General features: G+C 58.2%; 2 protein-coding genes across 3 annotated transcripts; one reads left to right on the top strand and one right to left on the bottom strand.

The window, feature by feature from the left end:
• Nucleotides 1-1401: 1401 nt before the first annotated feature.
• Nucleotides 1402-97264, bottom strand: SUSD4 (sushi domain containing 4). 2 transcript variants are annotated; one of them, XM_042976231.1, is made up of 10 exons: nucleotides 97151-97264; nucleotides 95765-95950; nucleotides 51808-52020; nucleotides 39876-40049; nucleotides 34120-34308; nucleotides 7772-7963; nucleotides 6670-6814; nucleotides 5685-5714; nucleotides 3319-3695; nucleotides 1402-2559 (listed from the first exon to the last, which is right to left on the bottom strand). In XM_042976231.1, exons 2-10 carry the CDS (start codon nucleotides 95913-95915, stop codon nucleotides 2531-2533), a joined length of 1500 nt encoding a protein of 499 aa, XP_042832165.1. In that variant the 5' UTR covers nucleotides 95916-95950; nucleotides 97151-97264; the 3' UTR covers nucleotides 1402-2530. The 2 variants fall into 2 exon arrangements, with proteins under 2 accessions (XP_042832165.1, XP_042832166.1); XM_042976232.1 differs by lacking the exon at nucleotides 5685-5714 and having other exon boundaries at nucleotides 97151-97260.
• Nucleotides 97265-110878: 13614 nt separating this feature from the next.
• CCDC185 (coiled-coil domain containing 185) lies at nucleotides 110879-112512 on the top strand. Its single transcript, XM_042976244.1, is given in 2 exon segments — nucleotides 110879-111176; nucleotides 111179-112512. Coding segments are annotated over 2 exon segments (1584 nt in total). The 5' UTR covers nucleotides 110879-110917; the 3' UTR covers nucleotides 112504-112512.
• Nucleotides 112513-141376: the final 28864 nt, after the last annotated feature.

A 141376-nucleotide genomic window follows, 5' to 3' on the forward strand; every position in this document is an offset into this window, starting at 1 on the left:
AATCATCCACACGACCCCTCGCACACGCTCGGCCCCAGGGGAGAACAGCCACCGTTTGTCAACGCCTACTGGGCGCTGCGCGTGTGTCTGCGTTTGCTATCCTGCCCACCACAGGCCAGCGAGGAAGGCCAAGGGGGCCGGCTCTCATTTCTCCACGAGGAGACGGACGCTCCAGGCGCAACCCCTCGTCCAAACACACAGCCCGTTAGTGGCGGAGGCAGGATCTGAGGCCAGGTGGTGGCTGTGGCAAAGCCGTGCTCTCCCGTGTCACTGCGCTGTCCCCGCAGGGACACCAGGCACCAGGCCCTGGGGCACGGAGAGGGGAGGCACAGGGATAGGAGGTGCATCTGGACCCAGCAGAAGCCTGTGGCCCGAGAGCCTTGGACTCCTCCTGGGCCTGCGGTCTCGTGCAACTACTGGGACTGGGGCAGGGAGGTGGAAAGGGCTCTGAAGCGCCTCAGGGCACTGGCCTGACTGCCGACCACTGCCCAGGGCAGCACCAGGACCCAGAGGGGCTGCCGGGACCTTCGAACGGAGAGAGGACAGGATTGAGACGTGCTGGGGCCATCACGAGCATCCTTTTCTGCCACACAGGCTCACTACAGAAACAATCATGGGGAAGAGCATTTGTGGGTGAGACGCTGACGCGACCAGAAACCAGAGGGACCGAGGGGGTCCAGGGGACTCGTTTAGACTCTTAATGCGGAGAAGCAGCACCTCCTTCCAAGAGGCCGCGATGCTGAGAACACTGCTGCCGCTAACACCTGGGTGTCCGTGGCACCTGCGGGACCGGCCTCCCAGGCGCAGGGCTGGAGCGGCACCCCTGCACGTGGCTCACCGGTGAGAGGGCCGCTCTCTACTTTGGGAGGGAGAACACTTTCCGGGGCCCTTCCCAGCTGTCCCGCAGGAAAGGAGGCACTTAGCCAGAGGTCTCTAACATGCTCTCCGCTTGGGGGCTGGGAGGGAGGACAGGTGCAGGCCTGGGGAACACCTGGGGAGCACCTGGCCTGACCGGGCTCCTGGGATGGCTGCCCGGAGGAGGCGGCCCACGCTGGATCCTCAGCGGCCCCTCAGCCGCCCCTGCCCCCTGCCTCTTGGCAGGCCAGGTGGCATTTAAGCAGAAACACTGATGAAAATTCAGCTCCTTCCCTGAGGCTCGTGCTACAAAGTTGTGCCAAACAAGGTCTAGTGAGTAACACTGCTCCCCACACGCCCAGCGCTCGCTGTCCCGGGGGACTCTCGGGCCCCTCCCAGCCGCCGCCCTCAGCCCCGACCCTGAGGTCACTGATCCTCCCCTGCCCGCCCGGCCCCACCCTGATATTAAAGTCACACTTCAAACTGTCACTTTGTTTTTAATTTTTACTCAGTCTGCGTCCGGATAAACCAGGATTTGACCAAGCTCCCAGCTCTCTCCGCTCCAAACACGTAGCAATTTTATGGATCAGAGTTTTGTTTCTATTTGTCTAAAGCCCAGAGGAAGAAAGAAACCAAGTCCCCAGATGAACATGTATTTGAAGAGACATTTCAGGACTTGGGAGACTTTTTCATCTATCAGTTTCTTGGGAACAGCACCCAACGGGCCCAGGGGAGGCCCGCACAGCAGGTGCACAGGTAGGTGGGCGGCCACAGGCCCCTGGAGGGAGGGGACAGCCGTGTGGGCTGGGCGGCCCGTCTGCTTTGCAGACAAAATAGAAAGAAAAACTCCAACTTCATTCATACTTTATTTGGAGGAAGAACACGTGTACAGAAAATCTCTGTTTTGGAAAATAAACTGTATGGCTGTTGGGGGTGACGCTGTAACGGGTAATGAGGGGGCTCGCGGCTCTTGAGACACATGGTCACGCGAATCCTTAAACCGCTGAACGCAACGTTACCTTGTAACGTTCCCTGCCAGGCCCCGCGTCTGAGCACATCCGGCCATCCCCAAAGTCACCAGACTCACCCGATGCACCGTCTGCGCGCCAGTCCGTGGACAGACGCTCATCACACTTCACCAAAGGACGGCCCGGAGGGCAGAAACTCCGCTTCTGGACAGGCTTCCGAAAGCAGAGTCCGCCCTCGTCTTTTCCTTCCTCCCTTGCTGGGACTGCTGCGCCCGCTCTGAGTACAGTGTCGGGCCAAGGAGGTCGCCCCAACCCCCCCGGGAGCCTTCCCCGGGGGCCTCCCGCGGGAAGCACAGCCCCCAGACGGAGCCTGCGTCGAGCACGGCAGACCTCGGGGCGAACCGGTGAGGGACATGCTGACAGAGGAGGCAGGCAGCGCCCACAGCACAAGTCACGGGATTGCTCCGCAGCAGGGACACATCGGACACCTTCTCCAGGACCGCCCCGGGCCCCCTGCTACCCTCCACTGTCGTGAAAACCGCCGCCAGCCTACGAGCCGCAGAGTCGAGTCCGCGATGGATGATGTGAGTCACGGCCCCCAAAGCTGGAACCCCCCAGCGCCCCGGAGCTCTGTCCCCCTGAGGCCTCACCCCAGGGCGCACGGTTTACATCCCCGAGGAGCAGGAAGATGGTCGGATCTCTGCTGGTCAGGCATCTTCTTCCATCAGAGGGATCTCTGTAAAAGGAGAGCCATTACCAGCTTAGCTGCAGGGATCTGGGAACAAAAACTTTGTTAACAAGGTATCTGTAATTCCTGGTGTCAGAAGAAAATGCCAAGTTCCACGTAAACTGACCACATAAAGCACTCATTACAGCGTCTTTGCTGGAAAATCTCACACCAGCTCACGAAAAATAAAGTGCTGAGACCTTAACCCCGTGTCCTAGCGGTCAGACCCGCCAGAGGGCGAGATGCTGTGCAGAGGCAGTGGGCGGGCAGGAAGGAGGCCCGTCTCTGGGCCACCTCGGCCATCACGGCCACTACACGCCCGGACTGGGGCCCTCGCGTGCCCCACGGTGCTGTGCGTCCCTCGGGAGACCCTGGTTGCCCCCACTTCTCCGGGAGCTACACCGGCCTTTCCTTGTGCTGGGCGCGCGTGCCCGTTTCTTCGTCCCGGCAAGAGGCCTGCGTGCCACGGCTTCTCGGGGCTGCCCCACAGGCGCCCTGGTCTCCCGTGTGCGTGCGTGTGTGCGTGCTGACCCTGGCACCAAGCTCTTCCAAGCCCTGCCTAGCGGACGGAGCGGGCAGAGAGCTCCCTGGCTCGCCCGGACGCCATGAAACCACGAACGTCCACCGCGGGCTTCCTGCTCTGACGGCTTGGAGCCTCCTGAAACCTGCACCCATCACGTGGGAGAGGACGGCCTCGCCCCAGGCCTCACGCAGGGAGAACAATGAGCGGCAGGAGAGGCCAGGGGCGGGCGCGGGGTGGACACTCACCGTCGGCGATGTCGATGCCTGGGCTGCTGGACGCCGTCTCCCGCGCCGAGCCGGCCCCCGTGTCAGCACTGTCGGGGCGGGGGCCCCCCGGGCACGCGGAAGGTGAATACAGACTCTGGAGCGGCTCGGAGGAGCCTGAGACGCCGTCACAGGGCTCTGAGCCCCCTGGGCCCGTGTCCGTGTCCCCTGAGCCGGGGTATGCCGGGGGGCTCTGGTCGTCCACAGGCAAGGGGCAGCCTGGGCCCACGGAGCCCAGGTACCCAGGGCCTGAGGCCCTCAAGCTGCCGCTCACGGCCTCGTCATAGGACGGAAGCATGACGGGAACCCCGTCCACCACCACGAAGTCCGGGTCGCTGCTGGAGCTCCGGGGAGGCCCCCTGTGCCGAGGAGAGTGGCGCCGACAGGTCAGAGTGGCGTGCCCCCAGGACGGAGGCCCCCAGCACCCCCCAGGATGGAGGCCCCCCACCCTGTGCAGCGGAGGCCCCCCAAGACCGAGGACGCCCACCCTGTGCAGCGGAGGACCCCCAAGACCGAGGCCCCCCACCCTGTGCAGCGGAGGCCCCCCAAGACCGAGGACCCCCACCCTGTGCAGCGGAGGCCCCCCAAGACTGAGGACCCCCCCGTGCAGTGAAGGCCCCCCAAGACCGAGGACCCCCACCCTGTGCAGCGGAGGCCCCCCAAGACTGAGGACCCCCCCCGTGCAGTGAAGGCCCCCCAAGACCGAAGACCCCCACCCTGTGCAGCGGAGGCCCCCCAAGACCGAGGACCCCCACCCTGTGCAGCGAAGGCCCCCCCCAAGACCGAGGACCCCCACCCTGTGCAGCGGAGGCCCCCCAAGACTGAGGACCCCCAAGACTGAGGACCCCCACCCTGTGCAGCGGAGGCCCCCCAAGACTGAGGACCCCCACCCTGTGCAGCGGAGCCCCCCCAGGACTGAGTCCCCCCTGTGTAGCAGAGGCCCCCCAAAACCGAGAACCCCCCAAGACCGAGGCCCCCCCAGGACTGAAGGCCCCCCAAGGCTCGTGATGGCAGCGGAGCCCGCGTTGAGCCTCTTCCGGGGCCCCGTCTGGCAGATGGTGGCACTGAGGGCCACGGCCACACTGGGACAGCAGCGTCCCCCTTTGTCTGGGCCCCGCTGGCCCCTCAGGCTTCCTCCTCCCCATCCTCCGGCCCTGAGCAGGGGACTCCGTGGCCCATCCCGCTGTGCCTCCTCAGGGTCGCTCAGGAAGCCCTCTGGAAATGGAGGAGCTCCAGGAGCCAACGGGAAACCAGGGGCCCTCAGTGCGCGAGGAAACGTTAGACCCTGAGCTTCTTAGACTCCGTTTTTGTTTCCGCTCCAGCGTGAAAGTCACCAATTCCCATCAAGGTAGAAAAGGGAAAACCCACTTGGCCACCTTAGTCATTACGCGGCCCCTCCACCCCCCACCCAGCAGCCGCCAAGGGTGGCCGCTGTCTCTGTGGGCCTCGCCCCTGTGCGGCCCGTCGCCCTGACGGGGTTCTGACCACCGCGCTGCGTCTGTCCCCCAGAGGGCCCGAGTGGCTGGTTGACTCGGCTTCCTAGTTCCCCGCTGGGCCCTGGCGCTGAGTGACGCAGCCAGAGGATAAATGTCCAGAGGGGAGGACCCAGCCGGCGGGCAGACCTGAGCGCTGACTGCCGCGGCCCGGCTCCAAAACCCCGGGAAATGCCACGTGTGGATGCGGGCGCTGGGTGGAGGGGCACAATCCCGGAGACGGAGGGAGGCGGGCAGGGAGGGAAGGCGAGCTGGCCAGGAACGCTCCCCGCTCCCCCCGCGAGAGGCTGCGTGTCCCCACCCCCAGCCTGTGCCCGTCCGTCCTCTGGTCTCACCCGCCGACTCCGGGCCGCGGCTCGGCCCCCACGTGCTGCCATCGAGCCCCTCGCTCTCTGGTGTTCCCCGCCCCCGCGTGGCCCGAGAAAAGTCCACTGTGGGCTTGTCCCGAGAAAGCGGTCGTCTGTGTGGCTGACTGAGAATACTCGAGGGTAGAAAAACACCACGTGAAAGAGTTCGGGGCACGTTTTAAAAACTCCTCGTGCAGTGGATGTTCTGGAAGCTTCTCTCCCAAGCAGACGTGGGGAAATGGCCCCAAGCACCCAACGTGCCACAAATCACGTGTGGGTCAGCCCCCCCTCTGCAACCTTCAGTCTTCTGTAGATGCTAGGACTGCTCACGATAGATCCCAGGCCCTCGATTAGTAAGTCAGATGTGAGGACCGAGGCCACAGAGCACAGAAGGTGCCGGCATCTCAGCAGGGGTGTGGCTGGGGCAGGTGCACGGCTCAGCGACACGGGGCCGGCCTGGGGGCCTGAGGGCCGACCAAGCGGCTCCACGGCCTCCCTCAGTCCTCACCTGGCCAGGAGCTTGAGAGACTGGACCTTCCTGGAGGCAAGAGGGGGAAGGGATTCATTCCAGGAGCCTCCCCCACTGTCAAGCCGCCTTTCCGGGAAGGCGCGCACAAGTCTGGGGGCCACACCGGCCCTGCGGGTGAAGACAAAGCTTCTTCTGGAAGCACGGGGTCCCAAAGGGACCGACACGGGTACGCAAGCCTGAGGACACTCGAGATCCCTCCGGGTGAGGCGGCTGGTGTCGGGGAGGCCTGGCCGGTGATCTGGCCTCTGTTTCCTGAAGGTCACAAACTCGTCCCCCGACAACATCAGCAACGCCTCCCTCCGGGAACGGTGGTCAGCCAGCAGCAGGGGTCAAGGGTCACGCCTAGTTTGTCGGAGAGGCCGGGGCACCGTGTTCCCAGCAAGCTCCTCTTCTGGGACGACCGCCGTGAGGGTGGGGGCACCAGTGTGAGCCCGTGTGTGCACCGGCCAGGGGAGGGCCAGCACGTCCTTCCCAACCCCCCACACCCCGTCCAGAGCCCTGTCTGCTTCCGGAGGCTTCCCTGGCACGTTGGTTTGGAACCTCTGCTGGGTCTCACACCTTTGCCTGCATCTCCTACTTAGTTCCGCCCAGGGGTGATGGGAATGGGCCCCGGGGGCCCTGCACGGCCACAGCCCCGACTCTGTGGGTCCATCTCCACACCCCCCGCGCCCGCCCGGAGCCGTCCACCAGGGGCGCACGAGGACACGGTGGGGAGGAAGGAGTTGAGCCCTGCCCAGCTCCGTGCTCCGAACGCAGACACCCCCTTCCCCCTCCTGCGCCCGTCCAGAGCCATCCGCCAGGGGCACACGAGGACATGGTGTGGGGGTGGGGGGTGGGAAGAGCTGAGCCCTGCCCAGCTCGGTGCTCTGACCCCAGACATCCCCCAACCTGCGCGCCCATCTGCCAGGCCTGACCCAGTGCTCCCACCACCTTCTCCTGGCTGCTCGAAGGCCACGGCACTGACCTGACGGGGAAATGGGCCTTGAACTTGGTCTGGAACATCCTGGCCAGGATGACGAGCAGCAGCACCAGCAGCACGCTGGTCGCCGTGAACGCCACGACCTTCCACGTGGTCAGGAGGGTCTCGTGAGTGCTGGGCCACGTTTGCTCTGCGGGGAGAGAACAGAGTGGCGCCAGAGGCCGAGCGGGCACGAGTGTGTTTGTTGGATGGATGTGACCTGGGGGGGCTCCGCAGGCAGGCTGGTGCTGCCCCAGGTCAGACCCTCCCGCACCCCAAAGTCTGTCCCCGGTGCGGCCTCTGTGCGGCTGCCGGCAGGTACGGAGGGCGGACAGCCTGGTGCGTAGTGAGAAACACACCTGCTTCTCTGGCAGAGAACAGGGGTCACTCTCCCTGGGCACCCAGGGCAGGGGGGTGGGCTGGGACTGTCTGCCGTGCTGAAGAAAGGGACGGGGGGTAAAGGGATGTGTCCTCCGCGGCCTCTCATCCACCTCTGACCGTCAACACGTCTGCCAGGAGAAGGCAGGAGCAGCCCTTCCAGGGGAGTCCCCATCCCTGGGGCCCAGGCCCCCCCGTGTGCGCCCACCATCCTCCCTTGGGGCCGCCCCCTCCCCGTGTAACGGGTTCCCATCCAAGGGTCACCAGATGTCCCAGGTCAATAAGCGCTTCCCCCACATACAGCGGCCAGGGGACAGGTGCTCTGGCAGGAAACCCCAGGGCGAGTGGGTGGGACCAGATGTGCGAGAGACCGAGGTTGTGGTCACTACCCTGGGCTCCTGGGACCGGTGGTGGGTTTGCTAGCATCTTGCTAGTAACTAGGAGGCCCCCAGGTTTGCAAACGGCCTGCGGTTTTCCAAGTGGGCGCAGGTCTTACCTGCAATTACACCTTCTGTGTTCTACACGCATCAATTGGAAGAGAAAGGCCGGGCTGGCGCCCGAGGGCCGGGGGCCTCCTCAGAGGGAGAGACGGGGCTGGGGGAGACCCCGTGCGCAGAGGACCGCCCTGCCCCGGGGCGGGGAAGCATCTGGGGCCCCGGCGAGGGGTTTCCGCATCACGTGTGTCCCTCACGCCGGGGCAGGGAGGGGGCTGTGACCTCACGCTGCTCACCTGACTTGATGCAGTAAACCTGGTAGGAGGGGAACCACTCCCCGTACTGGCAGGTGATGTACTTGTAGTCGCTGGTGAGGCTGTAGCCGGGGTCGCAGTAGAACTCTACCACGGTCCCGTGGTTGTAGCGCTCACAAGGCCGCGGGTGGCAGACGAAATCACCGTGACTCACGGTGGGAGGCAGCGGACACACTGGGGCAGCCAGGGAGAAAAACAGCTTCAAGACTGGCTCAGGGATGGCGCCTGGGGCCCGCGGAGCCCCTGCCGCGCCCTGGGCACGTGTGGGAGCCCCTGCCACGTCCTGGGCACGTGTAGGAGCCCCTGCCGCGTCCTGGGCCCCGCGGGAGCCCCTGCCGCGCCCTGGGCACGTGTGGGAGCCCCTGCCGCGTCCTGGGCCCCGCGGGAGCCCCTGCCACGTCCTGGGCATGTGTGGGAGCCCCTGCCGCGTCCTGCGCCCCACGGGAGCCCCTGCCACGTCCTGGGCACGTGTGGGAGCCCCTGCCACGTCCTGGGCACGTGTGGGAGCCCCTGCCGCGTCCTGGGCACGCGCGGGCCGCAGGGGCCGTGAGAACCTCGTCAAAGACACCTTCATCCTATGCGGCAGCGTGTCTCTTTATCACACAGTACTGACCGCGAGTGTTATAACGCACCCAACAACCCAGTACCTGCAATTAAGATACTTACAGAGAAACACTCTACCGACGGGAGCCGCCACCCCAAGCCCGTTTCTGCCCGGGGCAGGCGCCTGGCAGGGGAGCACGGCGGGCACAGGGGGGCCACCGAACGCTGTGACCTCACGCACGCCACACGGCCTCTCCAGGCCCTGCTGTTCTCCCCTGCAAAATGGAAGCCTACCCCACCCACTGTGATTTGGTTTTTCTGACCCTAATACTCTTTGATTTCAGGGGAAGAAAAAAGGCATTTTCAGTTTCCTCTCTGGACAGAACCACTGGTGCCCCGTAACCGGTCGCTGCACACAGTCCAGGCACAAACTACGAAGGCAGCTCACGGCCGCACGTGGGGGAGCCCAGCACCGCCGGTGCAGACCCCGCACATGCGGGCCACGTGAGAGCAAGAGGGGCCACTGCGCACAGCGTCCCGAGGTGGGGAGAGGGGGTCGAGAGGCCCTCTACACTCACTCCTCCGGCCCTGCGAACACCATTGCGGGGTCCTGTGGGCTCCTCGTGGATGGGGAACGGGAGCTCAGAGCTCAGACTCTCCGGCAGCGGCCAGCCCCGGTCTGAGCTCGGGCCCGGCGCCTGGCCAGCCGAGTGACCCCGGCCGGCTGCTTCTCGCCTCTGGGCCTCAGTGTCCTCACCTGTGAAACGGGAGAGTCCGAGGGCTGTTCCGACAGAATGTAGGTGGACGGCCAGGAAGGCCAGGGCCTGAGCGTCTGAAGCCAGAGACCCCAGTGACACTTGGGGACGTGGCGGGGTACGGGCCGGTGGGACTACAGCCTTCCCCAGGCTGAACGATGCTGTGTGCACCAGCGGGATGGCAGAGGTCACTGGCGGCGGGGGGGGGGGGGGGAGGTGTCCATGTCTGACGGTGACCTCTGCCCACTCAGGCAGCTGCCTGGGTCCCCCTCCACCACCCCGGAGCCCCCTCAGTCCTGCAGTGCAGAAGGCCCTTTCTGCGCTCAGGGGCACACAGGACAGCACAGGCTCCGTGTCAGTCCCAGAGCCACAGGGATCGGGAAACTACCGGAACGTTTCCAAGGCCCAGCGAACGAATGCGTCTCAGCAGCACCCCCTCACTTGCCCTGAAGGACAAAGGACCAGTCGCACTGTGGCATCGACCCTGTGGCAAACGGTCCCATATTCTGCTGAGAATGACGAACTGGACGCTCTGGACAGATCAATCATCTAGGAGGGAATTGGGGGGGCCGCGCGGAACAGAGGGGCAGGGCTCGGATGCCCCAGATCTGCATGCGACCCCCACTCTGTGCTGATGAGCTGGAGTGCAGGGCTGTTTCCTTTCTGGGGTTTCGCCATCCGAACACTGGGGGACGCTCTCCCTAACTTCCGTGCCCTGGGGGACGCTCTCCCTGACTCCCGTGCCCTGGGGGACGCTCTCCCCGACTCCCGTGCCCTGGGGGACGCTCTCCCCGACTCCCGTGCCCTGGGGGACGCTCTCCCCGACTCCCGTGCCCTGGGGGACGCTCTCCCCGACTCCCGTGCCCTGGGGGACGCTCTCCCCGACTCCCGTGCCCTGGGGGACGCTCTCCCCGACTCCCGTGCCCTGGGGGACGCTCTCCCTGACTTCCGTGCCCTGGGGGACGCTCTCCCTGACTTCCGTGCCCTGGGGGACGCTCTCCCTGACTTCAGGGCCTTGTGGGGGTGGGAGCCACAGAACACGAAGGTGTGCTACAGCCCTGACTATCCCTGCCACCCCGCGCAGCCAGGACCCCACACGCGCATGTCAAGGCCGCATCTACTCGATGCCACATGGAAACCACCCACTGCAGAGACTTCGATCCCGTGGCTGCCGCTGCCGCTGGTGAGACACACGAGCCACGAAGTGGGGACGTTTATCTGCACATCTCGTGGTGTTTCTACTGACTGAGCCTGGCCCACCATCGGCTTTGCTGGGAGGGGACCGCCCACCTCGTGTCCTGCTAGCAGCCAGGGTGGGGTGGTCTTTCACTTGCGAGAGACGACGACGGAGACCATAATCACGATCCCGGCAAGCGGCTTTCCAATAACAACGTGGGAGCCCTCGGGGCTCGGGGGGCGCCCACCCCCGGCCCCTCTCGGAGCCTGGACAGAGTCCGCGGCCCCCTCCCCTGCACCCCTCCCGGAGGGGCAGACAGATCTACACAGACAGATGGCACCCCTCACCGGAGGCCCCACACAGGCGAAACTCCGCTCGTGGTTGTGACTCTGACACCGGCAGCTGCCGCGTCCACACGACACAAAACGAGCCCGGGAAAGCCCGCGGGCAGCGGGAACAGACCCCTGGACGCGGGTTTCCTCAACGTCTCTTACAACTCAGAAAATATTAGGTCCAGTCGGGGCTTCTGTGGGCCTTGGGGTCCCGAGGGTGTGCTGGGACTCAGCCAGGACCGGCCCGTAATCCCTGTCCCCTTGTCACTGCTCCGTGTCCTGTCACTGCTCTGTCCCGTGTCACCACTCCGTGTCCTGTGTCACCGCTCTGTGCCCTGTGTCAACACTCTGTGCCCTGTGTCACCGCTCTGTCTCCTTGTCACCGCTCTGTGCCCTGCATCACTGATCTGTGCCCTGCCGTATGACACAGGGTCACGGCTCCTTCCTGCTTAGCAGTAAGATCTCTACCAACCAAACGTCTGCAAGGCGCACTATTCACGAGAGCTCGTCTCCTGTGGGCTGAGGAAGGGGAGTGGGAGACGGGCGCAAAGACACAGGAGCCCCACCTGCTCTCTGCTTCCCCTCTGTCCCCCTCCCCTCCCACGGTCCCTGGCTCCTCTCCCACGGCCCGCGGCACTGCTCGTGATGAGTGTCCACAGTCGGAGTGAAGGAACCTTGCAAACCTTCACAAGGAGCTGGAGAGCCCGTCCCCCTCCCAGGGGAAACCCTCAAGCGTTTCTGGTCCCGTGGAGGAGGAAGTTCAGGCGTGATCGTAGTTTTATCGAAGCTTCTCCACCACGTCGACACTGACACCTGCGTGCATTTTAGGGGCCTCAGCGAAGGCGGCCCGGGCCAGCCGGTGCCGCTCTGGGAAACACAGAAACGCAGAGGCCACGTTCCCAGTCCGCTTAAAGCAACGCCCTCTGCCCCTTCCCACCATGCACCTCCTGCACTTCCCGCGTGTGCAGCTCCCAGGGCAACAGGCGCCAGATGCAAATGCGGGGTTCGGTGTGGACATGGCGTGTGGCCCGGGGCCGACATCCGCCACAGAGACGCAGCCGCGCCCGCGCTGGGTGGGAGAGGACAGCCGCTCCAAGCTGAGCTGTGACAACGGCCCCCTCCCGAGCGAGGCGGAGGACGAAAACACACACAGACCCTACTTTTCTGGGGGGAAAACCCCCAAAAGGTTGCCAAGGGGCTGGTGCAGGGGGGCCCCTCCGTATGGGACACGGGGTGGCTGCTGTCCAGTGTCGGATAGACGGGGGCCTCGAGGGGCCCGGACACACACCCTTCGGTCCCGTCAGAGAAGAAGCCAGGAGAAATCAGGCCCCTTGCTGGGTCTCACACAGCCGCTCCGCGGGCTCTCACCTGCCCGAGAGACCTCCCCAGCTTCTGCCCGGGGCCCACCAGCAGCATCGCCCAGGGCCTGGAAAAACCCCAAGTCCCCCGTGCTTCCAACGCCCCTAGAATCACCCCTTGGGTCTCCCCTTTCCTCACCTGCAGTCCTGGCCCAGGACCGGCCCCCTCCAGGCAGCTGGCAGGTGCCTGGGGGCCTGGAGGCAGGTGGTCTGTCTGGGCTGAGCTCGGGAAAGCCTCCCTCACTGCAGGGTGGCCACGAGCTGCGGGCTAAAGGGCCCGAATCGGGTACGGGTGCTGCTCTGTTGGGTCTTCCAGGGCGCGGGGCGCTCTCAACCACAGTGTGGGGAAGGAAAGCATTTGCCAGGGCCCGGGGTCCCCCAAATTCCTCACGGTCCACCCTGGGCCCTGGCGAGAAGCATCCTCCCACTGACCCCGCCTCGTGGGGGGTGAGCCCACAGCGGACTCTCTCCGTTCCTCCTCCAGGGAGGAGCCCCCTGGACGCGGAGGTTGTCCTGCTCCGTGGGGTCTGCGATGCTCACATGCCTGATGACCTTGGCTCAGCAATCCTGGCTGGCTTCTTGTGGGAGGCAGACCACACCAGCCTCTCCATAGATGGGGCTTCCCTACAACACAGCTGACCGGCCTCCCTCGGTCGTGACGGGGCCATGGAGCCTCACCCCGCACACCCGAGTCTGGGCTCCTAACTCTCCGGCCTCTGAGCATCTCGTGGGGACCCCCGGCTGCTCCTGTGCAGGCTGCTCACTACGTGGGGGGGGGGGGGGAAGGGGGCGGGCGGGCGGCTGGACGGGCCCCAGGGTCGGGCAGCAAATGCTGCTTGTGTTTGGGGTGCTAGAAGTGGACGCACAGGCTGTCTCCTGCCGGCGTGTGGGACACTGTCATTTGCCAACCGGCAGGCACATCTCAGACGGCCTCTCCCCTGTCCTTCCGTGCGCCTAGGCCCCTTGCCCACCGTCTGGGCTCAGGGAGGCCCAGCTCGTCCTACTGCCCGAAGCAAAATGAAGCTGGAAAGAAAGCCTGATGCATATCTAAGTGGCAAAAGTGATTTCTCACCTGTCTTCCTGTTTTGCGTGCTCAGCACACGGCGCCCGCTCTGGCACAGAGACATGGGACTGATTACCCCGGACAGGCCACATCTCAGGCCTTCTGGAAGGGCCTTCCCACCTCTCGTCTCATGTACTGACCGTGTTCTTTCACCCTCTTTTTAGAGAGAGAAAGAGCGAGCAGAGCAGGGACAGAGAGAGAGAGAGGGGGGGGCGGGGGGGAGAGGCTCACACAGTCAGCAAGGAGCCGGACGCGGGGCTCAATCCCATGAACCGTGAGATCATGAGCTGAGCTGAAATCAAGAGTCGGACGCTCAACTGACCGAGCTCCCCAGGCGCCCCATCTTTCACCCATTTCTTAATTCATTTAACAGACGTGTTTTGAATCGGCACTGGAACCTGGCACTACGCTGGTCCCCGTCCTCCCGGGCTGACTAAAGACGAGGACAAGTAAGTAGACGATGACTATTCATGTGGCTGGTAAGCTCTGTCCGCAGTCCACAGAAGGAAGCATCAGTGCCACCCTCGCACGCACACACACACTCACACACACTCACACATGAGGTGGGTGAAGTGCCAGGCACCCCGCCTCCTGAGGGGCGGAAGGCGCTGGAAACTCCGGGCACAGATGTTGTTTTTTTTTATAAACAGTAAGATGTGTGCTGGCCCTTGTGGGGGATTCAGGAATGGGGGCTGGGGGGAGGCTTAAAACATGCAGGCCAGGCCAGCTGGCTTCCCCCCACGGGACAGGCCAGAGAACAGCCGCTGTGCACCCCACGATGGAGACACAGAAGACCCCCAGAGAGCAGGTGAGGCCATGGACCGTGGGCTAGGACCACGGAAGAGGCCGGCTCCAGCGGGACGGCGTTAATCGGGTCAGTGCCGGTGGGGAGCCAGGGACAAGAAAGGAACAGGACAGGCTGTGTGTGGCCCGACCCCATCAGGAGGGCAGGTCCACGTGGTCCCAGCCCCTGGTGTGGGTGACGCAGGGACCCTGTGATGGCGACACTTACAGGTCACCTTGACTGGGCTGCGGGCGCCCAGACCGCTGGTTAACCGTCACTTCTGGCCTGTCCGCGAGGGTGTCTCCTGTCGAGCATTTGAGTCACAGACGGGGCAGATGGCACCTCCCCCTGTGGTGGGCACCATCCAGTCTGCCGAGGACCCGACACAGCAGAAACGCAGAGGAGGGGCGAGACTCTCGCTTTGCACAAGCTGGGACTCTCCTCTCCTACCTCCTGGGACCCCAGCACTGGTGCTCGGCCCTCCTGACTCGGGCTGAGTCACACTGCTGGCTCTCCCGGACCTCCAGCTCAGAGACGGCACGCTGCACATCCCGGGGCCTTCCAGCCTCCATGAGCACGCACGCGCACACACACACGGTACCTGTATGTACACTGTGATTATGTACACACAGAGTATATGCCCTGTGATTATGTGTATATAGTATACACACACTGTGATTACATGTGTATACAGCACATATAAACTGTGATGAAATATGTATATAGAGAATATTATATGCACTGTGTGTGTATATGTATATATATAGTATACATTTACACAGTGACTACATATATACACGGTGTACGTATACACACATATATATATAAATATATATACACATACACATATAAGTACATACACACACACTGTATATATTACATATACATATAGCATGGCATACGTACTGTGATTACATGTTTACATAGCATATATATATATATACATATATACACACACACTGTAATGAAATATGTAGATACATTACGTATATATTCACTGTGATTGTGTATATGTGTATATATATATATACACATATGTGCGTGTGTGTGTATATACATATATAGTATGTATATATCACACCACTGGCGTAGATATATGCAGTGACTATGTATATACAGAGTGTGTATATATATACTGATTATGTTTACACACACACACACACACACACACACACACACACACACACACACACGGTGTAACATATACATTGTGATGATGTATATATACATAGTATATACATATATACTGTGGTTATTATACACACACAGTGTGACGTATATACATTGTAATTATATATACGGTATGTGCACACGCACTGTGATCATGTTCATATATGATATGCTGTGAGTCTGTACACATACACACCATGACATATACACTGTGATTTTAAACATACAGAATTACCTGGGCGTGTGATTGTGTGTAGGACACATATAAACATGATCACGTGGACATACACACAGAAGAGCGTATACACATGCACACTACTGGCTCTGGTTCTCTCTGGAACCCTGACTGCACGGCTCCCTCACCTGGGCCCTCAACCCCGCCCCATCTACAGATTCAACTCACTACTGGAAACGGAGACTCGGGTGTTGTCTCCTGGCAGAGGGCAGAAACGAGGTGCTCCCTCTTGCTCCCCCAAATCACGGGCAGGCCCTGCAGCACCTCCAACAGGGCACACAGGCAGTCAGAGGGCGGGGACGAGTGCCCATCAGCTACAGAACAGACAGCTTCAAGGCGGGAGTCCCACACCACCACCACCACCGCTGTCCCTGGCACAGTCTCGGTGCCACGAAGGAGCCCAGAGGAGAGGTGCTGACAGTGCGGGGATGGGGGGCCTGGGTGAAGGCAGTGGCAGGCGAGCAGTTCGGGGACGGTCCCCACGGGGGCGGTATGGCACTTAACCGAGCCCAGAGCCGCCTGGCTCACAGCGGGTCCACGCTGATGCTGGCGCACCGGCCGTGTGGGGCGAGTCCCCCGCCAAACAGAGAAATCCAGCGTAGCCAGTTGGAAACTTTTGTAGCAATCCGACTTTCAATTTGACCTTGCTGCAACATCCATGAGTGTTCTCCATTTCTATCTATTAAAATGCAATTTTAGTACTGTTGTGTCTAATAATCTAAGGTGGGACTTCTACGTCTTTGTCTTTTTGTTTTTTTTTCTAGAATCCAGTTTTACCATTATACAATTATTGGTCTGTAACGTATTAGAAGACAAACACCAAACAAACCACCATATCTTCCGGTGCAGGGCGGTGGGGCAGGGGGGCACAATCCGGGTATGCTGGACGCCATGGGGGGCACAGCCCGGGTGTGCTGGACGCCGTCGGGGGGAAGGCACGGATGCTGCTACGTGAGACTATCTTTGGGGGACGGGTGGCCTGGCCCAGTACAGGGGCAGTGACAGCAAGGAACAGATTATGGGACAGACTTGAGTCTGTTTCTCCAACAGGGCTGGTGAGGTGGTGTTTGGGGGCTGAGAGTGTCTCCCAGATTCCGGATGCTGGCATCTGAGCAGACGGTGGGGCTCCTCCCAGGAAGGGTTCTTGTTGGTTTGCTGGTTCGGGTCGGGGCGGCACCGCTGAGCCTGGGGGCATCTCCACGTTGGATGCAGTAGCCGTGGAGGGCGTCCGGCGCTTGCCTGGGACTCCAGAGTCATGAGCACAGAGAGAAAATTCGGAACCACAGGGTGGGGGGAACTCACCTGTGGAGGGAAGGTAGACAGAAAAGAGGAGGGGCCCAGTCCAGACACTCGGATCAGTCAGGGCACAAGAGCGGCCGGGCAGATGGCTTTCAGGAGGAGGGGTGGTTCCTAGCAGGCGAGAAAGGCAGGAGCAGAGAAGGGACACTCGATTTGGCCACAGAAAACCTCAGTGACTTGGGCAGAAGGGAGGCCGGTTAGGAGTGAGCTGAGGAGGGGAGGGGCTGGGAGCACACGATGGTCGGAGAGGTCTGCCGGAGCCGCGGAGATGCCTCGACCGGGGCTCTGACGCCGTCCCCTATGTGGCAGGAAGCCCAGCAAGGGAGGAGGTGGGGGCAGGGCGGGAACGCAGCAGAGCTGAGTCCAGGCCGGTGGCCGAGGCTGAGTCCCTGCAGCCGAGTGAGGGGGAGGCCACGTCGGGGACGGTGGCTGCGATGAGAATCTAACTGGCCTCTGTCCTCAGCCACTGACACGTTTTTCCACGTGCAACAGAGGAAAAGGAGTCCACGAACAGCCTGCGCCTCAAGAACGCTCCCAACTGTCTGTGGGGCGCCGTGTCGGGAATCCCCAGGGCTGTGACCGGTCAGGTTCCGGTGCCTGTCCTTTGGGAGGGAAGAGCTGGCCCCCGTCTGTGCACCCGGACCACCCGCTGACTCTGTCCCAGGCTCAGAGCCGCCCTGCACCCGGGTCCCTCGTCCCCCTGAGTTCCAGTCAGCAGACCGTGAGCTGAAGTGACGGACGCCGCGTCCAGGCTGACGCCCAGAACGCTCCGGGTCTCAGGCCGACCACGACAGAGACGACCCCCGGGGGTCCCAGGAGCCGCACCCCGAGGACGGCAGAACCCCCACGGCCCCCGAGTGACAGGTGCAGAAGAACGCCGGCTGGCCCACGCACACAAACACCGCTGCGTGGAGACGAGCTGCTATCCTCTCGAGCCACGATACGTTTCTGGGCACCTGTCACAGCAGCGCCCACCCGCCCCGGTGCCAGTGCCGCGTCTCGACAGTGTCTCGGGGACGTACGTCAGCGGCTCCCCAACCCTGGCCGCCTGGCTGTTCCGGGTGGGTCCTGGGCACGGCGAGGTCTTCGGGGCCCCAGGTGAGTCTAACGGGGGGTCCAGTTGAGGGCACGGCCTCAGCGGCTGCGACAGCCTGCGGGGCAAAGATCTCCCTGCCGCGTCGCCAGCTCACAACGTCCGGGGAGCCGGTGTGAGAAGCCGGTGGTACCTTCCACCAGGCCCTTGCTTTCGACCCGCAGTCCCCGACCGTCAGCTTTGGGCTCAGCCGCGAGTCTCAGAAATGCACGTGTCAGCGCCAGCCCAGACCTCCTGAGGCGAGCCTTCGTTCGCGCAGAACTCCCGCGTGAGTCAGACAGTCCGGGAAGCGCCACCCCGGGCCGAGTGTGGTGACGCGAGGGAAGCCTGGCTCCTGGGCTGCAGGGGGCAGAGAGGACGGCCGGCGGCTCTGCGGATCGACGAGGGCCCCTCGTCTCCAGACGACCCGGCGTGTTGTCTGAGCGGCTCCCGGAGGAGCCGGGGGCACGGGCCTCGCTCTGCACAAGTACACAGTCCCCGAGCCTCTGCCGTCAGCGGGCCTGCTGGCTGCTAATAATTAAAATGGCCAGGGCACCAGGTGTCCCCAGTCAGGTCCGCGCCTGGGTAATGATTCCAGGAAGCGGGACAAAGCCCCTCTAGGCCAAAGTCACAGCTGTTTCCAAGGGGATGCCCAAAACTTTGCTTTTAGCTCAGGGAAAATCAATCAACGTTACCCGGCACATTAGATTTTCCACTTTTGCTCGCGGTAACAACACGGAAGGCCGATAAATGTGTCCAGTTCAGGAAGCAAAGGACGATGAGGCCGGAGGGAGCCTGGTGTCTCTGTGCTCAGAGATGTGTGGACAGATCAGCGTTAGGATCAATCCTGCCCGGCTCCCCAAGGGGGGCCCTGGTCTGCTCTGCACCTCGGAGCCGCCCGGTCGGGGCGTCCCTCAAGGGACACGGGATGCATCGGACGACAGCGTGCAGATTCGGGGCACAGAAACACGGCTCCACAGCAGGAGTCAGGCGGGCCGGGCCTGCAGACACGGAGAAGCCACGGGGTGGCACGAGAGCACAGCCGCGCTCCCACAGCCCCCGCGGCAGGCACGGCCGGCAGGTGTCTCGGGCTCTGACGAGGCTGCTCGTCCCTCTTCGCAGCGACTGGGCACTGACGGCCAAGTAGGGCACGGCCTCCGTCACCGCGGGGCAGGAGCAAAGCAGGAGACGAGTGTGCGTCAGCGTCCTCGTGTCGGGGAGCCTCTTCCGAAGGAGAATTCACCGCCCTCCGGTCGGGGTTCCTGCTGGAATCGGCGCATCTTAGTGTTTTGAGAGGGGAAGAAATCAGAGGCGCGAGACAAAAAAAGAGACGGCGTGTCACAGTGCTTGCGCAGGAAGCCCAGGGGTCTGGGAGCTCGGGAGCGGGCTCTCTCCACGTCTCTCTCCCGCCACCGGGTCCCGCCTGCGTCCGAGGCTCCGCGGCATCACCGCACGTCTTAATTCTGCTTCCACACTCTGGACACAGCGCTGCAGGGACAGAGCCCGTGTACCGAATTTCTGACTTCAAGGTTCTCTCCCATCAGTTTCGCCTTGGGTTCTGGTGCTCCCCCACTCTCGTCTGTGAGCAAATGCTGTCCGTTTGTGACAGCGGGAAGTAACGGTCGTGCTCCGTGCCAAGCTGTGCGCATGCCTGTGTGCGAGCGCGTGTGCACGTGTGTGAGCGCGTGTGCGTGCACGTGCTTGTGTGAGCACATGTGCAAGTGCGTGCGTGTGCCAAGTGTGCGGGCACGTGTGCGAGCGTGTGTGAGTGTGCTTGTGTGAGCGTGTGTGTCCATGTGCTTGTGTGAGCGCATGTGCGAGGGTGTGCATGTGTGTGAGCACGTGCACGTGTGCACACACTGGGCATGGCTCTACGTCACACACAGAAAGTAAACAGCCACGTTTTCCGCCAACAAGACCGCTTCTAAGGTTTGCACAGCGTTTCCTGGTGTTCTGGAAAAACAAACTGCTGTTCCGTGAACCAATCTGAGAACGGGCTTAGAAGCTGCGGGTGTGAGGAAAGAAGAAAGGGGAGGCTGGGAGGCGGGCAGATGAGCAGAGCGCAAGACGGGGGCTGAGAGGGCATGACTGCCGGGGGTCCCCGGGTGACCCCACAGCAGCTCTACGAAGTGCAAAGCACTCTCTCCTGAGTTCGAATCCCGCTCAGCAGATGCACGGCATTTACGTGGCCTGGTTCTGAGCCTAGGTTCCCGTGGCTTGTGAAACAGAAGCCGTAACCCTGTGCAGGCTTCTCCAAATGAGGGATGAGGCCTCCAACCCTGATGAGCAGTCACGGTCATGCTCAGCTACACTGCGGGCAGGGAGGCGATTACAGCCACAGCCCACGGGGCACCACCGTGGGGGCCACCCACGCGCTGCACACCTGACCCTAACAACCACTTTGCAAAGCAGGGGTCCCCGTGCAAGTAAGGGAATCCAGCTCAGAGGGGCGAAGTCACTCGCCCAAGGTCACCCAGCGAATAAACTGCCCGGCTGGGGTCTCACCTTAAGTGAGGCCACCCTGAAGCCACACTCCCTCCCGAGTTCTCAGTGGGATCTTGACTGAGTGGGGAAGCGGGGTGCAGACCACCCCAGGGCAGACGTACAAGCAGTGACCTATCTGCTGGGCTGTGTGCGGGCAGGTCGGAGGTTGAAAGAGGCAGAGGGACAGGAGGCGGGGAGCCCCCTGGGCTCAGGGGGCATGGTGGGTGCCGTGCGCTGGCCAGAGGGGACACTAGCCTGGGACAGGGCTATGGACAGAGTCTAGAGGAGGCTGGCCAGCCGGGGCCGGGACGCCTTAAGGAGAGTGAGCCCTTCCAAATCAGAAGCAGGCGGAGGGAAGGCCGAGGGCGTCTGCCTCTTCCTCAGCCAAGGGGAGAGCTTGGGGTGTGGGCCGGACTGTGACACTGAAGTCCTAATGCCGGCTACCCGTGAACGTGACCTCACTCGGAAACTGAGTGTGCGGCAGGTGAAATCAAGTTGAGACGAGGTCCTGCGGCTGGGGAGTCGGCCCTTAATCCACGGGGCTGGTGTCCCTGCAGGAGAGGCACAGAGGGGACACAGCCACGTGTGACAATGAGCAAGGGACGCGGCGGCCTCCCTGGAAGCCAGACCAGGCAAGGAAGGACCGCAGAAGGAAAATGGCCCTGTGGACCCTTGGGTCCTGGGCTTCCAGCCCCCGGAACGGCGAGAAAATCTGATCCTGCTGTTGGAATTCACCCTGTGTATGGTACCTTGTAGACAGCGGCTCCGGGCCAGGACACAAGCCTGGAGGCGAGGCTGAGCCCCCGGGTCCCCGGCGAAGCAGCCCACCGGACCCAGAGGGTTTCCTGGGTCAGCCGGACCCCGAGATTCCTCACAGGGACAGTCAACCAGCCACGAGCGTCCCTGTGGGCAGGCTGAGACAGGCCACAGCGGGCAGGGGGACAGTGACACAGACCTGAGCCCTGGGAGCCCTGGCGGACATCACCGTCATGCCTCTCCGGGCGGTGCCCACACAGCCAGGCTGGGGACGGTACAGGGTCGCCCGCGGTTAACCAAAGGGCCGGGGTCCCGAAATGTCCGGTGGAGGTGGAGTGAGATCCCACTCATGCCCCTCGCCCCGGCGGCCTACAGAATTCCACAGAATTCCTGGCTGCCGGGCTATCTACCATGCACCTTTCTTCCCAGTTCCACTCCCGGTATGAAAACACAGACGGACAAACGCTCACTCGTGACCGCCTGCACGGGGGACTAGTTTAAGATCCACGTTCCGATTTAACCGCCTTCTCAGCTACAACTGGGGCGATGGTCCTACCTTCCCGACACCTGCACCTGTCACATCCCTTCCCGCGAGCGGAAGAGACGGTGGGAACCGCACTCGGTTCCAGCCATCAGAACGAGCTGGCCGGCACAGGCCGAGTCCTGCGGTGTTTTCAGGGGCCACAGAAGGGGAGCTGTCACTCTGATGGAAATCCAGGCACAATTCATCTCTTTGTAAAAACAAAACCAAGAACAACAAAAATGCTTCCTCCTGCACCGAGAGAGGAAATGGCTAGGAACACAGGAATCATGGTTTCAGGTTCTCCAAAATGAAGAATTCAAGACACCATAACAGGCATGGAAACGTGTGCAAGGCTTACCTGCCTGTCATGCAAATGTCTAGTTCCTGGGAAAGAGGCAATTCTGGAGACCACCTGTGAAGACAGGCGGGGGTGGGGGCCGGAGCTGGGGAAGAGCGACCCCAAGCCACCCCGCTGAACGCTCCCGGTGACGTCCCGCCTGGAAGAGGCCGGGACTGACCCGAGGGACCTGTCCCTGTCTGTGGTGCACCTGACTGACTGCAAGAGGCTATATGACCATGGAGTACAAGTCGCCTGACTTCCCAGAGAGGAAGGAAAGACAGAAATTCTGCCCGGAGTAGCGACGGAGAGGATACTGTGGAGTTTAGGGACAAACAGCGGGATTTTCCCACTTGTCCCGGCCACCTATTTTCCGAGCACGACAAAGTTGCTCCCGAGGCACGAGCTCGTGGCTCAAACCACGGGCCACCACTGTGCTACCGCTCAGTTCCACATCCCTTCAGTGACCAACACCTGAACACAAGATGAAAACCTCGGCTGGCTCATCCCTGAGCTTTTCAAAACCAAGAGGAGGCTGGAGGGCAGAGCAAGACGCCGTTGGTGAGAGCCACGGACGGCGAAAGAGAGAGACTGGTCCCCACTCACATCCTAACAACACACCAGGCCTGGGTCGCGAGATCTCCGGTGTCCTGGAAGGGGTGGGGGTCAGGCCAGCTCAGAAGAGTGAGCCCCGGGGGACGCATGTATGTGGGTTTCCCGCTGTGGACACGTGGCCTTGCTGCAGAGAGCTGGCCTCCGGTCACAGCCTCACACGGGCTTCATCAGACCCACAGCGCCGGCCCACCCGGGACTCACCCTCGTCCCGAGCCCTGCATCTGACCACTTCCCATGCAGACGTGAGTGACAGCGCGCGGCCCCAGGGCCCCAGGCCCACCACACCCGGTGCCGCCGCCCTGGGGCCAGGATGCCTGCGGGTAGGGCCGAGGGGCGCAGGGCTGGAGTCTAGGGGACCCCCTCTCTGGAGGGGAGTCTGCAGGGGCGGGGGGGTGGCCCTCGTTCCCTGACTTGGTGGGAGAAACCAGTCCAGAGCTGGCCAGCTCCCATCCTCCGCCAGTCCCTCTGCCGTTGGTGGAAATCCCTCCATTTGAAAGGGGTGGGGAACCAAGGAAGCCCGGGGGGCTGATGGCCACGTGTGTCCACGGAGGGAACAGGCAGCAAGGCGCCCAGACAGGGCTGTGAGGGCTCTAGCCGCCAACAGGGACTTGGACAGGACGAGGAAGCTCGCAGCCACCAGCCCATGAAGTAGCAGCAGGGGGCCTGAGGGCCCCTTTCTGCTCAAGAGACAGGAGCAAGGGCTTTTGGTTTCTGAGGACAGAAAGATCGGTGTTTCTGGATTCCATACAGGAAAAAAGAGGATTAGAAGGATGAAGTTTCTCGATGCCAGAGCACAGCCAGCTCTTGAGCACGCGAGATGGGGGGGGGGGGAAGGCGACGGTGGCAAAATTGCCGCGAGAGGCGGAGACACGTGAGCGCAGCGATGGCGGGAGATGCCGGTGTTCCTGCGATCCTGCCGCGGCGACGCGGAGCCCTGCGTGGGGATGGTGAGGGGTCGCCTTCCCTCGCGCGTGAACAACGCATTAGGAAGTCTGCCCCGACTAACACCAACCCCGCCGGGTCACGTATAGGCGGCGCCAGCAGAGCTCACAGCCAGGCGCGCACCCTCGGGGGGCAGAGCGCGTTCTCGGCCCCAAGCCACCTCTGCGCGGTTTCCCAGGGGCTCCCGGCCAACGTCACTAACACACGAGAGGGCGGGGCCCAGGCCAGGACACATGCTTGTCCTCACAGAGCACTGACGACTGTCTCGCTTCCGAGAATAAGATCTAATCTTAGCTGGGCTCCTCACTAGGGCTCGAAATTAGCCGTTTTGCGCAGACCAGAAGGCCGGGGGCCTGAGGAGGCGGGAGTTTGCATGTGACCCGCAGGTCATTTCTCTCCCCGGTCTCAAGGTCCTCAGAGGCAGAGCTACAGGAACGGCTTTCATGCTTCACACTGACACGCTCACCCTCCGGTGGAAACACAGGATGTAAACACGTAAAACAGAGTGTTGGTGGGAGTTCAGGAACAGCTAGCTCCAGCCTCCCTGCTCCTCGGGGAGCCCGCCTCTGGGCCTCCGGGCCTCCAGGCCTCCGGGCAGGGGTTCAGGGCCCTCTGACCAGGTAGTCCTGGCCCCGGTACATTAGGGAGGGAGGGTGCGGGCGGATAAACAGAGAGCCTCCCTCCCATCTTCCCTGAATAGGAGCCCCAGGGCTACACCGAGTTAGGAAGAGGGCATTCGTTGCTCTTCGTGTTCTGCTGATTCAATCTCATACTGAACCCTGAGCGGCAGGGTCGGACGCGCGTCTGCAGGGGGCTTGGGAGCCCAGGCCCGGCCGAGGTGGGGGGTCCGGTGGGTGCGGGTGGCCAGCTGGTCACTGCTCTTCCCACGGCAGGCAGGTGCATGTCCGGCCTGGGAAGGAGGGAATAGGAAGAAACGCCCACGTCGCCCCCCTGCATTTGCAGCGTGGCTCGAGCCCATCACAGAGCGTGTCCTCCCTCCTCGACAACGTCGTCCGATCACGGAGCATGTCCTCCCTCCTCGATAAGAGAACGTCGTACCTAGTACGTCGTACGTGACACGTGACAGAAAACCCGGTGCCCCGAGCACCAGGGGGCGGAGAAGCCGGCATGAGCCACAGAAGGGGCACCGCCAGGGGAGCTCCGGCCGCCCCGCAGGGCCTACTCCTTCCACAAAGGGCGAGCGGCAGGGCCCAGAGCCGTTCCGAGGCTACAGGAGGTGCCTGATGCAGGACCACCCTGTGCAGCCACGGCTCCCTCCGCGGGGATGGGGCCCTGGGTCCTGCGGGCGGTTGCGGGGGCCTCTCCTCGTGCCCCCTCCCCTCTGCAGCCTCTCTGGGAGCAGAGCGTTCTGGGCAGGAGCAGAGTCGGGGATGTGGCTCTGGGAGGAGTGGGGGGCCCGCATCGAAAAGACGGACCCGCGGAGCCAGACTTAGAACCCAGACCCTGGCTTCCAGCAGGTGTGCTGGGCCCCGGGAGCCAGGAAGAGCTGCGGGCTCACCCCCCACCCCGGGAGCAGGCAACCTTGGGAGAGGGTACACGCCATCCGAGCCTCAGTTTCCTCATCTGCCGGATGGCAGCACATGTATCATGACACTCGTGGCACTCGTCAGGGTGAGGCACCTCGGGGGGGGGGGGGGGAGGGCGCGTGGGGCGGTGTCCAGGCCCGTGGAATGAATCAAAGGGAGGTTCCGCCGGTGGCTGTTCACCGTGTCGTCCCCACGCTGCTCGTAGGAAGGCCAAGTCTGAGTTCTCCCTGTTGGAGAGCGTGGGTGAGGAGGGGGCACAGAGAGGCAGGGAGGGGGTGGGCGCGGGTGCAGACCCAGGGGCTGGCACGCCCTCCCAGGCGCGGACACACCCAGGCAACCGGTCGCTACTGCTTCATTTCTGCCAAGGAGGTGCAGGGGGGCGTGGGGAGGGGCAGAAAGGGAGGCGGGTGCCTAAGGAATTCCAGACGGATGGTCCAAACTCAGCTCCAGGAAATCCCGCTGGGGGCTCGGTCCGGCCAAGTTACTTAGAATCCAGTGCAGGAGAGTTTCCGGTTAACCCAGGGATCTGATTCTTCAGTGTCTTTCCGGGAACCCAGGGCAGGAAGGCCGTGGAGACGCCCCTCCCCCTGGCTGGCTGGTCTGGTGACACGGAGGGTCCCGCCTGGTTTGGGGCGGACCCAGCGACACGTGACCTCACAGCCCAGAGAGCGCACGGCACCCTTCTTCGCAACGACTCCTGGGGTGCTCCAGTGCTCCTTCTTTAAGACGGACGGCGCTGGCACGGGGTAGGCGCCCTTGGGTGCATCCTGGACCCCGAGGGGCTCCGGCGGGTCGCATGGAGGAGCCCACACTCCCTGCTGCGTGTCTGCTGTTCCCGGCACTGGGTCGCCTCGGCGGTGCCACTGCGGGAGGCCCAGGTTCCTGCAGGGAAATCGCACTGGGGGCTCTGGGACCCCCCAGGTCCTGACTCCGCTCCACCGCAGCCAGACCTTCACATCCACACTGGCTCTCAGTTTTGATCCTAAACTGGAACCTTTCCAGTTATTTCACATTTGGCCAAACAGGGTTTTTCAGGTTCTTATTTTTTGCTCTTTCTCTTGCAGAAGGACGTGGACCTGAGCGGACCCCTGGGCGCTGGCAGGTTCTCAGGAAATCGAGTGCTGCGTTCCTGTAATTTGAGGCTGAAACCGTGGGTTAAGCCTGCATCCCTGAGCCTGTGCGCTCTCAAGTGAGCAGAAGGGAAAAAATTACTTTGGGCAATTTGAATGGTGAGACTGGTCGGATTTAGAAACAAACTTTCCCACGTTCGGCTGCTAATGGGGTCGGCTTTGCTTGTTCCGCGGGGGAAATGCCAGCCCGGCACCTGTTGAAAAGTTCTGCACTGGCGAAGCCACGGCCCGAGTCACCGCAAATGGCACCTTCGTGCCCGCGGATCCTGGGGTGATTTAGTCCCTGTTTGGGAAAAACAAACACAGGCACGACCCCCGGGGCCAGGCTCCCCACCTTTCTGGATGCCCCTGCTCCCCGCCGCCTTCTTCTTCCTCACCGAGGTCCCAGTGACACACAGTATTACATTACCTGTGCAACGCACTGATTTGACATTTGTAAACACAGCGAAATGGCCACCGCAGCAAGTCTGGTGACCCGTGTCACCACACACCGTTAATACAACATCGCTGGGTATATTCCCCACGCTGTTTATAACTGGGAGTTTGTATTTCCTGACCCCTCCCCCCATTGCACCCACCCCACCCCTACCAACCACCAAATATGTTCTCTCAATCTAGGAGTCTGGGTTTTGTTTTGTTTTTCAGATTCCACCACACGAAAGTGAAACCATGCAGTATTTGTCTGACATTTTAACATAAAACTCGTCCCTGCCATTGCAAATGGCAAGGTCTGATTGCTGATTTTATGGCTAAGTAATATTCCATTGTGTATAAAAACCACATCTTTCTTACCCATTCATCTACTGATGGACAATTAGGTTGTTTCTGTTTCTTGGCTACTGTAAATAATGTTCCAGTAAACACTGGGGTGCATGTATCCCTCTGAATTAGTGTTCTTGTGTTCCTTGGGTAAATACCCAGAAGTGGAATTGCTGGGTCATAGGGTAGATCTATTTCTAATTTTTTTGAGGAAACTCCGTACTGTTCTCCATGGTGGCTGCACCAGTTTGCATTCCCACCAACAGTGCCACGAGGGTTCCCCTCTCTCCGCATCCTCGCCGACACCTGTTGTTTCTTGTGTTGTTGATTCTGGCCATCCTGACAGGTGTGAGGCGACATCTCATCATGGTTTTGATTTGTATTTCCCTGATGAGAAGTGACGTTGAGCATCTTCTCATGGGTCTGTTTGCCATCTGGATGTCTTCTTTGGGAAAATATCTGTTCAGATCTTTTACCCATTTTTAACTCAATGGTTTGGGGGTGTTTGTTGTTATTGAGTTGCATGAGTTCTTTATATATTTTGGATATTAACCTCTCATCGGTCATATGATTAGCAAACATCTTCTCCCATTCAGTAGGCTACCTCTTCATTTTCTCGGTGGTTTCCTTCATGGCAGCATTTTATTTTGATGTAATCCCGCCTGCTTAGTTTTGCTTTGGCTTCCTTTATCTTTGGAGTCAGGGCCAAGAAAACCTCACTGAGGCAGATGTCAAGGAGCTTACCACCTATGTTTTCTTCTAGGATTTTTATGGTTTCAGACCTCACACTCAGGTCTTTAATCCATGTTGAGTTTATTTTTGTATATGATGTAAGAAAGTGGTCCAGTTTCATTCTTTTGCATGTAGCTGTCAGGTTCTCCCAGCGCCATTTGTTGAAGAGATTTTCTTTTCCCCATCGTGTATTCTTGCCTTCTTTGTCGTAAGGTAATTGACCATAGAATTGTGGGTTTATTTCTGGGATCTCTATTCTGTTCTATCCATCTACATGTCTATTTTTGTGCCAGGACCACACTGCTCTAACTGCTATAGCTTTGTAATAGTGTTTGAAATCAGGGAGTGTGATACCTTTGGCTTTACTCTTCTTTCTCAAGACTGTTTTGGCTCTCTAGGGTCCTTTGTGGTTCCACACAAATTTTAGGATGATTTGTTCTATTTCTGTGAAGAAACACCATTGGAATTTTGACAGCTTTGAATCCATAGATTGCCTTGGCTAGCACGGACACTGTAACAAATCTGTTCTTCTAACCCATGAGTGTGGAATGTCTTTCCATTTGTTCGTGTCACCTTCAGTTTCTTTCATCAAAGTCTTACAGTTTTCAGTGTACCAGTCTTTCACCTCCTTGGTTAGATTTTTCACCTCCTTGGTTAGTATTTTACTCTTCTTTCATTTCTTAATTTTACAGAAAGGCAGACCGCCGCATGCAGCGCCTCACTTGAATGTGTTGAGTCTTGGAAGCTTGACTGCCCTACACTCTCCCACAAATGGACTTTGAGAGCTTGTTTGGAGGTCCTAGGAGGTGAACACAGCCACTTGTATGCCTTTGACCGTCCTCCTCTATTAGGGAAGGTCGTCCGCTTCTACTAAGTGTGCAGCTTCGGGAGGGACGTGTGTGGAGAGCTGAGGGAGGAAGGGGACACCTGCCCAGCCAGCCAAATCAACCTTGGTGATCAATGGGTGACAAATGTCATAGCCAGATCACCCTCTCATCCTATTTGATTCTTTCTGATGTGATTGTAAATGACACTGTTTTCTTGATTTCTCTGACGGTTAGCTATTCGTGTATAGAAAACCAGCAGATATTTGTATATTAATGTTGTGTCCAGCAACTTCTACTAAGTTCATTTATTCTAACAGTTTTTTGGTGGAGTCTTCCGAGTTTTCTATATATAGTATCATGTCATCTACACATAGTAGCAGTTTTACTTTTTCTTTATGTGCCTTTATTTTTTTTCCTTGCCTAATTGCTCTGACTAGCACTTCCAGTACTATGTTGAATAAAAGAGGGAGAAGGGGCATCCTTGTCTTGTCCCTGACGTTAGAGGAAAAGTTTTCAGCTTTTCATTGTTGAGTGTATTAGCTTTGAGTTTGTCATATTATGACTTTCATTACCTTGAGGTACATTCCTTGTACACACACTTTGTGGAGAGTTTTTATCATAAAAAGATGTTGAATATTGACAAATGCTTTTCCTGCATCTATTGAAATGACCGCGTGATTTTTACCTTCTGTTTTGTTAATGTGGCGTATCACGATGACTGACTTACAAATGTTGACCACTCTTGCATCCCTGGAATAAATCCCACTTGATCATTGTATGTGATCTTCTAAATATATCGTTGAATTCATTTTGCTAATACCTTGTTGATGATTTTTACATGACTGTTCATTGGGGATACTGGCTTATAATTTTCTTGTGTTGTCATTATCTGGTTTTAGTATCAGGGTAATGCTGGCCTTGTAAAATGACTTTGGAAGCATTTTCTCCTCTTCAGTGTTTTGGAAGAGTTTGAGAAGGATTGCCATTAAATCTTTGGATGTTTGGTAGAATTCACCACTGAAACTAACTGGTACTGGACTTTGGTTTCTTGGGAGGTTTTTGATCACTGACTCAATCTTCTTACTAGTAATCAGTCTATTCAGATTTTCTTCATGATTCAGTCTGGGAAGATCATAAGTTTCTAGGAATTTATCCATTTATTTCTATGTTGTCCACTTTTGTTGGTATAGAATTGTTCTAGTAGCCCCTTTTATCCTCTGTATTTGTGTGCTGTTGGTTGTAACTTCTCCTCTTTCATTTCTGATTTTATTTGAGGCCTTTCTCCTTTTTACTGGTGAATCTGGCTAAAAGTTTGTCAATTTTGTTTATTTTTTCGAAAAACTAGCTCTTAGTTTCATTGATCTTTCTATTATCATTTGAGTCTCTATTTCACTTATTTCCTTCCTGATCTTTATTATATCCTTCTTTCTGCTAACTTTGGGCTTTGCTGGTTCTTCTTCCAGTTCCTTTAGGTGTAAATTGTTTATTTGAGATTTCTCTGGTGTCTTGAGATAGGCTTGTATGGTTATGAACTTTTCCCTTAGAACCACTGTTGCTGTATCCTGTAGATTTCATTATGTCACATTTCTTTTTTTCATTTGTGTCTACGTATTTTTTTTTTTTTACTTCTCCTTTGATTTCTTCTATGACCCAGCACTTGTTCAGTAACATGTTATTTAATCTCCACGTATTTGTTTTCCCAGTTTTTTTTCTTGTAATTGATTTCTAGTTTTATACCATTGTGGTCAGAAAAGATACTTGATAGGATGTCAGTCTTCTTGCGTTTATTACGACTTGCTTTGTGGCTTAACACATGATGTGTCCCGGACACAGAGTTCCACGTGTACTTGAGAAGAATGTGTATTCTGCTGGTTTGGGGTGGAGTACGGTGTATACGTCTGTTAAGCCCATCTGGTATAACGTGTCATTTGAGGTTGATGTTTCCTGATTGATTTTCTGTGTGATGATCTGTCCATTGATGTAAGCGGGTGTTAAAGTCCCCTGGTATCATTGTATTGCTATAAATTTCTTCTTGTAGGTCTGCTTATATTTGCTTTAACTATTCAGGGGCTCCTACGTTGGATACATATGTATTTATAAATGCTGTACCTTCTTGGTGGATTGACACCTGTATCATCATATAGTGTCGTTCATTGTCCTTTATTATAACCTTCGTTTTAAAGCCTCGCGTCTATTTTTCAACGATGGAGCGACATTGTGGTTCAAGACTATGATTTCAGGTGCTTTGTCCCCTGCCCCCGGCACAGCTACAGGGAACGCGTGCTCCAGGACCTTCCGCTCTCAGTGCGGCAAGTGTCCTGACCTTGGACACATGACCTGGGCCTTCAGCGAAGCTGCTGGAGCTTCTCCTTCCGAAATGTGAGCCCCTCATGAGGCCAGGCATCCATCCTGGGGTCACGGACACCTTGGGACGGCCATCGGAGCTGGAGAAGCCTGACCTCACCAGGTGCCCTCCAGCCGAGTGAGGCCAAGAGGCACCATGTGGCAGAAGAGCCAGGACCCAGGGGTGGAGGGTCTGGACAGGTCAGGTTGTCCTTCAAGGTGTCATACCTGGTCTGTGACAGGAGACACTACCCTGGTGGGCTCTCCACCGTGACGGGGAGACGGCGGGCCCTGGGGACAACAGCGAGTGGCCTCCATCTGGCCTCACGTGCCCTGCAGCTAGGATTCCCACAGGACGAACAACAACATAGGAGTCCCTTCCTATGTGTTTTTTCAAAATTTTTTCACTCTTTACAAAATGGCTATAAAAACATCCCATTGTTTCCCTGTTGGACGTAAAGCAATCAATTTAATTGGATAAAGTGCCCTGGTGATTAGGAACAGGAGCTCTGAGGTGACAGAGACCCATGTCTGAGTCCCAGCTCGCTCACTTACTGGTGGTATGAACTGGTGAGTTTCTGGAACTTTACAAGCCCATCAGTGAAGTGGGTTAAAACAGCACCTGTCTCACTAGGAAGACTGAGTTACTGTGTCCAACACTGTGTTACTGTGTCCAACACAGTAAGCTCTCAAAATTAATGCAAATTGCTGTGGTTCAGGGTTTCTGTCATCTGGGATTCGTCTTATCTGCAAACACCAGAGCAGCGAGAACAGTCACAATGTACGAGCAGAAAAGCTCGGTACTCTGTTCACACAGCCATGTCCAGACCGGCCTACGTATCTAAATTCTGAGCACAGTGATAACGGCGGCCACTTGGAGGACCACTCACCGACTCCGAACCCGTTACCACGTGGAGCCTCGCGGTCTCGGGAGGAACATAACCATCTGCCCCATTTGGCAGGTGCGGAAATGGGGACGGACAAGCCAAGTGACCCACCCTGGGGCAAAGCGATGAAGGGGGAGACCCAGGACGGGAGCCCGCCCGGCGGGTCTGATGGCGGTGCCCTCCCTTGCTCAGTGTGCCACCTGCCTCCTGGCCCTCTGTGTGACCCCTTCTCCTGGCCCTTAGCAGGTTTGGAAAAGCCGGGGCTGGGGGAGCTACAGGACAGGCACACGGACAGCCAATGGGCTGGCGGTCACGGTGAGCCCGGAAAGCACCACGGCACAGCCGTCCAGACCCGGGCACTCGGGGGCCAGATTGCCCCATTTTTAGAAGCCCCTGAGAGCTTCCTGCTTCCCCAGCACCGTGCACAGATCTCCACTGGGCCATCAAGAAAAATCAGATTGTGAGCTCGGAAAGATGGACACTGAGGGGGAAACAGTGGCACGTGCAAGGGGCAGAGCCCTTCAGGACGGTTCACCGACCACGCACGCCCAGTGACTATGTTGTACAAATAGGGTCCTGCCCCCCACCAACATGGCACACGATCCTGGCGGAGCTGAAGAAACACCGACGCCGGGGCCCCGCTGGATAACCTGTCGTAAAGTCGCACTTGTTACTTTGACCCATCGTTTAATTCAGCCCCGTTTCTATCAAGTCTTGAGACAAAAAGCCTTCAGGCTGCACCGTGGCTCTGGGTCCAGGATCGTGGCTTTGGGGTCTCCAGCTGGTTAGCAGTGCCAGGTCCCGCACCTGGGTCTGGCAGGTGTTTTACGGCACCGTGCGGGGGAATAAAGGTGACCTAAACGCACACAACAAAACTCTAGGAAGGACTCGGCATTTGCGACGCAGGCGGCCCCCTGGGCCACGGCCCTCGCTGGCGGGGGCCACGGCCCACCTCCCCGTTCAGACCTCCAAGTTTGCCGTACCTGTTCACACCGTGTTCTCCAGGCTCCACAAAAACAAGCGTTCAAAGTTTCAAAACGGAGCTGATCAGAACGCGACAGACTTGAAGAGGTGTGAAAACCGGCATTTTGAACCGACGGGATCCCGCCAACGACTCCCTCCACCGAGTCTCTGTTTCTGGTTGTCTGCGCAGGGAGACGCTTCCGGACCTCAGAGTCCCCTCTCCTGGACCCAGGCTCACCTCAGCCTGCGGTCCAGACGGGGGGGAGGGACACAGGACGCCCCACCCTGAGGTTAGGGTCGCCGGTTTAACGAGTGAGAACACCGCACACTCGGTTATGTCAACTTCAAATTTAACAAAGTAATTTTCCACCATGAGTTAAGTCCCATGCAACGTTCAGGGCACGTTCATAGTAAGAAATGGTTTGCTGTTGGGGCGCCTGGGGGGCTCAGTCAGTTGAGCATCCGACTTCAGCTCAGTCAGGATCTCATGGTTCATGGGTTCGAGCCCCAGGTTGGGCTCTGTGCTGACAGCTCAGAGCCTGGAGGCTGCTTTGGATTCTTGTCTCCCTCTCTCTCTGCTACTCCCCTGGTCTGCTCTGTCTCTCTCTCTCTTTCTCAAAAATAAATACACATTAAAAACATTTTTTTTAAGAAATCATTTGCTGTTTATCCAAAACTCAGATTTAACTGTGCACCCACATCTCTTCTGACATGTCCCCTGGAGGCTGACCCCGGGGGATTTGGGATGGGTGGGCAGTGGGGGTTGGGCTCTGAGGACACCGCTGCCGCTGGTGGTCCGGCAGCCCCTCTTCCCCACTCCCTGCCGACGCTCCATCCCCCCCCCACTCCAAGTCCAAATCCCCGGGGGAGGCGCTTTCCGGAACCCGCAGCCTCTTCCCGCACCGCACGCACAGCCTGGAGAGAACACCATGTTGTCGTGTCTTGCTTCCCACGAGAGGCCACACGAGCTGTGGACAGGCTCCTAGTGGAGCTCTCGTTTTCTTCTCCCCACCGGGCTCAGACGCCCAGAAGAAAACTGGTGTTTGTTTGATCATAATTTCAAGACCCGCATTAAAGCCAGGGCCGAGCCAGCATGCCCACCTTTCCTGGCGGAAGTCTGTACGGCTCTACCCCCCAGACACGGGCCTGATCCTGTCACTGGGCGCCCCGTCCCCTCACTGATCAGTGCCTCTTCGTGAACCACGCTCTAGAATCATCACAGACGTTTAGGGAGACCACGGAGGAAGGAGCTCTTGGTTTCAGGCTTCCAAGTGTGTGTGCTCCCAGCAAAGCATTTACAGCTAAGCCGTAAACTGCTCGGAAATAGGAAGAAACATTGACACAACGATAAAATGAGGGGTGAGATTAACGATGCCGTAATACAATCTGTTTTCATTTAGTGCAGAGAAAATTAATTTTTGAAGACATTTCATTTAATTCTGCAATATTTTGCAGTTTAACCTTTGATGCTTGAAACTTTTCTCTTTTATTCCCTTTAAGCCTAGGACGGGCAGGGGAGGGGAGCCGGTTTTACGACGGTTCTAAGTCCTGCTTCTTGGCCGATGGCCAGGCTCGCTGCCTCAGCTCGGGCCCCGTGTGCTCAGGAAACAATACTGTGACCGTAACGCTCAGCTCTCCTAGCGACACGCCCGCTTCAATAACCCAAGATCCAGCCACGAAACAGGGAGGCACGTTACCTTCCAGAGCGAGGCACCGGGGCGGGCTGGACGACCAGATGAGGTTGTGCAAGCATTCGAGATACTCCGACCCCTCCAGCTTAAAGCCAGGAAAGCAGTGATAGGAGATGACGGTCCCCACGGGGAAGGAGGTCTGGAACTCGGAGATGTTCACGTAGCCGTTAGAGGAGGAGAGAGGTCTCAGGCAGCCTGCGAGGGGACAGAAGGGGACAGTCTGGCTCGATCGCCTCTGTGCACCTTCAGATCCGCCCCCGCCCCGGTGGATTCACTCGCTGGAAGCGTGACCTGGCCTCTGGGGACTGAGTGCCTTGGCCACACCCCTTCATCTGCTCCACTATCCCATTCGTGACTCGGATGTTAGGTTTTACAGCTGCACACGGCGGGTGGGGGGGGGGGGGGTGGTAGCTGCGGGGCCCTGGCCGGTGGTCGTAGCCCTGACTGCACCTGAGAATCACCTGAGGAACTTTTGATAAACACCAACGCCCGGTCCCGTGCCCCGGGTCCACAGGCAGCCTGGACACTCTCCAAATAAGTTGAATGTGCCGCCGGGCTGAGAACCACCGTGGAGGGACCAACACCCTGACTGTTTCAACGGTCGGGGGGTGGGGTTGGGGGTGGTCTGGGGCGTTCGAGAAGGCTATCACGCAAACCCCCTGCTGCTGTGCGGATTACAGAGTGGATGCCCGCCTGACCCGGTGTGATTCCGCCCAAAGACCCAGCTGTGTTTTATGTGCAGTGGGTAAGGGACCCGTGGCTCTCAGCCTTGAGAATGACCTGGACAGAGGGCGTCGCAGAGCAGACTGCTGGGTCCTCCCCTGAGCCCTCTGGTTCGGGTCTGTGTGGAGCCCAAGGACGGACACTAAGGCTCCGGGTGCTGGTGCAGCTGTGGGGCCCTCTCGGAGGCCCAGTTCCGTGTGCTTTCCGAGTGCAAGTGGGGCTGGGTCCAGCACTGACACAGGAGCCCGTGCAGCCCAGGGGACACTTCCAGTGGGATCTGTGCAGCCCAGTGGGGCATTCCCAGCACACAGACCCACCCGGTGTGGCATCCACTGCAACCATGGGGTCTCTTACTGCCTTCAGTGGTTCCACTGGCGGGAATAATGGCCCTGCCGAGCCGTGCTCTTCCTGGGGAGAACTAACTGTGTGTGAAATAAATAACGTATAATGGAAATCCCTCCTTTCCCTTCCAATCACCGAGTACAAATTACATCACACCCCCCGCAGCAGGTGACCGGGCCCTCCTTTTAGGCGGCTGTGTTACGTATCAGAAGCATCAGAGGGCTTTGTCTTCGGAAAACTGTTTGGTCAGCAAACCGGCAGGTGACGTCCGTGTACGAGGGTGAGACCAGGGTGCGGCCAGAGAGGCCCCCCCAGCATGCAGAACTTCGGGAGACGCGGACTCTGGGCGGACCCCACACGGCCGTGTGCTGGAGCCACAGAGATCTGCGGACCCAAGAGACCACCCCCCGCACCAGCCAACACTCGGGGTGGACCGTATCTAAGACGCAGCCACATCGCCTCTCCACGGCCCTCGATGATTTAACGACGGAGCTGAACGTGGACGGTGTTCGTGACGAAAGTGAAATATCGGGGGCGGGGGGGGGGGGTCAGGAACGAACGGAATCAGTAACTGAGAAAACAGAACATGGGGATTGGCACGAACACGTGATGCATCAGAACCGAGCAAGTTCAGAGGCGCTGACACAGGGGACCCTCGCCTCCTGCCGGGAAAGAGTGCAGTTCTGAGCCGCCCACACAGGTAAGCTGGCTTCCCCCAAGGAGCAACCAGGTGGCCCACGGCCCACAGCGGGCATCATGCGCTGCTCTCCAATACCCGAAGTTCCCCCGGAAAAGGGGCCTTGGGACAGGGCTCCCCGACCGCCCAAAAGCAGACAGAAGGGGTTATGACTCAAGCAGTAAATCAAAGAAAAAAAGAGACGCTGTGTGCCTAGGGACAGGCCGTCCCGTCCTAAACACAGCAGTAGAAACCAGACTTTGAGTCAGTAATGTGATTCCCACCTGCACCTCTAGATAATAGAGTGGCTCCTCCTTGGGCTTCAGGCCCCCGGTTCTACAGTGAAAGCCTCAGGGTTATGTCATTCTAAGGGCCAATTATATTCCCCCCAGGGCTCTGAGGAGTCAGGCTGCCTCAGGCAGGGCACAGACAGGGCCCCAGTGGAGGGGAGGGGAGGGCAGGGGTCCCATGGGGGGGGCACAGGCGGGGGCTCCAGTGGAGGGGAGGGGAGGGCAGGGGTCCCATGGGGGGGGCACAGGCGGGGGCTCCAGTGGAGGAGAGGGGCGGGCAGGGGTCCCATGGGGGGGGCACAGGCGGGGGCTCCAGTGGAGGGGAGGAGAGGACAGGGGTCCCATTGCGGGGGGGCACAGGCAGGGGCTCCAGTGGAGGGGAGGGGAGGGCAGGGGTCCCATGGGCGGGGCACAGGCGGGGGTTCCAGTGGAGGGGAGGGGAGAGGAGGGGTCCCGCTGGGGGGGAGGCACAGGCGGGGGCTCCAGTGGAGGAGAGGGGCGGGCAGGGGTCCCATGGGGGGGGGCACAGGCAGGGGCTCCAGTGGAGGGGAGGGGAGGGCAGGGGTCCCATGGGGGGGCACAGGCGGGGGCTCCAGTGGAGGGGAGGGCAGGGGTCCCGTGGGGGGGGGCACAGGCGGGGGCTCCAGTGGAGGAGAGGGGCGGGCAGGGGTCCCATTGGGGGGGGGGCACAGGCGGGGGCTCCAGTGGAGGAGAGGGGCGGGCAGGAGTCCCATGGGGGGGCACAGGCGGGGGCTCCAGTGGAGGAGAGGGGAGGGCAGGGGTCCCATTGGGGGGAGGCACAGGCGGAGGCTCCAGTGGAGGAGAGGGGCGGGCAGGGGTCCCATGGGGGGGCACAGGCGGGGGCTCCAGTGGAGGGGAGGGGAGAGGAGGGGTCCCATGGGGGGGCACAGGCGGGGGCTCCAGTGGAGGGGAGGAGAGGACAGGGGTCCCATTGCGGGGGGGCACAGGCGGGGGCTCCAGTGGAGGGGAGGGGAGAGGAGGGGTCCCATGGGGGGGCACAGGCGGGGGCTCCAGTGGAGGGGAGGAGAGGACAGGGGTCCCATTGCGGGGGGGCACAGGCGGGGGCTCCAGTGGAGGGGAGGGGAGAGGAGGGGTCCCATGGGGGGGCACAGGCGGGGGCTCCAGTGGAGGGGAGGAGAGGACAGGGGTCCCATTGCGGGGGGGCACAGGCGGGGGCTCCAGTGGAGGGGAGGGGAGGGCAGGGGTCCCATGGGCGGGGCACAGGCAGGGGCTCCAGTGGAGGGGAGGGGAGAGGAGGGGTCCCATTTGGGGGGAGGCACAGGCGGGGGCTCCAGTGGAGGGGAGGGGAGGGCAGGGATCCCATTGGGGGGGGCACAGGCGGGGGCTCCAGTGGAGGGGAGGGGAGAGGAGGGGTCCCGCTGGGGGGGAGGCACAGGCGGGGGTTTCAGTGGAGGAGAGGGGCGGGCAGGGGTCCCATGGTGGGGGGCACAGGCGGGGGCTCCAGTGGAGGAGAGGGGAGGGCAGGGGTCCCATTGGTTGGGGCACAGGCGGGGGCTCCAGTGGAGGGGAGGGGAGGGCAGGGGTCCCATTGGGGGGGGGCACAGGCAGGGGCTCCAGTGGAGGGGAGGAGAGGGGAGGGCAGGGGTCCCATGGGCGGGGCACAGGCGGGGGTTCCAGTGGAGGGGAGGGAAGAGGAGGGGTCCCGCTGGGGGGGAGGCACAGGCGGGGGCTCCAGTGGAGGAGAGGGGAGGGCAGGGGTCCCATGGGGGGGCACAGGCAGGGGCTCCAGTGGAGGGGAGGGGAGAGGAGGGGTCCCATTTGGGGGGAGGCACAGGCGGGGGCTCCAGTGGAGGAGAGGGGAGGGCAGGGGTCCCATTGGGGGGGGGCACAGGCGGGGGCTCCAGTGGAGGGGAGGGGAGGGCAGGGGTCCCATGGGGGGGCACAGGCGGGGGCTCCAGTGGAGGAGAGGGGAGGGCAGGGGTCCCATGGCGGGGGCACAGGCGGGGGCTCCAGTGGAGGAGAGGGGAGGGCAGGGGTCCCATGGGGGGGGCACAGGCGGGGGCTCCAGTGGAGGAGAGGGGAGGGCAGGGGTCCCATTGGGGGGGGGCACAGGCGGGGGCTCCAGTGGAGGGGAGGGGAGGGCAGGGGTCCCATGGGGGGGGCACAGGCGGGGGCTCCAGTGGAGGAGAGGGGAGGGCAGGGGTCCCATGGGGGGGCACAGGCGGGGGCTCCAGTGGAGGAGAGGGGAGGGCAGGGGTCCCATGGGGGGGGCACAGGCGGGGGCTCCAGTGGAGGGGAGGGGAGGGCAGGGGTCCCATGGGGGGGCACAGGCGGGGGCTCCAGTGGAGGGGAGGGGAGGGCAGGGGTCCCATGGGGGGGGCACAGGCGGGGGCTCCAGTGGAGGAGAGGGGAGGGCAGGGGTCCCATGGGGGGGGCACAGGCGGGGGCTCCAGTGGAGGAGAGGGGAGGGCAGGGGTCCCATGGGGGGGGCACAGGCGGGGGCTCCAGTGGAGGAGAGGGGAGGGCAGGGGTCCCATGGGGGGGGCACAGGCAGGGGCTCCAGTGGAGGGGAGGAGAGGGGAGGGCAGGGGTCCCATGGGCGGGGCACAGGCGGGGGTTCCAGTGGAGGGGAGGGGAGAGGAGGGGTCCCGCTGGGGGGGAGGCACAGGCGGGGGCTCCAGTGGAGGAGAGGGGAGGGCAGGGGTCCCATGGGGGGGCACAGGCGGGGGCTCCAGTGGAGGGCCGGTGGGTGCAGACCAGGCCACTGGAGGAATGAGGCTGGCCTGCAGGGCTGACTGACGAAGCAGCAGTCTCCAGCCCGGTGGGCCTGCTCCCTCCTGCCGCGCTGAGACCTGAGTGTGGGGCGGTGGACGGAGGGGCTGGGCGAGCACGGGGAGAGCCGCACCTGAGCCCCTGACAAGGGCCCTGCCATTGGGCATTTAAAAAAAGTAACCGCGACCGAAAGAGCTGGTGAAGGGGCACGTGGTCCTCACGTGGTGTGAAAGGGAACCTCTAGAAAGCGGGGGAGCAGCCGCGGGGTGAGGGGAGTTTCCGCGGAGAGCCCTGCCGTGTGGTGGGGTGCGTGTCCCCCGTCCTCCAGTCCTGCGCCCACGTTCTCCTGAGGGGCCCCGACTCCAGCCCCCACGGAAGGAAACCACTGATCTGCAACCACGGCTCGCAGAGCGTCAGAGCCTGCCAGCCGGACTCCCACGCGCGGGGCCCACGTTGGCCGTCACCGGACCCGGCCCGCCCTCCCCTCAAATGATGAATTATGCGTGGGCCTCTTGGGCCCTCGGTCCAGGTCACATGTCAAAAAATAAAATCAGAACTGATGTGAATGGGGGGACTTATTTTCACAAACAGGGTCGACGTCGGCCCAATTTTAAAAGTGCAAGGAATACTCACTGTGCGGTTTGGATAAATCTGAATTTGATTATTTTTCTGATCCTTGTGCATTATAAAAAGGGATCGCATTATGAAGATCCTCTGTAATCTTACAGAGGCCTCTGTGAGATTAGCCATAAGTGTGTTCTCACCACCACTGAAATGAGTGTAAATACTATTTTCATTGAATATGCAATAATTCATCACTGAGCTCACGCCCGGCCGCCAGCCTCTTATCTCCTGAACAATGAGGTATTTCCGCGAATGCTTTTGCAGGGAGGGTGCGGGGACTCCGATCCCAGTGCAGGGGGTGCGGGCCGAGCGCAGTCCCCGCGACCTGTTAGGGACACGTGCTCTGCACCCACCTTGACAGAGGGGCAGATTGTCCCAAGTCCCATCATCGCGACACAGCGAAACCATGTTGTGAAGGTCGGGGTAACGGATCTTGAACCCGTCGTGACAGGTGACGATCAGCTTATCTCCCTGTCTGTAGGTCTTGTTACGGATCTCAGCATCTTCCACCTGAGGGACGCGGCAATCTGCAATTGCGTGAACAGGACACGTTATCAACCCAACTCACACCGCTCGTGGCTCCCAGCTTCACTCCTCTTCCCAGACCCGGCCTCAGGCTCCACTCGGGGCTCAGGTGTGCCCGCGAGCGGCACAGCCTGCTTCTCAGAGACACAGGAGGGACACGGGAGAGGACACAGGGAGGGACACGGGAGGGCATGAGAGGGACACAGGGTGGGACACAGGGAGGGACACAGGGAGGGACGCAGGGAGGGGCACGGGAGGGACACGGGAGGGGCAGGGGGAGGGACACGAGAGGGACACGGGGAGGGACATAGGAAGGGGGATCCGGCCACGAAAGCAACTTCATCTCCTGCCTGTGACACCCGATACCACACAGTGAGCTCTCGGTGATTGTGGAAATGAGTGAAGAAACACAAGAGTTGGGGGTTCACGCCGCCGCCCACGTGGTGGTCCCCCCCCACGGCCCGCAGCCTCGGCCTGTGGGGCACAGAAGATACGCCTGGTGGAAAAGAGGGGCCGAGGCAGGACTGCACCTGCCAGGACTTCCCACCGACCTTCCCCGCACGTGCGGCCGCCAGCACCGCCTCCCAAGGGGGCAGCTGGAGCGGTGCGGAGGTCGGGAGGGGACGGGCCGCCCGAACGAGGGCCCGAGGAACAAGGGGTGCACACAGCAGATGATCAAGAGATAAAATAAAGCGAGTGACGTCTAACCCTGGGCCTCCAGCGCCGTCTCCTCCCAGCTCAGCGCACAGCCGCCAGCCGGCCGTGCCTCCGACTCACACGCGCCCGAGCGAGAGGTTTATCCCACTGTCAAGAGTCAGGAGGCCCTGCCTTACGGGGGGTTGCGCTCCAAGCTTCAGAATTTGTTATGACGGTTCTTATTGGACCCCCACACGGCTGGAACAGCGTCAACAGAAACCCGGACCTTCCGGGCCCGCGAAGCTCCGAACTGTCAGCTCTGAGGCCCGAGGCGGCGGAAGGCGGCCCAGAGCTTTGGTGTGGGGCTGGGTGCACAGGGAGCACCGGGAATCTGACCGCGGAAGGTCAGCGCCGGAGAGCCTTGGCCGAGAAGGGCCAGAGGCTCCGAGGGCCGGGGGCTCCCAGAGACGGGGGTTCGAGGGCCCGGGGTTCCGAGGGACGGCCGCCAAAGTCAAGGCTCGCCAGCCGGCTCTGCCCTCCTCTCGAGAGCAGGGACTGTGCCACCGGCTTCCTCCCACGTCCACTCTGCTCTTCTAGACTCCCCACACGTCTGGCAGAGAAGAAACGCCCTGGGAAACAGGACCGTGAAGCCCCCGGGGTCCCGCCCACCAGGCCTTCCCTGGGCCTGGGGATCTCAGCAGAGGCCATCTGGCTGGAAACGCTGTCCTGCCTCCAATCTGACCTCTTGGCTTTGAACTTTGGATGGTGGCAACGGGCTTCAGCTGCTCACGTTTAACCAACAGTCTCCCACCAGAACAGCCGAGTCCCCCCGGAATCAGTGCCGGAAGAACCCTGGCCGGCGTCACGCAGTCAGACCACTGGTGCCTTCTTAATGGAAAACGTGCATCAGTCTTCAGTATCACGATGCAGGAATCATTCACAGCAGATACAAACACATTCATCAAGGCACCCGCCTATAAAACCTCGCCGTAAATCGACCCCGCGGCAGGAATCTACGTGACGGAACAGCCATTTCCACGACCGACTTGGAATTTGTGCTCACCAGGCAGCCAGCTGCAGGGAGTAAAGTCCGCGGGCACCGAGGGCATGGGGACACTGGCCGACCAGGGAAGGAGCCTCACGGTCTCTCGGCGAGGTGGTCGGTAACACAGAGGGCTCTGAACTCCCGACTACAGGCCCGTGTCCACAGGCAGGGGCCGGGGCACAGACAGGGCATGTGACACACAGGTCACAGGGAACCACAGCCTCCCAGCCTCTGCTCAGAGAGGGGTCACCATGGGCGCGGTGGAGGACCGACTGCTGGGGGACGGGGCGCCCACCGACCGGAGGGCTGGAGGCTGCAGTCTGAGCTCCCGTAAGCAGGGCTGTGCTGGGACAAAGGACAGAAGTGAAACAGACAAGCTGTAATAAACCCTAAACCACACCTCGACAGGAGCGAATGGCACACAGAGCCATCCTGAATTTTTACCCACAGCGTCTGGTGCCCAGCGTCCCCGCTGAAGAAGTGCGTGTGCCCCAACCAGCCAACGGTACCCGTAAATGGCTACGGACAGTATTTCTGTGGAAACAGATGAGCCAGGATCTTTAGTGTCTGAAAATAATGTAATCTTCATCAGTGCTGGTTTCAAATGGAAAAAGCACAGGTTTTCTATAGCACAAATGCATCCAGCAGGCAGCAAGGATTTTTAAAAGCCGCTATAAAAACACCACTGCCAAGGACTGTGAACACAGGTCCATCAGTATTGATTGTGTCGTGCAGAATGGGGTCAACGATCAAACCCTCCGTAGACAGCGCTCAAATGGACACTTCGGGGACGTAACCGAGAGATTATCAAAGGCTTCCCTCCCAGAAATCAACTTCACCCGCCTGCCGTCACCGAGAGTGAGTCCTGCTTTGGGGCAAAGGATTTAATACCATCAGCAGATGAAGGAGGGGATATTCAGGCGGGTGTTTTGCATTTATACCGAAGAACAGATTAACTGGTCCTAAAGAAGTTAGCACACGGGGGTCCTAAAGAACGGAGCAGAAAAGGAAAAAAGTCTTAAGAATGCGCACCACACGCTAGACTTACTCCCTTTTTAAGTGTTGGTTCCGTGTGAAAACTGATTTGATTCCCTAAAACGCCAACTTCAGACACCAGTGCTCGCCAAAAAGTGCTTCCGGGAACTGAGTTGGTAGCACGCACTCGAGATCCCCCGTTCACGGCCGCACAGCACAGCCTCTGGGAGTCCTGCTGTGCAGGGCTCTGGGTTTGTTTACACCGGCATCTGTACCGTTTATTTACTCGCCCATCTGTCCCATTCGCTGGCTCGCTCACGCACTCAGCAGCGGGCTGCTGAGTCCCGCTCCGGGTGCTGGGCACAGAGAGACGGTCGGGAACAGCACCTCGTGGCAGCCGTGTGCAGAGCGACCGCTAACAAACGAGCAGATGTGTGAGCTAGAGCGCGACGGGCACGATGGTGGCTCTGACGAGCAGGTGCCAAGGTCACACGGACACTGACCAAGGGCCCCCCGGATTTGGGAAGACAGGACGGGCGCCCTGAGGAGAGGACATCTGTTAAGTACAGCCCAGCGGCAAGAAGGACTCAGTTGTACGGATCCGGGAGACGGAGGTTTTGGGCACAGGGACCAGCCGGGTGTCGGCGTGTCTGAACCACAGACAGGCCAGACCACACGGCACCTTGCAGATCAGGGCGGGGATCTGGGGTTGGCTTCGTGCGACGTGCAGCTCCCAGAGCTTCTGAAGCACGGCTGTGGCCCGCACACCGAGGGATTACCCGACCCAAAGAGAGGCTCGGTCTTTGCCCTCGGGTCCTGGGTCATGACCTCCCTAGTGCCCTCCCTGAGCCGAGCGTGTCCACCGGGAGCCTCTAGGCCACAGCAGACGCTCTGTGCTGACGGTGTGACTGAGGCTGGGGAGCCTGCGTCCCTGTGGATCCACTCGGCCTCTGGGGAGCTGGAGGCCGAGCCCCGTGAGTGGTCAACCAAGCCTGCGTGGCCGAGCCCCAGGGACAACACTGGGCACCGAGGCTCAGGTGAGCTTCCCTGGTGTTAGCATTCACGCACGTTGTCACACGACACTGTGGGGAGAAACGGGCACCGTCCACACCACACCACCGCCACGGGACAGCCGGGGAACAGGCGCCAGAGGTGAGGTCAAGAGCATTCGCAGCAGCACGGCGGCGCTCCCCTTGGTGTCCATGTCGGCAAGCAGATGGTCCTCCACTGACCACACGCTGCGCCACCTGCCCGTGTCGCTCACGTCACGTGGTCTCCCCACGTGGGCATCTCATCGTCACTGTCCTCACAGAATAAGGTGAAGGCAGGACAGCAAGACGTTTAGAGACAGAGACCACGTTCACATACTGTTATTATGGTGTGGTGTTATAATTATTCTATTTTTTTAAACGTTTATTTATTTTTGAGACAGAGAGAGACAGAGGGTGAGCAGGGGAGGGGCAGAGAGAGAGGGAGGCACAGAATCGGAAGCAGGCCCCAGGCCCTGAGCCGTCCGCACAGAGCCCGACGCGGGGCTCGAACTCACGGACCGCGAGATCGTGACCTGAGCCGAAGTCGGACGCTCAACCGACTGAGCCACCCAGGCGCCCTGCATAATTATTCCATTTTATAATTAATTACTATGTTTATCTCCACCTGTATCTAATTTACACATTACACTTCATCATAGGTGTGTATGTGTAGGAAAAAACAGTGACACAGCGTTTGGTACCATCCACAGTTTCAGGGGTCCATTGGGGTCTTGGAACACATCCTCCACGGATAAGGGCGGGCCACTTATTTGTAACAGACCCAGTGAGAAAAATCCTGAAGGCCCATCAACATCAGAATGTTCAAGTTCTGGTCTATTTGTAACAGAACACCCTGCAAATGTACCAACCACAGCTGCACGGAAAACAGCGTAACTTCACAACCAAGTAGAAAAATCTAACGTAAAATACCTAATGTAGAATTCCACGTATACGAATTCAAAAATAAGGCAAAGGTAAATCGAAGTGGTGCCGTGTCTGGGAATGCGCACGCCTGGGCTGAGTGATAACCAGGACACGAGCTCCTGACCCAGGAGAGGGGCAGCCTGGGGGGGGCCGGGGGGCTGTCCACTGTGTGCTAATTCTGTGGGCTGTGGGGTTTCGTGCGCTTTCCTGTAAAGGTTATGTTCTATGAGTTTACACAAACAGCTACGCAATCCAGAGAGAACGAGAAGTTCACTGGGAGTGAGTCCCCCCAGCTGAACCGGGGCCTCCGGCCGGGCAAGCAGGGAGTGCTGGCAGAACTTGGGGACAACTGACTAGGGTGGCACCTGGATTTCCAAACCCATGAACCCTCACCATCTCCCGAAGGCAGAGGCTGCCCCGCCCAGAACACAGACCTACTTTTCTCTCGGTCAACAGTCTCAACCGTTCCACGGGTGAAGGAACTTGACGTCTCTTCCCACCTTCTGGAATGTCGCCTTCACTCTCAGCGACGAGGAGGTGACAGAAAACACCTGTTTCCCAGAGCTGAGCTCGCAGGGACGTGAAAGCAGATGGTCCCCATACCCTCTACCCACCGGCTGCGCCTGGAGTGTCTCCTGAGGACCTGCCGAGTCCAGACGCCTGGGGCACCGCGCGGGGCAGAGGCGCTCCCCGCACGCCCCCGGGGCAGTGCCGTGAACCCCGGCGAAGGCGGCATCAGCACAGCCTCCCCGCGTGGGCTCCGCGCCGGAGGCCCAGGCGGGTCCCCAGCACACGTGGGCTCGGGTGGGACTATGGGCGTGGCCCAGCCCTGGCGCCAGGAGAATCAGTCCCCCTGCGGTGGGTGTGGAAGGACGCGGGTGGGAAGCACTCCATTCTTCACAAGCAGCCAACCTAATCTGGGTGGTTTCACCTTCGAGCCCGGGAAAACCTGCTTTCTGGGGAATCCACACCATCTGCCTGGTGCTGGGGGCTCCTGACAATCATGCGCCCTTTGCACTCGGTCTGACCGGGGTCCTCTGCGTGAGCAGAGGGACACTGACACTCCCACAAGCCCACCTCCACGGCCCTTGCTCAGACCGGGCAGGACCCCGGCGCCCCCGGACACGGGGACACTTCGGGCAGCTGGCAAGGGCTGTGCCGCTGAGCGAACCTGTCTGTGGTGTCCAGCCGTCACCCTGTAGGGATGATAACGGTCATTTAGGTCACTCATCCCCTCTGTGTCTCCCCACCGTGACCTTATTTGCTCTGGATTTGTTTTTGCTCTCACGTCATGACCACGTTAAGTTGAAATCTTTTTAAGAAAGTAAACCAAACTCGCACTGAAGCCACAAGAGACGGGGGAGGAGAAGGGGGGGATGGGGACAGCACAAATGAGAAGGGACAGTGCTCCTGGAGATGGGGGTCCTGGGGGCGGGGACGGGGGTCCAGGGATGGGATGGGGACGGGGATGGGGGTCCCGGGGGCGGGGACGTGCACCACTCTGCTTTCCCGCCTGAGGAGACGGCAGTGAGGACGCAGCAACCCGGGGACAAGCAGGTGCCCGTCCCTGTGGACACAGCTGCTGCCGGATGCCCACGCCCAAAGCAACGAGACATTTCCGGTGATGGAAGATACACACGTGCAGAAAAGGACTGTAAATAAACATTCTTAGAGCGTCTCTGTCTTGGTGAAGCCCTGGAGCCGGGGGACATTCGCCCTGACCCAGGGGTGACCGCAGAAGGTGACCCAGAAGGAGCGGGACGCGCTGCTGTTGAACGACGGCTGTGCCCCTGCGTTCAAGGGCACGGGGCTTACCCGCCACCCTCACTGGCCACGAGTGAGGCCGCATCTGCTCACTTAAAATTGCTAACATGACGATACTACGTAAACGCACTCTGCACTTGCCCCTGGGAGGCTCGGAGAACCTTGTACCGAACCCTTTGTCTTTTACAGGAGCCCTGGTCAGGTCTCCAGGCGTCAAAGCCCCTTAGCAAGAACTTACACATAGTGCTTGCTGCAGGGATGGCCTGTCCCCCGTTCGGTCTGCGGGGAGGGGACACGTGGAGACCCGTGCTCCAGGCCACGTCGGCCACATCCAGAAGATGAGGACAGTGGAGGTGGAAAATGCTGCTGGCAAGTGGGATTCAGCCCCGTGAGCTCCCATCTTCGCCGCCCAGAACAACTGATAGCCTCCTGGAGGACGTTCCAGACCCCGCTCTTTCTCAGGCTCCCCGGGGGCTCTGCAGGAAGAGCACTGAACGAGGAGTCCGGACGCTGGTCCCAGTCCCAGTGCCGGCACAGGCGCTCTCTGACCGTACGAGTTCATCTCCCAGGATCTGCCTCACACCAGAGAACGTCGTGTCCTCCCCCCGGGAAAACACTCTGGCACGTCCCGGCATGTGTGGGCCTCAAGCTGTTTTCAGGAGTTTAAAAAAATATGCAGAGAGCTGCTCTCACTCCTCACCTTCCAAGTCCGGAGGCCTGAGGATGTATTCTTAGCAAGTTCTTGAGACGAGGAGCCCACGGCACACACTTTGGGAACCAGGGGCCTGAACGAACAGACACGACGCCTCCCCCAAGGGGCGTGGGTCTGGCGTCAGGAGGACACATGTCACCCGCTCCCCCCTCCCCTGGAGGTCATCATCTCGGGGGCAACGCCTGGATCTGAATCCCGCTCTTGGACTCGCTTCCTGGGAGGCCCCTCTCACCTGCACTTTCTCGTCTGGAAAGTAAGGTCGTAACACCTGCTTCGTGGGGCTAGGTGGGAACCTCAGGAGGCAGTGCACGGTCCCCAGTGCACACGTCGACCCTCCTTAAAACACAGCGCTCTTGGTGGGGAAGGGATGCCCAGGTAACGCGCAGACGTCCAGGTAACGAGCAGGCACCCAGGTAAGGTGCAGGCGCCCAGGTAACAGGTAGCGAGCAGACGTCCAGGTAACACGAAGATGCCCAGGTGAGGGGCAGACGCCCAGATGCACAGGTAACACGCAGACGCCCAGGTGTGCACTGGGGGTGGCCGGGTGTGTGCACCTGAGTGACGGGCGTGGGGCAGGTTCCGGGTGCTGATAAAAAGCGCACCAAGCCAATAGGAAAAACGGGAGGGTTTACACGTGCTTTCCAGGGGGTGAATGAGTCCGAATGGCTTCAGCCAAACGCACCTAGAGCCGAAATGTCAGGAAAAGCCACACAAAGACCCAGAAACCCGAAGCTGCTCAGCGTGAGTACTCTCAGCAAACGCCCACCTGAGGGATGCAAACCTTACCCAGACGGCCTAAGGCTGCGGGGGCCCCGCAGACGAGCAGACAAAGCGCATCGGGAGCCCGGCCAGCATGCAGAGCGTGGGCCCCGGCCTCCCGCCTACAAGGGCCACGAGGCTCCCCTCCCCCCTGGCCATTCCAGGAGTCGTACTCATGGCCAGAAAGGCCCTGGGGGTCTCCGGACAGGGGCGGCACTTTCGGGGCACGTGCACGTGCAGCTCGAACAACCCTTTGTCCCCCACGCACCCCCGCTCCTCCTGGGGCAGAAGGAACCACCCGGCCGGCCACAGGCAGGGTCCCCCCCACGGTCCGGGTCACAGCGCCTCCGATGGCTGCACCCTTGTCAGGAAGGCGCCCCAGAGGTGCGGTCTGGGCGCCTGCTCGGGACGAGCCCCGTGTGAACCTGTCTGAGACCTGTGACGCCTCATTTGCCGGACGCCCATCTGGTTTGCTCGCTGCGCGTCTGCCTGAGACCGACGTCGGCGTGACCGTGACCATCCACGGAGCCGCTATGGGGACAAGAGAACCGTGTCCGGCCGCACGCAGATCACAGCTCCTTTAGCATCTAAACCCCGCTGCGTAAACACGCACGGGTCCGTCTGCCTCCAAAGCCTCCAGCAGAGAAGCCGCAGGCGGAAAAGAGAAGGTTGTGGTTTTGCAAGAGGACCAGCTTGTCTGAACAAAGAGCTGCATCCACCCGAAGCTACAACCTGCCGTCTGACTCTCGTGAACGTCCCAAACGCCCTCCCGGATGAGGGTCCTAAGGGAGGGGGGGCCTGGGCAGAAGGCTGTAGATCGCGGCCTGGTAACCTGGGCTCCCCCAGCCGGGACCTGTGGGCCATTCTCCATCTGAAAACCACACAGCCGGTGTAACAATGCCAGGGCGCTGAGAGGACTCTGCCCGGCCGTTGTTTCCACGAATACCGGTGGCACGTCCGCTTGGGCAAGACACAGGTGGATCCCCACCGCCCCCCCAGCCCCCATGTGCTATTTTCTCATAACCTAAGTAGATTCGAATTACTCTTATTGTAGTCTCATTTGGGTACTGATCTTGTAAACACACCCCTTCCTTACGTGTGCAAACCGTCGTCTGAGTCACAACACTGACCCTGCCCCTGTCAGGGGAGGGACGGCCTCTCCGCGTCCTGGTTTGACACGAGTCCAGTAAGTGTTCGTCAGGTGGCTTCAGGCAAAGTCAGCCTTCACCCCCAGTGAGAACTGGGCGAGGGCTGTTTACCCGCGGGCAGGTGTCCCCCAGCAGACCTGAGCAGAGGCCCAACGGTGGCTCTCACCCTGTCCCCTGGGCTCTGGACTTACCACATCACCGCCCTGCACCCGTGGGGTGTGTTTTCAGTCCCCTCCACCACACCGCCGCCTCCCCTGCTCCCTGAACAGTGACCGTCCTCAGCTCTGCTTCGGGCCGTGGGGGCTCCGGTCTCTCGGAACCAGCCTGGAGAGGACGTCTCCGCATCTGTAGGGTGGAAGGTCTCAGTGCCGTAAAACTCCACCGCCTACGTGATCAGTCCCATGAGTCCAAACCTGAAACTCGGTCGTTTTCTCGGAGGGAACGCTTAAGACTGGAATCGGGGCTGAGGTGGAGCGCGGTGGAGTCAGCGGGCATCCGGGCGAGCCAGGGAGGTGCCACCTCGCTTCTGTAGGGCGCTTGTAGCAGGATAACAACGCATTTTCCTGCATCTAAACCTACTTTTCAAAAATCCGCATCTCAGGCAGGACTGGCCGCCAGCGTGACAGCCCGGGAGGGGTCCAGGTGACAGCGACAAGACCAGGGGCTGGACCAGGTCTGTCCCTAAATCGCCATTTAACTCCGGGAAGGCTCTCGGTTTCTCTTTGGGTCCGACAAAAACCAGATCAGAAGCGGCGTTTGGGCCCCACGTTCCTCTGAGTCCCTCCGCCCTGAGCACCAACACCGCCACCTGTAGTAACCACGCGTCCTTGTGAGTGGCCTCCGTGACACGACCTCACAGGGGAAAACCCGCGGCTCCAAGCCTGCTGCCTGCACGTCTGCTATGTGACCGGGACAAAGCCAGTGAACCTCTCTGAGCCTCACCTTCCTAACCGGGAGGCTGCCCCCTCGAAAGTGCTTCTCAGCGTTGAGGGCTTATCTGAACGCAGTGACTGACCCCTGTTACTACTACCGCCCGAAATTCAGCACCTTGACGCCCGGACGGAGGGAACCGAGGAATTCAGCAGCCCGGCATCCGCACGGCACAGTCCTGGCCGGGGCGGGAGGCCACGCACACCTCAGCGGAGAACGGTTCCGCGTTCTCGCCTCTGTGGGACACCCACGGTGCCCCCGCCCCCGCGGTCCACGAACAGCGACGCACGTCTCCACCGTCGCAGCAGCACAGGACACCCCTTCCCGCACGTCTCCCAAAGCCCAAGGTTACCATTATTATTGAGAAACGGCTGCTACTTAGAAAGGTGGTTTCTGTTCTTCCGAACTCTCTGAACCGATCCTGAGAGCACAACACGATGTCTGGACCCTCTGTGGAAAGGGTGGTCTTATTTTCGGCTGTGGAAGGAAAGGCTGGCGGTCCCCGGGGCACCCCAGGAGCACGGCCCTCCCCGTACACCTGGGGCTGTCCACAGCAGACGCTCCTTCCCTTTCTGGAATTACTACAGACTACGTGCTTATGGAGGCCTGGAAAGGGGCCATCTTTTTTTTTTCCCCCAGGACTGAAATACAGAAAGGTCTCCCCATCTCCGGGCAATAACCACGAAGCCCACGTGTCCTCTTTGCCCTCAGATGTTCCTGAGCTTGTCCAGATTTTAAACACTGAGACCGTAGGGCACAGATTTTGGCAAGAAAGTCAGGATTTGCAAACCAAACACACTTTTAATCAGTAGAACCTTATGGAAACCATAGCCTGCACGGGCTGCACGGGAGCAGAAAATCTGAATGTACAGGGTGCCTGGGTGGCTCAAGGAGGCGTCCAACTCCTCGTCTCGGCTCAGGTCATGATCTCAGGGTTCAGAGCCTGCTTGGGATTCTCTCTGTCGGGGGGTCTGTTTCTCTTCTGTTCCATTTATTCGTCAGGTTTGCTCTTCAGAATCCACACGAAGGTGAAATCACGCGGTATTCGTCTTTCTCTGACTTATTTCACCCTAATTCTTTGCGCTAATTTTTTCTCTTTAAAAAAACAAAAACAAAAACAAAAAACCTTGAAATTCAAAGCCAGGGCAGGGCGAACTCTGGGGGCAGGCCGCAGTCCCCAGGAGGGCTGAGCCGGTGCCCCGTCAAGGCCTCCCCAAGTCAGCTACGGAGAGACCTTCACAAGAAGGATCTCGGCTCCTTCAGAGTAACAGCCCGCATGCCGCGGTGACAGCTCCGTGCTAAACCAAAATCAACGACGGACACTGAACCGAGAGACCCAGGCTCTGCCGGCCTCAGACACACAAACTGCATCGCGCCTCCCCAACCAGCTGCACCCAGGGCTCCCTTCCGGACCTTACGCACCTACAAGCAAAGCCGTTTCGACCAGCAGGCGTAGGCTGGCACGAACGGTAAGTGACTGCCGCGTCTCAAGCAGGATACTTGCCAGAAACAAACGCCCGCCAGGTCGGCTGGCCCTGCGGTACTCCCTCCTTACGTGGCTCATGTCCAAAACGTGCGTCTCCGTATGGACTGAGGCTGCGCACAGTGAGCGGCTCTAACATTCTCCCACCCGCTCGCTCACACGGACGAAAACGGTGACGAGTGGGGTTGGAACTGGGGCAGAGGAGGAACACGGTCCCTCCTGCCACGGGGGCGAATTCATCCCGGGCCCCAGCCCTGGCCACACCGCCTTCCCATCCGCATGCAGGCTGGGCCGGATGGCGCGGCCCGGGGTATCGGCCTGCCCGGACGGGGCGGGCAGGGCGCGCACTTTACCTTCTCGCGCACAGACGGGCTTATCGCTGGGGATCCAGCCGAGGGTGCCGTTAGGGTGTCGCACGCACAGTCTCTTTGTGGAGCCCTTCAGCTTGAACCCGTCTTCACAGTGAAACTGGGTGACAGAGCTCTCAGGGAACAGCCCTCCGCTGGGCGTCCTGAAGCCGTTCTCGGGGACGCCTGGGTCCGTGCACGCCTGAAGGCCATCGAACCCTACATTGACAGAGAGAAGAAAAGGTGCCTCTGAATGCATCCCCCGGACGCCGAGGGCCTGCCCACGTCAGGGACAGACACTGTCATTCCACACGCCGTGGCCACGCGGCTACACAGCACGAGAGACGAGAATAGAAGCCCTCTCTGTGACTCGGGACGGTGCTGGCGGGAGTCCTCGTGACCGACCCCACCCTTTGTGGAGGCTGGAGGAGCTGAAGCCACAGAACAAAGACAGGAAGGAGGTGGTGGAACCTGAGCCAGGCCCTGCAGGACATACTGACGACACTCCAGGGACAGAACAACGCTGTCGGGGAGGCCGGGATGGCGTCCTGGCAGGGTTGGCCTGAGCAGTGAACGCCCCTTCCCCTCCCCGCCCCTTGCCCTTTGCTCCTTCCCTTGTGCCAGGCCTCCTGGAGGCTCCCCGAGGTCCTGGTGGCTTCCTAACCCATGAGACCAGCCCTGCAGGGAACAGTGTGGGGAACAGCACGGTCCGTGCTGAGCTGTGAGCCCTTCATGTTTGCGGCCCACAGTCCATCCCGGTCCTGCACAGAAAGAGCTACCCAGACGTTTGAAGAATGAATGAACCGTGTTGGGGAAGGGAAGCATACTGAGGTGACCCTGGAGGGCCGGGTCAAGCGAGGAGGCAGTGGGCGGGTGTCCGGGGGTCTGCAGACGTTATAGCTGGAGGGAGAGCCTGTGCAGGTGTCAGAGCAGAGGGGAAACCTGGCAGGTGCCCGCAGGGAGGGCAGCACAGTGTCCTTAAATGATGGGGTCCTGTCTTCACTTGGAAGGAAAGCACACAGTCGATCGCCTCAAAGTATTGCTCAGGTCGACTGCCTGCAGTCCAACAGCCCCAGGCGGCCAGGGAGGGGTGGCAAGGGGCAGGCGAGGGCCTGGTGAGCAGCTGCCCGCCAGCCAGGGGGGATGGGCCTCTGGGTCGCTGTGGGGTGGGGGTGTCCTGTCCAGGGGAACCTTCGGCGCGAGAAGGAAGCAGAGAGCAGGAGGCAGAGCGGGAGCCGAGGGCGGGGCGGGAGGCGGAGCCACAGTGGGAGGTGGAGTTGGGGGCGGAGTCAGGAGCGGAGCAGGAGGCTGAATCCGGAAGGCAGGCAGGTGGTGAGAGGCAGGGTTGTGGGGCGGGGTGGGAGGTGGAGCTGGGAGGGGCGGGAGGAGGAGGAGCCAGAGCAGGGGGCGGAGCTGGAAGGAAGAGCTGGAGTGGGAGGCGGAGCCAGGGGCGGGCCAAGGGGGAGGAGCCAGAGCCGAGGTGCAGGGGGTGGGGTGGAGGGAAGGGAAGGCGGAGCCAGAAGGCAGAGCCGGAGTGGGAGGCGGAGCTGGAGCAGGGGGCGTGGCGGGAGGTGGAGCCAGAAGGGGCGGGGCGGGAGGTGGAGCCAGGGGCGGGGCAGGAGGCAGAGAGGACAGCTGAGGGAGCCCAGGGCTTGGTTGCCGAGGGAGGGGGGGGCGGGGGGCAGCGGGGTGTCACGGCAGGAACGGAGTCCTGTGCTGTTAGCTGCAGCTGGCACACGAGGTCACATTAGTGTTGGGTGCACAACACGGTGAGCCCGCAGTGTGCATGTGAGGCTGTGGTCACATGAGCGGAGCTGCCGTCGTCACCACACATCTTCACCACACATCACTGTGACAGCACTCACAGTGCTGTGACTGTTCTCCCCGGACCCGCTCTCCCCGCGCTGCTCCCTGCACCCCTCTCCGCCGGCAACCACATGTGTGCTCTGGACCATTTGTGTTTTAGATTCCACGAAATCCTAGAATATTTGTTTCTCTTTGTGATTTATTTCACTGAGCATAACACCCTCAAGGTCCATTTATGTTGTCACAAATGGCAAGATTTCATTCTTTTTGTGGCTGCATAATATTCCGTTGTGTGTATACCACTTCTTTGTCCATTCATCGGTCAGTGGACACTGGGGCTGTTTGTAGCTTGACGATCGTAAATAACCCTGCAATAAACACGAGGGTGCGAGTGTCCTTCTGCATTAGTGTTTTCATCTTCTATGGGTGAATCCTTAGTAGTAGAGTTACCGGATTACATGGAATTTCTATTTTTAATTTCTTGAGGCACCTCCATCCACACTGCTCTCCAGAGTGGCTGCACCAGTTTGCATTCCCACCACCAGTGCACAAGGGGTCCCCTTTCTCCACATCCTCGCCGACACCTGTTGTTTCTTGCGTTGTTGATTTGAGCCATTCTGACAGGTGTGAGGCGGCAGCTCATCGCGGCCTGACTTGCATTTCCCTGAGGATGAGTGATGTTGAGCATCTTTTCATCCATCTGTTGGTCATCTGGATGTCTTCTTTGGAGAAATGTCTGTTCATGTCCTCTGCTCATTTTTTAATTGGATTGTTTGGGTTTTTGTTGTTGTTTTTTCTTTTTTTTTTTTTTTTTTTTTTTTTTTGGTGTTATGTGAGTTCCTCATATACTTTGGATATTAACCCCAGGGACTGAGAGCTTGAACAAAGGAATAACGGGGACCAGACGCGTGTCTCCGAATGACTTCTCCTCACCCAGGCAGAGGACAGACTTGCACAGACTAGGCAGGAGGCAGGAAGACCATCAGAAATAACTCCCAGGTACCAGGTTATGTCAGGATCCAGGGACAGTTTGTGAAAGGCAGACTCATTGGTCCCGGTGCTCTCAGGGTGGGGGGCAAAGGGCTGTGCTTCTGGAAGGCTCTCCAAATGGCTCTGAGGCAGCCAGTCCAGCTCCTGGGAGGGCCAGCAATTGAGGCATGTGGAGTCTCAAGCTACTGCAGCAGTCGTGGCGAGAAACGACAGGCCAGAAGAGGCAGGAGTGGCGCAGAGAGGCCGCAGGAGATACTACGGACGCAGAAGCGCAAATTCAGGGACGGAAGGGATGGCAGCAGGGGTGAGGGAACGAGTTAAGGGAGGCATCTAGGATGGCCCCAGGTTCTGGCGCTGAGCCTGCATGCAGGGGGACGGGACGCGGTGAAAACCACCTGGGGCCAAAGGGGGGTGCGGGGAGTCTGGGTCTGGAGACACCCAGGCAAGGTGGGGGTGACCAGCCGGAGGAGCAAGTCTGAGCCGCATGTCTGCGCACAGACGGCAGCTGGAAGCACAGCTGGGTGGCCTCCGGGCAACAGACGGTGAGAGGAAGCCACGTGGCACACGGCTGAGACAGCGGCACCCACGAAGGCCAGGAGGACACAGGAAGGAAGGCAGGCAGGCGGCTGGGCAAGGGCAGGAGACACACCGGGCACGGGGGCGCGGCCAGGCTGGAAGGGACTGCAGAAAGGAAGGGACTGCTGGAAGGGTGCAGACAGCCCGGCTTGTCCTCCAAGGCACTCAGTGTACACGGCAGAACGCGGCTGAAGCCATCCCGGGTCATCCCGCGGCTGAAGCATTAGGGTCACGGGAGGGGCTTTCCTATTATTGTATTAAGATCTTAAAATCAAAGAGATCTGAGCCTGTCTCCACGCAGCAGGGAGAAAGAAAGTCCACAGATGAGGGACGGGGAGGCGCAGGGGAGGGGGTCCAGCCCTGTGGGGGGGAGGGGGGCTCATCTTCCACTGAGGCAGGAAGGGGGCCTCCCAGAAAACCCACTGAGGGAAGGATGGTCCCCAAAACGTGTCCACCCTCCAGGACTGGCTTCAGGGGTGCCTCCCCGGGAACCATCCCTCCGCCTTCAGAGTCTGACCAGGAGCCTCTCTTCCCATCAGGGAACCTGTGCCCACCTCTCCTAGAGTCCTCCTCACCCTGGCAGCGTTGTGGTCTACCTCACGTCCTCCCCCGCTGCGCTGTGAACTTCTGGGTCGGTGGGGGGGGCGGGGAGGGGAGGCTGTGTCTTATTCTTCACCTCCTCAGCCCCCGGCATGTTGTGTAGTAAGGGGCGTTCCACAGGTGCTGCTAATGGAGGAGGGAGAGAGGGAGGGAGGGAGGGAGGGGAGATGGATGGGTGGGTGGATGATGGATGGCTGGCTGGCTGGCTGGAAGAGGTATTCCGCGGGTGAGGTGGGCGTGAAGGGCTCTCCCCCAGCACAGACCCGTTCTCTCCTAACACCCTCCCGGCCCCGCCTTTCTCCCAACCCGCGTGGACGGAGTTCCTTACTTCCTGACGACCTTCCTCCCACCTGCACCTGCACACACCTCCCCCTTCGTGCCTCTGCAGTGTAGGGCCAGAGCGGGTGGGGATGTGGCTGAGCCACATGCTTCCCTCACACCCACTAACCAGGGAGCCACACCGACTGCCCGTCATAGGCACCCACCCCTCGGCCCGGCACACCTCCCTGCCCCAGCCAGGAAGCCGCTGTCTCTGAGAAAAGGACAGATGCCCCAGGGGAGAGCTGAGCATCCGTGATCCGTCAGAAGGACTCCTGCTCTCGTAATTAACGAGAGAACCATGCTGCGAGGACGCAGTTTCCTCACGGGCCTGGTTCTGTGCTCTCCTTACTAATCCTTCCCTTCAAAAACCACCGCCCTGTCCGCTGCCTCCCAGGGACCAGCCGCTGCGTCGTTCCGTTTCCAACGGTCTGAGGATCAGGACGCCGCTGGACGGGCCCAGCCGCCGACACAGAGGAGGGAGTGAGAACAGGTGAAGGGACCGAGGTCGGAGGACGGGATGGCGTAAGAGACCGTTCTTCAACGGTTTTTTTTTTTTTTTTTTTTTTTTTTTTTTGGGACAGAGAGAGACAGAGCATGAACGGGGGAGGGGCAGAGAGAGAGGGAGACACAGAATCGGAAACAGGCTCCAGGCTCCGAGCCATCAGCCCAGAGCCGGACGCGGGGCTCGAACTCACGGACCGTGAGATCGTGACCTGGCTAAAGTCGGACGCTTAACCGACTGCGCCACCCAGGCACCCCAAGAGACCATTCTTCATCCGGACCACTGACCCCACCGAGCCAGACGGTCGCCTCTCACGGCCTGCCAGAGCTCGAGACACCACTTTCCAAAGTACCCCCGGCGGGTCGGTCCCCAGCCGGGGCTGCTTCTCCACAGAGCCGTCCTCTGCAACGTGGGGGTCAGCCCACCGGACGCACACCCACTGGGGACGGGGGGGCCTGCCCGGAGGGTCCTGGCAGCCTGCCGTCCGGGCTCCAAATCCTGCGGATGCTTTGGAAGTGAGCGGCCACAGCTTACGCGGGAGGAGAGAGTTCCCGGGTGATTTCTGATAGGTTTCTTTTGGGGGAAACAGAAAAGGGTACTTTCCTTTTTAACAAGCCCTGGGAGGTGGTACCTCCTGGCCATTCCTCCTAAATCCAATTCAGAACGCGGCGTGTACGCACAAGGGACAGTCCGTGTGACGGTCCACCTTATGGGTCAACGTGACCGGGCCACGGCACCCAGACATCTGGTCACACGGTCCTCTGGATGAGATCACCACGTGAGTGGGTAGACGGAGTACAGCGGACGGCCCTCCCTGACGTGGGTGGGCCTCATCTAATCTACTGACGGCCCGAATAGAACAAAAGGTTGAGTAAGAGAGAAGTCTCTCTGCCAGACATCGTCAGGCTGGCGCGTTGACCTCCTCCCGCTGTCAGACTCATCCTCAGACCAGAGCTCACGTCATCGGCCCCCACTGGGTGACCAGGTTGCCAGGTAGATCTTGAACCTCCCAGCCCACACACCCGCGTGAACCAGTTCCTTATAGAGTGTGTGCATGTGTGCGTGTGAGTGCACATGTGTGCGTGCACGCACGTGTGTGAGAGAGCAGGGGGGAGTAGGGAGAGCCCTCTCCTCCTGGCCCCGTTCCCTCCCGGGGTCCCAGGCTCGTGCCATCTTCCTAAAGGACTCGGACACTTTAAGGACGTGAATGACAGGAGAGCCAGTCGACCCCTCGTCCCAGGGGACATTGTTTCTCTCCAGAGCCGAGTCCCAGGAAGCAGCCTGGTGGGCAGTCCCGGCCTGTGACAGCCCCCGGTCTGGCGTCCCCTCCACTGGCACTGATGTCCCTGCCCAGCGCTGTGGCCCCAGGAAACGTCCAGAAAGCTCTGTACTTGGTGCTCTGGCCCTCGGGGGAACAGGAGGAAAGATCTCCTCCTTCCCTTTTCTTCCAGCCGCAAGTTAGCAGCAGGCCCCGAGGGTCCTTCACATACAAAGACATGCATCAAAACCCCGGGTTCACGGGGGTCCTGACTTCCCGTCTGGCTACTTTGGAGTCAACCCACCAGGCAGTTTAGCCGTGAGCACCCTAAGAAGTCCAGAAAGAACCCTAAAACCAAAAGAGGCGTGAAAAGCAATCTTTGGGCTTTATCATAACTGAAAAGTCATGTTGGAGGAAGGAGGACTGTATCCAATGCAGCCAAATCAATTTAGAACCGGGGCCGGCTCTATCCCTCTGTAAACTGCTGTGTGAGTCTTTGCAGGAAGCTACAGAATAGACACAAAAATTGATTTTTTATGCATTCGCTTAGTGAGAGGATCTGGGGCCAGCGAGGAAAGGGCGTCCCCGCCGAAGTTTAAACAGATGCGCCTGCACGTTTGCAGTTGAATCCAGAGCGGCACCGAGCCCAGCCCCCAGCACCCCCGTCAGTGTCACTGGTGGGCATGAGACCCCCCCAGGGGTCGGGGTCAGAGCCCTGGTGTCTGGGGTGGGGGGGGGATGCTGGGCTGGGGGCAGAGGCTGGAACCACACCCGGGCTCGGAATCCCGACCCCCATGCACCCCCCCACAGCCCCTTCCACGCCAGCCACCCCCACGGCCGCCCACGGGGCCTCTCCTGGCTCACGTCTTCACGACTCTGCAAAGTCTTTGAGGGAAAGGACGTTTGTGAACGTGTTTGGGTCTCCACAGCTGTCCGGACAGGACAGAGCAAACAGCAGTGGTGAACTGTTAGTGCCTCCGTGGGACACAACCCTCGTGGTCCCACAGCACTGACACGTCCCGGTGCACGGTGCGGGCGAGATGCGTCACCCACAACACCCGGACCCCGGCGAGCCGGTCACCGAGCTCCCACTGACCACAGCGTGGCGGGTGCCGCACTCGGGCGCCGAAGCCTTCTCCCGGGGAGGCCGCGGCCGGGGCCCGGCGAGCGGCTCCTGAGGCGGAACTGGCCCTGGACAGCACGGGACACTTGTCCTCAGAGACGAGAGTAAAGGCGGGAAGGTCGCGGGCCCCGGGAGTCCCTCACCACACCACGAGGACGTTCCTCCGTCGGTCTGAACAGACCCGGCTTCGCCTGGGCCGAATCCGCTTTCTCTGCGGACAGGGTTTCTCTGAGAGCATCTCACAGGAGAACGAACGCCTCTTCACCAGAAGGGAAAACCTTCACCCCCGTCCTACTCTGAAGACCCTGGAGGTTGGGTGGCCCGGCCCGTGGAGCCAGAAGCCAGGTAGGCCCTGAGACCGCGGCGAGGCCCGTCTGACCGCCTGCTCACCGCGCCTTCCGCCCCTGGAGCTCTGCCGCCTCCGAGATCCTTTGCCCTCAGAGTGACCTTCGCTTACCTTTTTATTTTATTTTTATTTACTTGAGAGGGAGAGGGAGGGAGGGAGCGGGCGAGCGAGCGGGAAGCGGCAGAGAGAGAGGGAGACGGAGTCCCAGGAAGGCTGCGCTGTCAGCGCCGAGCCTGCCGCCCGGCTCCACCTCACACCCGTGAGCTCACGACCTGAGCCGAGACCAGCAGTCAGGCGTTTCGCGGACTGAGCCCCCCGGGCGCCCCTTAGCTCATCTCCTGAGCGAGCGCGTGGACCAACAGCCTGTCGGATCCCGGAAGCACAGGAACTGGTGGTGTGTGTGCAGCAACAGAAGAGCAACACAGAAGAGACGACACGAAGCAAAACCGGCCGGCAGACGGACCAACCCCCGACACCAGCGTCCGCGCACACAGCGCTCCAGGTCGATGACACGGAGCCGCCTGGCACGCCGGAAGCTTCCGGCCACCGCACAGCCACCCGGACGTCGTCTTCACATCCTGGCGGCCTGTCCTGGGCGAGGTCGGGCTCGAACACGCACAGGATCCCGGCCCCGACGACAGACAGTCCGGGGGCCGCCGGACACGTGCCGGGAAAGGCTGGAAGGACCAGGCAAGGTGGCCCCCGGCGGCCACGGATGCCTCCGCTCACCGGGAGGGAGGAGGCCGGCCCGTCCCAGGCCCGCCCTCCCCTGCAGAAGCCAGGGTGGGCCACGGAAGGCCCTCGCAGGACTTAGAGGAGGTCTCAGAGTCAGAACTCGGTAGAAATGGCAACCTAACACTGTCACAGTTACAATTAAAGTCTACGGGAAAACGTAATTCGCTTTATAAAAGTTGATTCGTGACCCGCATTTCCCTCACAAGATCGTCATTAAGTGGTTCTTGACCCTCTCTGTTCCAGTCGAAATAATCTCCGTGTTTGATGGCATTTCAGCTCTTTGTTTTTAAAAAGAAAAGGGAAGAAGGAGAAAAGGGGATTGCTATAATCTATTTATATGCTGAACCATCGTACAGCACTGGGCACTGGGAGAAATTCACTCCACAAACCACCGAGGTCAGGCCCCCTGAAGAGTGAGCTGACATCCAGGACTGTCAGAAGCGGTTGATCTGCATGTTGTGGCCTTACGGTATGACGAGACCTATTTGAAGGGTCACAACGGGCACTTTTTGGAAATGAAATAGAAAGGAAAAGTCAGAGTGGCTCTCACAGGGTAAACGGGAGGACCGTTTCGTGTGGTTTCATTAGCTGTTCGTCTGCAATGTAAAATACATCTGTTTCAGCGGTTCACAGTCAAACAGGTTTAAAAAACACTGCTCTAAATACACCCTGCCCTGTCATTCTATTGAAAACATACAGTTGCTTCCAATAACATAGTTGATGCCTAAGGGCACAGGTTGTGGGGTGAGACTGTGTGCTTTGAATCCTGACTTTGCCATTTTCTAGCTGTGTGATCTTGGCCAAGTTACCTAACCTCTCTGTGTTTCTTCATATGTAACGTGGCTATTATAAGTGCCTACTTCTAGGGCTATTGTGTAATTTAGATGAGGCATAGACATAAAGCAATGACTAGCACACGGCAAGTGCATAATAAGTGAAGGTAAGCTGTTACGTTAATATTCAACCAGTTCCCTAAAGAACAAAAACATAGAGCTTCATAAAATGGTAACCTCCTGATTTCCTAGAACCACCTTAATTTCCAAAAATATTCAAGATTGTTTCCTATGATGCTCTAGGATTAAGAGTCTTTGCAAATGACTGTTGGGCATGAGCACAACAGTCCTGCCCTTGGCCCAACGGGTGAGCCTTAAACAGGCAGACTCTGACTTCTGTAAATTAGGAGCCGAGCCTGGAGGGGAGAGCTGTGGCCGGCGCTCTGGGCACTGACCTCTGTTCTGGAGCCAGCGGCCGGTTCCTGGGGAGGCCCGTCCGGTGCTGTCCCCTCTGCCCAGCGCTGTCCCCTCCCCCTGGCACAAGGACAGCCACATTCCTGGGGACCTGAGAGTCCAACCAAAACCACACAGAAAACACGGAGAAAGCACTCAGAGCAAACGAACAGGTTTAAGACAAATTTTCAGACACGACACACAACCAACAATTCAACAAAGCAAACCAAAGGCTTCTAAGTTAATTGTGTTTGTGAATGTGGGGCTGTGTCACTCCATAATTCAGCATGTTATCACTTTACAGATTTAAGAGGTATCCGGAAAAAACCATTACTAATTAGGCTAAACAGATTTCTCACTGGAGAGGCAGGATCCCCGCCCACCCCCAGCGCACCCCAGGAAACACAGCGAAGATGCCAGAAAGCAAGACCCGGCACATTGCTGTGGCCCGGTGTCTGCGTCCCAATGGCCCACACGCTATTGTTACAGCGGAGTGACATCAAGCAGACCCCACCGACACCGACTTTCCTGGGGCCACGCAATGACGTCCACACAGCACCCACCCACACTGGGGCCACGGCCTGCACCCCACACCCGGTGGGAACCTAACGGCAGCTCCGAGCAGCTGGGTGGCCACCACGTCAGGTGGCTCTTCCCTGGAAATCGTGGGAATGCGTCAATGTTTCCAGAATTATCCAGAGATGAATACAAAGTCTGCTGCGTCTGAGCAAGGAAATGCAGCAAAAATAAGTCTTAATAGCATAATTTAGACTTGATTAAAATGCATAAAGGCCACAGATGTGGAAGTGTAGCGCTTCCCCGTTTGATGCCAGACTGACATTTTCCCCCTCTTGATTTAATTCACTTTGATTACCCAATTATTCCTAAACTCATTCTCTCGGTTTCAGCTCCAATGAAACGGGTAACGGTACTAACTCATAATGTGGTTTCCACCCCAGTCTCAATACCGCTCCACAAATGCTCGCCCAACAACATGACACGATTATCCCAGGCTGCGATATTACAACACGGCAAAACAGAATAAGCCTTTAAACGTTTGAAATAAAGCAACACAGAAAACCACCCCCAGAAGACTCTGAGGGTCTCTCTCTGCGACAGGAGATGGGGCACGGAAATGCTGTAGTTGCCATAAACCCAGGATTATTACCTGACAACGTCGGACAAAGACGTGGAAACATTGTGAAACTGATCAGTAAGTTACAAACGTGACTCTTTTCTAAAGCGAGTCCCGACCAACATAAGGAGGCTGTCTGTGTGACCAGCTGTGTCCCCGACAGGCAGCTCGGTCTTGTCACTAAGTGAGGTGCACGGACGGCCTCTCCCTCCACTTGTAAATTCCAGGATGTCTAGTCTCTTTCTCATAAAAACTGGTGACGACCCCCCGAAGCACAAGCCCTCGGATGGAAGCCCAAGAGACGAGTCAAGGTTTAGAAAAACAAGAAATTTCTAGAACACATTCTCAAAGTGCCCGTGGCCCTTTTTGTTTCTGAAACTTCAAATGTCCTTTCGTTTCTGTGAGCGATGGCTGTAGGACAACACTAAAGCCGTTTTCCACGTGCTCAGGACTTCAGTTTCCAAAGTGCACACACGACCTCGTTTCATCCACGTCACCCCCCGCGGGATCGATACAACAGTTGGCGGTATCGGCTGTCACAGTCACTTCATGAAAATCCAGCTGCTAATAAACAGCCCTAGCCTCACACGGTCCTTCTGGAAATACCACGTGTCGGCACCCCTTCCCCGCCGAAGGCTCATGGCAAGCTGGGGTCCGGGTCACCTGTGAGGCTCCTAATCTCTGTGTACATTCCCAAGGGCCGCCCAGACTTTTCAGGGCTCGGGGACAGCGAGGAAGGGCAAGACACTGTGAAATAAGGCGGAAACACAGCGCTGCTGACTTGGGGCCACGTTCTCCCCGACGGGTCTGCAGGTGAACCCCACCGCGCGCTTCGTCAAGCAGCAAAGAGCTCGGGGCTCCGTCTCAGTCTGCTCATCTCTCTGTGCTCAAGACGATTAGCTGGAGGGAAGTCTCGCCTGCCACCGCCTACCAGAGTCTCCACGGCAAAGCTGCCCACGTTTCCACTCCGTCCCCTGGGAGTCAGCGGTCTCGTGGGTCAAAGCCACCACGCTGCTCACTGACCCACTGCTGGGCTCCAGGTCAGCAGACCCTTCGTCCGACGGAGGGCCGGGCACGTAGCAGTAACGAGCGCTACATGCCACGTCTGTCGCACATCTCCTTCACAAGCTTATTTAAGTCAAACGGATCTTTACAAAAATACATTGAAAACTATAAAATACTACGCACGTATGTATCAGCTGCAACTTCTCAGCCATGCAGAAATTACAGAAGGTTCCTGCTGGAAGGAATCTTAGAAGTCACCCAAAATAGCTGGGAAATGTGAGACCCAAAAGTTTAACCGACTGCATAAACTGGGACAGCTCCGAATGAGGGGGTCCCAGAGACCCCCCGCCCCCCAGGTCTCTGCCTGCTCGGGGAGGCCACGCCACGTGCCCCACGATGGGCACCCTGACCCGACCCACCTGTGCCTCAGACCGCTGCCAAGCTGACCTCCAGTGAAACACGTGGCGGGGGGGGGGGGGGAGGAGGGCGGGCAGGTCATTAAATATGGAGGGTTTCCTCCAAGTCACGATGCCAACACCAATTTGTTCCAAGCGACTTGGGCAGAGCCTGTCATTCTCCTCTTCTTTCCTGACCATAAAACGTGGGAACATCCTCCTCCTGATGCTCGACGCCCTCTGCCAACCACCTGAGCCCGGCAGGCTGAGGCCCCGAGCAGCTTCCTGCGCCAGGCCAGCAGGGCTTCAAAGCGAATCAGAATCATGAGGACGCACGGTGCACACGTGCTCCGACACCTCACAGATGACGGCACGGCCTGCGGGTGCACCGGCCTCCCCCCTCCACGCGCTCCTCGCCGTGTATCTATTTGCCATCGGCTCCCTGTGTCCCTGGGGCTTCTCGCTGGGCAGCAGGGGGGCAGAGGCCACTGCAGGGCCAGGGAGGTGGGCCTGGCGTGCTCTGGGGGGGGCGGGGTGGGACCCTGAGCCGCCCGGAGGAGCAGGGCCCCAGATGCTGGCCGTAGAACCGGCAGCTGGAGAGGCAGCCTGGCAGCCGCCAAGGCCTAATGACCCAGCGCCCTCCCTGCCTGGCGCCCAGGACCGGATGACCCTGGAAGGACCGGGAGAAGGAGCGGCCCCACCCCCCATGACAGACACACACACACTCCTGAACTTCTGACCGAACTGCTCATCAGCCAGGCCGGTAGGGCTCCAAGCACATCACACTTAATTTAGAAGGATCCAGGATGTGCCCCCTCCTGCCTCTCGGTCTCCTCCGCGCGGAGCCTCGTCCCTGCTGTGGGTCTGGCGTGAGCACGGAGGGGGGACCCTGGGAGCCGCTACTCCAGAGCGAATGAGGCCCCAGGGGGAGGCGTCCCCACGGAGGAGACGCACTCTGCCCAAGGACCGGCCTTCTCCCATGACGGACTCTAGCGCCCACGAAGCACAGGCATCTGGTTTCCCTGCACCAACTATGCTGCTCACGAACTCACATCCGCAGCGTCTCCTGAGCGCCAGCACCGGTCCGTTCGGGAGCCGGGACCGACAGGCCGGCCTCACTGTGGTCTCGGGCGCAGGGACGAAGGAAGGTTCTCAGCGTAGGCATAAAAAGGCTGCGCATTTTATTTCACGGAGGCCCGCGGGCCGGTGCCTCGGACCAGGCCGGGAGGGCCGAGCGCGGCAGCAAACTGGGACTGTCGTGCAGACACAGCACGGCTCCGGCCGGCGGCTGTGGCAAGCGCGTGCACCCCGACGCTCTCCTACCGGGGCCTCACGCACGACCTCAGAGACCCCTACTTGCAGACGGTGGGTCACGCGGCACTTTCTCAGGAGCACCTGTTCGTGGGGCACCTGAACCAAGATGATCGAGTGCGATCCATTCCTATGATAAAACGCTCTAAAACCATTAAAGTCAGGCTTTGAAGATTTTCCAATCATTAAGTGTTAATGGTTATGGGCCAACTCTGCACATATGCAGTTGATTAAGAAGACAAAACACAAAACGGCGTGCACATCGTGGTCCTTGTCTTTAATACACAAGAGGGATGCACGTTTGTAGAAAAAAAAGGGAGAGACGCCCGAACGTTACCTGTGTTACTTGGGATTGAGGGTTGACGTTTTATGCTTTATACACGTCTGTATTTTCCAAGCTCTCTGCAATGAATATTCATAATCGAGAAACACGTTATTTTTTTATGATCCCTGTGGCAAGGGGGTGTTAAGCTGGGGTGGGTGAGAGATAGCCCGCGGGGCTGTCCACAGACACGCAGTGTCAGAGACTGCAAACAGCACAACGGGAGGTTCCGCCAGGGGGACGCCGGGCTGAGGACAGCCGTGTGTCGCTGGGTATTAAATTCCACAGAGCCGCCTGCCAATCACATACCATCCCTTTAGTGCTGTCCCTAAAACACCTCCCTGCCAGAGGGTCCCGCGGGTCTGGCTGCCAGCCCCGAAATGCCGCGGGTGAGGCCGGCGGCTCTCCCCCCGGGAGGGTCCCCTGCACGTGGAAAATAAACGTGTGCACTCGGGCCAGGCACGGTGCGACCAGGAGAGCAAAACAGATGGATGCCGGGGATAAAACCGCCGTCTGGTCGGGATTGATAATGAACCGTTACATCCTAGCTGCAATTACCTAATTTCTGAAACTGTGTTATAAATACGCCGTCAGTGGAGTTCGCTGGCGAAGAAAGGACGTGGACCAGAAACGGCTGGACGAAACACCACCAGCTCCCAAAACGAGCATGCTTCTCCCTCACCTTAGCTGAACGCTACGTGGAGGATGAAGGGACACGTTCCCTGGGCAGCCTGGGGGAGCTCATGAGCAGCTCTGCTTCATAAACAAAATCAGTCACCAAAGGGCATCGAAAGACGCCCCTTCCGTCACAGATTTCCACCTCACTCACGTCACAGAATTGCAGCGGCAACGGGGGGGGGGGGGGGGGGGGCTTTGTGAGCGGTGCGTGTGGGAATAAGTTAATTTAAGATGAATGCAAAGGAAAAATGCAAGCAGGCATCTGTTCGTTCAGCAACAGGCTCCGGGTTTTACTGTTACTATTTTTCTTGCAAAATTTTATAAAATCCCCAAAGCTCTGTAACATAGAAGCAAATGAGTCTTCCTCCCTCGAGTGCCAAGTGCAGCCTGGACCAGCGTGAACCGGCCAGAAAACAGGACGCGGGTAAACCCCAGGCTGGCACCGCACCTCTGTGCTAGTTGCTAACAGAGCAGCATTGGGGGCGGGGCTGAGCTGCCTGCTAGTTTTCTCTCCCAACTCAAATCATCTGCTAACGTCGTCTCTGCACTTATTCCAGCCAGGAGGTGTGGTGGCGCCTCCCCCCCCCCCCCCCCCCCCCCCCCGCCCCAGAAGGTATTACGAATTAGAGCCAACAGGGTGAGCAGGGATTCTGGGCTTCGTTTGCGCGGCTAATGGTTCGGTCCTGAATGGTGGTGCTCAAAATACTGCACACGAGCCAGCCTGAAAAAAACCGCGCGATTCTGGCTGCATTTAAGGGCTCCTGGATCCCGCGGGCCCAGACAGCGTACCTGGAGCCGCCGTGCAGATGCGCCCGTCACAATCTCAAAGTCGGACAGGAAGCAGATGGAGCAGCTGCTGCTTAATCTTGCACGGAGCCCAGTTTGCCTCATTAGCTGGCAAACAGGACAGGCTGGGCCGGGAGCAGATCTGGCCTCCGCTCCGCACGAGAAAAAGGCGATCTGTGTCAAATCGCTCACTCTGCTTGGGGGTGGGGGTGGGGGCACGGTGGCCGCCGGCCCGCTCTAGCGCCTCAGTGACACGTGGCCCTCGGCAAACTGCAGAAGCTTCCATAGAGCCTCGTGACCGTGCCTGAAAAAGAGGGACTGGGAATCACCTTGTCCATCTCAGACCTGCGGGGCGCCCAGAGAAGGAAGGACCCCGACGCTTTGAAAACACTGAAGGGCTAACCCAAATGCAATTTGAGAGGCCCTGAATTGGTAAACTGAGTCCCAAGGGCAGAGGATTGGATCGGAGGCACAGAGGTGCGGCTAGGACCCTCAGCCCTCACCCAAGACCCAAGGAAAATCCCTATCTTCCCGTCTGCTCGATGTCCCCTCCCCCTGCAGCCAGGCAGTTGGAAAGAGAGGTAGATCTGGCTTCCTGGGTCATTTCAACTCAGAAACGGGGTGGTGTTCCCAGGAGGCAAGTGGTGGTGACCTGCTGAGGGGGGAGGTGGGGGGTGGAGGGAGGTAAGCCACTGGGGAGGGGGAAGGAGGGAGGGAGGGAAGCCGAGGGGGAGGGGAAGGGGGGAGGGAGGGAAGCCGAGGGGGAGGGGAGGGGGGGAGGGAGGGAAGCCGAGGGGGAGGGGAGGGGGGGAGGGAGGGAAGCCGAGGGGGAGGGGAAGGGGGAGGGAGGGAAGCCGAGGGGGAGGGGAAGGGGGGAGGGAGGGAAGCCGAGGGGGAGGGGAAGGGGGAGGGAGGGAAGCCGAGGGGGAGGGGAAGGGGGGAGGGAGGGAAGCCGAGGGGGAGGAGAGAGCTGGGAAGTGTGGGGCAGCCAAGAGGGAGTGGGGGCTGGGAAGTGGGGGGGCCAGCCAAGGAGGAGGCCAGCTGAGGCAGTGGGTGGGGGAGGGGGGGAATCCGGCTGGCCCGGCCCCAGCTCCTAAGCACGCCTTCCAGCTGGGACTTCCCAAGTGATGTGTGTCCTTCTTATCCGTCCGTGGTCCCCGGAGAGCTGACAAGATGACCCAGGATGGAGCAGGCCAAGCCCAAACACCAACCGTGTGGTCAGAGGTGGGCTGTGAGGCACGTGGCGTCAGTCTGCCCTGGGGGGGGTGGGGCACAGGGCGGTGAAGATGCAGTTTAATCACGTGGCCAGGCTGCTGGCAGGTGGGGTGGGGGGGTGGTCGGCTCCAGACGCGAGTGCAGGGTGTGCCATGCAGGCCGTGGCCCCACACCACCCCACGGGGACCTTGAACCCTGGAACCTGCTAGGGCTCCGAGGGCAAGGGGGAGCTGAGGCCAGCGGCCTGGGAGCCGGGAGGCGGCCTGGAGGGCAGCAGGTGCGCCCCTGGGCCGTGTCAGACCTCAGCCTGGTTCCGGAGAGATTGTGTTCTGAAATCCACTCACTCCTTCTGGAAGCCTGGGGACAGGGACTCAGCCCATGGCACACTTTTCTCCCGCCCACCCAGGACGCTGCTCACTTACTTCTCTAGAACTTGAGTCCGGTTCTCACGAGGCCGAGCAGCCCGTTCGCCCCCGGGGCCTGCTCTGCTGTGGCTGGCCTGGGGCTGCCCTGACCCCCGAGCACCTGATGCTCAGCCTCTGGGCCCGAAAGCAAGATTCCTAAACTGGCAGGCTCTGCCTTCACCAGATGAGGCAGCAACCTCCCCTGGGGGACATCGTCTTCGGCAAGCCCGGAACGTGCACGCGGAGAGTTCACAAGGAGCCAGCAGTGCCCGGGACGGTCCACCTGTCGCCGGCGCTGGGAAAGCTGGCCTTTCCGCAGCATCAATGTCCTTCCCAGGGGCAAGCTTCCTCCCGCTGAATTTTAATCTCCAGTTCTTCACGGTTTTCAATAAAGTCAGGAGCTTGGCTGGCACATTTGCAACTAGCAAAGAAAATAAGGTATAAATACGCTTGGTGCTGGGGGCAGGCAGCGGGGCAGGCAGCGGGGCAGGCGGCGGGATGGGCAGGGGCTCCAGTCCCTGCATCGGGTGCGAGTCCTGCTCTGCCAGCCCCGGTGACGGCGGACAGGCCCGTCCTGTGGGCGCTAGCACGGCCTCCAGGCACCGCCAGCCCTATGAGCTCCCTCCTGACTCCGTGTGAAACTTCTGGCAGGAGTTCAATTTTGACCTTGAAAAATGCTGGTGGGATTCCGCAGGAGTCCCTTCTGTCTCCTCTCTGCATCTGTCCCTTGTCAGCAGGTCTCGTGGCTCCAGAAGAGAGAGGTTCCCACGAGAGCCTGCCCAGCTTCCCGTGTCAGGGGCAGGACGGGACAGGGCACGACCTTCTGATCCGGGAGCACCCCACACCTCACCTCTGCAGACTGAGCCAGCGGCTGCCCTCCCACTGAAAAGCAGGGCCAAAGGGACGGCGATGGCAGAGCCCCCCCGCCCCCCACCAGGTCCCCGGCCCAGCCTTCCTCCAGTGTCCTGGGGGCAGCGCACACACGGCCAAGGGAAGCAGAACCTGCCAGAACCCGCTGTCAACCCCGAATCAGCCCATCTCCAGCTGTTTGAGGCAGGGCAAGTCAATGAACCTCTCTGGGCCTCAGTTTCCTGCTTTGTCAAAGTGTGTGGGTGCACACGTGTGGGTGGCGTGCATGCATGTGCGTGAATGAGTGTGCACGTGTGTGGGTAGCGTGCAAGGCTGCAATGGCAGCTGTGCATCGATCACACGATTTGAATCCGTGGTTGTGAATCTGTCTCCTTGACTGAAGCAATATTGTCATGGACACAGACCACGTTTTGTTTGTTTGTGCAACACGAATGGTATCTTGAAAACACTCACCGGGTGTTATTTTCATTCCCTTATAGTCACGCTCCCGGCAGCCACCAGGCCCGTCCCCGTGGTGTGGAGCACGGCACCAGGAGAGGGAAGGAGGCCTCGGAACAAAGGCTGGGGAGTGGACAGCCGTCCACGCTGGGGAAGAGCAGGGGTGCCCAAGGCAGCACCAAGGTCCTGAGGGCTCGTATTTCCTGCACCCCCCGAGACTGCAGGGAAGGAGACCCCTGCAGGTGTCTCAACATCGCCAGATGTCCGCCACGGAAGGGAAACGCCGTGGTAGTGGCTAGGTTCTCGGCTCCCACGTGGCAGGAAGGGACCTGCTGGGGCCACGTAAGGTGTGCGGGGGCTGCCGTGGAGAGAATACGAGCTGGGGACAGGACTCAGGACAGACCAGCAGCAGGTAGCTGTACCGAGGAACCTCCCGGGCGTGAGGTCCCCAGCCACGGACTCGGGCGTGGACACCAGCAGGACGCCCGGTGACCACAGGACAAGGACCCCGGGAAGAACAGCTGGAAGCCAGCATCCCGCTCCCCCCACCGCAAGGACACCTGGGCTTCCCCTCCCTCCACCAGACGCCGGTCAGCACCAGGGACACAAGGCTGAAGCGAGCGTGGCCTCACGTGACCAAGGAGGAGGCTCCTGGGCCTCAGCACAGCCCCACGGTCCGGGCTGCGCACACCGACCCCACACCACCCCAAGGTCGGCACAGCGTCCAGCCCAGGCTCTTCCTCGACGCGGCGGCGGGCCTGTGATTCCTCGGTCTTCGTTTTGCCACGGGGGAGGGAGCCACGGCAGCTGGAATTGTGAGTGCCACCGGATGGGGCTGGAAGCCGGCTCTCGTCACGTGGCGCCAGTGGCCCCTCCCACCCCCCCCCCCCCGTCTTCCTCGGAAGTCAGGAGAAACCCTCCCATGGGCTGAGATCTTCATTAAAAAAAAAATCAATAAGTAAATTTAAACAGAAGAGAATTCCCAAACGATACTATCATTTCATCAAATTTAGCCATAAGACAAAATTCAAGAGAAGACAGGACTCTGACAGAAACATACTGAGAGGTGACGGGGAGATACGGTGGTTTTACAGAATTCTGAGGAAAACAACTCGAAACTCATACCAATCTTCATCAACGTGCACAATTTCCCGTAAACTCGACGCTGGGCTCGTCCTATGATTTCACCAAGAAAATGGCTTTGCTGGAACGTGGTTAACCCTGACGGCGTGACCCAGACCCACTCGGCCCACGATCCTGCCACTGCTGGGGGTGGGGAGGCCCCTGGCACGCAGGAAACGGCCGAGGGGGTTCCAGGCCAGAGTCCGGACACGATGGGGGCGCCTTCCCCTGGCCTGGCAGCCGGGCCGGGGGACCCGAACAGCCGTCCCCGGACGCCAGGGTTCAGTGAGACAGCAGGTTACACGGGGCCTCCGTGGCCAGACCTTCCAGGCACCAGAGAGCGGGTTCTCAGCCGCTGCCTCCCGGCTCTCTGGCCTCAGCAGCCACCCTCCCCTCTGAAGACAGGATGGGGACGGGACACTGCAGGCCGAACGTCACCTGTTGTCAGTAATTAGAGTTCTCCCAAAATCTTTGACGAAATCTGCCATTCTCACGGGCTACTGGATGTGAGGACGTCCAAGTACGACTCTTACCAAACACCCACGGCCGCTGCACCGTTCGGACTTCACGAAGGCTTCTCAGGCACCGCGTCGCACGCGGTCCTTCCTAGGGGCCCGGACACCCTCCACTTCGGGGGTGAGGCCGCTGGGCCCTGAGATGTTCAGTGATCTGCTTGTGGTCTTGGGGCGGAGCCAGGACCAAGGTCACCACCAGCCCCTCCTGCCCACTAGCCACTCAGTCCTCCGTCCAGATGCCTCCGAGAGAATCCACCCGCTTGCTCTTAGAAAGTTCCAGGTCCCTCTGGTGGAATCTATCAGGACCTCCTCTCTGCCCAGCTCGTACCTCCGTGCCTGCTGTTGGCACCTACTGCCCACACCGCCCAGACTGACCGGTCAGCGCACCCGTCAGGGACAGGGGCCCGACGATGCTGCCTCTGCATCCGCCAGCCCCATCCTAGGTGAGCCCGACAGCCCAGCAGCCGCGCCTCAGGGGCCTGCCCTGCCTCCCTGGCTGGTCCACCAGGGATCCTGCCATTCGGACATATTCGGCAAGTCCTGCCCCTCCCGCCCCTCCACGAACTCCTATGTTGGCCTGAAGTTTGGTGACACTGAGCATGACGCTTCGTGCCCCCGGGTTCCAAATCCCCACATCACTGGGCTGTGCCCCGAAAGCAGAAACCAGGGGCTGAGCTCAGCTCTGACCACCAGCTCCTGGCCTGGCACCCAGGGCCTCCCTCCACGCACCCCTGCTCTGTGCACTCAGCCCACTGTGCCCTCTGGGGCAGGTTTCGCTTCTGACAGCAGCTCCGTCTGTGACTATGGGGTAGGGGGGTAGGTCCGGCTTTCCACTCCTGATCAGGGAGCCTCACCCCCAGCTCTCCCAGTCTCGATCAAGAAACACACAGGAATAACTGTGGGTTGTCTCCTCTGACTTCATGGTTTATGTAGTCTCATTCCCCAAACCTGGAAACACCCTTTCCCAAGCAGTAACACCCGACCTCTCCCCCTCCCACGTTCTCCGCTCTGCGGCCTTGTGTGCTGTGCTCCCTCCCAGACCCGAGTCCTCCCGTCAGTCCTTTCATGCCGGAGGGGCCAGCAGAAGCTGACTCAGTGATGGGCCGACAGATGCGGTAGATGGGACGGATGGACAGATGGTCGGTCCGTGGACAGATGGAAAGATGGATGGATGGATGGATGGAAGGAAGGACAGATGGGCAGACAGGCATAGACAGGTGGACAGCTGATGGACAGGTGGATGGATGGACAGATGGATGGACAGACAGGCATGGACGAACGGATGGATAGATGGATCGACAAGTGGGCACAGACGGGTGGACAGACGGACAGACAGATGGTCAGTAGATGCGTGGACGGATGGACGGAGGGAAGGCACAGAAGAGGGACTCCTCCTCCGTGGAGGCCACCATGTCTTTCTGAATTTCTTGGACAAGCAGTCCACACCCACCCTCATAATCATGCCCTCTGGATGCCAAGCACGTTCTCAGTCGGGAGGTTGTGTGGTTTGGCCGCCGCAACCCCTGGACGGCAGGTGCACCGGCAGCTCAGGGAAGCGTGAAAGTCCCCAGACGGGAGGGGCTACATTTCTGACAGAAGCACGACCTGCAGACGGCTGCTCTCACAGGCCTGCCCTCTCCCACCTGCTCCTATGCGTCCCAAGAGCCCCAGAAGCATCTTGATCCCTCCCTGAGCCTCTCATTGCCGGTCTTCAGCAGGCTTTAAACAGAGAGATTCAGAGAGCAACAAAGGAACAAATAAAGTCCCCGCTACGAAAAACAAAACAGGTCAGCTGATAGCAAGGGGCGTGTCTGCCAGCATTTGTCGAGGTTGCTGCTTCTGCTCTCCAGAAGCAGCACCAACAGAAGCGTGCGTCCCCCGCCCGCACAGCCACCGCGCAGCCGGCACCCGGCACCAGGAGCCACAGAGCCGCACGCGGGGCACCGGCCCAGGTGGGCAGACTGCACGCACAATCGGGCGGGGGCAGGCGGGTCTCACAGGCGACAGCCACGCAGCAGCCACGGCTCCCCGTCACGGATGTACTCGCCCGTCTGCAGTAAAAGATGTAACAGTGCAGACGGGAAGGAGCCAGGGGCGCCGCCCACAGGGGGTGCTGGGGTCTCGTCCCGATAAACACGTCTGTGCCCGCACGCCGGTGTGTCCCACGGCATGGTCACCACGAGAGGCACCACAGGTCTCCACCCGTGGCTCACCCGCTGAGGGGAGGGCGTTCTCACGGCAATTCCACGGAGCCTCCGACGGCCCGGCCCACACGCCACCTGCTAGGACATCACCGGTTGCCCGCTCCCCTCCCACAGCACCCCAAACCACGGCCCCTCACAGGGGTGACCACTGCCCACCACCCAAAGGGTAACAGTAACGACTCCCATCCAGCTCCGACCCCTGGGGGCTTCCCAGAGCCACAGGGGAGATCTGCTCCTTCCCACGTACCCGTCACCCGGGGCCCCAAATGCAAGTTTTCCCCTTTTTCTTTAGTCTTGGCTTTCCAAGCCAACCTGTGTGCCCGCCGAGGTCTGCCGTTGCCGCAGACACACAGCTGGACCTGTGTCCCCAGGGGCTGGGACCCAGCACAAATGCACACAGGGCCTGGCAAGCGCGGTCGTCCAAGCTGGCTGCCGGACGCCCTCGCCGACCTCCAGGGCCCTTGTGCTGTCCCTGGGCACGGGCGGAGATGAGGTTCTCCGTGGAGACTCTCCGACACAACGCGCCCCACTCGCTCCCACCGCGCGGGCCTCCACACACAGGACTCCATGCCTTCTTTAGCCCGGCGCGGAAAACTCCATTTGCTCCCCTAGCCGGGCTCAGGACACGATCCCGAGGACTCCCACCCCCACCCCGCGTGTGCGTCCTCGTCTTCCCCAAGGGATCACCCCCTCCTCACACAGAAGGGCGGTGACAACGTCCACACTGTACTGAAAATAACAGTGAAGTCACAAGACAGCTACTAACGGACGGGGCAGCAGGGAGCCCCCGGTGACCCCAGCCTCCCCCACCCCATGCCTCCCGCCTGCCTGCAACCTGCTCCGGGAAATCCCAGCCCGGCAGCTGTAGAGGCCTCCTGGAGCCCGCACACGGGGCCGAGCCGCGGGGACAGAGGCGCCCACGTGGCCCCAGCTGCCAACCCGTCCTCAGCCCCGAGCACCACTGCCCCTGGTCAGGTGCCTGTTACTCAGTGAAGCCGCAGGCAGGTGGGCACATCGGGGACTCTGTACGAGCCATAGAACACGCAAATGCGGCTTATAAAACATTCGGAGGCCGCGTGGAGGCTGCGATTAGGAAGTGTGGCCAGGCTACCCCCAAGCCACTTGTGTCGTACGTGACCACACGTCTGCAGGCAGCGTTACACGACGTGTAGAAACGACACGTCTATGTTCAGACACGGCACCTGAATTCCAACAGGCACTGACGGGATTAAATTACCCGGGGGCTCTGGCAGACGCGGTGTTCACCGCTCCCAGCATCCGTAACCACGTCCAGGCCCGCAGACACCTGACACAGCCTTCCCGGCTCATCACAGAGACCACACGGCTCCTGAGGGCCCGTCCCCTTCAACCACAGGTCGTTAGTCATTTTAAGGCTGTAATTTGGATCCGAGGCTTTAAAATACACATCCCGGGCGCCGAGTGACTTGCTCTGCGATCCTTGGTGAGGGGAGGTGGTGTGGGAGGGTGGGACCTCCTGACAGGCCACGGGAAAACGGAACCACGGCTACCACGTCCTCCCGAGGCGCAGTCTGAAGCTGGGTCCCTCGCCTCCTGCCCCCTGTAGCCCCTTCAGGTAGGCAGCCGCTGGGGGGAGCCTCCCAACAGCACCCTCTGCCCCGTTCTCACCCCAAAGGCGGTCGCTGGCCACGTGCCGCGGGCGCCCCGGGCGAACACTGCCCCCCGCACGCCCCGCATCCCCGGGAGACCCGCCTCAGCACTGCCGCGGGGCCGCTCACAGCTCTTGGCCAGCTTGCTTTCCTCTCTCCTCCCGGGCCCGGCGTGGCCTTTCTTCCTCGTCCCCGTGACAGAAGCCCACCCCCCCCAGGTGCCGACTGCACCCTCACCGTGTGCCGTCCTGCTTTGCGCGCACACACACCCTCCTCCCCAAGAACACACAGCGGGGGGCCACGGTTAATGCTCAGACCCCGCGTGCACTTCCCCCAGACCCGCCGCTCGCCACCCGGGCAGCTACCCAGCCTGGCTCTGCCTGCGTCTCCACCACCGCACGCGGGGTATCGGTACCTCCTTCCAGGGCGGGGGTGAGGCCTCAGCGGGATGACACCCACGAGCTACTCAGAACAGCATCTTATACCGTTACCCGTGCAAAAAAATTATTCTGAAATAAGTTAAGGTGAAATTAGGGCTTCGTGAACGTGTCAGACTTAACATGTGCATAATTTTTCTCTTTCCCAAGACTCCACTAAAACGACAACAAAGGATTCAGAAAGGGCATAAACCCCCAACAACACAGAAAACAGGGGAAGTGAAAATGCAGAAAGTATCTCATTTTTAAAAAATGGAAGGTGGACCAAGGAGTCGGCAGAGTCGTGAAGAGTAACGTGAGGGCGCCCCGGGGCCAAGGAGCCCCAAAAAGCCCTGCAGACGGTGGGGCGGGCGCGGGGAGGCAACGAGCGCAGAAACAGTTCAACCCACGTGCCCTCCTCCAGGGCAGGTGCGGAGGCTCGTTCTCAGGACACCCCACTTCAGAGATTTGGGGGCACCAGCAGAGAGCAGGGAAAAGGCACCGTTACCCAAAGCAGGCGCTTGAGGGAAAGCGTAAATCTGGACCAGCACCGCCGCCCGCTGCTCTCCCGCCTGTGCAAGAACAGCGGCTCCAGGCCGCTGGCTTCATCCCCACCCCGGAGACAAATCGGAGGCTCTGCCCGGAGAGGAGCAGCGGACCTGCTCCATGTGTGTAGCCGGGGATCCCCTGCAGATGTGCACGGCTGGGGACCCCCTGCCTCGAGGAGGTGGCTGAATTCCAGCCCAGCAGGTCCAGAAGGGACCAGTGGCACCTGTGCACACACGGCCCCTGTCGTCACCATGGACGGTCATAAGCCTCCACTTCGAGAAACACTAGGTCACACCACAGAGAAAAAACTACGACAGCATCATCCTCAAAGATACAAGACAAGAAACGAGACCAGGGTGCCGTTAGATAAAAAGGAAGGGTTCCTAGTAATTAAAATACGGCAGCTAAAACACCTTGACAAAAAAATATGGGAAGAAGTTGTGGAAATCTCTCAGGAAAGGAGACAGATGGAAGGAGGAGCAGGAACATTCCGGGGGAGTCTGGGAGGGCCAGCGTCCTGCAGACAGGAGCCCGGAAAAAAGGGAAGGACAAGAAGTCATCACAGCAGCGATACCAGAAAAGGCCGCGTGAGGGCGCCGTGCCGGGACGCCAGGGGCTGGGCGGGCCCTTGAGCAAAGGGGCCACGGGGCCACGGGAAGCACAGCGTGGAACCCGCCAGCTGAGGTCCTTCCGCCACGGCCGCCCTCACGCGGGGCATGTCCCCCACACTGCCGGCCACAGCCCCCAACCCTCCTGCGGGAGTCACGCTCCCTGGGGATGATCCGCGGCCCAGTCTTTGGGACAGCGTCTGGCAGTGGCACGGCGTCTGCTTGAGGCCAGTCCCAAGGACAAACCCCTGTCTGAGAGCATGGGAGCCCTCGGCCCCGCCCTTCCCTCTGCAGCCCGGCCCCTCCTACCACCACCCTTCCCGCCGCAGCCCGGCTCCAGGGAACCGGCAGGACTTTAGCTCCAGAAGCTTCCGGGTCCTTCTGAGCCTCAGCACACAGGCGAGCGAGGCCCCCCACGGGGTGCGGAACCGGGTGGGGTGCCGGCTGCCGCCCGGATTGAGAACCGCATCAATCCTGCGTAGGAGCAGAGGTGGGAAAGCCCCCGGGCGCAGAGTAGGCCTTCAGGAGTTAGCGGGAAGGGGCTGGGACGCTCGTTCATACCAAGGCCGTAAGGTCCGCCCTGCTTTGCCCTCCGAGGAGCCCTCCTAGGAGGCGAGCCCCACAGGGGTGAGCCGTGGGCTCGTCCGTCTGTCTGTCCAGGAGCTGCAGGAGCTCAGGGAGGGAGAACCCGAGCGGGCAGGCCTGCGGCCGGACGGGTTCGACGATGCCCAGCTCCCCGCGGGAACCTGCCCCTTCGGGACAGAAGCCCGTGCTGCGGAGCCCTGGGAGGACCAGGCGAGCTCCGGCGCCCTCTCCTGACTTGGCGCGAACCAGCCGCCTGCTCTAAGGGAGGAATGACCACAACTTTGGCTCCTGACATACACGTTTGACCTGCCAAATCCTCCTCGTGAGGCTGCGGGCCGCCATCTCCTGCTGGGGAGGGGGGGTGGGGGGTGGGGCGCCGCCGTCCTCGTAAATGCAGGTGACCCTCCGGGCCTACGAGAACCAGGGCAGCACGCGCCTGCTGGCACCCTGACTCGGGGGTCGTCTGCCCCCCACTACCTCACGGAACCCTGAACGCAGAGCCAGATGCCCACCGGGTGCCCGGCAGGCCACAGGCGCGGCCGCAGTGAGCAGGCGGGATCTGGATTCGGCACCGGGAGCGTCGGCCTCCACGGGCGAGGAGCACAACGCCCCGGATGCAGGGAGACCCGGCAGCTGACCCCGCGGATCCCACGCTCCAGGGCCACCCTATTTTGGGGGTGGGGGCTCCCCACAAGCCCCCCTCCACAGATCACCCAGCACACAGCTGCTCCTGGTCCCGGAGCCACGGACGCGGGTCTCAGGTTGAAGTATGAAACCAAATGGCAGGAACATGGACAAAAGTTGGTTAGGTTTTTCTTAAGTGCAATTAACTGTAACTGCAAAAACAGTGCTTGTAATATACATGGACAGGCAGATATGTGAAGTTTTCATAAATGAATGAGAAAAATATAAAAATCACCAACAGAAAAACTGAAGAACATGAACCGACAATTCGTGCGGTTCAATGCAAATGGCCCATAAAAATACCGGGGTGTCCTCGCTTCCAGGTTGTTGAAAACCCTGCGCCCCCTGGTGACAATACTCCCACGCAGGCTGCTCCTCCTCCAGGAAGCCCGCTGGTACCTGCACACAGATGAACCCTCCCCTCTGCTCAGCGCCAAGCTCCCCAGGAACGCGTGCCTGACGCGCTCCAACCCGAGCTCCCGAGTTCCCTGCCAGTGAGCACGCTCAACACCAACCGGATCCCCTCGGGCGCTTTTTGCAGCGAGTAATTACAGCTTCGTTTCCAGGATCATCAGGCCATTTGCACCCCCTGAAAAACCGCCCCTGTTTTTTCAAGCACCAGATATGCAGCACATCAGTTAAGTAAATTCTGCAATATGCATAATGGAGAACACTACAAAGTGAGTTAAAATTATTTATAAGAGATTAATTTTTGAGAGACGACAAAAGACACCATGATTAATTGTTAAGCAACAAATGCAGGTCACAAAATCACGTATACAGTCCCGTTTGGGGGGAAAACGTGCACATGTAGAAAAGATGCCCGCATCTCACTTTCAGCAGAGTTCATGTGACGTTTACTTCCTTAGTTTTGTTCTCTAAATCACCTTTAAAGTCTCAACAACAAATCACACGCACACACAACCCCTTCGCTATGGGGGAAAGATTAAAATCTCTAACCCAAGGGGTCCCCGGTGATCCCTACACATGGTCTCCCGGACGCTCCTTGTCCAGCTGCCAGCTTTGATCCCTCGGCAGGAAGAAAAAGCCCAGCCCCCGGGCTCTGTGCAGAACCCTCTCCATCCGGCCGCCTCCAGGCCCCAGATGACCCATCTTCAGAAAAAAAAAACTAAATAAGGGCACACTGCACTTGAAGAAAACCTCAGACTTCCGCTAAGCAGCCAGACCCCCGCTGTGCAGACCTCAGCGGTCCTGTGACCTGACCGATGCTGCTGGTGGTCCAGGAGGAGTCGCACGCGCCCTCAGAGGCGGGGGGATGGCTTCCTTGTGTCCGTCTGGCCAGTTTTCCGGAGTTGCCAACGTTTCGTGCCATTCGCTGTGTTCAAGGCTGGGCATGTGGAGTCCACAGAGACGCCCACGAAGCCCCCCCTGGACCGCCCCCCCCTTTATAAACTCCTCACCTTCTCGTGCTCCCCCTGCGGCTGCTGCCTCCTACTCAAGGAGAAAGGACCGGGCTGCACCGGGAACCCGCTGTTCCCCCCACACGCTCGCAGCCCCCTCGGCCGCCGTCCGAGAAAGAGCTGCGTGCTGAGGTCTCGCCAGGAACGCCAACCACGCAGAGGGGCGCTGGAACCCCCCGTGACCACCAGCGAGCTGACACAGGCGCTGTGCCCTCGCCTGCACCCTGCCACCCCTAGGGAGTTCCACCAGCCCTCCCCCAGCACCCCTGCACCTCCCTGGCGCCTCACCGGCTTCTCCAAATGCCCCCGGGCACTGTGACCAGGCTGAGGCACAGAGACGCTCAAGGACGTGCCCGAGGTCATGGGCTGTGCAGCTGGGATTCAAATGCAGGCCCCCGGCTCTCCCTGCGCCCCAGCCTCTGTCTGGGGAGCCCCTGGCGGACCCCCAGCCTGCAGCCTCCTCTCTGGACCACCAACGCTGATCTCTGGGACTGCTTCCCAGAGGATGACTCTAAATCTGCTTCCAGAACCACGACTGCACCTGCCATCCTGATGCCTGCGGGCAACTCCACCTGCACATCAAACTCTAAGTGTTTTCAGACCAGAGTCATCTTCCCAAAATGAGCTCTTCCCCCTGACGTCTCCATGATGCGCACGGACTCCACACTCCTCCCCGGCGCCTGGACCAGAAACTCCACTGCCGTTCCTCTCCTTCCCCTCCGTTCTCTTGACCTCACCCTTCCCTACACGTCCCCAGCCTTCCTTCCCCCCCATTCCCGCCCCCTCCCCTGGACCTTACTGCCCCCACACGGAGCACCTGCCCGGTCTCGCCGCGGCTGGACCAGTCCCTGGAGCGGCGCTTCCCGGCCTCAGGCCCAGGGCCAAGCTGGGCCACGCGCGAACCCCTAAAGCGTGGCCCAGACACACTGCTCCTTTCTCGGCCCCCAGGGGCTCCCCGATGACCTCCTGATGAGTTCCTGGGAAGGAAACAGTCTGCAAGAGATTAGGAAATCACGCTTCCTGTTGGAAGAGGTTTTGTTCGAGGGGAAAGCGGGCAGGGCGCTGGGAGATCCATCCCGGTCTGACGTCTGAGGCGCCAGGGCCGAGTGCCCCCAGCCTGCAGGCGGTGGGGCCGGGGGCTTGCATGGGACCCCGGCCCCGGTACTGCTGGTTTGCTGGTCTGAAAACAGGCAGGAACACAGGACCTACGCCACACGGCTGGACGAATTCGTACGTGGAAAGAAAACACTCGGAACGTGAGAGGCACGAAGCAAGTGGGTGATGAACACCGGCCATCGTTACTGCCGTCATAGTCGTGTTATCATGACCGCACGTCCGGCCTCACTGACCGAGTGTCCCCACAACACAGTCTCAGTTCAGGCCAGAGTGAGTCCTCACCGGGCAGCAAGCGAGCCACACACCGGCCCATGGGCGGCCCTGCCCGCGTCCCTACACGTCACCCGATGCAGACGTCTCCCTCTTCAAACAAGTCTGAACCTGTGTCTCCGCACCCAGACCCCATGGCACTGCTGCAGAAGCAGTGGTTTTGACGATCTCAGCACGGTGAGGCTCCGTGAAGCCCCACGGTTTGTGCTCATGAGCGTGAAGTTCTCCGCATGACAAGTCCCGGGCGACGCCCGCTCCCGGCTCAGGAACCAGCACACACGGCACGGCGTTCACGGGAGCCAGGGCTTCCGCAGCACATGGGGCCTCTGTTCCCAAGGGACACATCGCCCTGTGTGCTCGGGAAAGACAACAGCCCGGCCAGCCGTATTCCTCAGAGAGGGACCCGTCACACCAACCTTGGGCGGTGCACGCACTGGGCAGCTGACCGCCAGTGCCGCCTGTCCAAGCCGCAGGGGGCTGGGACCCCAGGTCCCAGGAGAGGGGACGCATCACATGAGGAGACAGAGACACAGACAGACATCTCCCAGGAGGCAAAGTCTAGCAGCCGCATAGCAAAGTCTGCAGACCGTCCCCCGTGGCTGTAAATGTGTTTCAGGAAAATACAGAGAAGGATGTGATAGCTCGTGAGCATGTGACATTTATCACCCAGGACACGGGGGGCAGGGCGGGAAGCACCTGTTCAAGAAGGCCTGAAGCGGGTTTGTGGAGGAGGCTCACAGGACTAATGGAGGCAAGGACCCCTTGTGTTCACCGAGCCATGATCTGGGCCAGACCTTGCTGTGTGTGTGTTTCCTCCTATTATCTCATTTAACGCAAAAGACGCCTGAAAGGCGGGCACTGCTGTTACAACCCCAGCTGTCTGCAGGGGCGCGAGTGACATCAGAGAGAGGAAACTGGGGTCCCTGGCCGGCTCTGCCGCTCACCAGCTGTGAGAGCCCCGGGCCCGTTTCTGCACGAGTAATGACCGCCACCTCCAAGGTCCCTCCAGCACGGACGCGGGCCGACCACAGATCTGCACGACAGGGACATTGATCATGTTTCCAGTATTCATCACGGAAAACACTGTTTCTCATATGCAACGAAACCATTGGTTTGTAACACAGGAAACGGTACCATAATCACAGTTACGAAGCCTGTAATGCCTCGGTTTGTGGTAACGACGGGCTGAATTACAGAGACAACGAAGACAGAGGCATCGCTTTTGCAGGTTTATTGAAGTATTTTTCATTCTGTCTGCATTTTCAGGGGAAAAAATAAAGATGGATATTTTTTCCACAGCGGCAGAGCTTCTGGGTCCCGCCCGTCATTCGTGTGAGCGGCGCACACACAAGTCTTCACGCACACACGGGGGCGGGTGGGGCACTCACAGACCGTGGGAAGCTGATCCTCGGGCTGGAGGCTGAGGGCTCCCAGGAGGCAGTGAGCAGACAGGGTGACCGTCGGGAGCCCGGCCACCGCCCGCCTGGATGAGGCCGCCGAGGACCCGGTGCCCCACAACCACACCAGGCACACAGTTGAGTCGGACACTTAGAACATCGGAAGGACAGGAAAAAGGAACAGAGCAAATGTTTGGGGGAGAAGAAACCCAGAGAAGATAAATGCGAATGACTAAACCTGCGGTCAGAGCTCCCCTCCCGTTACCGTAGACATCAGCCGCCACGTCTCCGCAGGCCGGCTCCAGGCAGTAATTCAATATTTACCTGACCTAACCCAGACGCGGCCCACGGGGTGGCCTGGGAGCCACGAGCGATTGATTTTGTAGTGGCCAGCGGCTGTAATCGAGTCACAGGAGTGTCTAGCAGCCGGCTGATTAGGTTAGAGCAAACACCGTGGCCTATGATTCGGGGAACTCTGCACATTTGAACTTTCAGATGATCCCGGGGCCCCGGTGTCTGCACGTTAGTCTGCGTAGCTTGACCTCGGCCAACGCCTGGTGACTGACTCACCGAGTGGAGAGATCACACGAGTAGGAAAGCAATGGTTTACTGACCCCCATCTCTCTCTCTCTCTCTCTCTCACACACACACACACACACACACACAGGCACAAACGTGTACACGCCCAAGCGTGTGCGCACACGGGCAAGGCCACGTGGCCACGCCAGTGTTCGTGCTGCTGCTGCGTCCGTCTCGCTGCCACCCTTCCTCAGAACTCGGCTCTGGTATCACCTCCTCCTGGAAGCCTGCCTGGTCTCCCCCGGCTGGGATAAGAACTCTGCGTCCTCACGGTATCTTCTTGTCAGAATTCACATTGGTCTTCCTTGGGTATCCGCTGAGGACTGACCGGTGTCCCCCCCAATTCACATGCTGAAGCCGAAGCCCCAGTGTGAGTGGGGAGGTCGCAAGGGTGGGGCTCTGAGCCCGTATGACTGGTGTCCCGATGAGAAGAGACACCAAGGGCCCCTCTCCCTGCCTCCCCTTCCACGCCCGTGCACACCAGGGAAAGGCCTCGCGAGGCCCTGGCAAGCAGGCACCGGGGAGCCTGACGCACAGCCCCCCAGAACTTGTCGTGGCCGCCCGGGGTGGCCTGTGACAGAGCCCACACGTGGGTGCCACGTCCTCGCTCCCATTTCCGGTCTGAGCTCCTGGAGCAGGGCTCGCGCACAGCAAGCGCTCAATAAGTTCCTACTGAGTAAACGTGATTGGGGGGGGGGGGGGGGGGGACAGAGGCTGGAGCTCAAAGCCCTGCTTGAACCCGTCAGGCCAGAGTGAGGGAACCTCGGGCCCTCGCAGCCGTCACTCACCGAGGGCAGGACAGGGTTCAGGGTGTCCTTCCGGCCAGTGACCCAGGCGTCAAAAGCAAAAGGGAAGAGAGTCAGAGGTAACAAGATGCTCAATTCAATAACACCCCGGCTGCAGAGCCCACCGACCTGCCGGCCAAGTCGAGGGGCCAGGCCGGGCTGGCTACGTCCATCTGTGCTTCCGGAGATCTGGATGGAGCGCAAGCCTGGAGCCCAGCCTGGAGGAGGAGGCAGCCGTCCACCATGGAGGCCCGACTGCTCAGGAGACCCGGTTATGAAGCATCTAGATGGCGGTCAGGTAAAGAGTCGGCGGGGCCCCTGCCCTCTGACAGTGAAGACAAGTAACGATGGAGACGACCCCGCCAGACACTGCCCCTGTGATGGCTGTTCGAGCCTCATGGCACCCCACCCCCATCACACAGACGTGGAGGCTGAGGCACAGACACATCAAGTCGTTCCCCCGACATCTGAAGACAGCGGCAGGTCCGGGATTCGCTTTGTTCTCTCAGTGACGACGGCACAAGCCACACGGGAGTCTTGACCTCGTCTCCCTCGTCTGCAGGCAGGGGCCCCAGCTGCGGGGAGGGCGTGAGCGAGCCCAGCACGTAAAGCAGGTGCAGTCAAGTAGAGCGGGTGAGGCCCGGGCGACTTGCCCAGGGGGCCCCGAGGCCACACACCATCCAGCAGACCCCGAGGGGGAGCCGGGGGCTCCGTGTAATGTCCCGGACCAGGCGGCCTCCCAGGGCTCTGAGGACACGTCGACTTCTCGGACGGGGGCGGGGGTGGGGTGGGGAGGGGAAGGGCTGGGGCCGTCCAAGAGGTCACGGGAGGGGTAGGGAGAGGGGTGAGCCGTCTCTGAAGGGACAGGAAGACTGTGCCCAGGTAGGAAAGGGACGGAGGGCCGTCCAGGCCCGAGGAAGTTGCTGGCAGCTCAGGGCGGCGTGAACAAGTAGATTCCTCAGGCCTCATCCGGGTCTTGCTCCTTGCCTTCCCGGGCCAAGGGGGCACCCCTGGTGCAACATCTTCCGGAAAGATGGGTATCAAGGAACACGCGGCCACTTGCTCTGCACCGGGGGACGGCAACTTTACGTGTGGGCCTGAATCCAGGAAGAGCAGTGGAAAGAGGCTTTCAGTGTAAACCAAGGCCCGAGGAGACTCAGGCTTGCTGCAATCTGCCACTTTTCTGCTACGTCACTGAGAACATGACCCAGTTAGCGGCAACATCCACCCAGCAGGTACGAGAGAATAGCCAAGTACTAGAGGCCGAGGTGCGTAGGAGAGAGCGGCCGAGCGAGGGGAGGCCAGGCGGCCGCTATGCTTCTGATTAGGGCCCGGCAGCCACTCCACACAGAGCCACACAGCGAGGCGAGGCGGGGGGGAAGAGTTTCAGCCGCCACCCCAGCTGGTGGGGACCCGCCCACGAGCGTGGTGGCCACGGACACAGGGCAGTTTCACCCCCACTCCCAGCCCCCAGAGAGCGGGGTCTCCCTGCATCCGGAGGGGACACGGGCCCAGTGGTCTGTGTGCTCACTTCCATGGAAATGAAAACCTCGTGCAGACTTCCCACAAAGCCGCTCTCCGGGGACACGTGCCCGCGACCCTACAAAGCCACACAAGGCCCTCTGCCACTGATGCAAGGCACACTGAGCAGGCTGCACATAAGGACCCTTCCCCAGGTAAGACCCTGGCACCGCACAGCCCTGAGGACAGGCCAGGCCCACAGGCGGCACCGAGACTGGAGGGCAGACAGAGGACCCCAGGCCTCCGGCCCACAGATGCCCAAAAGCAGCTGCAAAAGGGTCTCAGGAAAGACCACACGCAGCTGGCACTCAACACAACAAAGCGTTTGGTGATTCCCTGGATCCAAACGCAGCTCCCGATTCTGGGGTCCAGCGCTCCCAGCACCGAGGTAGTGTGCAGGATGGGGGCGGGGGGGCAAAGAGAGGGACACGAGGACCCCCAGCCACCGTGGGCCCTGGGCACGAGGGTGAATCATGTCCAGTTTCTCCTCCCCAAGGCTTCCGTGAGCACAGAAAAGGCCGCCGGGCCTTCCTCTGGCTACACAGGACCTTCTGTGCCTGCAGACGCGGCTCCCCCTGAGCACACCCATTGCTGCCCCCTGAGCTCTCACATTCGTCCCCGCGGGGGAGGCATTTCCGTGGAGCCGTGGAAAGAGGTCTCCTTCCAAGCTGCGATCCTGACGCCGGTCCTGCCGCCTCCACGCACACAGCCCACCCCCGTGAACCCCGTCAAGTGCAGGGGACACCCCTCTGCCCCGATCGCAGACGAGGAAAACAAAGCGGGGTGAGGTCAAGTGACCCGCCCAGAGAGGACAGCGCTGGCCACAGGGGTGGGCGTGACAGGGGTCGCTCCTCTGAAGGTTAAGTGGCAGCAGAAGGGCAAAGGGCGCATGCAGCCCCTGGAGGGCGGAGAAGCCCCCCCGACCAGTGACCCCGGGAGGGAGGACCTTCCGGCCTCGGGCTCTGCCCTCCCAGCCCCCACACCTGTGCACAGGTGCACGGCCAGGTGCGGACGTGCAGAGTCCCAGGTGCTTGAACAGCATCCCGAGAACAGCGTGGGAACAAATCTCGGGCCCACGTCTGGAGGAGCAGCCAGCCCAGGGCCAAGTCCCGCCGTGGTTTTACTATTACCGTGGCCAATACGGTGGGCACAACTGCCTTCTCGTCTTGACACATGAGTGTGGGTGTTTCCCAGGCTTCACCCTCCAGCCCTCCTCATGGCTCCCCCCGCACGCCCCTCCCCAGAGGGCCCCTCCCTCCGTGCGGCTCCGCTCCGCTCCCCCTCCCCAGAACCCGACCCGGTCTCAGCTGTACAGATCGCGACCGAGTGGACGTCCTGAAGTCGACACAAGCCTGCTGGTCACGGGAGCCCCGCCCGCCAGCAGCCCTCCTCCGCCCACACCCGCCAGCTGTCGGCCACATTCCCGACTTCTACAGGCACCTGCTCCTCTCTGCTCAAAGCCCTCATGGGATCGGCCTCGGCCGGGGGAGAGCTTTCGACCGGCGGCCCTGGAGTTCGGGCCGAGGGCAGCGCTCCGTTCTGTCCCGACTGTGCCCTCTGCAGAGCCACCGGCAGAAACACAATAAAGACAGTGAGCAGCTGGGGCGCATGGCGGCTGAGTTGGGTCACGATCCCAGCCAGCATCGTGGGATCGAGCCCCGTGTCGGGCTCCGTGCCGACATCGTGGAGCCTGCTTGGGATTCTCTCTCTGCCCCTCCCCTGCTTGTGCACATGCACCACCCCCCCCCCAAGGAATAAATAAATAAAGGCTTATACCTTAAAAATGACTAAAGACGACGAGCAGAGATGGCTCTCCCTCTCCCCCATCTCCACGTTGCTAAAAACTCCCTTCCTAAAACGAAGATCCAGGCACATCACGTCCCTGAAGACACAGGCTGTCGGCTCTGACTGCCTCCAGTGGCGGTTCAAGCTCCTGATCCCTGCGGTTAGCGCGGCCGTGGGTCCGGCCTGCCTGCCCTCTGCTAAGGCTGCCCTCTGGACGACGGTCTCTGGTTAGCCTTCCCTGTGGACCCGCCACACCACGTCCCGACCACGGGGGCCACGGACCAGCACCACCGGGTGTGCTCGTTACCTACTCAGGTACTTGTTAGGCGACAGCTTTTCAGGACAAAGGAGGCTGCCGGTAACCGCACCACCCACGGTGAACGGAACAAGCACTCACTGCTGGTCCGTCGGTGAGGGTTCTGGCCCCTCGAACACTCATCGTCCCTCTGTCGGTGCGTCCAGCCCCCACGACAGCCACGGCAGGCAGACGGCGTGCTCCTCCCATTTCACAGGTAGTAGCAAGGAGGCTGAGGCAGCAACTAGGTTACCAGCCCTTAGCCAGCCAGTGACCGTGCCAAGGAACCCCGGCATGTGAACTTTGTCTCGAGACGCCAAGTCGTACCCCCCACGCCGTCACGACAGGCAGACGAGGACCTCTTGTCTACAAACACTGGTGTCAGTGGAAGGGAGGCAGGAAAACACGGAGTCCCCCGGGTACCACCCAAAGAGAAAGAGCTGGCGAGGCTCTGAAGTCGACACAGCAGGGGCGCCTGGCGGTTCAGTCGGACGAGCGGCCGACTCTTGATCTCAGCTCGGGTCACGAGCCCAGGGTCACAGGACGGGGCCCCACGTCGCACTCTGTGCTGACATCGTGGAGCCTGCTTGGGATTCGTTCTCTCTCTCTCCGTCCCTCCCCCACGCTCTCCCTCTCTCTCTCTCAAAATACATAAATAAACATTAAAGTAAAATTTAAAAGTCCACACAGCAGTTCACGGCCAGGTTGTTTCACAGCAGAGGAAGCGCAAACGTGACTTAAACAGAGGTGGCCCCAGCCAGCCATGGAGCGCATTCTGTCACGCCATCCTTAACGTGCACGTGTCCCCGAAAGAAACGATTACAACGCACTGTTGGCTGGGGTTCTGACACTGAGACTCTGAAGGGTCTGGTTCCGAGAGCCCCTCTCGGGATGAGCCCCCTAAATCCATCACACTTCTGCAAAGCAAGACTACTTCTCGCCGGGACAGAATCAGCTTCTTGTGAGTTTGCAGGATGAGGGGGCCCAGGGTTCCTCCGCGTACTGAGAATCTGAACGCGGGAGGCCAGATCCAGAACGCTGCCTTACATGCACAGACCTGAGGAGAACGTCTCTCAGGAGAACGTCCTTCTGCCGGGCTCACCTCTCAATCACACACGTCTTTCACAAACGCAACCAGACCGAAGAAAATAAGATCTGTTTGTTCGGTGACTCTGAGGAAAAGGAACAGAGCCCACGAATGACCTTCCTGGTCACTCCGTTCCCACGCTGCTAGCTCCGCGAGATAAGCCACCACTTTCGAACAGAAACCTCGGATAACCAGGTCGAGTCTCCATTTCCAAAAACCCTTACTCATCCTCCCTCTTGAAAAGTTCAATTTACTGGGATGATGACAAATGATCACTGGTCAAGCTTATCAGGCTCCCCAGCTCCCCTCCCTTCTCAGAATAAAATTCCATTCCCGGGGCCTGGGCCTGCCTGTTGCAGGTACATACCTGTGTCTGCCCCCCCCCAGCCCCCCGGGGCCCTCAGGACCTTCGCTCTCCATCCGCTAGGATGCTCCCAGGTGCCCTGTCATTTCCAAGCAACTTCCAGATTATTTTGTTTTCCTTCTCTGACGTTCCGAGCTTACCTCGTTTAAGATTAATAAAGCAATTACGATACTCTCAATTAAGAAGCCATCTAAAAATGCACTCTTAATTTGTGCGCAACCCCATGATTTGTTTGTTTTTCCTCTTGAGCGGATAATTCCTTCTGTCTTAGAGTAGTACAGCAGTCTCTTCCTCAAAGAAGAAGAAATATCGGACCAAATCCTTCCCTAAAACTCAGCACCTTAAGCTCAGTCCGTGAAACGCACCTTCCTGGACAGCAGACTGGGCAATTTCAGATTTCGCCAACTACCAAACCCTATTCTTACCTCAAAGTTAACCTTCCAGAAGGAGCAGTTACTCACGCTCATGACCCTCAGATACAACTGTCTTCTTCCGCTTGGAAATGCACTAACTACGCTGTCCTGTACCTTACACGACTCGAAGACAGGTGTACCAGTCGGGCCCACGGGACGTGGAGGGGAGCCTTGACCCACCCGCCTGGCTCCCAACCTGCTTTGTCTATTTTGAGACACTAGGAGATCCACCTCGCTGAAAATGTTTCTTCAAATTAAAAAAAAAAAAAAGGATGGGGAGGGAAAAAAATCAAAACCTTCTCCTCATCCTCCTGGGTTGCCAAGAGAATCAAAGGCAGTGATAAAGTCCATGTGAAAACAGCCGGCAAACAGCACATAAGCACATATTAACTAAAATTAATCGCAGGAGAAAGGGCCTCGCAGATGAAGGCCGTCACGCCGAGGCCACAGGCAGAAGGTGGGGACAGTGTCCCAGACCCCGTGCGCCCACCCTGTGCCCCTCAGCGCGATGGAGGGGTTCCTGGCCTCATGGCTTCCTCACGGGTTCCTGGCCACTTCCTCCCTCCCTTCAGGGCTCAAGGCGCCGGCACTCAGGCCTTCACTTTCTCCTGAGTTGTGGGGTTTCATATTGTTGATTTGCTTGTGTGTTTTCCCCTTTACGGTCATAACACAAGACTTCACTTATATCAGTTCCTAAGTATTTGGTAACTGTGGCTTAAAAAGCGATGCTCGCCTTGAAATACAATTTAAAAAAAAACAAAAACGCATGTAGTGATTGGGATTTCCACACCTACAGAAAAAACTCGTGATAAAAAAGATAATCTGGGTCGCTGTGCCTCACTTAGCGGCTGGGCGACCCCGAGCAAGTTGCTGAATCTTCTGTGCCTCAGTTTCCTCGTCTGTAAAATAAGAACCAGGAACAGCGCCAGCCTCAGACAGGTGTGGTGGGGATCCGTGAGCTAACAGGTGTAATCGCTGAGCGCAGCCCCGACACGTAGTATACGGTCTCTAAAGGTTCACAATCGGTAGCACTGTTACTAGTGATTTGCAGACCGGTCACTCACTCAGACGGTGGCCAGCCGGAAACTCTGTTTCTCCTTTTCCCAATCGTCCGTGTTGGCAACAGGTGCACAGCTCACTCTTGTGAGAATGGACCAATACGTCGACAAAATGGCGAATCTGACCCACGAGAATACGCATCTGATCCTAAAAGTTGTGCTTGGTTTTGGTGAAATGTGACTGAAAACACATCAGCAAAAAATATTTTTCTGCCCCTTCTTTCCCTCAGTTCAGAGCCAAGGATCCCAACGGTCTCTTCAGACACTCTGCTGCTGTGTGTGGTTATTTCACCGTCAGACACAAAACAAACTTGCAAAGAAGGCAAGGGTAAGGAAAAGTAGCCTGGGGAAACCAACCTTCTCGTCCATATCGGTGAACAAGACTAAGTTCTAAACTGAATAAAAACGTACACGAGGGGCGCGTGGGGAGCTCGGTCGGTTGAGCTACCGGCTCTTGATTTTGGCTCATGGTTCGTGAGTTCAAGCCCCACGTGGGGCTCTGCGCTGACAGAGCCTGCTTGGGATCCTCTCTCCTGCTCTCTCTGCCCCTCCCCTGCTGGCTCACACGCTCACTCTCTGTCTCTCGTTCAAAATATAAATAAACTTTTTAAAACAGCGTATGTCAAAAAAATAATCGTACGCAAGCATTTCACATCTAAGCTTCTGAGAAGTAACCGGCCCGGACTCAGGTGTTTCCCTGGGAGCAGGACTGCGCCCCTCGCTGTGGGTGCCCAGGGCACAGAGCAGACACTCGGAAAAGACCAACGTGTGGGTGCAAGACAGAGAATCAGCTTTACGGAGAGGTCGGCACCCATCAAATGCCTGTCATCACGGGATCAAAGAACATCAGCGACGTGGAAAGAACTGAGCCCGGGAGAAGCCGCACCTCTGCCCGAAGCCACGTAGCTATTCAACGGCAAAGACTGAACGTGATCTGTCAGCCCGGGAAGATGCCAGGCTCTCGCGCTGCCACAGGGCTCCCCGCGGAGGGCAAGTCTCCTGGCCTCTGGGAGCTTTTCAAATATACGTCGGACGCCAGGAGAGATACTGTGGGTGCTTCTCTCCACGTGTCCAACCAGTATTTACTGCAGGGAGATCGTCACCTCCCCCTTCATTACCGCGGGAATTACGGAACCACGGACTCTCTCCACCTCGCCACTCAGGCCTCGGAGATGACCGATCTGCTGGCTGCCGCAGGAAACCCTTCCCGTGTCTGCGACAGCCCTCAGATTCCACCTCGCGGGTACATCGACAGAGCTTCCAGGCTGCTCACATGTATTAAGGCCTTTTGTTGAAGAAACACACTTTGTAGTTTTGAGGAGTTGGGACCTCGGTTTAGAGACTGAGGTAAATGCAGTTTGAAATCGTGACTTTTAGACACAGCGTTGCATGAAAAGCTCCCACTCTACCAGGTAACAAAACCTTCTCGATAAGATGCCAAGGGCCCGGCACCTCCAAAGGAGTGAGCCAGTCAGAGCATTTGTGTCTTGGTGTGGGCACAGGGCCGGATGCCATGGCCATGTGGCCTCAACAAGACCCCAAGGAGCTTGATTCAACCCCACTGGTGTCACAACTCTGACGCACAGAGAGGGCAGTCAAGTGGGGGGTCCCAGGTCAGCAATTTGCAAGCAGAGAGAGGAAACCAAGCACAGCTGCCCCAAACCCCTCAGCAGGTCCCCACAGCCTGCGGTGAGACATTCAGAATCCTCACCAGGCCTCCCAAGACCCTTACAACAGGGTTCCAACCTGTCTGCCCTCCTTACTCTCTGGCTCCCTGCAGATACTCTGTTCTAGACCATCCCTACTCTCTGGCTCCCTACGGACGTGCTGTTCTAGATTAACCGGACTGTTTGCTCTCCCTGAATAAGACAACCCCTGACCGCCTCCACACTTTTGCACGAGGTGTCTCTCCCCCTCCCTCGGTGCTCCAACCACCCCTCCCACAGACACCAGCAGAAGGGCCACCTCTGCTCTAGAGCCTCTGAGGATTGCCCCTCCAGCCTCCGAGACCACCTCCAAATGGAAGTGGCCTCAACTACCCTGAGACCCTTGCACTGTGGTGAGCACCCGCGGTAATTATTTTCTAAACAGTGGGGCAGGGATCTGGGACTCCTTTCCTGCTGTCGGTCAACATCGGCAGAGCCTCTCCTGTATGTCAGATGCTGTCCTGAGTGCCTGAGACACAGAAGTGAATGAAGTCCAGGTTCTTGCCTACAGGGGACTGACGGTCCAGTGGATGAGACAGCTCTAGCAGGGAGGGTCATACGTGGCGCAGTGGCAGCCCACGTGAGGGCCCAGTGGCCAGGGAAATACGAATGACAGCGCTTTGAGTTTGGAAGTGAAATTTGTTCACTGGGCAGAAAACCAGAGAGTAAGAGAGGGTTCTTCTAGGCAGAGGAACATTATACACAGCAGTGCCTAGCACAGGGTGTGGAGGGGCACACGGTATCTATTGAACGAATAAAGCAAAGGCCTGGAAGGTTCTGGCACTGTCCCAGCCCCCGCCTCATTACCACCTGCCCTGACTCAGTGCCTACGCGGCTTCCATCCCGCACACAAGCCCTGACGTCAGGTCCTCGGTTTACCCAGGACACTGAGGCTTCCAAGGCCCCAGGCACCGAAGCTGTGCAGTGTAGAGCCCGGCCTGCGATTCGGATGGGACATGCTAACGAATCTGCCCTCAGGGACTGACTTACAGGGCAAACTCTTAGCCCTCTTCCTGTGCGGTGCGAACCCCGCAGGCAAAGCCCCAGCAAGCGCATGGGAGGGAGACTCTGGGGACAGTGGGGCTCGTGTCTCTCTGTAAACCTGGTGTTAGTCCCCTCGGGGATTGGGTCTCTTAGTGGCCCCAAATGAGGGCCCTTTGTCCTCATTTCCAAAAAACAGCCTGGAAAGAGCCACAGAGCAGTCACTTCGGGCCAACTCGGGCCCACGGATGCTCTCCAAGGTCTTAAAGAATTGAAGCGAGTTTGCCTTTCCAGGACGAAGCGTTTCTCTTCTGACAAAATTCTTTTCCTCCTTCGTCTGGTCGTCTTCTCAGTTCCTCCCCTTTCTAGCTCAGGCTTTTTCTGTAATACTTGCATTGGACGCATGCTTTTTTTCCTCCTAGCTGAGACTACAAAATCCTGCTATTGTTCTGTTTCTTTTCCCCTTGGAAACAATCAAAAATGAAAATCCACATTTCAGAACAGTGTCTGTTAAAATACACATCTTTTTTGTGGACAAAAGCAAAAACAAAAAAGAAAGTCTTCTGTGAGGTCTGGTTTTCAGCTCTGTGGATCACAGGAAAGTCGTGAGACCTCTCCTCCCGCCCGCCCCCTCCCCACCCCCGGCCCTTGCACTTGGTGACTGGGAGTGAGTCTGGGGTCAGAAGCAACTTGTTGAAGGAATGCCTTCGTCTAAAGCACTGCTAATCAGTGTGGTCCTCCAACCGTTAGCAAGGCATCAGCTGGGAGCGTGTTGGAAACGTGGAATCTTCCGGACCGACCCCCCAGACCAACCAGAATCTGCCTTTCGGTAAGATCCCAGGGAATGGGTCTGCCTGTCAACTCTTAGAAGCACGGGTGAGGAATCAAGGGATTTGCTTCTGTGACCGCCCTGGAGCCTGCGGGTGGGTCTCTGCCCCGAGAAAGAAGTCTCTGTATGGCGTCCTCTGTAGGACAGCCCCGCCACCCTTTGCACCCAAACTGTTTACTCGTGGAGGGATTATGAAAAGACGATCCTCTCCCAGAAGCCACACGGGCAGCCCGAGGGAGTTCAAGATGAAACCGAGGTGGGGGCTAGCCCTTCCGCGGTGCACGAGTGCCTGAAAAGGCCCAGCTCTGAACTCAGACGGGACAGGCGACGCTCACCCCGTCCTCCCTCAAGGCTCTGGACGCCAAGCGTGACGGCTTCTCCCTCCGAAGATGCGGTAACGGGCATGTGGTGTGACCAGACGGTGACTAACCTGAGCCCGAGGGGCCGTGCTGAGCACTGAGCTGAGATTCTTGAGGAGAATCTCTGTGAGCACGAACAGTAGCATCGGGGGCACAGCCACCACGCTGCAACCAGGCCGCCCTCCGAGCTCACGCTTCCAACGACAGCGGTCGGGTGCTACACAGATAAACCCCAATATCCCTCGCTCCGAGGGAGAAATGGGCCCAGGGGATGGAAAGAGCTCATGGACCTGGTTTGAGAGATCAAAGCTTGAATGGAGGGGGGAGGGAGGGAAGAACAGGGAAGGAAAAGGCCCAGCCCCACACGTGCCCTCCTGGCCCCCAGAAGCTATGGCCGCAGCCCCGGCAGGCGGCACAGCTCCTGGCCAGCGGCCCCTTTGCCCACATCCTCTCTGAAGAGAAAACCTGCCTGGGAGACTTTTCTATAAATACAAGAGCACCAAAAACGTCCCCCCTTGTTAGAAAATCAAACAGCCCAAACCCGTCCCTAGGGTAAGGCGAGCGTCTCATCACTAATTCTGAGACCAGCACGTCCCAGAAAGCTCCTTGATGCTCCAGAAGTCTTTCCCACGGCTCAGCAACATGCCCCAGCTAGGGAGGACTCTGCCATAGAGCCCCACCCGTTACCCCTCCCCCACTTTTGCTAATTTGTTACCCATGCCTTCCCTCTCCGCCTTCATTCTCTGAAACAGCAATATTTGAAAACAGGAAATGGCTTGCGTATATCAATCAATACCTGCTTTTCCACCAATTATCGTTTATTTATATACGAACAGCAGTTCAGCTCCGGAAACACGAGCCTGCCCGTCTCACAGGTGCGCAAGCGCTCCCAGAAATGCGGAGCGGGCAGCGATGACCCAGAGCGATGAGGTCGCAAATGCAGACGAGGGTCCCCATCTGTCCTCCTCCTCCCCTCCCCCATGAACCCCAACAGCTGGAGATGCACCACTGAATCGGAGGCTACGATTTTACTTCGGCCAGCTTCTGCTGCACACGGCGCCCTAGACCTCACTCCCCGTGACAGACCCCGAGGAGCAGAGCGGCCCCAGCGACACACCTCCGGGAAGCCCTGCACCCCACCCCGCCCCGCCCCTACTTCGTGCAGACGGAACACACCACCCCCCCAGGAGATAGAAAGTTAACTTTCCCACAACCCGGTCCCTCCGCCGGCCTGGCCCGTCCGCAGGCCCCACACGCTCACAAAGGGGGTGCCCCCAACTCTCGCCTAAACCCAGGGGCTGAAACCTGGGGCACAGACAAGGGGCAAAGGGCCACAAACACGCGCTAAGCACGAGGCACCCCACTCCCCTCTCTCGCTCTCTCCTGGCCGAGGGGGGAATAATGGGCCAGGTTTATGGTCGTCGTCCCCTCCCCCACCCCAGAACCAGGGGCCAGGCCCGCGGTGGGGGAAGCCCCACACAGACCGCGGGGGCGCCTCCGGTCGAGTTGGGGAGCTCCGGGGGTCGCGATCTGAGGGTGGTCTCAGGCCGGCGGCGGGCCCTGGCGCGCGCCCCGCAAGTCCCGCCCGGCCGGCGCCCCCCCCCCCCCCAACCCCCCCCACCCCTGGGCCCTGCGGTCACTCACCGCCCGTGAGCTGCGCGGGGCCGAAGCACAGCGCCAGCTGGAACCACAGGACGGCGGCCAGGAGCCGGCGGGGGGGCGGCGGCTGCGGCGGCGGCGGCTGCTGCCGCTCCAGGCATCCGTCTCCGGGGCTCGGCTTCATTCCATGATGCATCGTTCCTGCACCGCGGGCATCCGGCGGGCGGGCGCCTGCAGCCGGGAGCGGACGCGGCGGTGCCCGGGCCGCGGGGCCGCCCCCTCCTCCGCCGGGACCCCCCACCCCGCCCCCCCTCCGCCTGGACCCGGCCCCCCACCCCGCTACCCCCACGGGACCCCCCCACCCCGTCTTCCCTCTGCCGGGACCCCCCCCCCCTGGACCCGAGCCTCCCCCCAACCCCCGCTACCTCCCACGGGACCCCCCCCACTCCATATTCCCTCCGCCGGGACCCCCTACCCCGCCCCCTCTGCCCGGACCCGAGGCCCCCACCACGACTCCCCACCCCGCCCCCCTTCACTGGGATCCGAGCCCCCCCCCCACGCACGCCCCCGCCACAGGACCCCCTACCCCGCCCCCTCCGCGACCCCCCACAGGACCCCCTACCCCGGCCCCTCGGCGGGGATCCGAGCGCCCCCCCTACAACGTCCCATTGGACCCCCCCACCCTGCCCCCCTCCACCGGGACCCGAACACCCCCACGACCCCCCACGGGACCCCCTACCCCGCCGCCCTCATCCGCCGGGACCCCCCCACCCCGCCCCCCTCCGCCCGGACCCGAGCCCCCACCCCACGACCCCCTACGGGACCCCCTACTCCGCCGTCCTCCGCCGGGACGAGCCCCCGCCCCACGACTCTCCACGGGACCCCCCACCCCGTCTCCCCTCCGCCGGGACACCCCTACCTCGCCCCCTTCCGCCGGGACAGAAACCCCCCCCACGACCCCCCCACAAGACCTCCTATCCCGCCCCCCTCCTCCGGGACCCGAGCCCCCCCAACCACTCCGCACGGCACCCCCCGACCCCGTCTCCCCCCCCCCCCCCCGCCAGGACCCCCATACCCCGCCCCCTTCTGCCGGGACCGAACCCTCCCCCCACGACCCCCTACGGGACCCCCACCCGGTCCCCAGGCGCACGCAGCGGGAGGCAGCGCCACGGGGCGCCGCGCGTGCGGACCGCGGGGGAGGGGTGGCCAGGCGGGGGTCGCGCCGGGACCGCGGCCGCCAAGTCCGCAGCCTCTCCGCGTCCCCAGGCTACAGGAGCACTTTTCCCGGGCCTATGCGTGTCCCTGTCGGGCATCTCGCGGCGCTGCAGCGGGTCCCCGCAGCGACCCCCACCCCCCACTCCGGCGTCCGGCCCGGGGTCGCGGGGGTCCTCGCGCGCCGCCCCCTCCCCGGCCACGGGCTCCCGTGCTCACCTGCGGGGCTCCTCGGGCAGCCGCCTTCCCGCCTCCGCCTCCGCCCCGCGCCGCTCCGACCCGCATCTGTGCGCGACCTCTGCCGCCGCCGCCGCCGCCGCCGCGCGAGCCAGACGGAAGCCTCGGCGGCGCCCGCCCCCCGCCCGCGCCCCCCCTCCGGCTCCCGGGGCGCTCGGGCGCGGGGGGTGGGGACGCCGGCCCGGCCGCGCGCCCGCCACCTGAGCTCGCGAGAGCGGCGGCGCGGCCGGGGGCGCGCGGAGGGGGGGGGCGCGCACGGCCACGCGCACTCGGGGCGGGGCCGCCGCGGCGCCGCGACCAATTGGAAGCCCGCGCGCCTGCACCTGCCAGCCCCGCGGCCTGCGCGCCCCGCCCCCCTTCCGGGCCCTGGGAGTAGGAGGCCTGTCCCCGGGAGGGACGCGCGGGCCCGGGCCCCTGGTCCCCGCCGAGGCTCTGCGTGTTCCCTTTGGGCCCGCGTGGCGACCCAGGTGGTTGAGACACTCCCCTCCCCGCACCGTGGCGTCTGCCCTTCGTGCAGGGCAGGGGGCGCTGTCCCGCGAGGAAAGTGGGGGGTGGTCCGTGCAGCTGCAGAAGGCTGGGTACCCGATGAGAGGGGAAGCTTCTCGAGTGGTGGGTCGCAACCCAAGGGGGTCAGGGTGTTTGATCCCGGCGCTTCAGGGTGCGCCCCGGTGCAGATCTTGGCACACAGCCCCCCACCCGCGATGGTGCGGCCCACCCCCCCAAACCCCACCCCACCCCCCACACTCCCCCCCTTTCAAAGCCCCATCCCCGTCCCCACTTACCCGCCTCCCCCCACTCCGCACTCTCCCCCCCATCCCCGTCCCCACTCTCTCCCACACACTCCCCCCCACTATCCCCCCATCCCTGTCCCCACTGCCCCGCCCCCCACACTCCCCCCCTCCCCCACCCCCCACCCCAGTGTGCCCGAAGACCCCGCAGATCCCTCCCCCTCCAGAGGCCTGGCTTCCCTCTAGTTGGGTGGACGAAGAAGGAGGTGGTGCCAGCAGGCCGCACATCAGAACCCGTGACAGGCACCCCGTTATTCTCATGCAATTGGCCAACCAAAAACTGTATTTCTTATACTGCCACCAAATCGTCCCTTGCTTCTATCAGCCTTGCCAAAACTCACGTACTGATGGTCCTCAGGAAATTACAGTTTTTACTGTGTCGTCTTTCACTGGGAGTAATTTTAACAAATTCTTCCAGGATAATTTAACTTTTAATGGATAAATCAAGCTCGGTGTCTGTATTTGTTTATTTGTTTATGCTTTGTCAAACAGATGACAGCTTTTGGGGTTTTGACTGGCGCACGCTGATTCCTGCGACCCTGTTCTCGGGGGTCTGGAGCCTTAGCTGGGCACCCTTCCCCATTTCTGAGGTCCTATGACCGACCTCCATGATTTGAATACTGATTTCACTTTTTCCCTCGGTTAATTTCGAAAGTTCTTTTAACAGCCATGGAATCAACAAAGCTGGGGAATATTTGTGGACGGTCATAGGAGATGTATCTGAGCACAACTGAACTGTGTCCTTCAGCCAGAGAACAACCCTTTTGCACAGAGAGTATCAGGGCTGAAAGGAACATCCAAGTTTATCTGGTGGGAACAGGGGGTCTAGCTGGGGTCCCCTCTCTAACTTTTCCAACAAGCGGCCAGCCAGCCAGCCCAGGGGATGCTTCCCGAGGAAGCCAGCAGCTCGTTTAGAAAAGCCTCCTGTGTCCTGAACTGAAACCCACCCACAGCTTCTGGTGCTGCCCTCCCGGCCCAGACAGCTAGATCGAATCCGCCTTCCTGAAGACCGCTGTCGCTGCAGATGGCTTTGTGTGCCCCTGGGCCTCCGTCTCTGGGTGAAACGCCGCCACAGCCCACAAGACCATCGCTGGACTCCTCGCCGGCCACGTGGCCTCTCTCTGGATGCCACCCAGGTTCTGACCAGCCCATGGCAGGGCTGACAAGTCATTTTGAGTAATTTGCTTAGGATGCTTTAGTGCATCCTAAGACGACAAACATTTGGGCGGCAGCTGCAGCAGACCGTTTGTAAGTTTTCTACGGTGTCTCGTGTCTGCTGGGGCAGCCGTGACCAAATCCCACCCACAGACGTCCGGTTTCTCACAGTCCTGGCATCAGGGTTTGGTTTCTTCAGAGGCCTCTCTCCCCAACGAGTAGATGGCCACCTTCCCCCGGGGTCCTTGAGCTGTCCCTCTGTGTCTCTCCCTCCACATCCTCTGCTTGTGAGGACACCCCCCCACCCCAAAGACCCGATTTGAACCCTCTCCGAATGTAATCACGTCCTGAGGCGCTGGGGCTGGGGCTTTGAGGGGACACGATCCGCCCGAAACGTGGCGCGGCAAAATAAGTGTGTGTCGCACTCATTTTACAGGTGAGGAGGAGGAGGATGAAGGTCAGTCCATTGACTCAGGAGCACCCGGGCGCAGACCTGGGTAAACTCCACGCACACCTTCCACCAGGCAACCGCCCTGGACACATCACGATCTGGACTCCTCCCGAGAAGAGGAGCAGCATGAGGCCAGCCGGCGTGCGGACCCCGGCCAAGTGGGAAAAGGCCCCTCTAACCCTCTTCCTCCCTCACAGAGGCGTCAGCCGCAGAACCAGGGCTCCCCTCCCAAACACAACCCTATTTCATTCCAGGTAGATGAATTGGGCACCGACTGTGAACGGAGCACTGGCTGGGCGCTGGGGATATGATGATGGTGAACACGGTCGCAGATCCGCCTCCGAGAACTCGCCGTCTAGTTAAGGACGACGTTCCGTGGTGTTAGGTGCTGGGCAGAATGATAAACACGTAATGATAAATATTACATAGGTAACATGATGTGCATGGGACAAATACACATCATTAGGGAGGGAAGAGGGGGGTGGGTCCCCGGACAGGAGGGGTCCTCGTAGCAAAGCATCCAGTACCCTCGATGACTCACTATTCCAGGTGGGCGCGTCCCTGCTCCACCTTCAGGGACCCTGATTCCCCGAGTCACTGCCCTGCCGCCCCCTAAGATAACGTCTTCGTCTGTAGAGTTGAGGCCGGTCGCGGGCCTGTCCCGGGTCCCGCCCGAGGAAAAGGGGGAAAGACAGCAAACCCAGGGCAACCGTCTCCTTTGGGGCAAGCGACAAGTCACACAAGTTTGTTCTCTCGCAAATCTCACGTGGGCATCGAGTCACGTGGCCGCACCGGGCCACAAGGGGAGCCGGGAAATGTAGTCTTTGTGGGGAGACTAGGTGACCAGAACGAAGGAGAGAGTGGACTGGCACGGTCAGGGGAAGCCACCAGCCCTCACATGGTCTGTACGAGCAAACAAGTGGGGATTTCTTAATAAGGTAAGCAGGGGAGCCCTGCTTGGGGGTGACTTCCAAGAAAAGACCTGGACAAGGTGAAGGAGTGAGCCGTACAGTTTTCTGGGGGGAAAGCACTTCCAGGCATCAGAGACACAGAGTCCCTTTCACCTGCAGGAAACAGGAGGGACATCTGGGGGGCTGGAGTCGGTGGACGGTAGGGAGACTGGGGGACTGAGGTCGCAGAGGTGGCCTGGCCGAGGTGGCCTTAGAGTCCTTGGCCGTGACCCGGCTTTTCCTCTGAGTGGGCACAGGCCACGGGCGGCTTGTGAGCAGGGAAGGGACGTGATGGGTCTCTCATTGTGCCACCCCTGTATCCTGCATGTGGTCCCCCCTGCTCCCTCCCGAGCCCCCTCGGGGCCCCCAGGCACCTGCACGGCCCTCACCCCCTAGACATCACCTCCCCCACAGAACCTTCCATCCACCCTGCAAGACTGCACGGTGTTGGGGGGAGGGAGGGTTGCCTGCCAGGCGTCGGGGCAAGAACAGGCCTGCCTGCATGGTCCACCTGTGGCTGAGCACACAGTCTGGAGCACAGAGGGGCAATCAGGACATTTCTCTGAATTAATTAATTCGTATTAGAAGGAGATTCCTCCCCGAGACTGACAACCCGAGACGAGCCAACTGACCTCCTGTCTTCTCTGTGGGTCTCCAGAATCCTGCGCGTCCAGGAAAACACACAACCGACCACAGCCTGTCTAAGAGCTCAGAACTTGCTAGAACACTGCATGGATGTTGTGTGTGAACGCGGCTCTAGAATTCTCAAAGCGTCTGATGCACCTGCCAGCACCCTCAGGGAGGAGACGAGCTGTGGCCTGGGTGGGGACAGTCACCTCGCACACATCCTGCCACCCATGCAAAGTGTCTGGTGGGTACTGCTCGGCACGGACGCTTCGGGAATGGGGAAGATGCGATCCTCGTCTTCAACGAGTCTGTAGTCTACGGAGACAGCTGACAAATAAGTCTGCGATTAACGTCACCGGGCAGGTATGGGAAAGCACAGAGGAGGGGGTGTCCTGGCAACGGACCCTGGAGGTGACCCCGTATGTCATATGAACGTGTGCATGAGGGGAAGGAGGGAAGAGGGGTTCAGGGGTCGTCCCAGGCGCAGGGAGCAGCCCTTGTGAAGACCGGGGGGGGCCGGTGGGGGTCGGGGTGGGGCAGAGACCAAGGAGAGAACTTAGAAAGCAGGCCGAGAAGCAGCACGGAAAGTTCCATAGTGAGAGGGCTCAGTGAGGAGTGCAGGGGAGCTGGTGTGTAAGACAGAGATGGCTGTGTGTGTGGAAGCGGGAGTGACTTGGGAGGGGCCGCAGAGACGTGGAGACCCCAGCAGCACCATCCATCGCAGCACGGCGACGACCACGGGCGCCGTTTTCACCCGTCAGACCGACTACGGATGCACGTCTGACAATATCAGGTGTTTGGTGACGACGCAGGAAGAGGGGTCCCGGATCCCGCAGGAAGGACTGAGAATCGCTGTGTATTAACCGTGTCTTTGTCTTCTGTGCTGATACATGGACACCGGGCCCTTGCCGGCCCCACACATTAGGAAGGAGACGATGTCAGTGCCCGCCCCGCAGGACGCAGGACGGACAGATCACACCTGGGAAGTGTCCAGACAAGCAGATCCGGACACGTTCGCCGCAGGCGCTTTTGCGACGGCGGAAAATCGGGAACAGCCTGGCGAACGGCATGACTGCGGTGTGGGCACCGGGAGGGTCGCTGCAGCCCCGAGGGGGGCGTTCGTCTCCACGTGGGAGCCCGGGGTTGAGTAAGAGGGGCAACTCGTGGAACCAGGTGTGCGGCGAGATGTGATTTACGGGGAAAAACGTGAGCACCGAAGAAGAGAGAGACGTGATGGACGGCAGACGGGGTCGAGTCCAGGCCAGCGAGAGCAGGTGGAGTCAGCGGGGAGAGGTGGTCCAAGGTACTACCGTTGTATTTCTATGACTTTTATTTTGTTTTCATTATTTAATTTAATGTATTTGGATTTTTTTTTTTGGTTATTATGGATTGCTTAGGTGATTAAAAATTTATCTGAGATGCAGAAGGTGGGGTGCCTGGGGGGCTCAGTGTGTTAAGCCTCCGACTCTCCATTTCAGCTCAAGTCATGATCTCGTGGTTCGTGGGATCGAGCCCCGTGTCAGGCTCTGCATCGAGCGTGGAGCCTGCTTGGGATTGTCTCCCTTTTTCTCTCAAACAAATTAAATTGAAATGAAAATGCTAACCCGGTTTGCCACTTGGGAAAAAGTCAACCTCTTCGTCGGGCTGTTGGGGTGGTGGCTCCCATCTCTCCAGAAGTTTCCCACCCCGACCACATCCCCAGGAGCTGGTGGTTGTTCTCTCCTGGTAACTAGAGTAGGGTCGCCTGCCCACCGTGGCAGACGGGCTGACCCCGTACTGGGCCAGCACCACCCCCGTAGCTCTATCCCCACCCCCAACACGGGGTGGGGGGCGCTGACGTGGAGAGAGGTACGGGACGGTGGGGTGGATTGTCTGCTCCCCGGTGGTCATTCCGGAGCTCAGGCAGAAGGTGACTTTGTTGTCTGCAGCCCATGGCTTTCCAGAGCCTCTCCCTCTTCTTCTCTGCTTCTCCCCTGCCTTCCTCTCTGCTTCTCCCCCCACTTCCTCTCTGCTTCTCCCTTCCACCCCCCTTCCTCTCTGCTTCTCCCCCCCCACCGCCCCCTTCCTCTCTGCTTCTCCCCCCAGCCCCCCTTCCTCTCTGCTTCTCTCCCCCCCGCCAGCCCCCTTCCTCTCTGCTTCTCCCCCCTCCCCGCCCCCCTTCCTCTCTGCTTCTCCCCCCCGCCCCCTTCCTCTCTGCTTCTCCCTTCCACCCCCCTTCCTCTCTGCTTCTCCCCCCACCACCACCTTCCTCTCTGCTTCTCCCCCTTCCCCCCCCCCTTCCTCTCTGCTTCTCCCCCCTCCCCGCCCCCCTTCCTCTCTGCTTCTCCCCCCGTCACCGCCCCCCTTCCTCTCTGCTTCTCCCCCCTCCCCGCCCCCCTTCCTCTCTGCTTCTCCCCCCCTCACCGCCCCCCTTCCTCTCTGCTTCTCCCCCCTCCCCGCCCCCCTTCCTCTCTGCTTCTCCCCCCCTCACCGCCCCCCTTCCTCTCTCCTTCTCCCCCCTCCCCGCCCCCCTTCCTCTCTGCTTCTGCCCCCCCACCGCCCCCTTCCTCTCTGCTTCTCCCCCCCGCCCCCCTTCCTCTCTGCTTCTCCCCCCTCCCCGCCCCCCTTCCTCTCTGCTTCTCCCCCCCTCCCCGCCCCCCTTCCTCTCTGCTTCTCCCCCCTCCCCGCCCCCCTTCCTCTCTGCTTCTCCCCCCCCGCCGCCCCCTTCCTCTCTGCTCCTCACCCCCCTGCCGCCCCCTTCCTCTCTGCTTCTCCCCCCACCACCGCCTTCCTCTCTGCTTCTGCCCCCCCACTGCCCCCTTCCTCTCTGCTTCTCCCCCCTCCCCGCCCCCCTTCCTCTCTGCTTCTCCCCCCTCCCCGCCCCCCTTCCTCTCTGCTTCTCCCCCCTCCCCGCCCCCCTTCCTCTCTGCTTCTCCCCCCTCCCCGCCCCCCTTCCTCTCTGCTTCTCCCCCCTCCCCGCCCCCCTTCCTCTCTGCTTCTCCCCCCTCCCCGCCCCCCTTCCTCTCTGCTTCTCCCCCCTCCCCGCCCCCCTTCCTCTCTGCTTCTCCCCCCTCCCCGCCCCCCTTCCTCTCTGCTTCTCTCCCCCTCCCCGCCCCCCTTCCTCTCTGCTTCTCCCCGCCCCCCCCCCCCGCCACCGCCCCCTTCCTCATCGCTGTCTCACCTGCTCACACTCCAGCCCCTTCCGAGTGAGGCCCATCACACCCTCTTCCTCACGGCTCTTTCATCGCAGTATGAGAGATAGGGGCCACTCCAGAGCCCAGGAGCTCTCGTGAATATCTGATACCTCGAGTGTCATTTCAGTTACATTTAGATCACGGGGTGGGGTGGGGCGGGGTGGGGAACAGCAGCAGAAATGCTCTCTGGGCTTTTAGCCTTTCTCTTAACGCTGAATTGGACACATTCCCAGCAACTCTAAGCTTTGACCTGTATCTGGCAAGATTTGGTTCTTGGATTAAATGGAGCGGGTGTTGCTAACGAGGTGGTTTAACAACGTCGCGCCCGGTGGTCAACCCGTCCACTCTAGCTGACTACCGGCTAAAGGTACACCACGCTTTCAGACACGCTTTCAGCAGGGAATTATATTAAGAATGCTGTTGGGGCGCCTGGGGGGCTCAGTCGGTTAAGCGTCCGACTTCGGCTCAGGTCACGATCTCACGGTCCGTGAGTTCGAGCCCCGCGTCGGGCTCTGTGCTGACGGCTCAGAGCCTGGAGCCTGTTTCAGATTCTGTGTCTCCCTCTCTCTCTGACCTTCCCCTGTTCATGCTCTGTCTCTCTCTGTCTCAAAAATAAATAAACGTTAAAAAAAATTTTTTTTTTTTAAATGCTGTTTTCCGACCTTCCCCTTGTGTCCCATCTCCTACCACCTGGCGTTTCTTCCTTGGTTTCGCGAAGGCCCTTGCCTTTGAAAGCGCTGTCGGCTCGGCACCTGCGTCTCCTTCAGGAAGCAAACACCTAACATTCCGTGCAATCGCCACCTCGACGCTCAGCCAGCACGCACTGAGCTCGCAGCCGAGAGCCGAACCCCACAGTCTCTCCTCGGCAGACACGTACTCAGTCCCACTACGTGCGAGACGCCGCAGTAGGCACTGGACGTGCGGCAAGGAACGGGACCGCGATGCCGTCCTCCGGGGCTTACGGTCGGTCATCCCCCCCACCCAGCCCTCCGGCCCAGAAGGGTTTCCTTCACCTGAAAGTCCCCTGGGATTTTAGGATCTCTCTTCTGGCGACTGCCACTGTCCACCAGGTATGTCTAAGTTGACAAAGAGCAGGGACCGGGTCTTAATCTCTACATCCACCGTATGCCAAGGACAGGGTTAATAATGCTCTGTGGCTCGGGGTGCCCGATGGGCTCAGTCGGTCACACGTCCGACTTCAGCTCAGGTCATGATCTCGCGGTTCAGGGGTTCGAGCCCCGCGTCGGGCTCTGGGCTGACAGCACGGAGCCTGCTTCAGATTCTGTGCCTCCCTCTCTTTTCCTCTCCCCTGCTGGTGCTCGCACTCTGTCTCTCTCTCTAAAATAAATAATAAAACATTAAAAAGGTTAAAAAGTGGTCGATGAACGAAGGAGTGTGTCTTTTCACGGAAGCACAACGCGCGCGGCCAAAGCAGATGCTGGAGATACTCTGGGGACGGTCCATTCTCTCTAGTAGCTTCCTGGCAGAGGACTTTGTTGATCAAATACTCACGGGGCCACGCGTGTAGCCCTGCGGTGGACCCGAGCCAGCAAGGAGCGCCCTGACGGGGCCACAAGAGATCACGAGAGGTGCCCACTGGACGCCCAGACCCCGCTGCCCAGCTGCCCTCCCTCTCGCAGAGCTTCTGAAGAACACATTTCCTTTGAAGTTAAAAACTCCAGGCTCCGTTTTAACAAGCCAGGGGGAAGGGCAGACTTTTAAAAACCCACGCTTTTAAGTTTTGACAAAGCACGTTCTTTCCAGAAAACGTTCGGCGGAATGTCTGTTACGTTGAGGATAAAGAAGTGACCCCAAGTCGGGTAAGTCATGACGTGCAGCCTCCCCCCTCCCCCGGTTTCTACTGCAAAAGCCTCTTCCTGTGTCTAGCATTACGAACTCCTTGTCATAAGGTTTCAAAATAAATAACGGAATTGTGCCATCGTGTGCGTCTGTCACTGTTGGTGGGTCCCCCTGACCCACCGTGGGGTCACCGTCTGCCCTGAAAGTACGCGTGACCCCTCCTTCCTCATGAGAACTGGCTGATTGCCACCTGCCTCTGATTGCATTCAGGTTCATCAGATCCCAACACGCCGAAAACCGTGACTCTCTAGAACCCTCTCCTCCCCCTCGTCCACACGTGACTTTCTCCGGCCGAGGCCGCGGGGCCGCCACGCGGAGGCTGGGCTGGCGGCCGGCCCGGGGACACCCTCTCTGTGCCCCAGGAGAGGCCGGGCTGCGCCCCTCACCGCTGCCGGGAAAGGGTCTGCGCCCGCAGCACGCGGAGCGATGATGCCCTTACACACGGCAGCACACGTGTGGAAAGTGTGCATCGTGGGTAAATGATGGTTTCCACGGAAACGTAACTGTCATAGTTCCAGGCTCTTAGCCCACTTTTTTCTTTTTCTGAAGAAGTTTACAGGCTACAATTTTCATCCCTGGTTCTGCATTAGCGTAAGTTTTCCGTTACTGCCCTGAGAGTTCACGCAAGGCTTTTTCTTTCTCTACCGCTCTGTGGGCCTGGCGTTTTTCCTGCGTCCGTGTCTCCCACACGCACGTCCAGAGTGGCCCCTGCTGTATCTGCTGACCCTACTACTTTGGGGCGTCTGTTTTCCTGGGTGAGGTGAGGAAAATTGGGGTGGGCAGGAAGGACCGAGTTCCTGTGAGATTGGACTCCACAGCTGGATTTTGGAAATTAATACTTGACCCTGTCATCCGGCCACGGAGAAGAAACTTTCGCCCCAATTGTCACCTCCTTAGAAAAGCTGATTTCAAAGTAATCCACAGAAATCTGCCACAATTGACATTACATATACATGTAACTTTAAATTTACTAGGAGATCCCGTGTGATCACAAGCCACGTGTGAAATTAATTTTGATATTTCCTTTAGTCCATTGTGTTCGAAATACCAAGATACAAGTGTTGAGATATTACACTCTCCCACGCGTGTTTTTGCAACCACGCGTGTTCTACACTTAGCAGACGAGCCACCCATGACCCAGCTCCGGGACAAGCAGCAAGAAGTCTCCAGAACCTTCTGCCAAGGGCACAGGGCACACCCCGTCTCACAGACGGATTTGAACGAGGGGGTCAGTCTGCCATAGTTGCCAAGATTCCGACAAACGAAACAAAGGAGGCCCAGGTCTTTGGCAGAAGGCCCAAATCCTGGGGCCTCCAGGAAAATGCTTTGAGGATTTTTCTGCCAACTGAGAAGGAGGCCGATGGTTTGCAGTTTATCCAGGGAATGATTGCCTGGCCACTCAGCACTTGCCAAACGTCCCTTCCATCCGCGTGGCGGAGCCGGCCTCTGCCCAGGCTCAGGGGGACCCGCCCTCCGCCGGTCCGGAGCCCTCGGAGGGAAGGACTCTCTGCCCGGCTCCGTGCAGTCTCTTCCAGGCACTCGGCTGGCTGTTCCATGCTGTGGGGCCTCCATGCTATCACAGATCCGGCGACTCATTTCCACGACTGCTGTTCCCAAGGTCACCTCCGTCCACACCCGCCCAGGCTTCTGCAGGCAGGACCCACCCTCGGGTCCCGGTCTCGACCTCTGACCTGCCCCTCCCGTGCCCTGGCCACCGCCAAGGCTCGCCTGGATTCCTGACCAGCCAGCCCCCTATGGCCCGTCTGCAAGGGTGAGCTTTAAAATGCAGACCCATCAGATCCCCTCTTTCTGTTTCAAGACGTGAATGGACTCACTATTGCCTACACAGTGGATTTCAACCCTTTTAAACAAGCAGAACCCCAATTCTCTTCGGCGAGGTGTTACCAAGAGCCCCAGGATATAAAACAGGTTAAGCATGAGCTGTACTGGGGACAGAGGGGCAGGGACCTCAGAGCTCCCCGAAGCCCTCCAGCCCCACCCCTGCCAGGGCCCTGGGGAATCCTGGTGGGAGGCCTCCAGAACCCCGGACCCAGCCTGCACCGATGAGGGACCCACCCATCAGGCCCCCCCACCGCACAACATATATGCACACGACCCCTGTGTGCCGGTGTCTCTGCGGCTCCCCCCCGGCACGTGGCTTCTGCCCGGTGGGAACTCCCACCACACCCATCCCAGTCCGCAGGGATCCTGGTTGCCCCCACGTGGGGGTAGTGCCGATGTCACCCTGCACGAAGCCCTCCTTACAACAACCCAGATGGCCTTCCTCGTCCTGGCCTAGACCGTCCGTGGATATTTGTGTCACGGTAAACTGGGGACCGTGTCCCGCATTCAGTCATCGGCGGAGGTGAATGAACTATTCTCAACTCCACAAGGAATTCTGGGAGCCCTCGGGGAGGCAAGAGCCCCGGGTGGGAGTTTGAGTCTCTGGGTTCTTTGCGTGGCTCTGTTCCAAACCCGGTCTTTCAATCCAGCCCCACGCAGCTCTGCTTCCACTGCTCTTGGCCTGATGGTCATGATGAGTCTAGTGGCTGATGCTTACGAGGCTGCAAGCACAGGCCGGGCACCACGGTAGGCGCCTTTCATGGGTTAATTTGAGTTTGCTCTACAGAATGAAGGCTGCAGTGTGTCCAAGCTTGAACTCCCTTTTCTGGTTACATCTGGGGCCGAAAGAAATCCACAGATTATCTCCTGCAGGGCCGAAGAAACAGAAAACTCGGGGGGGAGGGGGAACGTGACCACTTGAGGGGACTCCACGGGCTGCAGCGCTGGCTGGCGGCAGGTCTCTTGGCCCTTGGGTGGCTGTGTCGTGCCCCACGACACCGCTCTGCCGTGACCGGAAGCGGCCTGGCACCGGCCCGAGCCATGTTCAGGCGCGCAGGATGTGTGACAAAGAAGTTAGCAGAGACGTGGGACACTCGGGTATCAGCACCGCTCAGTCCATGCCTAAAAACTTCCTAACTTAAATTATTCCATTTCAAATCTAACTTAATTTTTTAAGAAGTCACCTCTTAGTAAAAATTAGTCACAATGTGATCTCTAATGACGGTATCAGTAGCACCAATAAAAATCTTATCCTCAGCTGCAGATGTGCTAAAATGACAGCACGTGAGCCCCCAGCCCGGCAGGACGGCCCCGGGGAGGGCAGATCACTCTGGTCAAGACTGCCACCACACGGCCTCAAGGACATGGCCACCATGACCCTCTGGCGGACGCGCAGTCCTCATTTTCTTAAAAGCATCTCATCTTGGGCAGCTCAGGCTGCTACACCCAAACACCACGGGCCAGGAAGCCTGAGGAATATTCCAGTCACAGGTGTGGAGGCCGGGAAGCCAAGATCAAGGCGCCAGCCAGTTCAGTTGTGGTGAGGACCCGCCTCCCGCCTTACAGACGGCCGCCTTCTGCTGCGTCCTCATAGGGCACAGAGGAAACTGCTGTCTCTTCCTCTGCCTACGGGGACACCGATGCCATCATGGGGCCCCTGTGACCTCCTCTACCCCTAATTCCCTCCCAAGACCCACCTCCAAATACCAACACAGTGGGTGTTGGTGGGGGACAGGCGGTCCACAGCACAGGCCTCAACTGAAAATGCATTTCCTGGGGGCAGCATGGCACCATGGGAAAAAAGTGGATCTGAACACCCTGCCATTGACCACGTGACCTGTGGGGAAATGAGTTCTCAGGGCCAGGCTGCAGCCTCCTCTCAAGGAAGTGTTACCAGCGTTACTGGCCCTGCCTGTGACATTCAGAGATGTGGGTGCAGCAGCTGGGGTGGGGGGTGGGGCGGGAATCCTCATCTCTCTTCTTTAAGGAGAGACCGTATTTGAGAATATTGCCCAGAGCTGTGTCCTCACCGCACCCGGAGAAAGGAGGGGACGTTGTCAGATGCAGAGCACAGGACACACATGACGGGGCCTGCTTCAGAATGGTACTAATTCCGTTATTCCATTCTCTTCTTAGGCTAGGAATCTGCCGAAACTTTCCGTAAACCCACAGGTGAAGTCTTACAACTTTTAACCGAGGCCCAGCAGGACGTCAAGATAACATTTATCACACGCTAAGCCCTTGACCCTCAGGGGTCCTGCCGCCCAGATGACGTCAGGCCCCTCCTCCACGTTTCCAGAACTTCCGGAGACCACACGGTAGGGTGGGGGAGGGGAGGATTCAGACTCAGCTCTGCAGGACCAGATCCAGTGACTCCCCCGCAGCCCCAGCTGCCTCCACAAGGAAGAAACGACCTGATGCTGTTTCAGAAGTGTGCGCACAACATTCACGTTTTGACAAAAGCAGTAATTGCTGTACTAGGGAAAAAATAGACTAGTCTTTTTCTGTTCTAAAGTGGAAAAAAAAAGTAAACAAAACAGACTCGGGTTTGCTAACTTAACCGGCAAAGCGTGGGGGGGGGGGGGGGCGTGAGCGCACACGGGCAACCCCGCCAGCCCTCCGCGTTCCATGCTGGGGTGACGCCCTCTCCCGGTTCCGTTAAAATCCCGCCACGTGAAGGTGTACACACGCGAGTTCAGTCCTCGCCTGAGACCCCCGGGGCTCCCCGTGCACCCTCAGCTTCTGGGCCCCCTGATACCTGCGGCCCCAGGCGGTGGGGCTGTCCGAAGGCCCGGCCGGGGAGCATTGTGAAGTAGCCGGGGCGTCACAGGCGCGGAGCCAGGCTAGCTCCCCCCACCCAGGGGCCCCCCCGCAGCGCCGCGGGGCCGGTCACGGGCGCGAGTATGGAGGGCTTAGGCCGCTTTTGCCCGAGCTCCCTCCTGGACCCGGGCTCGGGGGCCACCACCCCGGGCTCGGGCTCGGGGAGCGAGGCCGGGACACCCTCGCCACATGCGCGCTGCGCGCCCACCGCGCGGCCTCGAAGGCGCAGGTGCCCGGACTCGCCCCGAGAGAGCCGCAGCCTGACCGACGTGGCCACTGGGCCCCCGGACGGCGCCAGGAGGCCCCGGCCCCACGGACGGCGCCTGGAGGACGCCTGGGGCGAGCCGGCGCGCAAAGCCCGGCCTGGCGACGGCAGCCCCCAGGGCCCTGGCACTGCCCTCCAGCCCGGGGAGGCTCGCCCCCACCTTGCCCCGAGGGAGCGTCCAGACCCCCGGGCGGGACCTTCGGGGCGCACAGGGCGCAGAACGGAGACCAGTGGGCAGTGCCGCCGTGCGGAGGAGCGGGTCGCCGGTCCCTGTCCTCGGCTCTGTCCCAGAGGTCTTCGGGGCGGTCCCAGGAGTGCGGGGCGCCGGCGGCTCGCGCGTGCGCCCACCTGCTGGAAGGCAGTGACCCCGGGGAGTCCGCGGCCCGCCAGCGGTCCCAAGCGTCGGCGTCGCGCGAGGAGCGGCCGAGCCCGCGCGCCCAGCTCCTCAGGACCGAGCTGGAGGAGGCGCTCACGACCTCCAGGGGCCAGAAGATCGTGGCCCTGGTCCCGACCCGGCTCCGGAAGGCCCAGAGGATGCGGGAGCTGCAGCAGCAGGCGGCCGACGCCTGGGAGGAGCTGAGGCTCTCGGACCAGAAGGTGCCGCGGACCCTGGAGCGGGAGCGCGAGCGGCTTCTGCACGAGAGCCGCGAGCAGTGGCGGCAGCAGGAGCGGCGCGTCCGACGGCGCCACGGCCCCGCGAGGCCGGACGACGACCCGGAGCGCGCCCCGAAGCTCGCGCCGCCGACCCCCCGGCAGAGCCGTGAGCTGCGCGCGCCGGGGCCCGAGAGGCCCGAGCGGGCGGGTCCCCGGCAGGGCCTGCGCCCCACGGACACCCAGGAGCCGGTCCGGGAGACCAGCCTCAGCTCCCTGGTCAACTACCAGGCCCGGAAGGTGCTCCTGGACTGCCAGGCCAAGGCCGAAGAGCTGCTGAGGAAGCTGTCCCAGGAGCAGGGCGCCCAGCGGTGCCCGGGGGCGCAGCCGGGCCTGGGGAGGGAGCTGGGGCCCGGGGCGCAGCGGCCCCGGGAGCCTCTGCAGCAGGTGCGGCGGCGGCGCGCGGAGGCCGGGGAGCAGGTGCCGGCGCACAAGGGGCTGCTGAGCGAGCTGGCCGAGCGCGGGGCGCGGCGGGCCGGGGGCGGCGGGGACGAGCTCGGCGTCCTGCGGGGGGAGAACCAGCACATTCTGAAGCTGAAAGCCGAGAAGGAGGGCAAGTGCCACATCGAGGGCATCAAGGAGGCCATCCGGAGGAAGCAGCAGAGGAGGGAGCACATCTCCCGGGAGCAGGACGCCACGTTGGAGGAATTCGAGAAGCTCTCCAGGGCCTCCCGGGGGGACCAGGCGCGCGCGCTGGCCGGCAGCCTCCTGGACCGGCGGGCGCGGGAGGAGGCGGGGCCGCAGGGCTGCTGAGGGCGGGCGCGCGGGAGGGGGGAGGTCCGGGGTGGGGGGGGGGGTGCTGTGGTGCGTGGCACTCTGATGAGAACTGAGCGTGGATTCGAGAAAGTATATAAAATACTGCCGTGTCCTCTCGTGAACGAGTTCTGTGATTCACTGGGGTTAGTTGGGAGGGTTGGGTGGAAGGCGGGGGGCTCAGAAAATTGCTTGCCTTGGTAAATTCAGGGTTAAATGGAAAATAGTCATTGAGCGCTCCAGTCGTCTTCAAAGCGCGCATCAGGCACATTGTTGAGAAAGTAGAGAAAAATCCACAGCCGGGGGTTCGGTTCTGGGTCGTAAGGCTTTTCCTGTCCCGGAACTTGCAAATTATAACCCCAACCGCAAAGAGATGTTTGGAGGGATGACGAAATAATCCGTGTAAGGTAAAGTGTGAGGTTACAGTGGTCACAAGAAATCTCCGAGAAAGGAAAAAAGTCTGTGAATGGCTCAGTGGGGGGATTTCTGTAAACCAGTGGTTTCCGGAACCCTGCATACTACCTCCCCTCTGGGGTGTTTATAACGCACCTGAACGTTTTAAAGGCTCTGACAAGGCCTGCAGCAAAGAACTCCAGTTCTCTAACCAGGCCTTCCGCACGAACCATGGGACCCTTTTTCCCTTAGATCACTCCGTGGAACTCGTGTTCTGTGGCATGTTTTGGGCAAACGGCTCTCTATAGCTCCCCACCGGATTGTGAACCCTTCTGCTTTCCCTCTGTGTTGACAGGATGTGTCTATAAGTCCCTCAGGACCGCTGCCTGACTGCTTTGCCACAGCCATGCTATCCAAGCATCTTCTGGTCTGATTCTTTGCACACTCCCCCTCTCTGGCCAGTCCCATCCAGCGTTTTGGAACAAAATTCGATTGGAATCTTTCTTTCCCCTCTCTCTGCCCCCCGTCTCTCCTGGGTGACGCCGTCTGTCTGTACACACTGTGTCTCGTTGACCTGAATGACTCTGAATGAATGACCAAGCGTGATTCGGGAACATGACATTGTTAAATGAAGGAGCCACAAGCTGAGTAGAATTCAACCCATCACATTCCAAACCTTCTATCAAAAAGTTCTAAAGGTTTTTCTTTAAAAGCCCCCAATGTAACATTTGTCTTTAGAAAAGAAAGACAGTAAACCCGGTTGTCTCGTTAGTATTTTGGAAATGACACAAAAGGTAACCCAGGAAGGGATTTTGTTGGGAGGGTCACACTGTCACCTTACGTAGCAGGAACTCGACCCTGCCCCCGTCTCGTGTCCTCACCTGCCTTGGGTTCCCCCGACGAGGGCCACTCAGGTGCTCACCCCTTTGCTGAAAGACGGAAGGACCGCTACGTCTTGCCTCAATCTCCGACTTTGTCTGGTCCCTCCGACGAATCCGCCGCTCCAGCCAAATGCCACGTGCACCGCCAGCATTCTGGAATGGTGTGTGAGGTGTTCAGACCTCCCACGAACCTAGCGCCTGACGGCTTTGAGCAAGTTGCCTTCCCGAGCCTCTCTCTGCCCCTCCGAAAAACAGGGTTATCTCTCATACACTTGTGAGGCGTGACTAACGAGTCATCGTAAGCTGTTTGGCATAGTGCCCAGAGGCCCCCATCACCACCATCACCACGACCACCGTGCAGTAACCGAATGCCCCTTCCTCTTCCTGTCGGGTGGTGAAAGACAAAGCCTCGGGGACAGTGAGGAGTTTTGTCACCATCCAGCAGCCAGGGAGTATCCGTGTGGCCTCCAGGGAGGGGGCACTCCCGCCTCCACCCGGCAGGAACGAGGCCTCAACCTCCCTCCTTCTGGAGCAGTGAGAGAGGAAGGCAGAAAAACAGGAGGTTTCAATAAAATCCAGTCTTAGGAAATTCAAAATGACCAGGCTTCCACTGAAAATCACTCGTCCCACCAAGAACCGAGAATATCTCAGACTGAATGAAAAAGACAACACAGATGATAAATGGGAGAAGGAGCTGAAGATTCCAACGCAGACACAATAAATTTGCTTCCACAAGCAATTATGAACGCACTTGAAATAAGTGGGAAAGAATTGAAAATCTGTGCCAAGAAATAAAACATTAAGAATCACCCAATGACTGGGTGGCTCAGTCAGTCGAGTGTCCGACTTCGGCTCAGGGCATGATCTCGCGGTTCGTGGGTTCGAGCCCCGGGTCGGGCTCCGTGCTGACGGCTCGGAGCCTGGAGCCTGCTTCGGATTCTGGGTCTCCCCCTCTCTCTGCCCCTCCCCCGCTCATGCTCTGTCTCTCTCTGCCTCTCAAAAATAAAGAAACATAAAAAAAATCTTAAAAAAAAAAAAAGAATCACCAAATGGGAAGTTCACAACTGGAAAACACAATAACAAAAAGAAAAAGTTCGGTGATGGGCTCCGCAGCAGAATGGAGGGGACGGAGCAGAGCTTCGCTGAAATGTAAGACAGAACAGTAAAAGTTACCCAAACTGAGAGACGGAAAATTTTCTGAGGGAAAAAAAAAAAAAAAAAGTAACAGAGCCTCCCAGACACGTGGGACAAAAGACCCAGCATTCACGCCAGGAAGAGGACAAAGCAGACAGAGCTGAACAGGTGCTCAAGGAAACAATGGCTGAAAAATTTTACAAACTTGGTAAAAGAACTAACCTTACATATTCGAGATGTTGAGTGAAACCCCAAGAAAGGGTAAACCCACAGAAATTCATCAAGACATGTCATAGTCAAATTTCTAGAACTCAAGAAGAAAATTCCCGATCGAAAGAATGAGAAAACAAGTCACAGACTAGAAGAAAATATTTGCGAAATAGTGGCTATATTTAATATAAGATACAGTGTACTTCAAATAAAATACAACAGGAATATCCCCCAGGAAGACACAGCAACCCTAAGTATGTGTGATCAAACAATGGAGCTACGAAATATACCAAACAGAAACCAGTGGAACCAGACAAATCAGTAGAATCAACTAGAATGTAGTTCTAGAATACCCTTCTCTCAACAGGTGATGGAAATACTGAACACAATCAGCAAAGGCACAAGGATTCAATACCACCATCATCCCACAGGATGGATTCAGCATTTATGGAACAAGGCTGTTGACCCAGCCAGCAGAATCGAGTTCTTTACCAGCACCTGTAGAACAGACACCAGGACAGGACCCACCCTGGGCCGTAAAATCAAGCCAAGAAATTTAAATAATGAAAACCATACAACATGTGTTCTCTGACCACCACGGAATCACGCTAGAAAATCAGCAACAGTAACCACAGGGAATTCTCCAGCACTTGGAAACCAACCGGGACACTTCTGAATAAGCCATGAGTCAAAGTCTAGAAGGAAGTTTTGAAACATATGCTGAACTTTCGTGTCAAACTCGTGGCCACGGCTAACGCGGTGCCGAGACGGCAGAGTGCCCAGCGCCAAGTTCGTACTTTAGAAAGGAGAACATCTCAACTCTGTAATCCAAGCTAGCGCCTCAAGAACCTAGAAGAAAGCAACATACACCCAGAGCAGGAGCAAAATAACGAAGGCAAGAGCAGACATCAGTTGAACTGAAAACACAAAAAAGTAGGGAGAAACAATGAAACAAAGACTGCGTTCTCTGCCAAGTTTGAGAAAATGGACAAAGGGAAGACTCAAGAGTGCGGCATCACGAACGAAACCGCGATATCACCAGAGACCCTAGCGACGTGGGGACAGGAACAGAGAATGTTGTCAATCTCTTTACACCCAGGATTTCGGGCACTTCACCAAATGGTCCAAGTCCTCCAAATTCGCAGATTCATCCACCTGCTTCCGATTCTGTGTCTCCCCCTCTCTCTCTGCCCCTCCCCCGCTCACGTTCTCTCTCCTCAAAAATAAATAAACGTTGAAAACAAAAATTTTAAAAAATACCATAAAATGTATACGGAAAGATCAGGGAAGCATAAACAACTTCAGGGAAATCAGGTGAGGGGAATCCGTCCCCCCAGCTTTAGGACCTTCGACGTAGCAGCAGTAACCAAGATTGCCTCAAGACTGCCTCAGTGGAACAGAATAGAGAAACCGAAAACAGGCCCACATAAATATGTCTAATTAGATTAATTTTTTAAAGTTTATTTATTTTGAGTGTGAGGGAGAGAGCGAACAGAGGAGAGGCAGAGAGACAGGGAGACAGAATCCCAAGCAGGCTCCGTGCTGTCAGCTCAAAGCCCAACACAGGGCTCGAACTCATGAACCGTGAGATCACGACCTGAGCTGAGATCAAAAGTCGGTCACTCAACTGACTGAGCCCCCCAGGTGCCCCAGATTTTTGACACAGACGCAAAAGTGATTCAGTGGAGGAAGACGGCAATTGAACGTAACGGTTCTGGAGTGAGTGGGTATCCACAAGCAGAGAGACAGAGAGGGACAGAGACAGCCCGGATGTCCTTCCGTGGCTGAAGGGTTAAATAAACCATGGGACATCTACACCGAGGAACAACTATTGAAACACACAACAGCTTGGATGACTCTCCAGAGAATTCTGCCAAGTGAGAAAAGCCAATCCCAAAAGGTTACACAGCGCGTGACTGCATCTACCCAACGTCACGGAAAGGACAGACCGCAGATGTGGGGTGCGGAGCAGGACTGCCCAGGGTCCAGGGGGAGCAGAGTGGGCGTGGCCATGAAAGGCAGCAGGAGGGCCCCTCCCTGTGTCTGGACTGTGTAAGTGTCAGTGTCCTGGGGTGGGGAGGGGAGGGGGGTGTACTATACCATAGTTTACAAGATGTGATCAGGAAACACCAGCAAAGGGACACAGGGTCTCTCTGTATTTTGTTCTTAAAACTGAACGTGACTTTGCAATTATCTCAAAAGGCTTCTCAAAACAAAATAAAACGGACATTGTTTGTTGCTGGAAAAAAGCATTTTTGTTGGTGACAATTGAGAACTTCAAAAATCGGCCCCAGAACAACAGTAGACATCTATTAACACGAAGTAAGTTCAACCGTGGCTAAAAGTGCCAACAGTAACAAGTTGTTACCAATCAAAGTTACAGGCTAGAACCAGGTTTTCTTTACAATGCCCGGATCTGTAGAATTCAGCTGGTGGAAACCGAACCTGGTAGAAATAATTCCCACAAGGGAAAGCCCACGAGAGCAGAGGCGGTCATCGGTCACGTTTGACGTCGTCACAAACGCCGACAAATAAATGGTTAATCTCAATGCAAAGAACATTTGTAAGTTGAAAACAAAACAGGAAAATGTGGAAGCATTGACTTGACCACACCATTTAGAAACTGATCACAGAAGTGAGTTGGCTTCAAGGAGTTTGGGCTGGAAAATGCTGTCGAGGAGAACCTACTGGCGTTGGCATCCTGAATCACACGCTGTGCTTAACTACAGACGGTTTCCACGTGCTCCCCGCCAGCCATGAGATGACAGGGTCAATTCACTGACCACCTGTCTAGCTTCACGTTCAGTACGGCGTGTCCAAGAAATGACCCCGGACAGTCGACATTTCTTCTCAGATAGACTTTGTGTGAGGTGCTTGCCCAAGTGTTGGCTGACGTAGGTGTCACGGGCGTGTTGAAGGTGCGAGGCTCTGATGTTCAGTAGGTGAAGTGTAATTACATGCATTTCTGACTCGGGATATTTTCAACTGGTGGCGAGGTTATTGGGACGTAACCCCATCGTGAGTCAAGGGAGATCTGTACCTCTCAGATCAAAATTGTGGGATTAAAACATCTTACCCTCTAGCAGCCAAACCTTATGAAGTATTTACTTGGAGCCGGGCCCCTGGGGCACACTATTATCTTCTTTATTAGTATCATTATGCTATAATTATTATCAATTATCTTAATTTTATAACCTCTGTGGCACAAGCACTATGCCATTTCACCGATGAGGACCAGGCTCGGCGAGGGCAAGCGGGGTCTCTGAGATGTTCCCGCCATGAATGCTAGTACTGGATCTGAACCCACTTGTCTCTGGCTCGCGGGCTATTTCCAGCATCACGTGGCTCTCCGTGGTAGTGGCGAGGGCACCGGCTCTGAAGGCAGACCGCACACACGCAAGTCTATGCTGCATCACTCAACCGATGAGTGACGCCCAAAACCCATCCACGCATGGGTTTCTCTATCCGTGCGAAGGAGCTAGACTATATAATCACAGGGTTGTGACAATTCAGTAGCTTCACGCGCGCAAGGAGTTTAGAACAATGGCGAACACGCAGTACGAAAGCCGTGTTCGCTTTTATTATGTAATATTTTCTTGAGTCGGATGCTGGACAAATCCTCATTTAAAAAAAATGAATTTTGGAGGAACGGATGGCAAAGCAAACCACCTCCTGTCAAGTCTTGGCGTGCCCGTCTCTTATTGTAGAATTTAAAGACTGGCAGTGATATTAGTCGCATTTGAACTGAAAGACATCAGGAGTTTTAAAGCAATTGCCTTCGGCTCTGGGGGATCTGAGTGTTTCTCCGCTGACTGTGTAATTGAATTAATTCCACATTGGACCAGCTTTTATTAATGTTCTCCCTCCATCCTGATCCTGTGGTGATTCTGCAGGGAGGCGGGGGGTAGTCTGGAAATGCTGACTTAAAGGAATATTCTCAGCATGCACCCTTCTGGGGCTCGGAAGGTCGCCGAAATGATCTGGGGCCATATTCCTCTCCTTTCTGTGTGCCCTGGCTAATCAAGAGTCAATAATGGCCTTTTAAGAAATGCTTTTTTGAGACACCAAACAATTGCCAATTGATTCTGCCTTCTTCAGAAATCAGAAAGCCCTGGGTATTTTCCAATTCCACATCTCGTTACAACCAGACCCATTGAAACCAGAATAGTTCTATTTCCAGTTAATTTTTCTGTGCTTCAAAGGGAGCCATTGTTTCACTTTGATGTTGCAGATGTTCCAACTCAAAGGAACTAGGAGGTCAGATTCACTGTCAAGCCCACAGGTTGAGGTTAAGCTGAGGTGAGCTGATTCCCAACAGGGAGCAGGGACCCTCCAGGAGAATCTGCATCTAACTTGCTTGTGGGCCCGGTTATCACTTGTGCTGCGTGGACGGTGGTGATGGCTCAAAGCCATGGCCCTTTCACCGCCTTGAAGGTGGCAAAGGGACAGACGGTCCAGGTCCCTGTCTCAATCTGTGCTTTGCCAGCGACTCCCCACTCCTTTATAACCATTTTGTAAACATCTTCTTGAGGCTCAGCTAAGAGCCCTGCGTTGACCACAGATCCACATGGCATGGGATGTAGCCATCAGAAACCTCAGGCTTATGTGTTTTCTCTCTGCAGTCCAAGAAGTGAGAGGTCTCTGCCTCCAACATGAAAAGTTCCAGGGAAGACTTGGACTGAGCCGACCTGAGTCCCAGCCCTTCCCATGGACCTGCCTCTGTCCACACGGCATCCCATTGACCTGTCTCTGTCCACGTGGCATCCCATGGACCTGTCTCTGTGTCCACACGGCATTCCAACACGAAGCATTCTGCTTGGTCCATCCTGTGAGTTGAGTCCCCTGAAGCCGTTACAAGATGGGGAGGAGTGGGACCCTTGCCCGTTCTCGAGACGCTAACGAGAAGAAAGGACGCTGAGCTCTTGGCACTCAGGAAGCCAGCCTCACCCCCACGAGGCAGCCGGACGGCAATGACAAGATGAGATCGGGACAGTAGGAGCCACAAGCAATAACTAGCATTTGTTAGGCTCACTTTATTTTTTAAAAAATTTTTTAAAATGTTTATTTATTTTTGAGAGAGAGAGCACAAGCAGAGGAGGGGCAGAGACAGGGAGACACAGAATCCGAAGCAGGTTCCAGGCTCCGAGCCGTCAGCACAGAGCCTGACGGGGCTCGAACCCACGAACCGTGAGATCTTAACCTGAGCCGAAGTCAGATGCTCAGCCGACTGAGTCCCCCGGGCGTCCCAGTTAGGGTCACTTTAGTTCAATGAAATACTCCCATATTTCCCTGAATTCTCATACCCCTCCCGTTTATTGATGCAAACACAGGCCCAACTTCTACTCCCCACACCGTGGGAGACTAGCAACGTTGAGGGCCCTCCCGCTTCAGAACAGCGATATCCTTCACATCATACGATTCTTTGCTGGGCTTGCAGAAGTGAGGGAAACCTGCCTGGAGACCCAGACACATTCATACACCAAACACAGTCAGAGACCTGAGCCACTGATCTGAAATTATTCCAAAGTTATAGAAAGAGTCAGAAAGAGAAGCTGATTCTGACCTTCTGGTTTAGACCAGGGACAGGAAGGGAGTGACACTGGCCCAGGTCAGCCGCATCCCTAGCTCCCGGAGAAGCAAACACGACCCCCTCTGGAGTGTGCTCCCTTCAAGCTCCGGGGATTTCTACGGATCAGGATGAGCCCAGCACAAGCTCACAAATCACAGTGAGTGAAAATCAGCAGGAATAAGGCATATTAACCCATACCGATTGGAAATATTGGAATTCTCAGAATCAGAATAGAGAATAGCCACACGGGAAAGATTTAAGGAAAACAACAGAACTGTGAAGTGAACAAGCGAAAAGGAATAGGAAATATGACTAGGAATATTCGAAAAAGAAAACGACATAGAAGTTTTAGAAATGGAAAATAAAGTTTTTGCTATTAAAAAAACTCAGAGGGTGGGGTACATAGCACATCAGACACAAATGAAGAGAGGATTAGTGAAATTGAAGAGATCTGTAGAGATTTCCCAGAAAGCAGTACCAAGAAAAAGACATAAAGTGCAAAAGAGAGGTTAGGAGACAAGAGAGAGAGAGTGAGAAGTTCTAATATCAAACCACAGTCTGGGAAGGAGGAAGAGCGATGATGGGACAGAGGCCAAATTTAGCTTTTTTTTTTTAAAGTTTATTTCTTTGAGAGAGAAAGAGAGAGAGAGCATGAGGGAGGGGCAGAGAGAAAGGGAGAGAGAGAGACTCCCAAGCAGGTTCCACACTGTCAGCGCAGAACCCAACGTGGAGCTCAAACTCACAAACCGTGAGATCATGACCTGAGCCAAAGTCAAGGGTAGGACGCTTAACCGACTGAACCCCGCAGGTGCCCTGAGGCCAATTTTAAAGGTATTTTTTTCTAGGGCTTATGAAAAACATGAGTGCAATGACACAGTAATCATGGCAGTTACCAAACAAGACAGAGGAAAAGTAAATCCAAACCTAGACACGTTGAAAATAACACGCAAAACACCAAAAACAAACCAGAGACCTTAAAAGCATTAAAAAACGATGCATCGCCTTCAAGAGAATAACAGGCTGATGGCAATGTTCTCAGCAGCAAAAACCAAAGCCAAGAGACAGTAGAATACTACCTTCTGGATGACAAGAGAAAATACCAGTCACCCTAGAATTGTCCACCCAGCACGCGTGTCTTCACTCTCGAAACGGAAACAAGGCATTTTCAGAGAAACAAACAGATTTCGCCACCAACAGACCTAAGCTGGTGGAAGTTTTAAAAGACACACTCTAAGAAGAAGGAAAGGGGTCCCGGGAGAAAGACCTGAGATACAAAAGGGAAGGAATGGGCAAACATTACACTGTCTGTAACAAATAATCTTAACATCGAATCCCCGTGACTAACTTACGGCAATAAAAGTACTTAAAAGGAAGACGTCAAAATCCTGCGGGACAGCTGTGTGAAGGCTGAGGAAGGAAGTCGTTGTGTGGTTTGGCGGGAGGGCGGAGGTACCGATGGCAGAGTTCGGCAGTTCCCCAGGGTGAAATGTCAAGGGTGACGGCGAAAGAATGTAAATAGAGTACAGAACAACGTCTAAACAATTAGGAGGGAACAATGGAGCAAGAACACAAACACGTGAAGTTTCAGTAGTCACGAAGCAGAAGAAAATGATATAGAAACCAAAAAGCAACCACACTAGGAAGAGATACACACACGTTAGCCGTCACAATGAACGAAAAGGACTAAACTCGCCGCACACTAGATCGACATTATCACGCTAGCTTTAACAATTCAGCTTTGTGCTATTCCCAAAGGATACATTCAAACATAGTAAGAACAGGGAAATGTTGGAAGCGAAAGATACATGGAGGAAATGTTGACGGAAGAAAGCTTTCTGCTGTTAGAAAAGGGAGATTATTTTCAGTGTTTATTTATTATTTTGAGAGAGAGTGTAACCCAGCACGCGCAGCAAGTGAGTGGGGAAGGGGCAGAGGTAGAGAGAGAGAATCCCAAGCAGGCTCCACGCTGTCAGCACAGAGCCCAACGCAGAGCTCGATCTCACAACCCTGGGATCGTGACCTGAGCTGAAATCAAGAGTCAGACGCTCAACCAGCTGAGCCACCCAGATGCCCCGAAAAGGGAGATTTTAATAGATAAAAGCATTATACAGACTGAGTCTCTACATAACAAAGTGTTCACTTCATCTGGAAGACAGAATCTGTATACGTGTGTAAGGCAAAGTCGATAGAACACAGAGAAATTAAAATCATCAGAGTGGGAGACGTTCACGGTACCTCTTTTATTTGATGGGACAAAAAACTAGTAGAATTTTTAAAAAGTGATTAGCAAGTTCAGTTTATTGGAAATATATAGATTCCACGCAGCACAGGATATTTACAAAAGTTGACCACGGAGCGGCACCTGGGTGGTTCAGTCGGTTGAACATCTGGTGTCAGCTCAGGTCATGATCTCACAGTTCGTGGGTTTGAGCCCCGCATCGGGCTCTGTTGCTGACAGCTCGGAGCCGGGAGCCCACTTCGGATTCTGTGTGTCCCTCTCTCTCTGCCTCTTCCCCATTCACTCTCTCTCTCTCTGTCAAAAATAAATAAATGTTAAAAAAATTTTTTTAATTGACCATAGAAATGCCTATTACGGAAGGGTCAACATTTTTCAAATATCTGTTATCATATGGACTAAGTTTTCTAACCACAGCACAATTAAATAATAACTCAAAACTATATGCTTAGAATTTTTAAAGCTCACTTTTATTTTTTAATGTTTATTTACCTATTTTGGTGGAGGGGAGAGGAGAGACACAGAGAGAGGGAGAGAAAGAATCCTAAACAGTTTCCACACCCAGCACGGAGCCCAGATATGGGGCTCGATCTCATGACCATGAGATCACGACCAGAGCCGAGATCAAGAGTCAGCTGCTTAACTTACTGAGTCACTCAGGAACCCCAAAAATCTCACTTTTAAATGCTTTTTGAGTTTAAAAAAAAGCATTATGAGAAATTTTTAAAATTTTAGAATTAGACAATCATGAAAATACCATACACCAAGGCTAATGGCTTGTGGCATCATTAACCTTAAAAATAAAAACTGCCAGTTATTTTAGCAGCAAAAATGGGTTTATTAGGGAAAAGCAGAGAAACGCAATCCCGGGCAAGCAACCTACCGCCAAACCCCAGAACAAAAAGGAGGAAAGAGGAGGCTGTTGTAAACTAAAAGTCCATTGGAGGAAACTGGGAGCTGGAAGTATAGTGCCTTCTCATTGGCTGGGCTGTTGCTGGGGCAGGAGGAAACCTTCCTTCCTGGGGCTGGGGTGGCAGAGCCGTGTCACCTGCCAGGTGCGTCCCCTCCGTCATGTCTGCAGTTCTCAGAGGCGCACCCTGCTGCCCCCCAAATCAGTGCCAAATAAGGTCTTGGAAACCGCGAAGCTACGGCGGCATCTGGCAGAATTGTTCAAGAAAGAAGGAGATGCACAGTAGCAAAAAGGGTGTTACGGGAATGTAGCAGAGACTAACAGCCAAAGTGTAAAGAAACCGTCCACCAACGAACGCAGAAAGATGAAGGAGCTTAGACAAAATGAGCACATTCCTTTAGAAATAACCAACTCCAGGGGCACCTGGGGGGCTAGTCGGGTAAGCGTCGGACTCTTGATTTCCGCTCAGGTCGTGATCTCGAGGTTGGTGAGTTCGAGCCAGGCATCCGGTTCCACAGTGACAGCACGGAGCCTGCTTGGGATTCTCTCTCTTTCTCTCTCTCTGTCGTTTCCCAGCTCTCTCTCTCTTAAAAATAAATACACATTAAAAAATAAAACTCAAGGGGTGCCTTGGTGGCTCAGTCCAAAGAACGTGTGACTCTTGATCTCAGGGTCATGAGTTTGAGCCCCGCGATGGCTGTAGAGATTACTTTAAATAAATACAATCTTTAGGACACCTAGGGGGCTCAGTCGGTTGAGCGTCCAACTTCGGCTCAGATCGTGATCTCACAGTCCACAAGTTCGAGCCTGCATCAGGCTCTGTGCTGACAGCTCGGAGCCTGGAGCCTGCTTCGGATTCTGTGTCTCCCTCTCTCTCTGCTCCCTCCCCCAGTTGCACTCTGTCTCTCTGTCTCTCTCTCTCTCTCAAAAACAAACATTAAAAAATTGTTTAAAAAACCTCAAGAAGAAATAGAAAGTCCAAACAGCTCAAAACCATGAAAATGAGTGAACCAATTGTTTGATTTTCCTACCAAGAATCACCAGGCACAGATGATTTTAGAGAAGTTCTACCAAACGTTCATGGAAGGTGTCACTCTACTCTTATGCAAGTCATTTGGTAAGGAAAAGAAAGATAAGACTCGCCAACTGATTCTGTGAGTCCACTCTGCCTTTAGTACTAAAATTTTAGTGAAGAAATATCACAGGAAAGCCTCATTCATGAGCATACAGGCCATAATCCTCCATAAATAGCAAAATGAATTCTGTGCTTGTAAAGAAAGATAACAGGTCTTGACTACGTTGGGTTTACTCCAGGAATATAATGCTTCACTTCAGAAAATCTGTAATTATCTCTCACCACATTAGCATATTAAAAGAATAAAACAATATGGTTATTCCAATAGATGGAGAAAACACATTTGATGAAATTCAAAATACCTATTTATGATCTTGTAAAAAATTTAACTAGCTCCGAATGGAAAGGGATTTCCTTAATATGATTGGGGAGAGGGGTGGGTCTACCAAACACCTACAGGAAACATTTTTAACCCTGAAGCCTTTCAAAGTCGGGGGCGGGGGGAAGAAAAGAAGTAAAAGGCAGAGGGTTTGGGAAGGGAGGAACATCCTCCACGCTCGTTATTCACAGAGGGCGTGATTGTCCACGGAGACCATTTTATCTACAACCTTCGAAGTTCAAATACTCATAATAATGCTTTTGGTAAAGAACCAGAAACATCCGAGTGTCGGTCAGTGGTGGGACAGTGGTGGGAGGGGTAGATAAATCGAGGTGCATTCACACAGTGGGATTCCGGGGGGCAAGTAGCCAGCGGCCGGTGGGTCACGACCATCCCCAGCCTCGCGGTGAAGCTCACAAACTTAGCGGTGGAAGGAAGACGCCAGGCACCGAACGCGCTCGCTGCATGACTCCGTTTACATAAAGTACAAGTGGGGACACAGTTCGTCTCCCTGTCGAGGGGCCGACGGCTGGGGGTGCGGGGCACAGCCACCGGGTGAGTGTGGGTGCAGGGTCAGTCCGGGCCGGGTTCAAATGCAGGCTTTGCCGCTCACCGGCTCACCGACTGTCCACAAGGAACGAAGCCACCGTGAGCTCAGTTTCCTCCGCTGGAAAGGACGTCACGACAGTGCTCGAAACTCCAGAAAGTCTCCACTTGACAGAGGGTTTAGATTTCAAGATGCGTCCTCCAAAGCTGCTTTGGGGACCCTCCTCACCCCGGATGTGCCCTGTCCAGCCTACACTGCTGTTGTTCCGTCACTGAGACCCCTGCCAAGGTCACAGGCCGCATCGGCAAAAGGTTCCGCAAGTGGACGCACTAAGACGTGACTCACCAGCCCGCTCCCAGCACATGCGCCGGGTCTCAGAACCAGGAAAACAGGACTCACGTGCTTACCTCTGCGGTCACAGCTGCTTGAGTCCAAGGGCATTTCGGAGCTGAAGGGCCGTGCTTGGAAAGCCTGTCACGTGGCTCAGGGACGGGTCCAGCAGCCGCCCCCACCCCACCCTGCAGGGCACAGGTGTTTGTGAAGGCGAGAGCACAGCACCTGCTCCCTCCACCCCCACATTTCCTGCCTTTTGTAAAAGCTTCTATAATAGACTGGAATTGTATAGTCCTCCTACAAGGCTGTTTTGCAAAGTGCTTCTGGAATAATTATTTGTGCTTAGTGTTTGAAAACTAACCTTGCTCTAAGAAAAGGAATACGATGTGTGTATTTAACATAACCGACATTAGTGGCAGTCCCCCAGCTGATGGCCGAGCCTGGGCCCTGGGAGGGAGCCGTCCCCCCAGCTGACGGAGCTCCGCAGAGCGTTACCAGTTAGTGGTCCCCTTCACTGGACGGGACAGCTGGGGACCCAGCAAGTGCACCCCCGTGCACACGCTCTTGCATTCCGGGGGGCCTGAGAACAAGCGGGCAGTCCAGGCACCCTGCCCATGTGACTTCCGCTGCACCCCAACGTGAGTCTGGGGCCTTTGGAGGAGTGAGGAAGGCAGGAAGCACCCCCAGTTCCCGGGTCACAGCAGGAAAGGGCCCGAGGGGGCTGGGCTGGGCTGCTGCCCAAAGCCTGAAATCAAGCCAGTGCCTCTGCAGCCAGACAAAAAGCCATCCCACCGCTGCCCCGGCCGAGCAGGCACTCTAGTCTCTCTACCGCACTCCAGTCTCTCGGGCAGAGACGGTTCTAGACAACTGCTTGTAGCGGGATGGACGTGAGGGAATCTGCTTGGGAGCAGAGGGGTAGAGATGACAGACAGAGTCACCGTGGGACTTAGGGGACTGTACACAGTAAGCCCCCTGGTGTTAGCGGTGGGCTTGCGAGGAAGGTGCCGGAATATTTCTTCTGCATCTGCGATCAGGAGCCACGGGGCCGGCGGTGTGTGGGTGAGGACAGCCGTCAGGCCTAGCCTGCATCGGGGTCGGCCAGCTGCCCGCCAGCTACCAGCAGATCCTCGCCTCCCTGGCCTTGGGCCTCCACATCTGTAAATGGGGCACGATGGCCGCGGGCTCCGGGCTTGGAGGGAGGCCACGTGGTTAGAGCGCCCAGCTGCTGCCCACGGGGCCATGAGGTGGCACAGAGGCACGCTAGGTGCTTTGTGTCCGGTCCCCCGCTAGTCCGCACGGGAAAAAGGACGTGGCCGGATGCTGTTCTCCATCTGAGATGAAGACACTGAGCGTCCGAGGGGCTCTGAGCGCCAAGCAGTGTGCCCTGGGCCCCCAAACCCAGAGGTGGCAGGACTGAGGACCAAACACAGCGCCCCCGTGTCGCCGTTTCTCCCCAGCGAATACTGTTCCAATCCCAGCTAGGCCGAGGACTGTTGGCTTTTCCCGAGCTCTTGTCCCCGAGCGTCTGTTCTGGTGCGACGGCCAGTACATATTTACTGAAATTGAACCGTCACGGCTCTGCGGGCAGGTCCCTGCCAGCCAGGTCCAGCCGCCAACAGCTGTTCTGTGGGCGCACGTGAGCCCCCACCCCAGGCGCAGTGACCCCTGCGCGGGGCTCGGGGGGTTCCAGGGTCTGCAGACCGGCCGACTGAAAACAGGGGCCACGGGCAGGTGTCTGGGGGCCCGGGGGCGTCACCTGGGCCTGCCCCAGGACTGTGCTTTGCTGTCTCACAGTTTCCAAAAAATCACCAGAGAAGCCGCATTTGAGAGCACTCTGGCCTGTGTTGTAAGTCCGGGCATGTTTTCGAAAGCCTGCCATCGAGACTGTGTTGCAGAAAACACCGTGCCGACAAGTCCCCGGTGACAAGTAAAGCAGCCAGCGCTCCAAATCCCGGCTCCCGGACCATCTCTTCCCGCAGAAGGACGGGCAGGCCTTGATGTGACCTGACACCCAGGCATGGCGGGAAGTCCTCTGGGAGCCCGCCATAGCTTTGAGCTGGTGATGCGTTAACACCGGTGTAAATTCTGTTTAGAATAACTTCCTCGTGCTTGGGGGGGCTCAGCTGGTGGAGCGTCCGACTTCGGCTCAGGTCACGATCTCACGGTTTGTGGGTTTGAGCCCTGCGTCGGGCTCTGTGCTGACAGCTCGGGGCCTGGAACCCGCTTCGGATTCTGCATCTCCCTCTCTCTCTGCCTCTTCCCTAGACACACTCAGTCTCTCTCAAAAATAATAAACATTAAAAAAATTAAAAAAGAACTTCCTCAGGTGCCAGAGATGATAACGTTCCGGGCCTCAGGTAAAGCAAAGTGGGGTTGACTGCTTCCTGGGCCGTGACGGGGACTCAGTGGGTGAAATGGCCTCCGTCCCCGCCCTTGGGCAAATCGTCCCTGTGTCCTCTGGTTCATGCAAGTGCCCGGTTCAGAGTGAGTTCTTTCTGGGTCTCTGTGACCCCGGAGAGGAGTGTATCCTGCCGTTTGCCCCTGGGCAGACACCTGCTCCCAAGCAAAACGGGCCCTGCAGTGGGCTGGTTCAGTGAGGTGTGGACGGGACCATGTGTCCCAGGGCCCCTGGCTCCAGCATGAGGAGCTGTCCAGTCCAGTGGCTTTTATGCAGACGTCCCCATGGAAGATACTAGACTCCTGCAACGTGGCCCCGGCGGTGCCCGTGGGAGCCCCCACGGTGCCCATGGGCCTCTCGAGGCCTCGTCCTGCTCCCGTGTGAGGGTGGCTGGTGTCCCCACCTCCCAGCACTGCTGAGGCCCTGCGGCTCCACAGCCTGGGGCGCGTGTGGACAGCAGGCCCTACTCCGGGCCGGGACACTCGCCCGCTGTGCGGAGACTGTTCGCAGGACACCGTCCCTTCAGCCCTTGCCTGCTGCCCGTCCTGTCGGGGGCCCAGCACGAACCCCAGGACCCTGAGTCCTGGTGCAGTTCAGCTCGTGCAGACGGACCCCGGCTCACCAGACTCCGGACAGACGCTGCAGGAGCGCCTCGGGGTCTCCGGGGCGCAGGACTCGCTTTGCGCCGACAGCTTGTTTTTAAAACAGAGAACATACAAGCAGGTGGATAGGCTAGCAATGCACCCTCTCGGTGGAAAACCAACACGTAAATGTCAGAGGAGCAACAGGTCTGGAACAGCAGTACCAGACAGCCGTCATGAGATCTGGGATTTATTTATAATCGCAAAGCATCTCCCCACAAGACGCGTCCGAATTATGCAGAAACTTTACTACGCTGGGGAAAGTCCGGCCCATTCCGCCTTGACCAGGGGATCAAAGCCACACCTGCTTCCGGACGCGGATCCCAGCGACCGCCTGGGCACACAACCCTGAGGGAAACACGAGACGTGGGGGAAGGGGTGTTCCGCGAAGTCGCTGGCCTGTGATCTCAGAAACGTCAACACCGTGAACACAGGCAGATGCTCGACGGCTGCTGGAAGTCACGGGAGGCGACAGAGACGGGACAGGGGACAAGGGGACGCGGAGCCGGGTGTCCTCCGCCGTGCGGATGGACGGCAAGGCTGCCTCGGTCCCGCTGCTCTGGGCACGCGATGCAAGAGAACGAGGTAGGACAGACCGAGTAAAAGACCCGCATTTACTCGAATCTGAGTGGGATTCTTGGCCTTGTAACTTCCCTGTAAATTGCAAACGATGTCAAAATTGAATTTAAAATAAAATCTGAGCTATCCCTCGAGGCGTCGGAGGACATGTCTGTAGGGTCCTGGGGTCCAGGGTCTCATCCACATCCCTGTCCTTGGTGGGGGCGGGGGGGATGAGACCACAGCTTCCCAGACCTTTGTGAGCGAGACTCTTCACTGTTACCGAACTCGAACCCGTTCTAAACCTTTCCACGGCTGGTTCGGAATAGCTTCCAACCGTGGGTGGGGGCGGGAGGGAGCGGCAGCGTCTACAAGGACGCAGGCCCCGGGCACCCCGCGGGATCCACATCCGCGAGCTGATCGGTGACTCAGGCCGCAGGAGCTGGTTTCTCGCGGTACCAAAAATAACTCCAGCTGCCCAGAAGCTCACACGTCAGGCACCCTGAGGCGCTCTGGCTGGTGTCAGGACACAGAGATGCCTTATTAAACTGCTCTGTGGGAGCACAGATGTGTGGATCATCAGCCTGGGTGCCTCCCGGGGCGCGGGGACGGCCTCAGATCCCGGTGAGAAGCAAGGGAACTAGGTAGACCTTGGGCTTCTGGGCTGCAGAGCCTGGTCTCCAGGAAAGATGAGCCCTGGTGCCTCCTCCTCCTGCTCAGGGCTGGCCCTCTGGCAACCGCCCTCCTGGCCAGCTGGGGCCACCCCACAGGGGGCAGGGAGGGCTGGACCTCTAGTGCGTGGGCTGCAGCACCTAGAAAATAGTATTTTCTGTGACTCTGTGACGGGTCCTCCTATGTGGGAGTGACCGATAGACTCTAGAGAACGTGCGGTTCTCCCAACATTAGTCTGCAAGTGGCCTCGCGGTTAAATGCGCAGGAGGGACAGGAAGACACGCGTGCACACACACGCCCGTCACATGCCCGAGTGAGTGTGAGGTGCTCACACAGCGGGCAGATATGAAACAACACCTCTTGGTTCTAATCAGATAAATCCTGCCAAGACCATATCCAACCTCACTGGTCACCTGCGGGTCTCCAGCCCTCGGCCGCCGGCAGGGGGGTGGATATTATAGGAGAAAGTGGAAGTTTAGACTCAAAGCGGGGAGCCAGGTGGCCGCATGGACGAGGAAACAGCGGGAAAGACTGTTTGGGGAAGGTTGTCGCCAGGCTTTGTGCGTGACCTCGGCGTCCTCGAGGCCTCCCTGTCTCCACGCAGGCCCCCTGAACCCCTGCTCTGAGCCCGGCCTCTCTCCTGAGCCACACAAACCCCCTGAAGTGAGGCCTCGGCCTGCTACCCCGGCCAGGACGCCCCACCAGGAGCCCACGCCCGGCCCGGCCCTGTGTCACCCTCATCGTGGCTCCCGTCTTCACCCCAAACACCTGCACCTCCTGGCCCAGCGCCAACGTTCACCTCCGGAAGGAGGGCTGAATCCGGAGCGTTCCCTCCTCCAAGCGCCACATTCGGTCTCCGTGTCCCTGTCCCCCACCGTCCCCACCCAACTAGTGACAACAGATGCTTGGGCCACAGACGGAGAAACATTCTGGACTCGCCTCTGCCCCTCCCCCCCACACATCCAGCCTGTCGGTGTCGTGGGCCGGCCTCTGGGCTCCGTCTCCAGAGCAGGACTTGGATCCAAATAGTCACCGTCTGCACAGCCGGAGCCCTGGACCAAGCCGCCAGCTGACCGCAGTGGTCCTCCCGGCCCACACCACCCACCTTCCCTGCCAGAGTGCATTTGTCTCCTGATGGCGCAGGGGAGTTTTGAAAGCGCAAATTAGACCATGCTGTCCTCGCCACTCAAGGCCGTCCCATGACGTCCCATCGCCACGGCCTCCACGGCCCGCCCGATGTCCTGCTCCGTCCTGCCACTCTCTCCCTGGCCCGCCACGCTCCAGCAGCCCAGGCCACGTGTTATCACGTGGCACAAACACGTGGATCCCATTCCTGCCTCAAAGAGTTTGTGTTTGCCCGGAATATTCCTCCCTCCAGACCTTCCTTCTAGCTTTTTCCGAGACCATAGGTCATAGCACTCAGATCTGTCACCCCCTCTGAGAGTTTCTCTGGCCACCTGGCAGAAGTGGCCGACTGGCCCCATCCCCCCCAACCTATTATTCTGTTTTTCCCTTTGTTCGTATCAGGATATGAAATTAACTGTACAAAAGATGTTTGTTCATTGTCTACCATAGCCAACGCACGGAAGCAGCCCAAATGTCCGTTGGCTCATCAGGGATCAAGAAGAAGTGGTCCATACACACGATGGAATATTATCCTGCCATGAAAAAGAAGGAAATCTTGGTGGCTCAGTGGGTCAAATTTCTGACTCTTGATTTTGGCTCAGGTCATGATCTCATGGTTTGTGAGATCGAGCCCCGTACTGGGCTCTGTGCTGAGAGCACAGAGCCCGCTTGGGATTCTCTCTCTCCCTCTCTCTTTGCTCCTGCTCGCTCTCTCTCTCTTAAAATAAATAAATAAACTTTAAAAAAAAGAATGAAATCTTGCCATTGGCAATGACATTGATGGAGCCTGACCATATTATGTGAAACAAAGTCAGAGAAAGACAAACACCCTATGATTTCACTCACGTGCAGAATTTAAGAAACAAAACGAATGGACACACACAAAAGGAGAGACAAACAGAGAAACAGGCTCTCAACTCCAGAGAACACATTGCCGGTCACCGGGGGGGAGGCGGGTGGAGAGATGGGGATTAAGGAGGGCACCTGTGATGCGCACCAGGTGATGTATGCAGCGTTGAATCACGGTATTGTACACCTGAAACTAACATTACACTGTATGTTTATATATGTAAATTTTGAAATACATCAATAAATTTTTTACAGTGTTGTTGACTGTCTCCCCAGATTAGATAAATTCCGTGAAGACAGATACTTTGTCTTACTTCTTAGAGCCCAGTTCCTAGTACGGCACCTGACACAAAACGCGTGGTCTCGGGAACAACGTGTTGAGTCAAAGAACAAGTGAGTTTCAGAATAAGATTTGAAATCGGGCCCATGTAAATGCCAACCTCGGCCCCCGTATTGTGCCGTGCTGGACAAGGACGGGTGATGGTCGCCTGTCTTGGAAATCCCAGGACAGGACAAGCTCCCAGGCGTGCGTGGCCTCACTGAACCCTCTGTGGCCAGTGCGATCCGCGTGGCCTCACTGAGCCCTCTGTGGCCACTGTGATCCCTAATAAACTAAGGCCAGTGGGAGAGAAGCGGGGTCTGGGGTCTGCTGCCACCATGCTCCACAGCCATCCCGCCCCAAATGACCCTTGCCTCGCTCCACACCAGGATGGAAACTGTGACATGAATTCAAACCCCTAATATCGCCCTAAGGTACACTCTACTAGCTGCTTTCCCACCGGGTACCGCCACCTTCGGTTCCAGATCTTAGTCACGTATCTGCCAACAGCTTGCCCTGGGCTGTGGGGAGGCTGGGAACACCCCCCGACCCAGGGTCTGGGGGTCTAAGGCAGCCATGGCGGCCGCAGCGGCCATGGTGCCCTTCCACTGGAGAAAGTGTGTCACGGGGTCTGGGACTCACTGGCACAAAGGTCGTCACCTTGACTGGAAAGCAAGCTCACCTACCGGGAAGGGCAGGGCAGGGGCTGGAGGAGAGCAGGGCCCGGGTGCCACCGAGCCCCCGGCCCCAAGACTGCTTCCCACGGAGGTGACACATGGTCCTCGCTGTGCAGACCATTCCAAGCAAGGTTTCTGTTCCTTATGGCCAAAAGCAGCCTCGAGGAGCCTTGTGCCGTGAAGCTCCGTCCGCCATGTCTGGGCTTTGCATCGGGTCTCCACCGGTCTCTCTCTCGGAAGGACGCGCCAGGTCAGACCGTTGCTGTTTCGTCCTCGGTCCTGAACAGGTCTACACCACGTGGGATCCTTCCAGATGGAGGAGAGCCACGTGAGGTGACGAGAGCCACGTGAGGTGACGCGTTTACTGTGCTTGGAACATTTCCTTCCAGAAACAATGTTTAAGGGCCCGGCTGTGTGCCGGACACGGGCAGGCTGCGTGACGTAGCCGTGGGCAGACCTGACAGGCTTACTCAGAGACATGCAGGCCGTGGTGAGCAGCCTGCAGGGGCGAGGAGGGCGATGGGGCGGTGACCGGGTCATGGGGCAGGGACACCCTTCCCCGCTGGCCAACAGGGAGGCCTCTCCGAAGAGGTGGATCCTTGCACTGATTTTTTTGTACTGATGGTTGAAAACGTACGTAGTATAAAACTTACCACTTTAACCATTTTTAGCACTCAGCTCAGTGACATTAAGCACATTCCCATGCCGTGTGACCCTCACCGCCCCCTGCGGGGCTTTGTCACCTCCCCAAACCCAAGTCCACGTCCACCGAACACCGAGCCCCGTTTCCTGCCCCCCTGCCCACCCCCAGCGACCCCTGCCCTTCCTGCCTGTGGATCCGTCCCCCTGGGGGCCTCACAGCCCTGAAACCACGTCCACTTGTCCTTCCGTGTCCGGCTGAGTTCACGGAACATGATGTCCTCGAGGCTCGTCCCTGTGGCAGCAGGCGTTAGTCTCCACCCTTCCAAGGCTGAGCGACGTTCTGCTGTGGGGCCGGACCACGGTTTGCTCCTTCTTCCTCCTTCGGGAAGTGTCAGCTCAAGGATGGGCGGAGCCAGCCACCCAGACCCATCACGCGAAGCACAGCGGGAGCTTCAGCGTAGACCACAGCCCCTGGGTGACGGCGGTGCATCGAGGAGGGCTCGTTCCCTGTGGTGGGGATGGTGACGGAGGGGACAGCGGGCACACGGGAGGGCCCATCCCAGCCCCTCACTGTGCTGTGAACCTTAAAACTCTAGGGAAGCCGCAGCCTCCCGGGGCTGGAGGGACACGTGAGAGAGCGGCCGACACAGGTGTCTGCTTTGTCCCGATGACACGTTTTGTGCAGGTTTCCGGGGTGGACGTGGCCGCGGGGGCAGCAGAGCAGGGCGAAGGGAGGGGCCCTGCCCCTAGCCCTGGTTCCGGTGCGGTATGTGGGCCCACACGCACCAGCAGAAGCCAGTAAGACTGAGTTTAGTGGCCGCGTCCGTCACTCACCACACAGCTAATGCTACGTAACAAGCAAAATGCTGACGCTGACAGTGCCCTAAAGACGGAAGGTCTTAAAAGAAGAAACAAAGGACCAATGGCTGCGAAGCTCGTGCCTCCGTCAGAGTCCACTCCAGGCCCGGGGCCCGTCCCAGTGTGCGTAGAGGACGGCCACCCCGGACCCCTGCTCGGCACCGCCAGCCGGCCCCGTGCTCACCCCCCGCGCCGTGGGACCCGTGTTAAGCCCGTGGTCACCCCACCCTCACCCCCCACGCCGCGGCCCGGTGCTCGCTCTGTGTTCTCTGCGTCCTGAGCCTACAGACCGAGTTACCACTCACACAGGGCATGTCTCCATCTGGCTGTCATAGTGTCACTCAGTGGGGCTGCTGTGAATTCCCATAGTCTCTGATCCAAATCCACACACGTGGCCGAGCCCGGGAGTCACGGCACGCCCCTGACCTCGGCTCTGCCGTGTGAGGAAGACGGGCCTCCGTCTTGACCCCACACTGCTGTCGTTCTGGGTGTCTCCGTCGCACCAGCGAGAGCGTGTGATGGGACAGGCGTTAGGACAGGTGTGGAGATGTCCTCATGCTTCCCGCCAGGCACGAGTGCGCCGTCACCCTCCAGGTCCCCGCGTCCCCGTACGGACCGTGGGCATCTTCAGTGTGTGGTCTGGGAGGAGGGTTGGGACAGGGGCGCGTCCCACTCCTGGGTCAGGGACAGGCCGGCGGCTCCTGCAGTGACAGTGGCACAGCGTTCAGAGGACAGCCCAAGACGTGGCCAGGCACACCCGGACGCAGGAACTTCGGGGCAGTGGCGGTAGCCGGCGATCTCGGCCTCCCAGCAAAGGCCCAGCGAGAAGCCTGTCACCGGGGCCGTTCTGCGGCCTGCCGGCTGCACGGGGACCCCTCGCCCCGCCTGCGCCACGTGGGACCCAAACAGAGGAGAAACCAAATCTGTCACTTGTGCGGTCTGTCAGTCCAGATCTGCCGGTACTGTGGTTCTTGGCAGCTCTCGGGAGGAAGTTTGTCGTGGGGATGAAGACGGAACCACAGCCGGGTACGGGGGCCGCGCGTGCGGGCGAGCCGTTGTAGTGAAGGGCTATTCCCGTACGCAGGAATGCTGAAACAAAACCTAATCCAGATTTCATCGAGCCGTCTTTAATGAAACTCTACTAACTTGTACAATGTTCCGTAAAATGACGTTTTACAAAGTAATCAGTAGATTTGGAATATTCTGGGTTGAACCTGGTCTACCTGGTTAAGCAAAGTCAAATCTGTTTCGTTCCTTCGGCATTTCTCAGACTTTAACGCGAAGCCACGTAACGGCTGTGCCTACGCGCGACGGGGGCACAATAATGACAAAGTCACAAATTAGGCACTAAAATGTGAATTACTTCCGGTGTGGATTCAAGTGCATAATAGTCCTTTGCTTCTTCAGCTTGTCCTGTGGGCATGGACAAGCAATCAGAGGAAACAATAACGCCGGAAGCACCGGCAATAAAAGGACAAAAGGACAAATTTAAAACTTGTAACCAACAAAGGACACGCTCAACAAAGTGAAAAGCAAACCTACAAAATGGGAGAAACTGTAAAACATGCTTCTCTTAAAAGGTTAGCATCCAGAATACATAAAGAACTCCTACAATACACAAAGGAGCCCAGTTTAAAATGGGCAAAGAGAATGAGGTCATCAAGACGGTGGAGTGGGAGGAAATAGACCTTGTCCCCTCAGACAGCCGTCCACAGGCGATGGGAGGGCTCTGGAGGCCATTCAACAGAAATGAGAGCCAGAGTAAACCCACACATATACGGTCAACTCATCCTTGGCAGGGGCTCCAAGAATGCACAACAGGGGAAAGACAGTCCCTCCAATGAATGGTGTTGGGAAAACTGGACATCTACAGGCAAGAGAAAGAAATTGGACACCTGTCTTACACCACTTATAAAAATTAACTTAAGATGGACTGATGACTTAAATGTAAAACCGAAGCCATAAATCCTAGAAGGAAACAAAGGCGGAAAACTCTTTGACCTTAGTCTTGGTAATGATGTTTTGGATATGACACCAAACACAAACCAAAAGCCTTGTGCACAGCAAAGAAGACAGTCCAAAAGAGAAAAGGTAATCTGCAGAATGGGAGGAAATATTTGCAAACCAGATATGTGATAAAGGGTTAACATCTAAAACATAGAAGGAACTCGTACAAGTCAATAGAAAAACGAAACAAAACAAAATCCAAGCAACCCAATTTCAAAATGGGCAAAGGGCCTGAACAGACATTTTTCCAAAGAAGACGCACGGATGGCCAACAGGCACATGAAAAGATGCTCAATATCATCTGGTCATCTGACGATCCCAGATCATCAGGGAAATACAGATCGAAACCACGATGAGATATCACCTCACACCTGTCAGAATGGCTGACATTAACAACTCAGAAAAGAGCAGGTGTCGGCGAGGATGCGGAGAAAGGGAACCTCTCGGGCACTGTTGGTGGGAATGCAAACCGGTGCAGCCGCTCTGGAAAACAGTACGGGGGTTCCGGGAAAAATTAAAAAATAGACGTATCCTATGATCCCACCACAATCCCGCTTCTGGGATTATATGGGAAGGAAGCAAAGTCAGCATCTCAAGGAAGCATCGCACTCTCACAATCTCTGCAGCTTTATTCATAAAGGCGGAGATGTGGAAACAACCTCAAGTGTCGACCGGTGAATGGATAAAGATGTGGTCTTTGCATAATGGGATATTATTCGGCCATAAAAAAACAAAAAACAAAAAACACCGAAATCCTGTCATTTTGGACGACATGGATGGACCAGGAGGGCATTGTGTTAAGCGAAATAAGTCAGGCGGGAAAAGACAAATTCTGTATGGTATCACTTATATATGTGGAATCTTTAAAAAAAATAATAATAATAACTTCTAGAAACCGAGAGTAAAATGGTGGTTGCCGGGGGCTGGAGGCGGAAGATAGGGGGAGATGCTGTGTTCAAGGGAATAAACTTTTAGGCGCAATCTAAAGACGTTCTGGAGGGTCTGGTGAACACGGTGAGCCCAGCTCATGATGCCACATGGTCTGCCTGGAATTTGCTAAGAGAGTAGACCTTAAGCATTGTCTCACACACACAAAATTTAAAAAGCAACTATGCGAGGCAATGGATGGTAACGAACATGATTGTGGAAATCATTTCACGGTGTGCAGCCATATAAAATCATCACACTATATACTGTAAATATATATAATTGTATTTGTGCGTTTATACCTCAATAGTAAGCAGATAAAAGGGAAGCTGGAAATCAGTGGTTGTCAAAGAGACAAACCTGAGGACCCTCATTTAGGAATTGGGAAAATCTATGCTTTTAGTTGAAGAGATTACAGAGACACGAGGTGGCTTCATGGATGCTATTTAATGAAATTCGGCTTAGACTCATTCCTTGTTTCTTCCTTCAGAACTGGAATTGTGACTGCTGGATACTAAATAATATGAAATGTGCATGTGTTTTATTGTGTCCCTAGTCTTGTCAGTAAATACCTCTCAACAGAGGGGGAAAAAAAAAAAAGGCAAAGGACTTGAGTAGACATTCCTCCAAAAACGATACACACAGATGGCCAAGAAGCACGGGGGAGGGTGTTACCTCCTGTGTAAACTGAGGCAGGCTCCACATATCCAGCAATTCTCTGCCTGGGGACGTAACCAAAAGAACTGAAAGCAGGGTCCCAAAGAGATATTTGCACACCTGTGTGCCTAGCCACGTTATCCACGACAGGCAAATGGTGGAAATGACCCAAGTGTCCTTCAGTGGGTGGATGAAGTGTGGTGTGCACACAGGCGAGACCGTGAGGCGTTAAAAAGGACAGAAATTCTGGCACATGTTCCCGCATGAACCTTGAGGACATTGTGCTAAGTGACATAAGCCGGTCACAAAAAAGACAAATAGTGTGTGACTTTACTTATGAGTTACCCAGAGTCAAAGTGGTAAAGACAGAGTGGGGGAGCGTCGGGGTGGCTCAGTCGGTTAAGCGTCCGACTTTGGCTCAGGTCATGATCTCACGGTTTGTGAGTTCGAGCCCCGCGTCGGGCTCTGTGCTGACAGCTCGGAGCCTGGAGCCTGCTTCGGATTCTGTGTCTCCCTCTCTCTCTGCTCCTCCCCCACTCACACTCTGTCTCTCTCTCAAAAATAAAGAAACATTAAAAAAATGAAAAAAAAAAGACACAGAATGGAAGTGTGGCGGCCACGGGGCTGGGGCGGCGGGGTGGGGGGTGGGGGGCCGTTCTGAGCTTCAGTTCCGTGAGAGGAAAGACTTCTGGAGATCAGCTGCACAACAGTGTGAATACACCGCACACGTAGGAATGCTTCAGATGGTGAGATTTACGTTATGTGTGTTTTGTCCCAGTTAAAAATGAAAAAAATTACAAAGAAAGAAAATGAAGGAATAAGCGAGGGAAATTCCATCAGCATCAGCCAGAAGACAAAAACAACGCACTAATGTTCTGTGTCTCTCCAAGTACAAAATAAGGAACAAAAAACTTTAAAAGATTGGTTACAACATCATCAGATCAAACTGAAGAAGCGAGACGTGAAGTCAGGCAGTTGGTAAGTAAAAGCCAAAATGCCTCACACGTTTGCAGAACAGCCGGTCGGCCGCCTGGAATTCAGAACCGGAGCCACTTGTGAATAACGCTCTCTGGCAGGTGCACCACAGCGTCTGGGGGGCACTCGGGCACACTGCAGAATCAAATCCGCTCGCTGCGGGTGAGTTTCTGCACACGGCGGTGATCGGTGATCGCAGTGATCGCGGCTGTGGTTAGAATCCCCAAAGAAAGGGCTTGGAAATACCTTATCTGTTGTGCAAACGCGGCCCCAGACAAGCCCCAGGTGCTGGGATATTCCCGTGATAACGGGAGCAGTGGAAGGAACAGCGTGGGAACCCCAAGTCTGTGCGCTGTGGGTGCAGCTGCGGAGACGGGAGGGGGGCTGTGTTGCACAAGTTTCCTCTGAAAATCAGGCGTGAGTGACACCGTATTTCACTCACAGGGAAGCCCTGATACGAACAGATGTACCTATAGATCTGAATCTCACATAGAATAAAACGGCGAGTCTAGGGGCGCCTGGGGGGCTCAGTCAAACACCTGACTTCGGCTCAGGTCACGATCTCACTGCTCGTGGGTTCGAGCCCCACATCGGGCTCTGGGCTGACAGCTCGGAGCCTGGAGCCTGCTTCAGTTTCTGTGTCTCCCTCTATCTCTGCCCCTCCCCTGCTCACGCTTTCTCTCTGTCTCTCTCAAAAATAAAATAAAAACATTTTAAAAAAACCCGGCAAATCTAATGAAACCCAAGCTGCCTGGTCCCATCTGTTTATCTAAATAAATGGCATCATCACATCCATTTCTGCTGCTCATACTGAAGTTTATCGTGTAGGAATTTATGAACACAAGGAAGAATTAAAAATTAATTTACGAATCATTCACACCCTGCAGACATACCAAAGAAGAGTTATGACTTTTTAAATGGTTTATTTAACAATGTTTGAGGATCCGATAGAAAGTCAAAATTACAAGAATTGCACAAAGACATACAAATGTGTATGGCTGAAGTTTATGAAATTCAAAGCAAAAATTTAACTTTGGGCAAGTGGGGTTCATGTGATTTACAAGTGCTATTAATCAGGACTAATATATGAATCCCCAAAACGATTAAAGGCCAGCAGGGAAACACCAGTACAGGCTCACGGGAAATATTCGACATTATTTACAAATGCCCATCCTAGGGCGCCTGGATGGCGCAGTCGGTTAAGCGTCCGACTTCAGCCAGGTCACGATCTCGCGGTCCGTGAGTTCGAGCCCCGCGTCAGGCTCTGGGCTGATGGCTCGGAGCCTGGAGCCTGTTTCCGATTCTGTGTCTCCCTCTCTCTCTGCCCCTCCCCCGTTCATGCTCTGTCTCTCTCTGTCCCAAAAATAAATAAAAAAAAAAAAACGTTGAGAAAAAAAAAACAAATGCCCATCCTGAGGGGCGCCTGGGGGGCTCAGTCGGTTGAGCATCCGATTTCAGTTCAAGTCATGATCTCAAGGTTCACGAGTTCGAGCCCCGTGTCAGACTCCGTGTTGACAGCTCAGAGCCTGAAGCCTGCTTGGGATTCTCTCTCCCCCACTCTCTGCCCCTTCCCCCGCTCACACTGTCTCTTTCTCTCTCAAAAATAAATAAACCTTAAAAAATATTTCTTGAATAAATGATTCAAAAAATTAAAAAAAAAAAAGAAATCCCCAACATGATGGACTTGGGTTGCATTCCTAATCCAGCCACATCATCACAAGATATTATATCTGTCAACGGAGAAGACGGAAAGCCTTAAAGAATCACCTCACCCCGAAAGCACAATTATACGAATCCTGGCAGGCAGGGAGGGGGAGGTTCCCGCCGGGTGAGGAATAAGGGACAGACCCCACCGTCCCTGCCCGATAATGTGCTCCCTGGCTGCCTGTGAAAATCCTGAA

This window comes from Panthera tigris, chromosome F3, assembly GCF_018350195.1.
Source record: "Panthera tigris isolate Pti1 chromosome F3, P.tigris_Pti1_mat1.1, whole genome shotgun sequence".
Taxonomy (NCBI): Eukaryota; Metazoa; Chordata; class Mammalia; order Carnivora; family Felidae; genus Panthera; species Panthera tigris.

Excerpts from the sequence above, each read along its gene's own strand:
- SUSD4 (XM_042976231.1), bottom strand. The coding sequence starts at position 95,915 with ATGCATCATGGAATGAAGCCGAGCCCCGGAGACGGATGCCTGGAGCGG. Across the intron at positions 52,021-95,764 it reads CCCCGCGCAGCTCACGGGCG|GGTTCGATGGCCTTCAGGCG; the intron begins GTGAGTGACCGC and ends CTGTCAATGTAG. Across the intron at positions 3,696-5,684 it reads TCTCTCAAGCTCCTGGCCAG|GGGGCCTCCCCGGAGCTCCA; the intron begins GTGAGGACTGAG and ends TCCTCGGCACAG.